The 144,179-nt window shown below is 39.8% G+C and overlaps 2 protein-coding genes across 3 annotated transcripts in view; one reads left to right on the forward strand and one right to left on the reverse strand.

The window, feature by feature from the left end:
* The first annotated feature begins 13,991 nt into the window (after window positions 1–13,991).
* TGFBR2 (transforming growth factor beta receptor 2) lies at window positions 13,992–101,548 on the forward strand. Of its 2 annotated transcripts, XM_004033791.5 has the most exons (8): window positions 13,999–14,471; window positions 30,672–30,746; window positions 52,191–52,359; window positions 57,706–57,896; window positions 79,052–79,851; window positions 81,531–81,672; window positions 95,832–95,959; window positions 98,867–101,548. In XM_004033791.5, exons 1-8 carry the CDS (start codon window positions 14,378–14,380, stop codon window positions 99,044–99,046), a joined length of 1,779 nt encoding a protein of 592 aa, XP_004033839.1. In that variant the 5' UTR covers window positions 13,999–14,377; the 3' UTR covers window positions 99,047–101,548. The 2 variants fall into 2 exon arrangements, with proteins under 2 accessions (XP_004033838.1, XP_004033839.1); XM_004033790.5 differs by lacking the exon at window positions 30,672–30,746 and having other exon boundaries at window positions 13,992–14,471.
* A 25,753-nt stretch (window positions 101,549–127,301) lies between these two features.
* Window positions 127,302–144,179, reverse strand: part of GADL1 (glutamate decarboxylase like 1) — a 162,003-nt gene continuing 145,125 nt past the window's right edge. The window contains exon 15 of the mRNA XM_019023175.4: window positions 127,302–127,644. Coding sequence (XP_018878720.3) covers window positions 127,471–127,644 — 174 coding nt within the window. The 3' untranslated portion in view covers window positions 127,302–127,470. The remainder of the gene's footprint in view (window positions 127,645–144,179) is intronic.

The raw sequence follows: 144,179 nt of genomic DNA on the forward strand, positions 1-144,179 counted from the left end.
ATTCCTGTCAGTCAATGGCATTATTTTATTCTTCTCTATCCTTGATGATTTTTGTCTAGCTTTCCAATCAGTTAGTGAGAGAGATGTGTTAAAGTCTCTAACTATAATTATTGACCTACAGTTCTATCCATTTTGGTTAACATATTTTGCAGATCTGTTGTTTGGTGCATATACATTTAGGGGTGCTATGTCTTCTTGGTGAATTGATGGTATATTGTTATTTAATGTCTCTCTTTGCCTTTGGTAATTTTCTTTGCTCTGAAATCTATTTTATCAACTATTGGTATAGCCACTCCTTCTTTTCTTTAATTAATATTTGCATGATAAATACATTTCTATAATTTTAACTTCAACCTGCCCATATCATTATATCTGAAGTAGGTTTATTGTAGACAGCATGTAATATGGTCATTTTTAACCCACTCTTTCCAATATCTGTTTTTAAATTAGTATATTTAGACTATTTATATTCAACATGATTATTGATAAGTTAGTACTTAAGTCTACTTTTGTTTTCCTATTTATTTCTTCTGGTTCTTGTTTCTCTGTTTACATTTTTCTCCCTTACTTCAACATTTTTTTCCAAAAATTCTATTTTGCTTGGCCTATAGCATTTTGAGTGCATTTCTTTGTACAGCTTATTTGTGGTTTTAATGGATATACACATAACTTATTGCAGTCTACTGGTGCCACTATTTTATCAATTTGAATGATATGCTGAACTATCACCTGTCTTTTCATCTTTAATCCTCCTCCATTTATAATAACTATCTTAAATATTTCCTCTACATAGATTTAGAGCCACATCAAGATGGTGTTATATAATAAAACATGATTTAGAAAACTCAAAAAGAGAAGGAATATTGTATTCACTCATATTTTTACTGTTTGTATTGTACTTTTCCCCTTTCTGATTTCCAAGATTCTTTTATCATTCTCTTCCTGTTTAAAAAACATCTTTTAGGATAGGTCTTTAGGCAACACATTATCTTAATTGTACTTCATCTGTGAATGACTTGATTTTCTTTTTTTCTAAAGGATATTTTTTATTAAATATAGGATTCTGAGTTTGCAGTTTTTTTTTTCTTTCAGTGCCTGAACATATTATGCCACTTCAATTTTACCTTCATAGTTTGGAAGGTAAATTTGCTGTCATCCTTATTTTTCATCTATAAGTAAGATGTTTTACTCAGGCTACTTCAACATTTTTTCTGTCATTAGCTTTCAAAATTGTAATTATCATGTATCTTGACATCAATTGATTTAGCCTTATTATTTTCAGGCTTTGTTCAGCCTCTTGAATCTATAGGTTTATGTCTTTCCCCAAATTGGGGAGTTTTCAGCCATTATTTCTTCAAGTATGTTTTCAGTTCTTCCCTCTTTCTTTCCTTTCCAGACTCTGATGTTGTAAATACTAGATACATTGTTATAGTCTCACAGATCCCTAAGGCTGTGCTCTTTTTTTTTCCTGCCTATTTCTCTTTTTTGCTCAGATTGGACAATTTCTATTGTGCTATCTTCCAGTTCCTTGATTCTTTCCTCATTCCCCTTCAATCTGTGTTTTATTCCATCAGCTGAGATTCTTATTTCAGTTATTATATTTTTCATTCTAAATCTCCATGTGTTTCTTTTTTATACTTTCTATTTCTTTGCTGAGATTTTCTATTTCTTGGTTGAGACTTTGTAATTTTGTTTCTGGCATTGGTCCTAATTGCTTGTTCAAACATTTTTATCATAGGTGCTTTAAAATTTTTAGCAGGTAATTTTAACATTTCTGTTTTCTCGGTGTTGGAATTTATTGACTATCTTTTTTTTCATTAAGTTTGAGATATTCCTAGTTCATGGCATGATGAATCATATTCTATCGAAACCTGGACATTTTTGCACCATGTTACATGATTTACGATCTTATTACAAACCATTTGTTTTAATATTTTGACACTGCTTCAGTGAGATGGTAGGCACCACCTTGTTACTGCTAGTAGTTACCACCTTGTTACTGCCAGTAGTTACCACCTTGTTACTGCCAGAAGAGGTCTGGGTTCCCCACCTTTACCTCCAGTGACACCTGCGTGGTAGAGGCAGCGGGGAGGGAAGCATCTCATTATTGCTGGTTACAGGTTGGAGTTCCAGCTCCCCACGTGGTCTCCACTGATGTGGTAGTGGCCTCATTACTCTAGGCAATAGTTAATGTCCTAAATTTCCAATCGGTTTCTTCTGATACCACCACAGTGAGGAAGGATAGAGACATCTTGCTACTGCTGGTTGTGGTCCAAGCTGCTCATGTGGTCTCCATTGCCACCATGAAAGCAGAGGGGAGCAGAGTGGGGATATCATTACTAGACAGCAGGGATGAAAATCCTTCCTTCTGACTTGGTCTTCTTTGAAGCTATCCTAGTAGAAGTGTTAGGGTTCCTCATCACAGACTCACGAGGGTGGAAATCTAGGCTCCGAGTTCATCTTTTACTGGTATAGATAGGTGTGGGGCCACAGTATTTCATGTGGTATTTTGTTGGAGAAGTTATTGTGTAAAATGTTTCTGTCTTGATAGGTTACCTTTTTCCTAATGTTTGGCTAGAGAGAAGAAGCCTTTGTTGGAGCTTAAATTTTCTTTTCTCTTGTCTATTGGTATTTATAGGTTTCCGGCTTCTGCAGCTTCATGTCTGAGATACGTGAAGCAAAAAGGAAGCCCACGACAATTACTGCCATGTGATTTCACTAGGTCTAGGCATCCCGAACTGGCTTGTCTTTATATTTTCTCCTTTTATAGTCTTCTTACATTTGCCTAATACATAATGTCTGGGGCTTTTATCGTACTTATCAATAGGAATAGGAAAAATGTGCCTATGCCATATTCGTGGAAATGAAAGTCTGGCATGACTATCAAAAATAAATTGGACTCAGGAATGTTGAACAAATTGTTCAGGGTCACCCAGTTAGAAAGTGAAAAATCAAGAAAGAAATGAGTAATAGGCACTTTAGAGTGAAATGGCCTGAGTTTGGTTTCTAGATCTATCACTCATTCTAAATATTATTAGTAATTTTTTTTTCCACAGGCCCCTTTGAGAATATGATAAAAGCTAAAATCTTCTCTTTTGAAAAACACACTTATGGCTGGGCATGGTGGCTCATGCCTGTAATCCCAGCACTATGGGAGGCCGAGGCGGGTGATCATCTGAGGTCAAGAGTTCGAGACCAGCCTGGCCAACATGTTGAAACCCCTTCTCTACTAAAAATACAAAAATTAGCCAGGTGTGGTGGTGGGTGCCTGTAATCCCAGCTACTCAGGAGGCTGAGGCAGGAGAATCGTTTGAACCCAGGAGGCAGAGGTTGCAGTGAGCTGAGATTGTATCAATGCACCCCAGCCTAGGCAACAGGGTGAGACTCCGTCTAAAAAAAAAAAAAAGAAAGAAAGAAAAGAAAACAAAAACATATTTATGTACATACATACAACAGTTTGCACTTCATTTGAGTTAATTCCATGAATTCTAGGTCAGGATCTCCTGTTTTGGAAAAAAGCATGTTGTAGGCTTGTATGTGAGGAAGACAGAAGCCACATTTATAACAACAGAGCAGAGAATCACATTCTGAAAGGGAGTTTGCTGGTTCAAGTGTGGCTCTCAGAACGAAGAGGCTCTGAGGACTTGAATGAGTAGAGGACAACCATAGGGGCATCATGGAGTGCCAAGAGCAGTGGTTTTACTAGAAGATGCCTGTCTTCATCCCCACTCACCGGAGGGATGACTCACCTGTGCAGGCAGCTCTGCCGAGCTCCTCTGTATGTGTAGATTATCATCTGTTAACTGATGATCACCATGCTGGATGTGCTATAGCAATGCCCTCAGGGCACTCTGGCTCCAGAGCACTTCTGGACCCTTTCTGGATAGGAAGCAAATGATATTGCTTGGACTTTGCAAATGGACTTAAGCACACCAGTGTACCCTGAGCTGGGGACAGAGGTAAAAGACTAGCATAAAGTTTGACATATAGGACAACAGAAAAGAAAGGTTAAGAAGGCTATGAGGGCTACAGGAAAGAGCAGTCAGATAATCAATTTGTATTTTAGCATTTACTAGCTAGGTGGCCTTGGATAAGTCACTAATGTCTTTGAATATCAATGTCTTCGTCTGTAAAATGTTGATAATAACATAAATAATAATTATAGATTAATAATTTCACATCATATAGTTTTTACATGTAGTGAAGAAGATCATATATGCAGAGACTCTTTGTGAATTGGAAAACACTATACCAATATTATTTTCTAGGTCTAGCTAGAGATTATATACTTCATCCAGGAGTAGAATTTTGTGTACATAATTGTTACCTTTTGTAAGATATTTGTGTAAAGGATTGATATGAAAACATATAACAATTCTATGGTAAAACCATGATCTAGTTTTCTCTACTTAGAGAAAAATGTCCTAGGGAACATGGGTACTCCCCATAGAGAAAAAATATGTTTCATTAGAGCAGATGGCTAAGGAGAAAAAAAGTAGAGCATAATAAAAGGTATCTATAAAATTAGTCAAATAAAACACTGAACGTTACAAAAATAGTTCAGTGTTTTAACTGTCTTTTAGGGGTTTGTTTTACACGTGGAGGCAAAATGATCATGATAAATATCAAAGGCAACCTCTCTGAACTATTTTTTTCTGGAATTCTAAAGAACTGGCAGCATTCTGAGAGCCTTTAGGTGAGGAATGACTAAGTGAGAAACAGACGGTTCAGTTTTTTATAACTTGGAGACAAGCATTTACCATTCTAAACAATTCTAAACAATAACCAATGAGTCTATTGTCAGATTCAGGAAGGAGGCAACACTTTGAAATGCCTGAAGGCAAAAGTGGCACAGAGTGTTCAAATGATTCTGTTGGTTAATAATTAATATCCTCTGGAGACTTGCGCAAATGATTATGCAAGAGCACATATCACACCGTGCATTCCTAACCTCTGATACACTAAAGCATAAGTGTTTTGTTACCAAGTATTCTTTGCAATCTTTCTTAGCCATTAATCTAAAGTTTCTGCATTTAGAGAGCTGTTGTGAATTGACCAAAGTCAATTTGTCATTGACAAATATTTAGTTAGGTTTGGTAGATGGGAGGAGTTAGAAATGGATAAGAACTCAAGGTCTCCCCACATCCTTGCTATCCAGGTAACATTTAACAATAAAAATAAATCTCAGATTGAATTCCTCAACATGTACAAATTTTTATTAGCAAATCCGCATGGACCTCTTCTGTAAACTAAGTGAAGACTTTGCTCTTGATCCTTCAGCATGCTGTGATAGTATTTTGCAGGAAATCACTTTAGAAAAATGTGAAAATTTTTGAGCAGTAGGATACAGTTAATCTGAGATCAAATGTCAGAATATTACAAAAATGGCTTAAGACAGGACTGGATACTTAGGGCTATGGCTCTACTGGAAAGGATGTAAGATTTTATGCCCTATTCATGTCACAGGAGGCATACCTGTACAATCCTGTAAGCCAGTCTTTATATTTTGAGCACAAATAATGGCCAAAATGAAAATGTATTTCTCACCTCCATTATGCGAATTAACAAAGCTTCTGGAGTTGAAAGAAGAATAGGATTGGCTGAAGCAATTCCAGAAGCTTTCCAGGGGTACAGCCTTTTGAGAAGACCTTTCCAAATGCTACAATATGTTTGAAATATTTATTTTTGATTAAGGTACAAAATTTTTCCAGTACATATCAAGTATTTATTGAATATAATTAATGCATATACATTGTATATGTTTTAAGATGTGTAATACCATGAATTTGAAGTACATGCCCATTAAACAGAACTCTTAAAATTGCTATTATCATCTTTTATCTGATAGCAACCAAATAAATCCACCTTAAGGTAAATATTTTTAAGTCAATTAACCTGTATTGGTAAGTGGCTTTGTACTTTTGAGAAATGAATAATTAAAACAATTTGTTGTAATTAAAGAAATTAATTATGTTTGATGAAGTGTCTAGCTTCCAAGGTTTGTGTATAGTTTGTTTAATAACTATTAAACTAAGTGATTGTGGCACTTGGAATATAATGTCCAAATAGGAGTGTCATTATTTTTAAGGAAGCACATACTGAGTTTGACAAAAAGATTTAAAACTGTTTATTGTAATTTTCCTTCTTAAAAAATTCAGAATTTGAGATGAATGTTTTACCAGGATGAAATTTATGAATGTAACTACAAAGGATATAAAGTCTCTCTCTGGAAATGAAATCTGTCTTCATTTGTTTGTACCATTTTCACTTTTACAAAGCATTTTTCATCATTTTAAGAGGAAGTTCTGTGCAGGTGTTTAAATTCTGTGATGAGCATTATGAACCTCATTTTGTGGTCAGGCATTGTGGGCAATGCAGATTTTATTTCCTAAATTCACAACTTTCTAAGTCCCAATTTTTAAATATTACAAATTATAGAGTTTATTCATTGAACCAGCCTCTTATTCACTAGTATTCATTGAGCAAAAAATACGAATCAGGCACAAGAAGCTAAAAATGCTAAAGACACAGTCCCTGCCTCAGTAAATCACAGCCTAGTTGGAGAGACTGAGAGGTGGCTGGTGTCATGGCAGCAGATGACAGAGTGGCTTAGAGCCTGGGCTCTGCAGCCAGTCGTATTGAGCCAGAATTCTGACTCTGCCATCTCTTAACCTCTCTCTGGTTCAGTTTCCCCACCTATAAAATGACTATGTATGATGCTATCTACCTCATAGGATTGTTGTGAGGACCAATGTCATTTATTCATACAAACACTCTGAATGTTGTATGGCATGTAGAGATAAATGTGCCAAACAATACATGTTGTCTAGAATTATTATGTTAAGCGTAGTTTGCTTTGAGAGCCGTCTCCTGCTAGAATATCTCTTTATGTCACTCTATGTCAACTCACATACCAATTCCTACCAGACTGAACTCTGTATTATCTTTTTAATCTATTGACTTCCCCCTATTCTCACAGTCATGACTTTGGTTTAGACTTTGGTTATTTCTTACTTGTTTTCCTGACAGTCTTATGTCCTTGGATGCATTATCCAGACTTTCTAATCACTGACTGAAAAATCTTATCTGATTATCCATTATCATCTCCCTCCCATGATCAAAATCTCCTTCAATGCCTTTTTATTATCCTCATTCTGAAATGAAACACAGGGCCTCTCAAGCTCAAGTTATGCTGGGCCACTCTTGGGTGTTGAGATTCCTTATTAGTGTGTAAAAATAAACAAATGCTAAAATAAAAATCACAATATGTTTTACATTTATGGGTTTGTAACATGGAATCACTTTAAACATATACAATATAGAAATGTGTATAATTGTGCAATTCAAAGATAACTAAAGAAACTATGCAATTCTCAATTCATAGTTGATGGGACTATGTATTTGGTACACTGGTTAACAGCTTATAGTAACTGAAATGTCTTCCTTTTTCAATTTAATCAGTGGATTTCTCTGTATTAGAAATGATTTGGGCTGGAGCTAACGGTTTATGCAATATCAATTAATTATTTCTCATAGTTCTGCAAAATGGGGATCATCTTGCTGGCTCTACTCCTCCTGGTATTTGCTGGGGCTAGAAAATCCAAGATGGCTTCTTCACTCACATTTCTGGTGCCTCAGGTAGGAGGGCTAGAATAGAGGGTAGCTGGCTGGGCATTTCTTTCTCCATGCGGCCTCTCAAATGGCTAGCTTGGGCTTCCATGAGGCATGATGGACTCTGGGTATTCAAACTTCTTATGTGGTAACTGATTCTATTTTTTTTTTTTTTTTTTTGACGGAATCTCACTCTTGTCCAGGCTGGAGTTCAGTGGTACAATCTTGGCTCACTGCAACCTCTGCCTCCTGGGTTCAAATGATTCTCCTGCCTCAGCCTCCTGAGTAGCTGGGACTACAGATGTGTGCTACCATGCCCAGCTAATTTTTTGTATTTTTTAGTACAGACGGGGTTTCACTGTGTTAGCCAGGATGGTCTTGATCTCCTGACCTTGTGATCAGCCTGCTTGGCCTCCCAAAGTGTTGGGATTATAGGCGTGAGCCACTGCACCCATCCCTGATTCTATTCTTTTTTTTTTTTAGAGACAGGGTCTCACTATGTTGCTGAGACTGGACTCAAATTTCTGGGCTCAAGCAATCTTCCTGCTTAATAGCTCCCTAATAGCTGGGACTCCCTAGTCTCCCTAATAGCTGGGACTATAGGTGCACTCCACTGCATCTGGCAAAACTGGTTTCTGAGAGAGAGGAAGTCTCTTTTTGAGGCCAGTCCCAGAATTGGCACTAATGGTCAATGTCACTCCCACTATATTCTGGTGAAAGGAAGTTACAAAGCTAGGGCAGATTCAAGGAAAGGGAAAATAGACTCCATCCCACCTATTATTGTGCAGAATAATGTGTGAGTACAGTGAAAATAGGAGGCGATGGTGGCCATCTTTACAGACTATCCACCATACTCAAATAATGTCTACATTGAGGTAGTTGCTGATAATGATTCAGTGGTTCTACTCTGATACTTTTGGCCTTCCTCTCATTGTTGAAAGGTGATTGGAGTATTTCCAACTGTTTTACCCTCTTCCAATTATGTTCAAAGCTAGGAAACAGGTGAGTCCTTTTCCTTAGGCACTTCTTTCTTATCAGGCAGAAAAAAAATTTCCCACAAGCCCCCATCAGATTTCTTCTTGCAGCGCTTTGACCGGACCTGGATCACATACCCACCCTTAGACAAGGATGGGCCTTTTCCTTAAGAGGAGCTGTATCCAAATCCCAAACAAAATTAGTGAACTAATGGCAAGATGGGAGAGAGAGTGGATTTTAAGTAAACAAGGAATGGTGTTGGTCATTTTCTTTTTTAAATTTGTTTTTCTTTTTTTTTTTGAGACAGAGTCTTGCTCTGTCGCCCAGGCTAGAGTGCAATGGCGTGATCTCGGCTCACTGCAAGCTCCACCTCCCGTGTTCAAGTGATTCTCCTGCCTTAGCCTCCCGAGTAGCTGGGATTACAGGTGTGTGCCACCACACTCAGCTAATTTTCATATTTTTAGTAGAGACAGGGTTTCACAATGTTGGTCAGGCTGGTCTCAAAATCCTGACCTCATGATCTGCCTGCCTCGGCCTCCCAAAGTGCTGGAATTACAGGCATGAGCCAGCATGCCCGGCCCATATTCTTTAACTGTATGTACAATTTAATTTGTAGATGACCCTAAAAGTCTAAATTGGAGTCCTACTGTCTTCCTCATCTTCAGCCCCCATAACAAACCTCATGATAGTTTTTGTCTATAAGAACCCCTTTGTAGTTTTACCACCTGCAAATTATTTAACCTTGCTTTTCCGTGATTCCTCACCCTTCACATCCCTTATATCTCTTAGCTATTGCCTCAAAAATTCTGGATAACAAACCAACCCAAATTTTTCCTTAAACAGCATTTACTTATTCTTACTCAGACTCATATGGATTGGCTAGAGGTAGGCTTGAGATTGGCTGATGGAGGTATGGCTTAGATTCAATCAGGAGGTTGGTCCACATCTGTTCCACATGTCTCTCTTCCTCCCTGCATTTGCTGGTCTTTAAGTGCCTGCAACTGAAAATAATCAGTATACCAAAGCAGCATATTTTGGAGTGGCATTTCCTGAAATCCTTCACTGGTCAGGTGGCGAAGATCAACCACCTGATCAATTTGTTCTAGAGTGTAGAACAAGTCTGGAACTAGACAGGACTAAGTTCAAATCTGGGCTCTGTCTTTTACTAGCTATGTGACCTTTGTCAAATACTTAATCTCTTTAATCCTCAAATTCTTCATTTGTAAAGGGAAGATTAGAATAGTACTGCAAGGACATGCTCCAAAATTTAACAAGGATTATCTTTGGATAATAGGGTTAAGAATCCTTTTAACGTCTGCCTTTAAAAAAAAAAATCTATATTTCCTACCTATAATTAACACGTATTACCCTTGTAATTTTCAAAAAGTTATTTTTTTCAAAACATACTATTGATGCTTTCTGTAAACATGTGGCATAATTGCAGGTTCTATTAATATCTGTGAAGAACTGCAAACAAGACAATGGATTAGGAAAACTGATATTCTTATTTTTCTCTCTATTGAAGACAAGAAACACACACTGAATACTGATTATCTGTAGAGCACAGAGTGTGGTTCTACTTTGAAAAAGGAATATTTTGTGCTTTTAAGGACTTTACAATCATTAGGGTAGAATTCTAAAAAGCAAATAAATAACAATAATGTACTCCATGTTAGAATGGGGCAAACATTTTTTTTTTAAAAAAAGGCTAAATAAACGAAATGTTCCCTGGGTTATCCCTGGGAAAGGAGTGATCACAGTAGGTGAAGCATCACAAAATATTTCCTGGAGGAGGTAGCATCATGGATGACCCACAAAGGGTGGATGACCCTCACAAATTAACTACAGTCTCAGTGCTTATTGGTTTGCTTCACAATAAAAGGAAAATTGGTCAAGAGATAAGAGCTGAGAATGAGGCTGGTTAATTTATAAGGAGAGGAATCTCCCTGTTAACTGCTCTAGCTGACAGTAACCTCAACAGCTGCATGTCACAAAGCTCAGGGAAGTAGGAAGTTCTTCTCTCATCACAACTGACAAATCCAATGTTTAAATAAACCACAATTTGATTCAGTTCAATTGTGTGTGTTTGTGTGTGCGTGCAGAGTTTAAAAAACTGGTAAAATAGATTGTCAGCTTTTAAAATTTCTGTTCAAGTTGATATTTATTGTTTTTCAACTCATTAAGGGCTTAAAAGTTAACTTCCTTGTTTTTTAAACCCTGAGTCGGGCTATTATTTTTTTGTTCCCATTTGCAAATGGCCCAGTTTTTTACGTGTATATATTAACTGCTTATGTGAATACACAAAATATTATACTAAGCCAAATATACAACTATGTGTGAAAATGATGTCTTGATTAAGGGTATCAGACATCCCTTTCAATAAGAATTTCAAAAGGAAGGGCATCATGACAACTTTTTTTTCTTTTTCTTTTATTTATTTTTTGTTTTTGAGACAGGGTCTCATTCTGTCTTCTAGGCTGAAGTGCAGTGGCACAATCATGGCTCACTGCAGCGTTCGTCTCCTGGGCTCAAGTGATTCTCCCACCTCAGCCTCCTGAGTAGTTGGCACTATAGATACATGCCAACATGCCTGGCTTTTTTTTTTTTTTTTTTTTTTTTTTTTTTTTTTTTAGTAAAGATGAAGTCTCACTATGTTGCTTAGGCTGGTCTCGAACTCCTGGGCTCAAGTAATCCTCCCATCTAGACCTCCCAAAGTGCTGGGATTACAGGTGTGGACCACTGCACTCAGCCTGATGAATTTTTAAAATTATCAAATTGCAATATGCATGAGTTTACATATCTATTATTTTTATTATGATGATTTTCAAAAGGCTAGCTTGCACTTGGCAATGCTGAATTCTGATTCTTCTCAATTTCACAGGAGACTGGAGATTAAATCAGAAATGTTAAGGGCAAACAAAATTAAAATCAACATCAATGATGCATCATGACAAAGACCACCAGTTAAACATTCCACCATAGATTTAAATATCTAGCCTCCAACAATGTAAAACATCTGTCTTTGTGATAATTAAGGAAAACAAAGCTTTTGAAATCTATTGGACATTTATTTGCCACATTGTGTTTTCAGGAGAAAGAAAGTACATGTTTGCTATCTGGAGGAACTTGGGCAAATGTAGGAAAAAAAAAAAGAAGAAGAAGAAAGAAACCCACATACTTCTCCATTCTTAAGAAAAGGAAGTAGTGGTGACATCATTCTCGGCTAAAATGTAGTCTGTTTATATCTCAAATATTCGGTAACAATGTTTTCTCCAGAGTTATGAAGCAACTAGAACAATCAAATACAATTTTCTTCTAAATCTTTATTGCCTGATTCATTCATTCATCCAACAAATATTTGTTAAACATCGATTATGTGTTTGATGCTTAGGGACACAATAGTAAGTAGAGGGAAAGATACATAATACCTGCCCTCAAGAAATTTGGAGTTGAGTGGAGGATAGAAATATAAATTAAAGAATGACACAAATAATTGTAAAGTTACAGCTGTTAAAAGAAAAGCATATGGTGCCAAGAGAACCTATAATACAAGATCTACTCATGGAGGTGAGGGAAAGCTTGCCCTTCAAAGAAGTTATGATTCAATCCACGAAGACCAGGAGTTGGCTGGGTGAAGAAAAAAAGGTCAGAGGAAGGAAGTCCACACTGGGGAAGGCTCTATGCATAAAGGGTAGGAGGATTACAGAGGCACATTCACGAAATTTGGAGAAGGCTTTCAGTAAGCAAGGAGAAGCCAAATGAAAGTTTACGGGAGAGGTGGAGGCTTGAAGACACGTTCAAAGATCTGGTTTTTATCTTCTCTTTATCTCAAGAGCACTGGGAAGCCATTAAATGATTTTAATCAGAGGGTTGGTATAACTAGTTTTGTATTTTGAAAAGCTGAATTCAGCTCTCGTTTGAGAAACTGAGTGAAAGAGTCCAGAACGGCCATGGCTGAGGGTGACTCGTGGGAGACTCCTACGCAAGCCATGCCAGTGGCATGGGCTGGTGGCAGAAGAAGGAATAGGGAGAAGATTTGGAACTCAATCTTCCTCCATTGACAAAGTCACTCCAGCTTTGGCAAGGCAATTAATTGGTGGGAAAGAAGATGCCTAGCCCTCCTGATTTCACTGCATTTTCTGCATCTTCAACACGAGTACTGGGAAGTGGCAAAACATCCAGAGACAGCTTGGGTGCTAGGTGGAGCAAGAGTTAAAATTCCAGGATGAAGCAAATGAACTCTTAGAATGACAGGAAAGATTTGGGAGTTGGGTTTGGGGGAGGGCTATTTACCTTTATTCCCTGGAGACCCTGGCACAAACCCTTGCCTCTGCAATCTTCCTCTCAGGTAAAGGAATTCATTAAATGAATTGCTAGAAGATCTACTGACTAGAGGGCTGTACAGAATCATATCTTTGAGAGTGGGAAGTAGGTTGATCACATAGTTTATTATCCAATCAGGACATATCTGAAAGAGAAAGGGGGTTCTATTAATATTTAAACTACAAAACATGTACACCAGGAATGTCTTGGGCAAATCTGGTTGCCCTAGCAAGAAAGGAAATTTGAAAGTTTATAGTGTTCTGCTCCCATGTTACCCCATTTGCACATGAGAGGCTAAGTATTCTCTTTCTTCACCTGCATTAAGGGAATAAAAGCACAAGCATTCAGGTGACTCGCAAGCCACTTTTAATTTTACAGTTTCTGCTATACTGTATACATTCTGAAAATTACATTTCCCACCACTATCACTTCGTGATAGGTGATCATTTACAATTATTCACTGACTCAGTCCCGGGAAGAGGCGGTGTAAAATGGGACGCTCTATCCAGGTGCTCATTAGAAATGCAGAATCTCTGCCTGCCTCCTAGACCTACTGAATTAGAATCTGCATTTTTTAATAAGATTCCCAGGTGATCAATATGTACATTAAAACTTGAGGAAAAACCTCTAGACTTCGACCTAAAGAAAAACATTTTACAACTTGACAGTGTATGCACATACATACATGCATATAGACACTGAAGCACAAATTTAATGAAGTAAAATTTACCGTTACTATTTTATTTGGGAAAGAAATGTGCTCGCGACTCAATAGATTGGAGTATTCACTCCTGGATCTCAACTTGCAATTTGAAAACGCATCTCTAAAGCACGTAGGAGCAATCTGAAGAAAGCTGAGGGGAGGCGGCAGATGTTCTGATCTACTAGGGAAAACGTGGACGTTTTCTGTTGTTACTTTGTGAACTGCGTGCACTTAGTCATTCTTGAGTAAATACTTGGAGCGAGGAACTCCTGAGTGGTGTGGGAGGGCGGTGAGGGGCAGCTGAAAGTCGGCCAAAGCTCTCGGAGGGGCTGGTCTAGGAAACATGATTGGCAGCTACGAGAGAGCTAGGGGCTGGACGTCGAGGAGAGGGAGAAGGCTCTCGGGCGGAGAGAGGTCCTGCCCAGCTGTTGGCGAGGAGTTTCCTGTTTCCCCCGCAGCGCTGAGTTGAAGTTGAGTGAGTCACTCGCGCGCACGGAGCGACGACACCCCCGCGCGTGCACCCGCTCGGGACAGGAGCCGGACTCCTGTGCAGCTTCCCTCGGCCGCCGGGGGCCTCCCCGCGCCTCGCCGGCCTCCAGGCCCCCTCCTGGCTGGCGAGCGGGCGCCACATCTGGCCCGCACATCTGCGCGGCCGGCCCGGCGCGGGGTCCGGAGAGGGCGCGGCGCGGAGGCGCAGCCAGGGGTCCGGGAAGGCGCCGTCCGCTGCGCTCGGGGCTCGGTCTATGACGAGCAGCGGGGTCTGCCATGGGTCGGGGGCTGCTCAGGGGCCTGTGGCCGCTGCACATCGTCCTGTGGACGCGTATCGCCAGCACAATCCCACCGCACGTTCAGAAGTCGGGTGAGTGGTCCCCAGCCCGGGCTCGGCGGGGCGCCGGGGGTCTTCCTGGGGTCCTCGCCTCTCCGCTGCGCTTGACAGTCGGGCCCGGCAACCCGGCGCCCGGGCGGAAAAGAGGAAAGTTTCCCTCGCGGCACTCGCGCAGCCCGACTCCCGTAGCTGCAGGGATGTGTGAGTTTTTCTTGAAAAAGAGAAGGAAAGTTCAGTTGCAAGGGGCGCGGGGCACGTTTGGTCCCCTTTGTGCGAGCAGGAAAGGCGTTGTGTTGGCCGCGTTCGAGGCGAGCCCCCACCCCCGGAAAGGGAAGTTTGAGAAGTTGGTTATCTGAAGGCGGCCGGGGAGCAGCGGCCCGGAGCGGCAGCCTGAGCTGCCAAAGCAGCCAGCGCACCTGGGCCACTCCGCCCATGGCGATGCCGCGTGCCCACCCAGCTCTTTCTGAGCCACCCGTTCAAAAGGCCAGCTCCTCAGTCCTTAGCTCCTGGAGACGGCCACGCTTTCCCTCAGGCCGGCTTCTTGGCCCGGAGTTTTTGGATACAAGTTTCAAGAAAATAATCGATTTCCAAAAGAAAGTTAGCTGGTTCCACTGACGCCTTGGCATGGATGGATAGGGAGTGGAGATGCTCAGGTGAAACCGAGAATCCCTCGCTGAATGCCTACTGGGTGCTAGAGGCTGTAGATTTTGCCTGGAACAAGACAGTCCTGTCTTCAGGGAGTTGATGGTTCTATGCAATTATCTATGCAATTAGTTGGAAACCGAAGGGTTAAAATCCTAACTAGGCTACCCACCTGATCGCTGTCTCTGAAGGTTTTTAAGGAAAAAATAAAATATATATATAAATATATATAAATATTATATATATATATGCATGCAGGAATGGGGGTTCTTAACTATTTGTTATGGAAAGTGTAAAACCTCTGAGACTTCAAAAGTTAGATTTTTTTTTTTTTGAGACGGAGTCTCGCTCTGTCACCAGGCTGGAGTGCAGTGGCGCGATCTCGGCTCACTGCAACTTTGCCTCTGGGTTCAAGAGATGCTCCTGCCTTAGCCTCCCGAGTAGCTGGGATTACAGGCGCGTGCCACCACGCCCAGCTAATTTTTGTATTTTTAGTAGAGACGGGGTTTCACCATATTGGCCAGGGTGGTCTCGATCTCTTGACCTCGTGATCCGCCCACCTTGGCCTCCCAAAGTGCTGGGATTACAGGCGTGAGCCACCGCGCGCGGCCAAAAGTTAGACTTTTTGCAGCTATGATCCAAATAACAGTATCTGCAGCTGTGGTCTGGGCAACCGAGTATTTGGGCAAGTCATAGAGCTTTTTCTGGGCCTTAGTTTCCTCATCTGTAAAATGGCCAGGTTGAATCTGGGTAATTTTACATCATCTTCATGTTTAACATCTTACGTGTCGTGCCCCTCCCCTCCTTTCCCCTGGCTCTTCTGGTGACTTGGAGATGACCCATGTAGACTTTGGATGAAATGTAGAGGAGTTGACAGTCCACATCACCCGGACGCACTCATTTTATTTATCCAGGGACATGGGCAGATTTACCTTTAGATTTGTCTGGAAAAAATGCGCATCACGGTCAGTTGTAAATTTTAGAGTGTTTGAAGTGGATTGGGAACTTTTTAAAACTTATGGCATACATTGAAGGTGCCATGGAGATGGAAGTTTTTAATCAAATTAGGAAGAGGCACTATTGCAAGCAAAAAGTCTTAACACACATTTGAGTCCTATGGTTTTAATAAAATCTGAGTGTTTCGTTCTTAGCGTTTTTCCTGCATTGCAGTACCAGAATGTTCAATTGTCTCTCATTTTCCTCCAGACTCTTAAAACCTAAGTTACATTTTGCTAATAAATATTTAAAATGGCACCCTTAATTTTCTGTGGATGTTAAAAATCATTACAACTTTTGTTCCAGATTATAAAAGAAGGAAATTAGCAGGCCCTGATGTTGTTAGTTAGGTTCTGTTTACAAGGATAAGGTTTATGATTTGCAAATTCCAGACCCAATAGTTCACGAGTCACTTTCATTTCATCAATATACACACTTTTAAACAATTAGCTTAAAAACGTGGTGGCTTTTTATTTGGGTATTTAGACAGTTTTACAAGGCCCACAGATTTCATATTTTTATAGAACTGAAGTTTCAAAATGGTTGAATTAATGAATCATTTTGAATTTGTATTCATTTGATTCAAATTAAATTTTCAAAGTTGGCCAAAGGTTGAAGACAGATATATTGAAGACGAGAGACCTAATTCTACTTACATTTTAATTTTTCATGTAAATAAATAGTTTCAGAATTTCTCTAACGTAATTGGTAAACTGAAAACATTTTTTCAAAATATCTTAATGCAAGATAATATATCAGGTAATGAGGCTGTTTAATAAACAACAAGTTCCTTTTACGTCACCTAAAAAGGCCCAAAAATCTGTCTTCTGTTTAGTAGCTTCTGTACTTCTGTTTAGTAGTATGCAAAGGATTTAAATAAAAGAACAAATTTCACTAAGAATTAGAAAGGTTTTTTTTCTTTGTTTTTGACTTAGTAGATTCACTCTTCCTAAATGATCAAAATTAAGAAATGACTCTTTTGGGGAAAACTGTAAAGTGCACAATAACTCTTCAGGTCTGAAAAATATGACTTTTCAGGTTCCTAAAAGTAGATAGATTCTTATTGAGGACAAAGAATTTGTAAAAGTGTCATAGTGATCAGGTTCTTCACATCACTTTAATAACCTGCTTATTTTGTCAGGGTAAGAGACTAGACATCATTAGGCCCCAAATCTGATCTTCGGTCTACTCACGCTTTTTTTCCCCCTCATAAAAACACATTGTCACCTTTAGGCCACTCAACATCTTATTTTTAATGAGTTATGATTTATACAAAATACTAATCACATTTTGAACTCATTGCCTTCTTTTCAATGTAGCATTCCCTAATGATGACTGTTGTCTGTGTAGTCAACATAACTACTACATGTTTTCTACTCAGTTATGAACATGACTTTTTAATTTTTTCAGTAAGGTTAGTTTTTAACTCTGGATCAATAAGGCACCTCATCGATATCGTTGCAAAAACTGGGCATTTTTTCTTCTACCTTTTCAACCATATTTATTGAGTATCTCTTGCCAGGCAGGATGCTCAGACCTGGGATACCATCTCAGATGAATAAGACAGACCTGGTCTTGGCCATTGAATTTAACAGCTGGGAGCATGTTATAAGTAAAGAAAAGGATACATGTTTTAACTGTTTATATTTGAAAACATTATGGAATACTGGTGTTTTATTTTCTACACCTCATTTTCAAAAGCCTCATTTTTTTTGTTGTTGTATGCACTAGGAGGATGTGCATGTTGAATGATTCCTTCTAGGTCCCATTGAATGTATTTTTGAATCAATTGGTTCTCACTTTCCTATCCCTGCCTTGCCACGGAGCCCCAGTTGGGCAACCTTTAATTGCATTCTCCATTCCATAGCCAGCATGATGGACTCAATGCGTTCATTTAGTGTTCTCTTTGAGGATAGGCTGATGGTAGAAGAGTGTAGGGTATAAACTTTGTAATCAGGCCGTCCTGGGTTCCAAACCCACTTCCCATTCACTGGCTGTGTAGCCTGTTGTAGTTACTTTACCTACTAGTCATCCCTGATCTCATTTGTAAAATGAGGATTATGGAGTTATGGTGAGGATTAAATAAAATATTGTTTTAAAGTATTTAACATGGTGCCTGCAACATAGTAAATGCTCAATAAATATCAGCTTCTGTTATTACTATTAACTCCTTAATTGGGCCTACCAGGGGCCTCTGACCTGGTTCCCATTTGACTCTGCTGCTTTACATCCCACCACAGCCCACATTTTCCCAGTCTATTTGTGTCACTACACATACACACGATGTGAGCAATTTAGGCAGCTGTTCCTTTGTTCAGGATGTCTGGAACTCCTGCTACCTGGCTAATTTTCACTCATCTTTTAAGACGTAGTTCAAGTGTCATCTTCTTGAGGAAACCTGCTTTGAATGTCCCAGTGTGAGGTAAATGTCTCCTATGAGATACAGACCTCTCACTTAGCTGGTAACAATACCAAGCCAAAGTCATATCTTTACGTAACTCTCTTGCCCATTATACCTTTAATCCTCTCAATCTTATTCAGTTTTCTATCTCTGGGGTCTCTGGCAGTGCCTGACACATCATTTAGCACCCAGGAAGTGCTGAGCTGAGCCTCCACTTCATCCTACTGTATCTAATGCAACTGAGGTCGAGCATTTAACTAAGCAGTCACTGTTTATTAGGTGTTTGGTCCAAATAGTAAAATCTTTACTTTCAGTTAGAATAGTTTTAGTTCTGATCACAATAAGTAATTTGGCTGTTTTTGAAGTATGGAATTGGTTCTTGTATTCTCATGAAATATGGAAAAAGATGTTTCAACTTCTGACAAACATGATGGAAAGCTACTAGAAGTTTTCATGCAATTCCTTTAGCCATAAATTTTGAATCAGTGTAGGGCCTTGAAAGCCACTGCAAAACTTTAAATAAAGTCACCAGAGGAATTATCCAGTAGATACTGATTCCTCTTTTTTTTTTTTTTCATAGAAGGGTGTCGGAAAGAGAATTTTATTACAAATGAAGTGCTAAAATCTAAATTTAGTTTTTAAGTTTCTTTTTTCATCGGGTTTTATGTTTTGGTTTATAAGGGTGAAGCAGCGTTGGTTGAAGGGAAGTGTGGTCTTGTAGCCACCACTGCCTGCTCTAGAGTAGTGTGGATATTATTTAGGTCTGATGCAAACCACCAAAGCAGTTTTAAATAGGGTGCAGGTGAAACATACTTCCTGGCTACAGCATGGCATTATTTGGCCAAGTTCCACATAAAAGCATAACTCTGTTACCTTGTCAGCTTCTACCTTCCAGGTCCTTATGTACAACTTCAGCAGATTTAAGTTATGATTTTCAGTAGAACAGATATGCATTCGCAGCAAGAATGCTCACCGCTTATTTTGCACTCTCTACTTTCCTGGTAATATTTTGCTCCATAGGTACTTGTTGCTTGTGACTGAGGCAAGATAATGACTCATACTTCTTTGCTTGGCATGCCAAAAGGGTTTGGAATGCTGGACAGGCAAATTATCTCATCTCAGGGAGAAGGAAGAGAAAGAGAATTAACATTTGAGAACCTACCCCGAGACAGCCACTTGACATTATGTATCTCATTTAATCCTAGGAAGAAATCTCCAAGATAAGTTTTATTATCTTTATTTTATGGATGGAAAGATGGATCCTGCTCAGGGTCTCTCTGGAGTTTTGCCTGGGTGCGTGTATGTATGTGTGGCCCAAGCTTCTTGTGCTTGCATGCTGCTAGGTTCTTTCGTGTGGTCTCTATGTGTGTATGCGTGTGTTGGGAGGGAGGCTGAAGAGGGGTGAATGGATATCAGATTTGAGAGAGGGGAAGCTTACCATCTAATGTCATCAGTTCAGTGCTCCTGATTTAATTGATTTGCTTTGCTTGCATTATCTGCCTCCTTCCTGACTACATTTGTACCACAGAAAATCAAGATAAGGCAGAGTTTCTTTGCATAAGGAAACTCTACAGCCCACAGTTTGACAATGGTGTCTTAGTGGTAGGACTCATGGTGGGTGACCTGTGGTTTGGCCACTTATAGCAGTTGGACATACCCCATTTGCAAAGAAGTGTATTGTAAACCCCAAATTTTGAGTGTGTAGGACAATCATTTGTGTACAATCGTGTACAACTGCTGATGAGGGCAAGAAGAGCCGACTTTATCCAACATAACAAAGAAGAAGGGGACAGTTTGACTTTTGAAGGGGACAATTTGAAAACTTATAGGAGGTTAAGATTCTCTTCCTCACCCATTACATCAGGATTACTTCTGCCTTTTACTTGCCACAGTCAGCTTTCTAGGTCTTAGCACCCAACAAGTAGCAACTATCCTCTTGGGTGTAGTCAGTTTAGTCTACTTACGGCCTCCTGCTTAGACTCTTAAGGGTTCCCTAGCATCTGTGTTTTGTTTATAGGTTTGAAGCTATCATTATTAGATGAGATTTAGCTTCAGGGCCCGTACCTATGACTGGGGAGATTCTATCTGGGAAAGGTCAAGACATGCAGCTCTTTTTTTTTTTTTTTTTCCTCTTTTCTGAGGGAATATTTTCCTCCAATTTTTTTCCGCTCTACAACTAAAATATAGGCCTAGTATATGAACACAACTGGCCTCTGTCCTGGGCCCTAGGTGCTACTCTGCTGTCATTCTTCTCTGGTCAGAGCCATGCCTATGGGGTGAGGTGACTTTTGGGCCTTCCAGTCTTACTCTCTTTTCATTTTTAGACCATGATTTGGTTATGTGGGAACCCACATTCGCTGTCCAGAAGGCCCTGAACTGGTATCTGCAGTTTGCATGGATCCTTGAAGCCATCTTCCTGAAGGCTGTCATTGCTACTGGTTGTGCAATCTCTGCGCGAGGGTTGTTTAAGGGATAGCTCTGTGTGTGTGTGTGTGTGTGTGTGTGTGTGTGTGTGTGTGTGAGAGAGAGAGAGAGAGAGAAAGAGAGAGAGAGACAGAGAGCGAGCTTGGGTGTCCACATATCACAAAGCCCCTCTTGATGTAGGATGGAGCAGGCAGGGGGGAGGAAGGCAAATTGATTACCAGGGCTCAGGATGATGTCTCTCTTCAAACCACCCATTTCTGAGGAAGGACCATGAACATTGTAGGAGTTCTAAAGTTGTACCTGGTCTTCCAAGACATTGAAAAGATATATTTGTCAGTCTAGGTAGAAGGATAAAACCTATTTTATTGAGCAGTTTGCTAGCTTGATTTGTAACTTTAAATGTTTTGACTTATGGTACATGGGCCTCTATTTGCTCACTTGCCTTGGGCCTTCCCATGTTGGGGGTGGATCTGCAGCAGCAACATTCCTTTGCAGAGATGTTGGGTAGAAATTAGTTTGGGTTAATTGTATCATTTTTTCCCTGGAATAGACAGCATTGAACATTAAAGAAAAAGATAAGAGTTACTTTGTAGACATAGTGCTCTATTTCCTTTGGGAAATGTAGTTTTTCTTAGTTTGCGTTGTCCTGAAGTGAACTTTAGCTCTATACTTTTTTTCTTTCCTTCTTTTTTTTTTTTTTTTTTTTTTTTATAGATTTCCTAGTGCCCTAGTTGCATTTCTTCTGTGTACTGAGAGACCACCAGGCGGGCAAGCGGGCAAGGCGAAGTTTATCTGAATGTTTTTTCCTCCTATTGTAAATATTTTATTTGAACCAAAAAGATGCTTGGTTCTTCTCAAGCCTCTTTAAAGAAAACAAGGAAAAAGGCTTCTCAGTGCTTTAGAAGATATAAGATTGTCAAAACTTCATTTTAGAGAACTAGGGATTTGGTTGAACCAACATGAATGCCTTTGAAAGAAGATATGGGTTGGGTGCATATTTTCAGTATATGCTGCAGCAGCTCTTTATTAAAGTATAAATCATTACAAAGTCTTCATTTCCTATGAGGCAATAACACTGCTGCTTTGTGGATGACTACCTGTCATGCCCAAATCCTGCAAACTTTTCTACATAGGGAAATGAAATTGGGCTTATTTCCCTTGTAGCTTTTCTCAAGAGACTTCATGGACTAATTTCCCTATAATCATAGTAGCTACCACTTATTGAGGTCTTGCTACTGCATGGATCATGCTGAGTACTTCAAGTGTATTAATCCTCAAAACAACTTTAGAAGGTAGGTTATATTATGCTTATTATAAATCCTCCAGAGTCAATAAATTTGCCTAAGTCCACCTAGTTAGAAAATGATTAGGCTGGGGTCGGAACCAAGATGGTCTGGTTTGGGGATCTAGACTCCTAATTGTTATACTGTACTGAGACTAGTCTGCCTTAATTGACATAAACTACTTGTCCATTATAGCATGGGTGTTGGAAGACTAGAGGTTAAGAGAAATAATAATATCCAACATTTTTCTAGTGTTTTAGCATTCTTCATATATTATCCTATTGAATTTCCTTAGTGTAATAAAATAACACTCGGTTTATACACCAGGTAGTCAAACATCATGCCTGTCTTGTGATCTCAATGGGAAAATGAAGTATATACCTCAAGTGATACAGTCTTGGCTGAATCATGGAACAATTATGCCATCAGGAAGTTTAGGTATTCTGAGTAAAACAGGCACTTTATTTGAAAGGACTGGGAGACTTCACAGATGCATCAAATATGTTGAGGATATAAATGCCAGGCTCAGGTGGATTTACTGTGAAGTGCTTGAACTTAACCTTCAAGGCTGCCTATACCCTGGTATAGGTCCATCTCCTGGCTCTAGGAGAGGCCCTGGCAATGTGGTTAACAAGTGTCATCAAGTCAAACACTACGAAATCTTGCAGTGCCCTGAATCTTACAGCTCACATATAAAAGAAACCTGATAAAAGTTTTCCAAATTTGGAGTCAATCCAAAAAATTTATATGACATTATCTGTAATGAATTATGAAGCTGAAAGGAAGTTCCAAATTATTCAAGAATAAATTACAAATTCTGATCTACAGTTCTAAAGGGAAGACCGAATTATTTTTCTATTCTCTCAATAGAGAATATTGCAAAATGTTATTGGAAGAGATGATCAAAGAGTGTGCAACCAAAAAAATAGGAGAAGTATTTCAGAGGTATGGCAATCAGTTAATAAAAATATTTGTTTTTTAAACACTTCATATTTGTAGTATTTATAGCTTTTAAAAATTTGTTGTTTGTATGATACTATTTAAAATTTTTTTTTCCAGAGATGAGATCTCATTCTGTCACTCAGTCTGGAAAGCAGTTGCACGATCATAACTCATTGCAGCCTTGGATTCCTAGGTTCAAGCAGTCCTCTAGAGTAGCTCGGACTAAAGGCATGCACCACCATGACCGGCCAGTTTTTTGTTTTTTTTTAATTTTTGTAGAGATGGTGTCTTACTATGTACCAAGTCTGGTCTTGAACACTGGGGCTCAGAGGAACCTGTCCACCTCTGCCTCCCAAAGTGTTAGGATTACAGGTGTAAGCCACTGCACCCGGCCTGTATACCATTTTAATTCTAAATAAATATTCACTTTATTCTTAATTTTATATTCACTTTATTCTTAATTTTGTATTCTTCTTCTTAAAGAGTGCCCCTGAAATTTACAAGCTTCAGATTCCAAAGACCTGAGTCTTTGACTAATGGTAGGATTTGTTTGTTGGTTTAGAAAATAAATGTTAAAAAATGCCTCTTCCTCCTTCCCCCCATTGCAAACAGAGACTGAAATCTGCATTGTTATTTCACAAAACCAAAATATTTTTCCTCCAGGTTTAGCTAAACCCTTCATCATTTTCCTACTTTAGAGCCCCATGCCAAGTAGAAAAGAAGTTGCAAAGATGTAATTATCACAAACCTTCATCTTGGATGAAAGATAACCTAGCTCTGACCCTTAGTTTGAGATTAGAAGGACTCTACTTAGGAGACAGCTGGTAAAGACTAAGGTATGTTGTACCAGGAATCTAGGTGTCTGGGTGACCAGGCTGTCTTTCTTCCCATTGGGGCTCATTTTCCTTCTATACAGTGACAAGAATTGGACTAAATAAGATTTCCAGTATTTTCTCTTCTGAAACATTTCATTCTTTGTTATCCCTCTACTATTTTGTTAGTAGAATAAATCATTGGAGTTGAGTTAGAAAATCTTTAGCTAATCAAAATAGAAAACTATCAAAAGTCATGACAGGTCAGAACTGAGAAATACCACAAACTTCCACTGGTGTTCATTGGAGATGACTACTATTAAAAAAAGAGAAGAAAAAAAACCATAGCTATTTTGAAAATTTCCGACTACAGGTGTCTGAGCATACATCCTGACTAAATAGCATGTTTACTTCAGCTAGAGCTCACTCCTTCCTAAATAAAAGGCTTACTTGGTTTTGGTGGTAATATTATTTCTCTTTGGTTAATTATGGTATTTTCATTCTCCCCTTCCTCTGAATTGGTTAAAATGTCTGTGAAAATTTTTCCTAAGGTAGAAAGTTATGAAATGCTTTGCTATGCCTAGGAGAAATAAAGCCTAAAGGAACTTTCATATTTTTTGGGGGAAAAAAAAAAAGGAAACTTGTCTAGATATAATTAGTGTTCTGTTGCCTTTCAAATATTTCTCTACCACTTTTCTTAAAATATTCTCAGAAAAGACAGAATTTGCAACAGATTGGCAGTTTTCAGACTGCTGTTTTAGGCAGGGGAGTAGCTGCCGCAACCTATAATTGCATTTCTGTAGAGTTTGCAGACACTTGTTAGCATAGACTAGGAATCTTTCAACTTTTGCTGTGAGTGACTACCTTGTTACTACATATCGGATTTGCGTCTCATTCTCTAACGCTCATAGTATTGGGGAAGAAAAAAAGACAATATGATATAATTTGTCCTTCAAGTATGTGAAAAGGAAAAAAATCTAATAATAACATTTTATGTTCATTATTTTGGAATCCCTTAAGTTATATCATTATAAAATAATCTAACAATCTCAATCCCCCTGGGCACTCTTACTTTTATTTTTATAATTTATATTGTTAGAATACATTTCTATTCTCTTAGGCCTTTGTTCACTCTACTTTCTCACTTCTTTAGGAGCCTCATTCCTTCCTGAATATCACATTTTATGAGTTATTATATGCATCAAGGCCCAAAGCTTGAGCTCCAGCATTCTGACCCTGAAAATGATGGTTTCCTATCATCTTCTGATAACAGCAACTGAAGGTGTTCTAATACCTTGCCGCTCACAGGAGGTCTGGCATCACTGAGAATTTATTGGAAATGAGGATTGTGGGTCTTCTCCCCAGACCTACTGCAACAGAATGTACACTTTCACAAGGTCCCCAGGTGATTCCTGTACACATAGCAGTTTGAAAAACACTGCTGTAATAGCATTAAAGCATGTTCCAAAGAGTAACCAAATGATCTGCAGTGGTTTTAGTGGATCACATCAGGCTTGTTTCTGTCAATAAAGAAGAGGAGAATTCAAGGAAGAGTTGGCTTAGTTTTATGAGAGTCTTTTGACTCTTCCTAAGCCGTTTTAACTAAAGCTAGCAGAAGACAGAAGGCACTGGTAGCAAGTCAACTAAATGAGTCAGTTTTTAACCAGTCTGTTTCCCCAGTCATCCTTCATGAGTCTTTTATCCACTGATTGTCCATCCCTTGACCATGGTGAACTGTAGAACCCAAGGACCCATTTCTTTTTTCTTTCTTGTTTTTTTTTTTTTTTTTTTTTTTTGAGATGGAGTCTCGCTCTGTTGCCCAGGCTGGTGTACAGTGGCGCAATCTCGGCTCGCTGCAACCTCTGCCTCCTGGGTTCAAGCGATTCTTCTGCTTCAGCCTCCTGAGTAGCTGGGATTACAGGTGTGCGCCAACACACTTGGCTAATTTTGTTGTTGTTGTATTTTTAGTTGAGACACGGTTTCACCATGTTGGTCAGGCTGGTCTCAAACTCCTGACCTCATGATCCACCCGCCTCGGCCTCCCAAAGTGCTGGGATTACAGGCACGAGCCATCGCGTCTGGCCCCAAGGACCCATTTCTATACTGAACTCACTGCATTAATCATGTTTACCTCATTAGGCATTTACTCACAGATTGCCTTAACATATGTAGGCCTTAATTCATTCTGGAGCTATTATACCACAGCATTTCTTAAAATAGGTAGCACTCTGCTCTATACAAAGTAGGTACCCAATAAATTAATGATTCGATGACAGGTTTTCAGGAAGTGGTTTTACTCTTCAACATTTTTTAATCCTCTTTTGTCTTGAGGAACTTATTTGTCTGATGCTCAGTGAAGACCCAATAAATTTTTCTTGAATTGCTCAACATTTGTTTTAGACTGTTCTGAGAGTGCCACTGTAGGCTTTTTCATTGATTTGCTCCTTGATTTTAATATCATAAGGCAGCTTTTTGTGACTTAGTTACTTTTGTCTTCCAGAATTATGGGTCCCTGTCAGTTATTAATGCTCTTAATTAACAGTAGCCACAATAACCAGTCCTTACAAGCAGTTTCTGATGTTTCCAAATAATTTTATTTTCTGACTTTTTTTTCTTTGCCTTTGACATCTGAACTACACTTGGCAAGAAAAAAAAACATAAAAACTTTCCATTGCAACTCATATCTCATGGTGCTTCCTGTTGCATCAAATCTTAAGTTATCCATCAGAAAAGTTACGCAAAATGTATAACCATTTGGTTTTATTTTTGCCCTTGAATTATGCTACCATAACACAAACCTGAACTCTTATTGTTGTCATCTGTAAAAATCACCTAATTGGTCTCTGCTTATGGACACCCTTTGTTCTTTCTCTGTCAATAACACAGGCATTGCCCTCAGTTAAATCTCCCCCCGGATGGCATTTTGAGTAGCTGGCCCCTGTTAGAAAGCCTTCCCTGGATTTTATGAATCCTAGATCATCACATGGCCTTCCCTTTCTCTTTGAGCATGGGGGCTGCCTCAGTGTCCTTTGGCTCCTAAGAGAGTGCCTTGTGCTGATGGGACACAGGACCAGTTTGATGACTACGTGCACAGATGAAGCCAAACCTCTTGCCCATCATCTATTCCACCCTTCACATCCCTCATGCCCTGGTTCCATTTGAACCCAGCTGCCTCACACATCCTTTTTGCTTACAAATTTCCTAGCTTGTGACCATTCTCCACCACCTCCCCCAAGTTTTACCATTCTCTATTTGTGCCCTACAACAGCTCCACCCTTTGAAATAATGCCTGGTCTAAATGTTACTTTTTCTAGTGGGCCTTCCTTGATTATCCATCCCACTGTGATTCCTTCTCCTGCCCATAGCCTCTCTGACAAGCCTTGCATTCTCATTCATATGACCTTGTTTGCCAAGCTACCTGTGCTGCCTCTGTGTGTTTTAAACTCTTTTACTAGCCAGGCGTGGTGGCTTATGCCTGTAATGCCAGCACTTTGGGAGGCCGAGGCATGCGGATCACGAAGTCAGGAGATGGAGACCATCCTCGCTAACACGGTGAAACCCTGTCTCTACTAAAAGTACAAAAAATTAGCTGGGCGTGGTGGCGGGTGCCTGTAGTCCCAGCTACTCGGGAGGCTGAGGCAGGAGAATGGCGTGAACCTGGGAGGCGGAGCTTGCAGTGAGCCGAGATCGCGCCACTGCACTCCAGCCTAGGCGACAGAGCGAGACTCCATCTCAAAAGAAACAAAACAAAACAAAACTCTTTTACTAGAATGAAAACTCTTTGAGGGAGAAACTTCTGTCTGATTTTGCCGTAGCTCTTAGCACAGATTCTCACTAATTCTGTTTATGCGTTTTGTTTGTTGCTGTTTGGAATTCATTGCTTTTAAAGGCCGAGGAAACTTGCTTTTAGATCCAAGGCTGGGAGTGCTATTTTTTTTTCTCCCAGATGGCTTTTCACCACCAAGTGTAAATGTCAATGGCTTAAAGCCACCTGTAGTATTGTTTGACAGAACCATAGGCTTATGGAAAATCTCGTATGATCTGCTTTGTGTAAATTGTTCTTTACAGTGGAGACTTGCTCTGTCTGCAGTCTTTAGTTTCTGTGAATTTTGGGGAGCTGTGGTGTGTGGGTGTTAAGGTTAATTTTCCATCCATCACTGGCTCTGCCTTTGATTCATTTATTCTCTCATGTGTGACTCTTTTGCAGAAGGCTCAATGCATTATGACTATAGAGACCAGACAAAGTCATAAAGTAAATCACACCATCTCACGCAGGACAATTTTTTGCCACTCCTGCCTTTCCTCTTTATGAATCATAGATGATTTCAGTCATTGGGATTGCTGGAATAGGGATGGCTGAAGGGGTCTTGGTGCAATGAAGAGTGCCTGAAGATACTCTTCTACCTACCTGAGGGTAAATAATCCCATATTGCAAAGGTGACCCCTGGTTGTACTTTTTGGAAAGCCCTGTTAAAATGATACATGCTAAGGAGACTTAAATATGAGGCCTTTCTTACCTGGGTGCTTAATAGGAGTGGATTTCTAAGGATGGTCTTGAATTTGGCCTTCAGCCTTCTCCTCCGCCATAGTCCCCACACATCCTGAATAAACATGCAGTCTAGGTACCACAAGTAGTGTTCTCTTGTGCAAGCACAGCTTCCAGCTGTGTTGCCTGCCTCCCTTTCAGCCAGATCATCACCCATGTAGCCCCTCCTCTATGGGAATTCTGGAGCTACCACTGACATCACATTACATAGATTTGGACTGGTAGTGCCCTACCTGCTCTATCTATAGAGGAAAAGGAGATGAAATAAGAATTTTAATATTCTTTTTTTTTTTTTTTTGAGACAGAGTTTTGCTCTTGTCACCCAGGCTGGAGTACAATGGCACGATCTCAGCTCACTGCAACCTCTGCCTCCTGGGTTCAAATTATTCTCCTGCCTCAGCCTCCCGAGTAGCTGGAACTGTAGGTGCCCACTACCACACCTGGCTAATTTTTGTATTTTTAGTAGAGACAGAGTTTTGCCATGTTGGCCATGCTGCTCTTGAACTTCTGACCTCAGGCAATCCACCCTCCTCAGCCTCCCAAAGTGCTGGGATTACAGGCATGGGCCACTGCACCTGACCAGAATTTTAATATTCTTAAGTCTTAATATTCTGTGGCACTTATTGGAAATGGTTGAAATATAATGCTTTTAATTTAGAATGCCATTGGTTCACTCTCAAAACTACTGAAAAGCACTTATCTTTCAAGATTTTAATGATGATGTTGGTGAGGACGTTTGTGGTAAGTAGATAATCACTTACATTTATTCAGCACTTTACAAAGCATTTTCACAAACTCTTGAGTATTGGTTGTTATCAGTTTGTTACTGAGATGCCTGTGGTGTCTTCAGGGGACAGGAGAGAATATGTTAACTTCTTGAATAACGCTGCAGCTGTAGTTAGCCCCCTATGAGCCAAGCCTATTGGCTTTGTTACTCCCAAGGTATAACTTATTTCGTATATATAAGCAACTTGACTAAGTATTAGATGTCTGTGTAAGCCATTTTCTGTGAGTCAAAACAATTTTGTTCTTCCTTATGTCTTTCTTCAGAGGTACATCTTTAATAAGTTCTGGGAAGGGAAGTGAAAAACAATGCTTGACCTCTGATACAATGTACTGTTTTGATTATGATCAGCACTTTAATAAAATTTATCATCAAGAAAGTCTTTGGAGTGAGCCCCTGAAAAGCTTGGGAAAGTGATTGATATGGTGTCACTTTTCTTAAATTATCTTCCCATGTTGCTTAAGATGACCAGGGAAGCTAACTTCACTCTTGTGCTCTCTAAATTGAACTGTCCTGAAGTTTTAAGAAAATGAAATGATCAGACTCAGCAGTTCAAGATTGTGTTGGTTGATAGCAGCCACTTAGACCTCAGTTCACTATGGGTTTCTGTGTACTTTATTGGTGGTCACCAAGATGCAATGAAAGGTCCTGATTTTGTGAACATTTCTGCCCACACCCTTCTTTGGTGCATACCTTTTGGGAATATGTAAAATGTCTTTCATTGTTAAAATAGCTGTTAAATAATATTAAAGGCAAAAAAAAAGTCATGAAAATAGTCATTTGCTTACTTCTTCAGGCAGATAGAAAACTAGTACCAGCCAGTGCAATGGCTCAGGCCTGTAATCCCAGCACTTTGGGAGGCCGAGGCAGGCGGATCACGAGGTCAGGAGTTTGAGACCAGCCTGACCAACATGGTGAAACCCTGTCTTTACTAAAAATACAAAAATTAGCTAGGAGTGGTGGGACACGCCTATAATCCCAGCTACTCAGGAAGCTGAGCCAGGAGAATCACTTGAACCCAGGAGACAGTGGTTGCAGTGATCCGATATCGCACCATTGCACTCCAACCTGGGCAACAGAGCGAGACTTTGTCTCAAAAAAAAAAAAAAAAAAGAAAGGAAAAAGAAAAAGAAAAAGAGAAATTAGTACCAGGAAAACAGAAAAAAGAAGTGATTTGAATAATTTCAGTATGATTGAGACACATGGGTGAAAGATCACCAGAGGGAAAAATGTCTAGTCTGATAACTTTGAAGAAAACATATTGACCATGTCTAGTTATAATAATCTTTTAATAATCTCACAGTAATAGAAAGCTTCATTATTTTCAAAACAGTTTCACTTTCATGTCATCTGTAATTTTAAAAACAGCTCTCTGAGATGGATATAATTATCCTGTTTTACAGATGTGGAAATGGAGGCCCAGAAAGATGAAATCATCTGCCCCAGCTGTAATAGGACTGCCCATCCACTGAGACATAGTAAAGTATCATTAATTAATCTTTTCATCATTTTTCTATTTTTAGTCATGCTCCCTCACTGCTTAATTTGTAAGTAAATCTAAGATAAAAATCTATAGTCTCCTCGTATTTTCATATTTTCATAGCTAAATTGTTAAAGAGGTGATGGCAGTGTAGACATCAGGAGACTTGTTCTTGCCTCGAACATTAAAAGCCCTATTTAAGACTGGAGAATTTCTTCTTTGAGGGTTTTGTCCACCCATCATAAGAGATTTCAAACTATGTAATGAGTCATTTTACTTTTCCCCTTTTCTTATGGGGACAGCTTCTCTTTTATACACCGTGTGGTCTGCCCTCTTGGAGGCTGTGTCACCATTATCAGTAGACAAATGCTGCCATGTGTAAAAGGCTATGCCAGTTTCTGCAGTCCTGTAGTTTTGCCCCTCACCAGAACTTCAAGTTGCTTAACCTAATCAGGAATACGGGCATCTTTACATAGGAAGTGCACTTCTTCATCATATAGACATAGAGGTCAGGTATTATTATCTTTGGCTTCCTTTCTCAGAAATTCTTAAACATGAATGTCTGAATAAACTATACAGAGAAGAGGTTGGGCGCTGTGGCTCATGCCTGTAATCCCAGCACTTTGTGAGGCCAAGGCGGGTGGATCACCTGAGGTCAAGAGTTCAAGACCAGCGTGACCAACATGGTGAAACCCTATCTCTACTAAAAAATACAAAAATTAGCTGGGCATGGTGGTGGGCGCCTGTAATCACAGCTACTCTGGAGGCTGAGGCAGGAGAATCGCTTGAACCCAGGAGGTGGAGGTTGCAGTGAGCCGAGATCATGCCATTGCACTCCAGCCTGGGCAACAGACCAAGATTCCATCTCAAAAAACAAACAAACAAACAAAATACAGAGAAGAACAGAACAAGAAGTGTTTTGAGTAGCAGAACACGACTCACACAGACATCTAATATTTAGTCAAATTGCTTTTATATAAAAGAAGGTATACATTGAAGAGCAACAGCCTACCTGTGTGACTGACATTTTCAAAGAAAATGGCTAAGAATCACTTTGATGGCCAGGCACGGTGGCTCACACCTGTAATCCCGGATCTTTGGGAGGCCGAGGAGGGCAGACCACGAGGTTAAGAGATTGAGACCATCCTGGCCAACATGGTGAAACCCTGTCTCTACTAAAAATACAAAAATTAACTGGGCGTGGTGGCACGTGCCTCTAGTCCCAGCTATTCGGGAGGCTGAGGCAAGGGAATCACTTGAACCTGGGAGGCGGAGGTTGCAGTGAGCCGAGATCGTGCCACTGCACTCCAGCCTGGTGACAGAGCAAGACTCCGTCTCAAAGGAAAAAAAAAAAAGAATCACTTTGATTAGCAGAAACTATTTCACTTGCCATCATAGAAAGCTAAGCTATACTTCTGCTTTTCTACTACTAGCTTTATATAAATGTTATTTTCCTTGCAACATAAAAGAAAAATTGAGTCATGTTGTTTTATTTAATTTTTGTTGAAGAACACATTAAATTAGCTCTCACACTGTGGTGTGGACTTCTTTCTGTTTTCCACCAGTGTTCTTCAGGGTGATTTTTCCAGTGGGCTTGATTAGGACTGTGTGGATCATTGTGATGCTTTGTTCTCAGTGGGGATTTTCCAGCAAAGATGAGCTTCATTAAACAATGTCTGGGTTCATGGATTTATAATTGGAGTGATTTTCTTCAAACTGTAATAAATTTCAGTGTTACCTTTTTCTGAACGCCCTTTTTAAAAGGGATTCCATAGCAAGTCTTCTGGAATAATACCTTTTATATAATTCTTTAAAAACTGTAATTTTTACATACTGATTCCTGTTAAGGCAGATGTTATTGTATCAAGAAAAGACTCAAATTTTGAACATATTAAAAATAGTGTTTCTTCAGATCTGGTGGATAGGTGATGCTCAATATATATTTGTTTAATGGAATAAAAAAAGAAAAATATTAAAGATCCTAGGAAGAGAAATTAAGTTGCAGGGATATATTGCTTGTGTAACGTCTGTTTAGCATTGCAATTTTCTGAAGGGAAGGCTATCCACAACTGTTAATTCTGATCTAAGGAACTATTTCCCTTCTTAACTTCTTTGCTAGGTTATCTAAAGGGAGATATGCTTTCTCACATTTGTTTCCTTGAACTTACTTTTAATGTTGCCTTGTAGGGTCAAAACTTTAGAAATACAGCTTTCTCAGGAAACTTGGTCCTCAGATCTTTCAGACATTATCTTCCTTTAAGCTTATTGTCCTCTTGGGAATTGGCAAAGGATTCCCACCCTTTAAAAAGATAGGAAATTGTAAAATCCACACTTAAAAATTAATCTAAAATTATTTTTCAGGAAGAATTTATACAATGGCAACTAAATGCCCTGCAGCCAATTATGTTTATGATTCCCGCCTCATCTCCAAATGGTACTAGAGTTTGAGTCATATGAGAAAATTAATTGGGTTGGGCTTGATTGTACATGTGTATGTATATAATAATGTTCTGGTTATAATGCAGTTTGCAGTTTTTCTAGTTACAGCTCAAGGCAAAGATGAGAAGCATCACCTATGGGCCTGACTGCCTCTGTCCAGTACTACCATGCCCCGTCTCTAACTACTACATTTTTTCCTATTGAGTTCTCCAGTCCATGTAGCATAAGTCCCTTCCTGAACTCAGTTTATTTTTCTAACCCTGGCTGCACGTTAGGATCACCTGCGAACTTCTAAAAGAATTCCAAAGCCTGAGCCAAGCACCTAGAAGTTCTGACTCATTGCCCTGGGGTAGGACTTTGGCATCATTATTGTTTTAAAAGATCCCCAGATGATTCCGATGTGGAACCATGTTGAGAAACACTAATCTAGCCTAACCCAGTGAGGTTACAAATGAAGAATTTCACCAGAGAGGTCAAAGTACTTGATTTCCCACAGCAAAGAAATGCCATTTGCTGGGTTCAAAACTCCCATCTGTTGACTTTAAATCCAGCATAACAAATATGAGCAAGGTTTTAGAAGGTTTTGGAAACTCATCTGCAGAACAGAGCAAATACAGGCCTATCTAAAAGGATACCTCACAGTAAAGATGGTTAAAAACCAAAACCGGAGGAGGCAGAGCACTCTTGGTGGGGCTGGTAGTGGGGGGAATGGATGATTTTCCAAAAGAGAAAACACTTGACCTGGGTCTGAAAGGCTGGGTATGATTTAAGGCAGGCACTATTGTTCACTTGTTAGCCCCAGGGCCATACTACTCCACTTCCTTCAAGGAAACAGAGGGAAGCCGGCAAGTGGCTGCCTGGGGTGTGTGTCCACCCACCACGTAGAGGCAGTTCTTCAGCTCTGTCAGCCATGGCCAAAGCAGGCAGTATTTGAACCACCTTGGACCACTCCTGAGGGGCAGCATCAGACACCAGGCATCCTTTCAGACACCATTCTTGGAGTCTCTTCCCTCCATCACGTAAACCTCACAGCCAACAGTGAAGGCACTGAACTCCTTCCAGGGGCTGGGCAGGCTGCCTAGGGCATGCTCTTCTTGACCTTAAAGTCCACCTGATAGATCTGGTAGGGAGGTAGAAATTTTGGTGGTAGGAAAGCCAGCAATTATCAGGTCAAAGGGTTTCTGATAAAAGGAGTTATTCAGCAGAAAGGTAATCAGATTATGGGAGCCTTAAGTGCCAGTTTGGGCTAAATTCTCTGAGTCACTGGCAGATTGTAAGTAGGGGAATGACGCAATAAAACCACTGCAAAGCCAGGAGTTTGTGATGGGAAGATAGGAAATCCCTTTCTTTTTTTCCCATATGGGAAATAAAAATCTAAAGATGTGTGGGGAAGCTCCTTAGAGTGCCAGGACTTTCAGTATCCCCCAATTTATCATTAGGTTCTGTCCAGACCTCGTTCCGCACACAGTAGCCTAGGGACACCTCTGGAATAAGGTGTGACAAAAAACAAGGAAATAAATTTATTAATTTCGGAAAATGCCTTCTTTTTCCTAGGCCTCACTCATAGACATTTTCCTGACAAGTCCCCACTTCAGGTTTCAGAAAGAGATGCACCATCATTTGGAATTCTGAAGAAACTCAAGTTTCAATTGAGCTGAGTCTCAGTGGCATGTACTTTATTACATCTAATGCCATTTTAATGTACTTGAAACTGGGGAGATGAGGGCAATTGGTACACATGTGTAAACCACTACAAAAAGTTCACCTGAGTGTAGAAGGTAGCCAGTAGCCTAAAAACCCTGTATTTTGGAGGCTGTTACTTCATAATCTCTATTATGAAATTGGGAAAAATTATGTAATTATCTCTCTAAGATGGTCTTAGATCCACTGTTCAATAGAACTTTCTGCAGAGATGAAAATATCTTATACCTGGGCTGTGTTAAGGTTTAAGGACAGCACAGGTATAAGATATTTTCACCTTTGCAGGAAGTTCTATTGAACAGTGGGTCTGAGACCATCTTAGATGATACATGTGGCTTGAAATGTGGCAGGTGCAAATAAGGAACTGAATTTCAAATATAGATATATTTTTATTTCAGTTAACTTGAATTTAAATAGCCACAGGTGGCTCTTGGGTATCATAATGAATAGGGCAGTTATGGAGCATCATTAAAGTCCCCATTCTTCTCAAGTCCCAAAGAGGTCCGTTCAGGTAATTTCTTAGCACCTATAATCACAGTGGGACAGATTAAATTACTTGTACTTTTCCATTCCTGTGCTTTGGAATTATAGGCTGTTTCTTTGTCCTGGAAACCAGATAGTCTAATGTTTGTGGAAATACTCCTTAGTAGTGCACTGCAATTATAATACTTTATTGTAGGAGGATGCAGCCAGGCCTTTTTCTTTTTTTTATCATCTGTGCTTTTAGTTTTAATCTTAAAAGGATTATAAAAATAGTACTGCCTTGTGGGAGAAAAATATGCTTAAAGTCTATGAGCATGGAGTGGTAGGGATTATAAACCGTTACAAACTTCTGGAAATTCTGGGGAAAGGGAAGTTAAAGCGGCCAATAGAAATCTCCTAGGAGAAAACTTGCCCTGAAGGGATGCTTTTAATTGGGTTCAGTATTTATCAGAAGAACCCTGCAAAAGTGGTTTCCCTGAAGGCATTTGGATTTTCCCCTGTGAATAAATTTCACCCACCTTGGTCACCTCTGTGCTGTATTCTCCTAGAAACTCACCTTTATTGGGCATGCTGTGACTTAAACCCTCCAAAAAAAAAAAAAGCCTTTGAAAAAGCCTGTGGGTTTTTTTTTTTTTTTTTTTTTTTTCTAAAATGTTAATTTCCTTTCTTTAGGCTTGTGTGGGCTTTGACTGGAAACTTAATCTGTGTGCCTGGGCTCTGCATTAGGTTTCAGTCATTGAAATGGGGCTTAATAAGAATTACTTGATACCTTAGGAGTCAGACGAGCCTTACTTTTATCTTGGGCTCAGGGATTTGCATTTTGAGAGGTTGTGCCAGCTGACATGAGCCTTTACAGGTTTCAGCTTGTTGCAAACCTAGTTGGGTCCATTTCTCTCACTTCTGAGACCTTTTGCTGCTGCCACTCATAGCTAACGTGTTTTCCATGGAACACTACTCCTTGTCCCTAATTGTCTTCTCTCCCTACCTCAGCAGTGACACTACAGACAGCCAGTCATTTAATACCAGACTCATTCCTTAAGAAGTTGGGATAGAACTTTAATTACACAAGGCATCCAAGCCAGCAGTCAGGGCCCTTTCCAATGTGATTACTTTTCAAGCTCTGCCCTGCTTCTCCTTCCAGTTCCCTCTGGGCCTTCGTTTTCAGATCTCCTCGGAAGCTGAGGAACGCAGGTCCTTTTGAATTTCTTTAGATCAATGTTGTCCTATAGGACTTTCTGCAATGATGAAAGTATCCTGCCTATTCCTGGCCACATGTGGCTATTAAGCACTTGAAAATGGCTGGTCTGACTTGGAACTGAATGTATGATTTCATTTAACTTTAGTTAATTTAAATTTATAAATCCATGTGTCCTCATGGCTACTGTGTAGCTCTAGATTATGCCCTTGACTTTTGAACAATGTGTCTTGGGAGAGTTCTCTTGGCTCTGGCCCTCCACTTTCATGAACCAGCTCCTCCCAGTGGGGAAAGAAGAACTCTCTTTGACTTCAGAACTGACTTCCTTTTATTGCTAAGTTAGACAGGCTAGGCCTTGAGCTTAAAACTCTTCACCAACTGTTTATACCCTCCATACCTGGCCTCAACATGTCCATTTTTCTCTGTGACTATATCCTTATTCTTTATCCAGCAACAGCAAATATGCATTAATTTTCTGCAGATAAGGTTTCCTTTGGAACTTAAGGATGAGGTATGAAACTTGGCTTTGGAGGACTTAGGGATAGGAAAGCTATCACCAAGTGTTTATAGAGTACCAACCACCGTGTGCCAGCCAATGTTTGAGATTTGGGGAACACAGAGTGAATTAAAGTCCATGTGTACAAGCTAATAAACAAGATTCTATCAACATGTCAGCAGATAAGTACAGCGCGAGTGTCTGAGAACAATGGTAGATGCTTGTAATTTTAGAAGCGGTTGTCAAGAATGGCATCTTTGATAATGTGATATTTGAGCAGTAATTGGTATGAAATCGGGATGAAGAAGGCAGATCTCTGGGTTAAGCGCATTCTAGTTGGAGGGAACAGCAAGTACAGTGTCCTAAAAACAGACTGTGCTTGTCATTTCCTCCCCTCCTCCCCCATGGTTTCTCATTTTTGCTTCTCTTTCTAAGAGTTACATTTATAGGCATACATTTTTACACTGGACATCACAAGAAATTGAGCCAGTTCACAACTCCACTGGTGCTGGTAAAAAGATTATGCTAAGATGGATAAAAGACTATGAAACATAGTCAAAATGCACTTCTCAGTCACCTCTGGCCATACGATTTTACACATCTGGGTTCTCACCCCAGAATGAGATAGGTTTAATAGATAAGATTCAGTGTGGGGCAAATTTAAGGTGCCAAAGTTAGGTACATACTAGAACTTCCATAAAGAGTTGTCTTAAGAAATAGAAAGCATTATAATTTGACTTCGTAGCCAAAGGTCATTCAAAACATTTCAAAGTTTAGATCACTTATTCCAGTTTTATCTCTAGTACTAAATGTTATTTCAGCACACAAATGTGGTCATTCCCCATGGATGGAAGGAGCCAGCTGTGTTCCAGAGCTATGTTGGAAGATTGCACCTTGAAAACTGTGTGCATGGTTCTGATTTTCCATCTTAAAATCACTGCTGGAATCTATCTTGACTTTTCCACAGCCCATTGACAACTGTCATTATGTAAATACTGCCCTTTTTTCTCACCAACTACTGTGGCTGATGTCTCCCCTCCAAAATTTATGTTGAAACTTAATCCCCATTGTGGTGGTATCAAGAGATGGAGATTTGGGGGAAGTGATTAAGTCATGAGTGGATTAGTCCCACATAAAAGGGCTGGAGGTAACCAGCCTGGGTCCTTTTGCCCTTCCATTTTCTGCTATGTGATGACACAGTACTGATCCTGTCTAGAGGACACAGCAACAAGGCGCCATCTTGGAAGCAGGAAAGGGGGCTCTTACGAGACATCAGAACTGCCAGTGCCTTGATTTTGGACTTGTCAGCCTCTAGAACTGTGAAAAATTTCTGTCCTTTATAAATCACCCAGTCTCACATATTTTGTTATGGCAGCCAAACAGACTAAGTTACCAACCTTAGTGGGATTGGTAGGACTTGGAAGGGAGTAGCCTTTTTTTTTTTTTTTTTTTTTTTTTTTGAAATACAGAGTCTTGCTCTGTCGTAAGGCTGGAGTGTAGTGGCACAATCTTGGCCGTCTGCAACCTCTGTCTCCTTGGGTTCAAGCGATTCTCCTGCCTCAGCCTCCTGAGTAGCTGGGACTACAGGCACGCACCATCATGCCCTAGCTAATTTTTGTATTTTTAGTAGAGACGAGGTTTCACCATATTGGCCAGGATGGTCTTGATTTCTTGACCTCGTGATTCACCCACCTCGGCCTACCAGAGTGGTGGGATTACAGGCGTGAGCCACCGTGCCGGGCCGGGAGTAGATATTTTAATCACAGGAGGTAGCATCAGAAAAGTTGCAGCTACTCACCACAAGAGAGACCTTTATGCTGTTTACTGCAAATAGCATCAAGGTCATGACAGCAATGAGTAATGCCCAGGAAAGGCGAAGATCAACCTTACACTTTTTCATCTAACTGCACTGTGAGAAAACAAGCAAAATTGCCCAGTTTAAGGGCAGATTCTCAGATTTTGTTTCAAATTTCCTGCCCTTTGTTGTCCTTTCTAGAAGGCTTAACAATACTTGAAACTTATTTCTTTCTTTTTTTTTTTTTTTTTACTTCCTCTGCTTGAAAAACATGAAGGGGGAAGTTTCAAAGTGTTTGGTGTTATCTTAGAAACCAAAGTGAATCTGAATGTGTCTTTCTGTCCTTTTTGTGTCATTTTTCAAAATGAAAGGGACCTTTAAGTTCATCATGTCCAACCCATTTGTTAGACTGGTTGGAGAACAGGCACAGAGAGTGGTTGGGTAATTGCCCTTGAACTCAAAACCCCCTCATGGTCGATTCAAGCCTTCTCCACTGCAACCTGCTGCCATTCCCAGCATGGTGAATTCTCCTCCAGTAGAAGTCATATAGCAATGTTTTATAATTAACTTTTACGTGAGCAAATGAGCTCAAGGAGAGAAGATTAAGGAATATTGCTTTCCATATATCTGGATGGCCCAGAACACTTTTTAACTAGGTACTTAAAAATCTAATACAATTGTTGTTGCCCATATTCTTCTGTAATTCTTTCATCAGCTGTGAATGAAAGTACAGCAGTTTTATTTCCTTGAAAAGTAAGCCAAACATGATTTTATTTCAATATTTTAGAATTCCACAATCTTAAGACACATCATTGCCTTCCCATCTCTGCATGTCAAACTTACTAATTTTATTAGCATGTTGCGAAATAACACACTAAGTGTCTCAAAGCCAAAGTAGATCAGCTCTCGCCTGATAAATGTGCAGGAGTCAGCAGAGGATTTGAAAATTGAACTGGATTCTCAAGTTACTGCCTATTTGCCAGACCTATGCTGGTTATGAACAATATTTCAAAACCAGATTATTTGGTTCTAGATCCTAAACACTCTTGGCAACTTTATTGTAACGATGATTGATTCCATTGTATATTTGAAAGCATCAGGGCACAGTGGTAACAAAAAATTATTATATTTCAATTTGTCTATTCATTCAAATTTCCTGAAAGGTTTTTTAGAAGTCATCAAACTGCTGCATTCTATTGATGAGTAGGAATAGATTTACCAAACTCATACTTATCTTGTCATTTGTTTCCTGCAATTTTCTTTGGTGTGAGAGAGCATTGCATGGAATGTTACCTTTCTAACAAGTGAATGTTTGTGTGGCATTTTTTACTGTCTAGAGGATTTTCACATGTACTTCAAGCATGTTTGCTCTTCATCATGATCCTACATGGGGCCATTTCATAAATCAGGAAATGGAGGTTTCAAGAAGTTAAGTGGCCCACAGCTAATACATGTAAGAGCCTGAATTCACACTCAAGTTTTTACCTTAAAACTCTTGGGCTTCACCAAGCTGACCTTATTATATATGTCTCCTAAAATAAGTGAAGTAATTACAAAGAACCAAAGCTTTTGTCTAAGAAACTTACTGCTTCCCCACCCCTTGTATACTTTCTTCAACTCCTAGTAGTCACACCTGTGTCTTTGCCTTGTACTGGAATGTGTGTAAAGTTCTACTCTTAAACTTTTTGATGGAATATCTATTTCATTGTGGAGTATCAGGAAGGATGAGGGCTTATGTGTCACCATTGGCTTTGTCTTTTATTTGCTTTCTCTCATTGATATGATATGATAAGTTATTTCATCTCTTTGAAATTTCATCGCTTAATTTCTCCATCTATAAAATGTTAATGACAAAATTGCATGGTGGTTGTGATAAGTAAATGAAATTATCATCACAGTACTTAATACTGGACTAAGCATTTGGTCTGCATTCGATAAGTCATGATCATGGTAGTAATAATTATTAATATCACATAGATCTGATTTCTAAAGTAGATGTCCTCTGGCCTTGAACTGAAATGTGATTATCCACATTAGAGAATTACATGCATGTTAAAAATATTCATATTAGAGAGTTAAATCATGACTTTTTGCATTCTAGTTAAACCCTAATATTAGAAGAGAGAATTGAATGGGCAGGTGAAATAATCATTAATTGTAAACATTCAGGTGGCCACAGGGGGCTGGCAGGGGAGTAGGTGACATGAAGGAGTGTCAGGGAGGAGGCAAATTTGAGGACACAGAGACTTTCTCAAGAGGAGCATCTCAGCTCACAGTCAGCTGACTGTTGTCTTGGGATGGTGTGGGCCCACTGTTTCCAAGTCTTTTTTATTTCTTTAAGTGGAATTAGAAAACCAGCTTTGCATGTGAAATCTCTGAATTTTAAAACTTGGTTTATATTTTAAAAAGAAAAGAGTTCAGGCCAAACAGAACACATCTGTGCTCTGTATCCAGCTCTTGTACCCACTGCAGCAATTTCTGCTTTAGCTTCTCAGTCTGTGCCCAAGTTATTTGGTTGTTAGAAACCAAGCTCCTTGGACCTCGTTATATTACTTTTTAAAGGGATGCCTTTCCCAAATATGGTAGTACCCTGGCCCTTTTCCAGAGAAAATATGGAAATCATCTGTGTTGACCAATATTTTCACATGTTTAATAAAACTGTAATTGAAAAACCTTTCAGGTACCAGGCATGCAGAAGAACCCCGCAGCATATTTTGAAAAACTGGAGCAAAAGCCTCCACGGAGAAATTTATCAGTGAAAATTCTGCTCTCACAGAACATTGATATTCGGACCAAATCCCGTGCTTAGTTGAGGCAAATGGCTCATTTCAGGGGCTGATTTTTCAGATTCGCTAATAGTCACTATCTTTTAAAAATCTGTTCTTACCAGATTTTGTGTTAGTTTCTGCATTTTCCATTAAGCTGCCTCAGTACTTTGAGATAAAGAATTGTTTAAATCCTAAATGAATAACTTAATTAAAAAGCACATCTTCATTTAGACCTTCCTTATTTCCAAAGCTCTTTTGATGAAAATCATTTCGTGCATTTTTAAAAATTCCCTAGAAGAACTTAAAGATCTTGAGGAAAGGCCCATGTCTTATCCTGTCCCGCTTACCTCAAGGGTTTAAATATGAGGGCTCTCAGAAAGCAGCACATTTTCGTTTAGGTTGACTAATTTTGCTGGTAAGTAACAAATTACTTTAGTTGAATTGGAATGTTGTAAAACTCCATCAGTCGTGTATCATTATCTTGCCTCTATCAGTCTGTGCCATTTACCAATGTTGTTTTGACTATCACCAAGAGAGTTATTTAATCATCTTTTATTTTCAATGATAAATTATTTCCTTGTTGCTACAGCACTCCAAGTCCTGTCAACTGAGGGAGAATTGTTTTCTCAGTTGCTATCACTTTAGGTAAAGTACCAACTTTAAAGCACTTCTCAGCAGAGGCATAAAGTTATTATTTTGACAGTTCATGAAATAGTGCTCCATTCTACTCTTTCACTTGATCTAATATACCATTTGCATTTATATGGCTTAACTTTTTCAACTGGCTTCCTCTTTTTCTCAGCCCCAAACCCTACATTCTGGTTTTTGACTCATCTCATAGTCCCTGCAGTCAGTCTTTGCCAGATAAAGGCACTGTTAAAGTGAGCTTTATCAATGAAAAACTTAAGAATTTCATGTATTGATGACAGTATTTACTATAAACTGCTTGCTTCTCCCCAGCTTTCAGAAATTTGTTTTATTCACTGGGTCCTATTAGAGCTGAAAGAGCGTGATTGAGAAAGTTACAATTGTTTCAGCTTTTTGAATATGGCACAAGTGCTAGAATTCTGAAATACTGCCTTTGGCAACAATGTGTAGATATTTCCACCTGCAAGAGTCATTTTAAATGTTTAGATTTTGTCTCCTGTTATGTGGCCTGTATCTCAGAGAGGTCCCCTGCCACTAAAAACAAAAACAAACAAAAAACAGAAAAATAAATGAAAATTCAGCAAGCGTTGGGGGGACTCAAATTGTACTTCATTCTTCAATGATACAAGAAAGCAAGAAAACCAAGTATGCATTTTTAGGATTTATTTGGGGTCATTGGGGCTGGTAAGTGTTAAATAGGAAAGGATGCAATTGAAATTCCAGCTCAGTTATTTTATGTTTGTCACTGGAGAAAGCCAATTATTTTTCCGTTCAGCTACAGCTTGTTTCATTCCGTAGAAGACTAAAAAAACTTCCTTGTAAATTACATTTAAAAAAATTTGAGTTTAAAGGTACAGCCAAGATTTCAATTTAAAGTACCTCATTGGATGAATTCCTTTGAGACACAAGTAATCATTCCTTAATCCCTTAATTTGTTTGGTAAATACAAATTTATGTTTATGCAGTTTTCTTAAAGCAATCATAGCAAACTACTAAATTCATGAGCCAAAATGCTAGTGAAACTCAAACCTACAAAGCTAAATTCCCTCAGTTGAACAAGTCCAAATGGGGAAATCACACACATAAATGCATAAACACACACACTCACACACACACTTCCCGTATCAGCACTGTCTCCATTTCTGACCTCATGTTTGCATTTAAAGGCAAGTAACTGATTCACATGAGGTCGCAGTTGTGAATTTTGCCTCTCAAACTAGAATATAAGCCACAGGAGGGTAGGGACCAACCTGGTGTTTGTTTTAGATCTCTTGTTGTGTGGAGAGTATCCCAGACATTTGATATCCTTAATTGTTGGCCAGATGATAGGTAGTTTCAGTGTGAAAATATATGTGTGTGTGTGTGTGTGTGTATAGTGCTGGGATTACAGGCGTGAGCCACCGCACCCGGCCCGTACTAGGTATTTTACTAGAATTATTTCCTGATCTAAGAGATTTTAGAGTATTGATTATGTCATTCTTGAACGGTTTTAAAAACAATATTAGTATTACAAAAACATGTGCATGAAAAGGAAAATTGATGCTTTTGAGTTTATCTCTTTATTTTCTGCCCACATGGCGGTCTCCCTATTAGGTATTGTTTCTCCACTTCTGATCCTGGTGCCCAGAGGCTATGTGGGGCTGTCACTTGAATGAAAGCTGCATGCATCTGCCATGACAGAATCTGCCTTGCATTTGCTCATTTATAATGAAAACATTTTTTAAATACAGAAAAATAATAGAAAATTCAAAAGTAACAGAAGGGTATGAAATAAAAAGTTGCTTCTCAACCTCAGTTTTCTACCTATTTATTTTCCTTTTACAGGGCCAAATAATGTTTGATTCTCATGTTCTTGCATCTACTCCCAGAGACAGTCTACATATATAAGCATGCATGTGTGTGCACGTGTGTGTGTGTGTGTGTGTGTGTATTCCCTTTAAAAAGCAATAACAGGCCGGGCGCGGTGGCTCACACCTGTAATCCCAGCACTTTGGGAGGCCAAGACGGGCAGATCACGAGGTCAGGAGATCGAGACCATCCTGGCTAACACGGTGAAACCCTGTCTCTACTAAAAATACAAAAAATTAGCCAGGCGTGGTGTTGGGCGCCTGTAGTCCCAGCTGCTCGGGAGGCTGAGGCAGGAGAATGGCGTGAACCCGGGAGGCGGAGCTGGCAGTGAGCCGAGATCGCGCCACTGCACTCCAGCCTGGGTGACAGAGCAAGACTCTGTCTCAAAAAAAAAAAAAAAAAAGCAATAAAAGCAATAACAACAAAACAGAAATGGTGGTGTGTCAACCAGGGTTCCAGTTGCAAGCAGATGGCACCCTCAAATTAGGGAGATTTAAGGAGAGTTTAGTAAAAGAAGTACTTACAAAGGTATGGATAGAGTCAAGGGAAACCACCACAAAATGGGAGAAACCATAGTGCAGATACTTAGGACTAGTAATTGCTATGTTGACTTGCTAGGCCCAAAGTGGCAAGGAGAGGGAAGAAATAAATTTTGGAAATGACCTCCTCAAGAGAACCTGTGACCTCCAAGTGAGGGACTTAGCCAGCTGGAAAAAATTCCACAGAGGGAGCCAGAACACAGATACCTTCAATGTGCTCCTCATTGCTTCCCTTAGATACCGCTGGGTCACCCCACTGGCCAAACTTAATGGAAGCTGGAGGGCAAGAGAGCCGGTTGATGTAGTCCATAAAGATGAGCCTCCTGGGGCAGACAGTCTGGTGACCAAGGGTGGAGAACTGATCTCTAAGGGCAATAGAAGACACCCAGCCCAAGTAACTCTATACATTGGTCTCTACCTTGCTCATTTTCTTGAATGCTATAGCCTGGGCTTCAACACTTATAAAGATAGCCACATGGAGCTGCCCCCTGCTTTTTAGTCATTGCGTTGTATTCCTTGTTTGGATTTGTCTAATTTATTTTACTAGTCTTCTCTTGATGAGTGGTTAAAAAAAAAAAACCTGTTTGTCCTTACAAACAACACTGCAGTGAATTTATCAATGAATATCATAAATTTTTAGAAGTGAAAGTGCTAGGCAAAAGGCTATTTGCGTTTGCAGTGTTGATTGATATCAATAACATGTACTCCTGAGATGTTATACCTGTTTACACCCCAGCATTATGAGAATGTTTGTTTCCCCATACTTTACCCAGCTCACTGTGTTATCTGACTTATTGATCTTTTTCAAAATGAGTTAGGTGAAATATGGTATGCATTTTTAATCTGCATTTCTCTTGTTAGCAATGAGGTTGACATGCTTCGTTTTTAGAACTTATTCTCTGGTGGCATGATCAGGAAGTAATGTTTAAAGTAGCGTTTTTTTAACGCAATATAGAGAACTCATATGATATGTTATTTGTTTCCAATAAGCATTGATAATGATATTAAATGGCATTAATTCTTCTGGCACTTGTAGAATACTTACTATTTAAGAGCAAGAATTATAAGGCATTGTCATTTCACAGAGATTTTAGAGTATTCACTTTGTCATCTCTGAAAGGTTTTAAAGTATTATTACTACAAAAATATTTGCATAAGAAGGAGAATTGATGCCTTCAGGTCACTTGTCTCTGTTTTCTTCCTGCACACGCCATAGTCTCCCTGTTAGCTAAATGATGGTTTCTCTAGTATTGACCTTGGTACCCCAGAGACCATGTGGACTGTCAGTTGAAGGAAAGCCCGACACCTCTCTTCTCTCAAGGTATAATTAGATAAAGCATTAGGGTTCAAACACATTTTTAAAAACTAAAAAGAAGGTATTGTATTAGAAGTTCCAATTAGAGTGTGCAATAGATTTTCAGCAAAAAGAAATATTCCTAAAATGTTCCTATCTTTGGTTTATTCACAAGGTGTTTGTTTGTTTGGTTGGTTGGTTGTAGTAATTGGCCAAGGTATCTGATTGGCTTGGGGATGTCTTTCCTGAAGAATTATACAGGGAATCCTCTCAGATTGCTTGACTTTCTTCTTTGTTCTGGGTGGGAGGAAGTGTGTGACTAGCCAATAGCCTTGTCCCACCTTGTCTCAAGGGTTGGAGCTGCTGTTGCCAGCATCACAGGCCACAGCGGCTTTCTGCCAGATGGCTGCCTCAGTATCTGACTCGGAAATGCTGCAGGCAATTAAAAACCTCCTTTCAGAGAACATGTCTTTCAATTCTGGGCCCATATGGTGATCAGGGCCTCTGGGTTTGCAATTATTTAAGAGGTCAGGCTCAAGAGAAAAGCATATGGAAAGAACTGGAAGATGAGAAATGCCTGTAAAAAGGTGAAGAATAGGTATTTAACTTCACTAACTCCAAAATGACTGGAGAAAGGGAAACAATTATTAAAAACTGGGTTCTCCACAGCCTTCCCACTCAACATATGGTGGGCTGGCATCACCCAGGGCAGCAGCTCCCTTCTTATCTGTAAGGTCAGTTTCGTGTGTACTTGGCTAGGTTCTGGTACCCACTAATCTCATTGTTGCTGTGAAGGTATGTTGTAGATGTGATTAACAGCTAAAATCATTTGACTTTAAGTAAAAGAAATCACTCTCTATAATGTGAGTGGGCCTCATCCAATCAACTGAATAGCCTTAAGAGCAAAAGCTGAGGTTTCTGAGAGAAAAAATACTGCCTCAAAACTGCAGCATTGATTTCTGCCTGAGTTCCCAGGCTTCCAGTCTGCCCTATAAATTTCAGACTTGCCAGCCCCCACAATACCACTATGCTACACCTGCCAGTTAAAAATATTCCCAAAGTACTTGTGTATTAATATTTGAGAAGCAGTACTCTAAAATAGTAAATTCTACCCACCAGTTTCCACGGATTATTCTTTGAGATGTTATTTAATTGTGTCAATTTCAGTGGTCTTACTATGAATATATAACACTAATCAAGACATCCACAGGTGTTTGTAGAACAAATAAATTTCTGAGTTTCCCCCCACAAAAAACACTCCAGAAAACAATAGTCGGTAGATACATGAATTCAATGATACATGAATGCATGAATTCAGTGATACATGAATGCATTTCTGACAAGTGTTTATGGTTATTGTTAAACCTTGAGATTTTACCTAATGGTTCAGCTAATAATAGACACTATTTCAAAGATTTGGACTAAGGTCATATTCAGAATTTCTAATATTTATCTGAAATAAGTCTAAATCTTATTAGGCTGCTCATCTGACCCTCAAAGACAATAGTACAGTTCCAGAAATAGACACAGCTAAGCAGTCAATTCATATTCTCAAGACCTGGAACCTCTGTCTGTAGGCAGTGAGTGTGGGGAAAATGTGAGATAAAATGGGGAAGGTGGTATGACCTAGAGTGAAGGTTTTGATATTACTCATGGGCTTATTTGAAGAGAAGTGAAATATTATGGGCCATGTGATACTATCATATGCTGAGAGATGCTACCCATGTTCACTTCCTTTAGTGGATGGCTTTCTAGGTGACAGATATTCTTATTGGAACTTCTTTCTGGAGAACTTTATGAATAACGAATTTGCCTATTGGGGTAGAAAATTCTCTAAAGATGGTTAGCTGCTCACAGAGAGTCTATAGGAATCGAAGTACAGTCATCTCTCGGTACCCATGGGGGATTGGTTCCAAGACTCCTCGAGGAGACCAAAATCTACAGATGTTTAACTCCCTTATATAAAATTGTGTAATATTTACATATAACCTACACACATCCTCCCATATCCTTTAAATCATCTCTAGATTACTTATACATAATACAATGTAAATTCTATGTAAATAGTTGTTATACTGTGTTGCTTAGGGAATAATGACAAGAAAAAAGTATGTACATAATTCAGTACAGCCACAATCATCCATTTTTTTAAAAAAATATTTTGCATCCACGGTTGATGGAAACTGCAGATGCAGAACCCACAGATACAGAAGGCTGACTCTATACTGCCTTAATATGAGAATATCTTAACTAGAGAGACTTAGACTAATTTAACAATCTGGATTGAAAGTAATGTTGAAGTTGGATTAGGGTTTGCTATAGGGTTAATTAGGTGGGTTTTGTATCGTTGTTTAGAGGAATATCTTTATTCCTAGCTATGCACATGTATGCACTTACTTTCCTTCCCATTCCTTTGGCTTTTTAAACATTATGTATTAAACATAAGGAGATGTTGTTTGATATCTGAGGCCGTGGCTGGTAACATCTTTTCCTGTGGTTTGGAGTGCACAGATGCAATGTCCCATACAGCAAATGACTGTTACCCTTCCCTCCCACTGGCCCTCATCCCACTCTGACCAGCAGTATACCACTTAGCATGTTATTAGTGACTCTTGAGGATTCTGGGGTTGGCTTGGGATGCCTTAACTGGATCTTATGGGCCTCAGAGAATCTGCGAACCTTCTCAGATGACGTACAAATTTTGTATTTGTTTCTTTTCCCCAACTCCAAAGTGTGTTCATAAGGCTTTTATCAAACTTAGGTGACCCCAGCAAAGGTTTAGAGTAGCTTTGCCCTCTGAACTTAACTACCTATTCCACCAGTACATATGGTATGCATAAAAGGACCTGAGGACCTATCTCATATAGAGGAAAAGAATACTGGCTTAAAACAAAGGTTGGAATGTATATGACCTCAAGGGCTACCTGGAATTGTTAAGCTGGGGAGCCTCCTGTGGTCAACTAATAGGGAGTCGCTGGCTGGTGGTGAACATGTCCTGCATACAGACTTTTGAAAAAAAATTCTGGTTAAGCTGTTGCAGTGGTAGCTTCTGCTGTGACAAGGAGAAAAATGTGGCATCCCTGGCTGGATTCTTGTGAAGTAATATGCTGTATCTTAGGCAACTTTCGTCATATACAGTGGGTGCTCAGCATGTGCAAATTCTTATTGTACACTGCCCTTCCTACCATATGCCTGTGTCTGTATGCAGTACAGTTGCTTGTTTGGCTTTTCTTCAACATTCAATGGAAAGGCTTTCTCTTGTTGGGTCTACCCATAAAGTAACATGTATTGTATCTCGCCAGGGGCCCCGTTACAGTGGTGCTCCTGGAGCTGAGCAAATTGGTGGACCTTCTCTCTCTTTCTCTCTCCTCCCCCTCCCTCCTTCTTTCCCTTCCTCCCTTCCTTCCTCTCTCTCTCCCTACATCCTTCTTCCCTTTCTCTCCCTTTCTTTCTTCTAATGGTCCTTTTTTCTTTTCCCTGTTGATTGTGTTCTGCAAGCATCGGACTTAAACCACTTGTATTTGTCAATACATCTGTGGCCACCACTGCTCCCAGCACCCATCTCATCTGTTTTCATTTCTGTCTTATCTATCACTGCTCACTCCTGTCACTATTCTCACGTTTCTAAGGTTTTGCTAGAAAAGGACTGGCCAGCACAGAGAAGAATTTCTATCTGAGGTGTGAAAGAGCTAATCACCTCTCCTTAGGTGCATGTTTTTCACAAGGGAACTAATTCCAGCTATATCCAGGTGCTGTCCCCTCAGCAGCATAAGTTGTATATGTGTTTGTCGTGGTGGGGTGGGGGTGGGGGGTTTGCTGTTTTGTTTTCTGTTTATTGTATTTTTTCCAACTAATTATAGGTCTGGGTTCTCAACCTTGGTTCCACATTAGAATCATCTGGGCAGCTTCTAAAAATTCTGATGCCTCAGTTACCTTCCAGAAAAGTTAAATCAGACTATCTGGGAGTGGGACCCCTTCAGTATTTTTTAAATTTCCTCAGGTGATGGATTTCAACATGCTCTCCAAGTTGATAACCACCAATCTAAGCTAAAATCCTAAAATGTTGGAAGACTGAATTTCAAGTAATGGAAATTCGATTTTATATTTACAAACAAACCTTCCTAATCAGCAAATAGATGCTTGTCCAAAACATACTCTATACAAAAAAATACGTATGTATGAAATAAACAAAACGTGGTTTCACTTTTTTTTTGCTTTAAACAATGTTAAAGAAACCTAAAGTGTTATTAGTTGTTTCAAAAATTGATCCAAGTATAACCATGTTAGAAAAAAATACATATTCATTGTTGTGTTTCTCCCAAATTTCACACGGTTCAGAGAGTATTTCTGCCTATATTTTTAGCTAAGCATAGAGCTCTTGGTCTGGGAGACACTGAGAATTTCAAAATAGCTTGTTACCTAAAAATAAACTTCCTGAAATGAACTTGAGGCCCGAGAGGGATGAATGGCTTTATTTTTTTCTTCTATATTTACTGTTACCACAAGAAAGCAAATCTTAAATTTATATACGTTTATATTTTTAGAGACCCAGGAAACAGGTGCTATGCCCAAGCTACAAAGACATTTGCAGGGCAAAGTATCTATGACAGAATCCTAAAATTCACAGGACAGAGAGTGACTGTGGAAAGGCATTGAAAGTGTTCCTCTGTAGGCAAGAGCAGAGGGAACATGAGGCTTTGCTTAGGCCTCTCTAAGGGTTATGCCTTGGAAAAGTAGCTCACAACTTTCTGTGGCCCAGCAACTGCTCCAGCACCCCATGCGGTCTTAGTGCTTAATGTTTCTTAGTCTAGCATGTAAGTATTAATTCATGTTTGCTGGTTGAGTGCCTAGTAGCCTTGTCATACTTCACTGACTGTCCAAACTCATGTTTCAAACATCATCACCATCTCATTGAGGAAGAAAATGGGGAATGGGGTGTTACACCTTTATTTAAACTGCCCCTAGTTTGCAGCATGTATTTTGCAAAGAATAGTCTGTCTTCCATATTTTATTGAATAAATGTGAATGAATATCACATTTATAATCACATTCCTCTCTAATCTGAGTGAAGAAGTTCTGTATCCTATCCTACATGGCATCAAGGGCCAAACATGGACTCCTTGTATTCATCCTGTGTTCACTCATTTATCCAATAAACATTTTTGTATACCTGCTATGTGACAGGTTCTCTTCTTGGCACTGGAGATATAGTAGGTAAATGAGGTGGAGAAAGTCTCATGGAGCTTACATTTTTGTGGCTAGATTATTAGCAAGTATGCGATGCAGATAGTTTGTGCAGACAATAAATAAAACAGAGTTGCTATAGGATGAAGAGGTGGCATTTGATCAGAGACCAGAAAAGTGACAGGAAGCTAAACAAAGGTAATAGCAAGTGAAAGGCCTGAGGAGGGAATGAACTTGGCTTCTTCCCAGAAAGGGGCAGGAGGTTGGTGATGGTGGTGATAAGGGAGAGGTACAGAAGGCAGATCCTGAGGTGGATTCAGCTTTTATTTGCTGCGATCCTAACTCCAATGCCTCACCAATGCTTGGGATTGTGTCTAGGAGGCACTCAGTAAGTGTTAGTTAATCAATTGATTTGCCTCAAACACAGAGAGAGGTCAGTAGAACTAGTCCCTTGAAAAGAAGACCCTTATAGCTCTTTCAGGAGTAGGTCAGGAAAATGGCGGCAAAATCTTGTGCCTCCACCAACGGTTCCTCCTTTGGTGTGGCACTTCATGACTCTGTGAGGTTATAGCCTCCCTGCCCAGCTGAGCGGTGATGCTCGCCTGGCTCCCACATCCTCTGTGCTGCCCTCTATTTTGGGTCACCCTGACTTGGTCTGTTTCCTGTCTTATTCACCAGCTAAACTATAATTTCCTTAAGGGTACTTTTATTTGTGGGCCCAGCACTCCGTACTATGCAGTGGGCCCGTCTAGCTTTCTTTACTGAATGATAAGATTTTTGTAGAAAGTGGACCTTATGACAACCATTGACAAAAGCAAATGGCTACTCAACCACCCCAACCCCTCACCACCCCTCACCACGGTACAATGGATTTTATTACAAATCGCATACACGAGATAATTCTAATCTGATGTGAAGGAATTATTTTGCCTTTCTTCAGATTCATTCTCATGACATCAAGTTCATTTGAAATTGCATAACATCTTCAGGAATTCATTGGCAGGCTGCCTGGCAGTTGGATAATCATGTAATATATCTTTCTCTCTCCTCAGTTAATAACGACATGATAGTCACTGACAACAATGGTGCAGTCAAGTTTCCACAACTGTGTAAATTTTGTGATGTGAGATTTTCCACCTGTGACAACCAGAAATCCTGCATGAGCAACTGCAGCATCACCTCCATCTGTGAGAAGCCACAGGAAGTCTGTGTGGCTGTATGGTAAGCGAGCCTTTTAAGAAGTTATTCTTTCTTTTCCCCTTTTTACATAATGTATTCTCATAGTACACACAGTCAGTGTATCTCTGTCCCCTAAATGTAAACACCTGTTCCATTTCCCTTTCCTTTAGACCATCTCTCTTTCGATTATTAAATGTAGTTTCTAGGGGTGTTCTCTGCATGTATGTGTACGTTTATGTGGGTATATAAACGTATCATGATCATAAAATGATCATGATAAACGTAAAGATCATAAAATGATCTTTAATATAATAAATCTGGAAACTCTTTCTTGTATCAAGAAGAGGGATTTGCCGCTTAGTAGTCATTTAACCGACACCTCCTCAGCACCCCATAGTGAGACCAGGAGCTTTGTTCTCTTGAGGCAATCTCAGGTCTGGAAGAAGAGGTGATGAAAGGTTGGCTGTTGGAAAAGAAAACTACCAGCCAAAAATGGGGAATCTACTTGGAGAACCACAAAAACAACCTGTTCTTTTAGTCAGAAATCCTGGTTATATTATTCATATAACCATTGGGATAGATATGACTTCTTTCTCTCAGCTCAGAACTACATTTTTTTTTTTTTTTTGAGATGGAGTCTTGCTCTGTCATTCAGGCTAGAGTGCAATGGCACAATCTTGGCTCACCGCAACCTCCACCTCCCAGGTTCAAGCGATTCTCTTGTCTCAGCCTTTTGAGTAGCTGGGATTACAGGTGCCCGCTACCACACCTGGCTAAGTTTTGTATTTTTAGTAGAGACGGGGTTTCACCATGTTGGCCAGGCTGGTCTCGAACTCCCGACCTCAGGTGATCCACTCGCCTCTGCCTCCCAAAGTGCTGGAATTACAGGCATGAGCCACCATGCCCGACCAGAACTATATATTTTTATCGGATCACATTTTCTCCTCTCTCTCTCTCTCTCTCTCATTCCCTCCAACTCATACATACATCTCAAATAATAATTATACATACACAGTGGATACTCATGAATCATTTGATTAATTCATGGTTATAGATTGTGAGCATGAACAAGAAATAACCTTGATCTTTAGAAGAATTGTAATTTTACAAAAGTACATAAATTCATTAATGAGATATGACATTTTGCAGACTTATTCTGATGTTTTTAATTTATTGGCCATTTTAAAAAAAGTAACTTACGTGGCTCCTGGCTAGTTGACAAACAAGAATATAAACCCAAATATCTCTCCCCCTTTTTTGGGAATGAGTCATTTGAGACCCCTAGGCCATGTAAAGCTAGCCTTGATGATAGATCTGGAAACCTTACAAACTTCTGTACATACCAGGAGATGAACTGGTTTCTTAAGAACTGAAGGAATGTTAACAGCAAAGACTTGTCATGACATACTTGGCAATATGATATGATACCTGTCCATGTCCACTTCTAGGTAACGCTTTCAAAGAAAGGATTTGGACAAAGAATGTGTTCAGAGGAGAGGGACCAGTGTGGTTAGAGGCCTAGAAATCATGCTGTCTGAGGAATGGCCTGGGCAATTAGACATGGTTAGTACAGTGAAGAGAGATCGTGGGTTCTGCTGACGAAATTGAAAGGCTGTCAGGTAGAAAATATAATAAACATATTCTGCATAACTCTGAAGGGTAGAGGGAGGATCCATAACATTGGCAAGCAGGCAGACTTGTGCTCAGCATAAGTTTAGACATTTTCACAATCATGGTTTCCCAACAGCAGAACAGGCTTCCTTTTCTGTAAGCACCAAGTGAAGTTCAGGAGAGGTTGGATGACCATATGTCAAATAGAATGCAGGAAAGATTGAGACACCAGACTAGATGACCTCAAAGCTTCCTTCCGTGGTTTCTTAAATATCTGCGGTGATGTGAGCACTTGCTTTTGCAACCCAAAAAGGCTCTTTTAATTAAGATTTTTGTTTTCCTGACCAGTAATACAAGCCCAAATCATTAAATGTGAATCAAGTCTCTCTAGAATAGAGGCTTTGCTAGCCTCAAAAAAATGTGAGCATGTTGAAGAGAGGAGGCCTCCCTGTCTTTTCTGTGTCCCAGCTATAAAGGGTAAATACAATGAACATTATTTTGACCTGTGCTGGCCAAAGAAAATTCTCCTGTGAAGCCAGGGGTGTTGATAATGAGAAGGGGAAGTATAGGGTACGCTCTAGTGCCCTGCTTGATCCTCCTTCATGACCAAGGCACTCATTCCCTGGGAGTGTTGGCTGTTGAAGGATCACTGCTGAGCCTTCCCTCCAGTGATGGGAGCTGCCTCATTCACATTGGACACTTTTCATGGGTAGCCATCATCCCATGGCTAGTTGATGTAGAGAAACAAATTCCTGGTTATTTTGCCATAATGTGGGACATCTTTGAAGGACATCCCATTTTCAGAGTTTCCAAGGCATTCACTGAGGCCTTTGCTGCAACCTGCATTATAGTTCAGCTTTTTCCTTCTGTGCAATACTGTTGCCTTTAGTCGCTTACAGATGCATCTCCAAAAACCTCCTGCACAGAACTCTCACAGCCTCAAGGTCTGTTTCCAGGAAACCTAAACTAAGACAGGAGGCTATTGTAAAAATAGCCAGTGTGGAAACTGAAAGACTCTACTATGATTGTAGATTTCAGTGTTGTTTTTTTTTAGTCAGTTTTAGTGTTTTTTCATTCATTCATTCATTCATTTAACTAATGTCAGTTGTGTGCCCATTCCATATAAAATGCTTAAGCTGTCTCCAAGGATAGAAATATTTTATAACCAAAATTATTATTATTATTATTTTTAAATTGAGAGGGAGTCTCCCACTGTTGCCCAGGCTGGAGTGCAATGGCGTGATCTGGGCTCACTGCAACCTCTGCCTCCCGGGTTCGTGCGATTCTCCTGCTTCAGCTTCCTGAGTAGCTGGGATTACAGGTGCACACCACCATCACGTGGCTCATTTTTTGTATTTTTAGTAGAGATGGGGTTTCACTGTGTTGGCCAGGCTGGTCTCGAACTCCTGACCTTGTGATCCGCCTGCCTCGGCCTCTGAAAGTGCTTAGATTACAGGCATGAGCCACCGTGCCCAGCCTCCAAAATTAATTTTATCATGTTGGTTCTTCTTTCAGTGGAAATTGACAACCTCTTCAGTGGCTCAGAGCAAATGTTGCAGGACAAAAAAAGAAGTCCGTATTTACTTCTTTGTATTTACCTTTCCTATGCTCAGCTATATCCAAAAAGAGTTTGAAAAGTTAGCTGTGCCTGGCTGTTACAGGAGTGAGTGGCGAAAGCAGTTAAGGGCTTTACCAGGTCTCAAGTATTACAGTTGTTTTCTCTCTGTGATTTTAGTTCTCTCAGTAGCTAAGAGGTAGAAAACCAGAGGCTCTGGAAGAGCTGCCCAATAATTATAGAGCAGCTTTCTTTCATGGCTCACAGTTCCTTCTTAGGCCTCTATAAGCGTCACAAGGAAAAGAGACCATGCCTTTCTGTGGGCACAGCATACCTTCGTTTTATTACCAAAACCAAAAACAACCTACACACACACACACACACACACACACACACACACACACACACAAAACTGTGGGGGCAGGGAGGAAGGTGTTCTTGTTCCATGACTACAGCTGATTTGAAGACTGCCAAGTAGCTTTGGGGTTAAAGATGGGTAGATTTCCAAATATACATCATTTGTTGTATGATCATGCCAACTTTCATTTAGTTTCATTTGGTGTCCTGATAGCCACCCTCAACCAATTATTCTGCTTGTCACTCTTCCTGTCACAGCAGGGACCAACTTAGCAAAGCTGTGCTCCTCTTGTGTCTTTCGGAATTCTAGTTTAAGAACCCTTGAGCCCCTTCACAAACAGACACATGTACCTCCACTGGAGTCAACTCTGGGCTGCATGGATGTCGACACTGGCACCATTCCTGCCTGGACTGTCCTAACCCATACCCTTGCCCTTATCCCTTTGTCAACATATTGTCCTTTAATGTCCTTGACTTAAGCACTAAAAAGGTGGTATTGGTCAAAGTTGCTCTTTCTCTCATGGGGATGGCCCCGCATCTTTTATAGGTGCAAGCTGTGTCTTAGCTGCTTCTTGCTTCTTGCCTGCCTTCCATTTTCCTTGCTGTGAGCAGTGAGCCTTTGTGCAGGGGCAGGGAGGATTAGGGGAAAATTGGTGAGTGAGTACATGCGTGCATTGGCTCATGTGTGCACTAAGAATCTTCATAGAAGATTACTCTAGCAAAACTGACTGGACCAGATTAGCCCTTCCTTCCGCTCCCTCTCTAGACAGAGAGAATGCGATTCAAGACAACAGGTATTTTGCATCTAAAAAGGACAGAGGTGAAAGGGTGGATGTCAGACTAACCTTGTTGGACAGTCATCCAAGGTAGTATGTTCGTGAGGGAGCAGAGGGAGGTAGATAGAGAGGTGATGCCCTTTTCCAAGAGAGCCAAAATGTTCTTTTGTTCAATTATAATAGTGGGCATTAATCATGTTGTTTAAAAATCTAATGTACACTGACGGCCAATTGAGCATTTCCTAGGGCCCAAGGAAAATGCTATGTGAGAAATTCTCTGAGCCCTGGGCTAAATTAGTCTTCAAATATGTGCTATGAAGGGATACTAAGTGTCAAAGTGGTTAGTTTATGACAGCATAAAATATTTCATTGAACTGTAAATGAAGAACACCCTGACATCCTTTTCCATTTCTTTTATTTATTTGTGTTTGTTTGTTTGTTTGTTTGTTTTTTCTGAATTGCTCCTTTCTGTAATTTGGGAAAGACTGCAGTTCTTTATCTGGGAAGTTTCTTCCCGTTTTTCTCAGCAGAACCAGCTGTTGACAAGGAGTATACCCTTTACACGCAATGCTCTGGGGCCCAGCAAACAAAAAAAGAGGAACTGTGACTGTTTCCCCAGGCATGCTCTTTGAAAACAGTATAGCTAGACAGGACAGATTTTGCCAGTTAAACTAGGGGTGTGATGTGAGGTTTGCATTACATTCAGGATGGAAGATTTAAAATTATCCTGAGTACCTAGGAATGTTCTTTTTTTCCATGTCTTCCCCTTTAATGATTTAATTAAGACTTAAATATGTAAAATTCTCCACCAGGACTGCCCCATGGAATGCTGTCTGCTCCAGGTGATGTTTATAATCACAAATGGGTTCCCAGAATAAACAAAGGAAAAACAGAAAAGAGTAGAAAAGCATAGGAGACTATAGGACAGCCTGCGAATGCTGGAGAACAGGAACCAGCTGCCGTTGTTAGGAACAACTTCATGAAGGAAAAGTATTCCAGATTGCCTTTCTGTCTGGAGGCCATATTATTCATTTATTCTCTTTCTCTCTCTCCCTCTCCCCTCGCTTCCAATGAATCTCTGCACTCTAGGAGAAAGAATGACGAGAACATAACACTAGAGACAGTTTGCCATGACCCCAAGCTCCCCTACCATGACTTTATTCTGGAAGATGCTGCTTCTCCAAAGTGCATTATGAAGGAAAAAAAAAAGCCTGGTGAGACTTTCTTCATGTGTTCCTGTAGCTCTGATGAGTGCAATGACAACATCATCTTCTCAGAAGGTGAGTTTTCTTCTCTTAAGGGTGTGGGACCTGAGATCTGTGCCAATTTTTTGTATCCTTGGTCTGCAGTGTCATAGAGGACATTCCTCCTGTGGTGGATTGCATACAGTGGATTAGGAGCTCATTCAGATGGTGGAAAGAGGGGCTTAGGGAGTAGCAGGGTTTGTTCTGGTTCTCATCAAATATGGTTGACTGGGGCAAACATTATTATTCGTCTTTGACAAATAGTTTCTTTCACCTAGAGCAGTGTTTCTCAAAGTGCAGCCCCTTGAGCAGCCAGCATCAGTATCACCTGGGAACTTGTTATAAATGCAGATTCTCAGGCCCCACTAAATGAGAAACGTAGAGGGTGAATCCCAGCTATCTGTATTTTAACAAGCCCTCCCAGTAATTCTGTGCAGCTAAAATTTGGTAACTATTGTTCTAAAGATTTGGATGGGGTTGTTTAATCTTGGAGGAGGACTTTCTTTATAACTGATGTTGTTTCTTGTACATAGTCCCAGGATTTGTCTTTAGGGTACTTGTCATCGATCCCATTTGAGAGAAACATTGAAATACAGAGAGGAAATAATAAGCCAAAGTTTACGTCTAGAGCCAGGAGAAGAGTAGATTAGATACTAGCCTCCATCTTTGAAGTTCAGCATTTACTCAGCTTGAAAGGAAGGAGTACACTATTCCCTCAATTTTTAATAAGAAGAGTATTCAGTGGTTTTTAATTACAAAAGTAGTATATGCTCATCATCAAAAATTTCAAACAATCCAACAGTGTGTGAAAATTAAAAATGAGAGTACATTTTCCTCCTCCCCTCACTCCCAATGCAACAGATCATCTGTATTGACAATGTATTAGATGCACACATGTCTCTATTATTCATTCATATTATCTCCCACTCTGTCCTCTCTCCCAATCTCTCCCTGTCTTCCTTTCTCTTTCCCTCCTTTCATCCATCTGTCCATCCTTCCATCCACTCATCCATCTTTCAGTGCAACTATTTGATCATACTATAAATATTATTTTGCAACACTTTTTTATACCCAACCACTTTTACAATTCCTTCTAAACAAGATAGAACACATAGATATACTGTACATCTTTTAATTTAGTCTCGAATTTCATATTATCTCCCATGATGGATCTTATCATGTCCCTGTTGATGGATTGTCTTCAGTTTTTCCACTTAATGCTACATTGAATATCTTTGTAAAAATATCTCATGCATTTGTGCTAATATTTCTGCAAGGCAGATTGCCAGAAGTGAAATTTCTAGATTAGAAATATGTGTATTTTAAATTTGAATAAGTACTACTAAACTATTCTCCTCCTGAAAAGGATGTAAGCATGTGGATTTCCGTGTACCTTCTCCAACACTGGGAATGGATAAGTCTTTTAATTTTACCAGTGTGGTAGTGTAAATGTTAGTTTAGTCAACAATAGGTCTGATTTAATTAAAAAATCTTTTTGAAATACAAATGCTGGCTCTACACCCTATCTCTGCGGCCATGTGCATTCCACCTGCGAGAAGCTATGTGTCCTCGTGTTTCGTGTTTGGTGCTCAGTAGCACTGCAGATCCAGCTTGTTCTCTTCCTGTGTCCTTCACCTACTGCCATTCTTCCTATCTTCCTGTCCAACATCCCCCAGGCCAACTTCTCAGTGAACTGAAGGCAGGCATGCACATCTTGTCAGGGCAACGCTTTCCAGATTACTCTTCCTTCCTATGTTCTCATCCTCATCCTGTAAATGGTCCATTTCTCTCGTTTTCTTTTCTGGTTTTTTTTTTTTTTTGACGGAGTCTCACTCTGTCGCCCAGGCTGGAGTGCAATGGCGCGATCTTGGCTCACTGCAACCTCTGCCTCCCAGGTTCAAGTGATCCTCCTGCCTCAGCCTCCTGAGTAGGTGGGACTGCAGGAGTGTGCCACCATACCCAGCTAATCTTTGTATTTTTAGTAGAGACGAGTTTCACCATGTTGGTCAGGCTGGTCTCGAACTCCTGACCTCAGGGGAACGACCTGCCTTGGCCTCCCAAAGTGCTAGAATTACAGGCATGAACCACTGTGCTTGGCCTCATGTTCTTTATGTGATTTGAGTTAGGAGGGAAATCTAAATAGTTTAATCACATGAAACATGGTAACACCTGATATTCTGACTTACCAGGTCAGCTTTCTTCAAGTAGTTCACCTTTTAAAAGAAGGCCTAGGCTAAGCCAAAGGAATTAATCTCTGACAGTAGAATACCCAGGCATGTTTACTAGCATTGAAGAAACTTTTCTCTCTTTCTGTATACCAGCTTGTCTACAGTAGACAAGTTTATTTCCTCCAAAAGGACGAAAGTTGATAAATGGCCTGCAAGTTGGATCTATATTTTATCATTGAATATCTTTGTCAAAATATATCATGCATATTATATTTACTATGAGCCTTTCAGATACTAATGACTTCCATTTTCAGAGTATTTCAACTCAAGTGATCATCATGGGCATCCCTCATATTTTTCCTCTTATTTATTCTCAGACTTTCTTATGAAGTGAGATAATAAGCATAAAGACAATTTCTCACTGTACAGTACAGGAAGCCTTTCACAGCTGACGACTCAAATGTCTGGGTGATTTCAGAGTCTTCTAAAATGCTCCAGAAGGTAGGGGGTGTTTGCTTTTTAAGCATCTCTTTTCTGTGTGGTGGGATATTTCTTCCACCTAAAACAGCAGACATTAGGAGCAACATTTTATATTCCACTTCTTCCCTTATTGCCACCATCTCTTCTTTATATTGAGGAATGAAAACACTTTTTTTTTTTTTTTTGAGACAGAGTCTCACTCTGTCACCCAAGCTGGAGTGCAACGGTGCAATCTCGGCTCACTGCAACCTCTGCCTCCTGGATTCAAGCAATTCTCCTGCCTCAGCCTCTCAAGTAGCTGGGATTACAGGCATCTGCCACCATGCCCGGCTAATTTTTGTGTTTTTAGTAGAGACAGGGTTTCACCATGTTGATCAGGCTGGTCTCAAACTCTTGACCTCAGATGATCCACCTGCCTCAGCCTCCCAAAGTGCTGGGATTATAGGCATGAGCCACCGCACCCGGCCAGAAGGAAAACTCTTAATGTTGATTTCTCTACTCCAAGTCCAACAAGGTGGTGAACACAAAAGCTATGAAGTGCATTGTGGCTGTATTATTAGTAGTACAGTGCTCTTGCTGGCAAGTTCCTGATCTGCAGCTACACAATGGATGATAATTATGTACATCTCCCTTTTTTAATATGTAAGAAAAAAAAGTTGAGCCACAAGATTTTAAGTATGGATCTTTATTTCTAGTGCTACTATTAATGATAGTTAATATTCAGAGAAAACATACTGTCGCTGTGCAGGGAGCTCAGCCCTTTCCAAGCATGACCTCATTTAATCTCATAGCCACCCCATGCGAGTAGGCACTGTTAGGATCCCTATTTATGCATGAGAAAACCAGGCTTAGAGAAATTTAACACTTTGTCTACGATCAAACAACTAGTGGGTATCAAAGCTAGGATTTATAATGGGATATGTAAGGCACTAAAACCTGTGAAGGTTTTCCTTTTTTCCTTAAATTCTTTCCTTTTTTCCTCTTTTTATTTCCTTCTTTCTCTTTATGTCTCTATATGTTTCCCCAGAGATAATATATGCACATGATAAAAAATTCAACTGCTAGACAAATTCAAACATCTAGACTAAATGGTGCAGAGATTTAACATTTGTTCCTTTTGTTGTTGTTGTAAATGAGGCTTGGTTGTCTGTAGAGGCAGAGGAACACGGTAACATCTTGACATCAGACACTGGTATCATAGATGCCCTTTTCTCAGAGGACTGAGATCATGGTTTTTAGAATGAAAGAGTTAAAGAAACCTTGCTGTTTTTTTCTTTGAACCGGGTATCTACCCTTAACTCTGGAATCCCTCAGTGGGGCCTAGTGCCAGTTCCCCTGCCCCCCTACAGTGACCAAGGGCAGGCAGGAGTCAAGAAACAACTAGAATGGGGCTGGGGTCTGCACTGCACAACTGTTCTCTCACATTCATGCTTCCCTCCCAGTCTCTGAAGATTCCCTCCTGCCAGAACATTTTGTGTAGAATTCTAAGGAAATTAGAGTCTATCCCTGTACTAACCAACATACAAAATTCCAATTAGAAGAGAAGTTGTTTGGATTGGTCATGATGGATGGCCTGGTGACAGCTGTCAGTCAGACGAGACCTGATGGGCACCAGGACTGAAAGCAGCAGCACAGGAGGTAGGAGAGGAAGGAATCCTGAGCAAATAGCCACACTGTTTACTTGCCAATGACATCCCCACTTTGCAAAGACATGATATGGTTATTGATCTCTCACTGAACCTGTAAGAATCAAACACAACAACTCAGTTTTATTCATTTCATAAATGGTTTCCAAGTGCAGTGAGACATTTAATTGGTGGAACACTGAGCGAAGAGGTGATTTCTGCTGGTTTAGGTAAGAGAGAAACGGTCTAGTGTAATACTCAAGAATGAGCTAGATCTCCTGGATTTAAGGCTTATTCTACAGCTTATTAGCTCTGCTATGTTGGGCCAGTGACTTGACATCTCCATGCTTCAGTCTCTTCATCTGTAAAATGGAAATACAAAGCGGGTGGGAGGTGTTGTGAGGATTGAGTAGATTAATGCATGTAAAGTGCTTGCAGCATTGCCTGACTTGTCACTGTCTGTTAGCTGTTAGCAGTAGTTGGGCTTTTTATAGAGGGCTGGTGACTTGTGCTTGCCTGAATGCAGGAAACCAGGCCTGTGTAGCCTTCGGTCTGTTCTAACACTGAGGTTTTGTAGTTGAGTGCTGACTGTGGTGCATAAACTGAGCATTCGGATACCTACATATCACACCACAAGGTTATGGAGGGGCTCACTCTGCTTTAATCCCTGTTTCATCCAGCTTCTCTTTTTCTCCACATGCCTTCACAGAGGCAAGGGGAGCATGCTGAGTCTAGAATTTCTAATCAAAGCTAACCACATCCCTGGCATTGTTGGATAATATTACAAATTAGACACGTTGTTCCTGTTTTGACTCAGAATCACAGCAGGAAGCAGCTAAATAAAACTGAAACAACTCACAAGTGCCTTTCACATAAGTGATTAGGGTAATCGCAGTTCTGTACTTGCCAAAGGGATTCATTCCCTCTTCATTTTTTCCATGGAAAGCTTGCTTTGGGCCACAAGGCCTTCTCTTTGAACGACTGCGCCATTATTGGCCAAGTAGTGCTGATAAATGGTACCTGTGGGTTGTTGTGGGATTTAAGGAGATGATGCTTGGGAGCGCCCAGCACAGTGGCTGGCACACAGTAGGTGCATCCTTTCTTACTCCTTCTTCCCCTGATTAAGGAGAACACTCTACACCAAGACACATACCTCTTCTGAACGGTATAAACCGTTGCTACTGAAAGTGTCTAGACCAGCAGCAGCAGGATCACCCGGGAGCTTATTAGAACTGCACAACCTTGGGTCCTCCGGGGCCTATTGCATTAGCATCTGCCTGTAACAAGGCCTTCAGTGATTTGTTTGCACACTGAAGTGTGAGAAGCACTGGTGTGAACTCACCAGGTAGGGATGGAACCAGAGATGGAGGTCTTATTAACTTCATGCTAGTAACTCCCTGAGCTAATGGGCCCATGAGGAATAATTTGCTCTAAAGCCTGGTCATTTGGAAATGAGCTAAATATACTTTACTCAGTCAGCTTGTGTAACAGAGCTCTCCAGTGGCATGTGGGTCTTTTTCACCAGTGACAATAGTTTATTTTTTAAATATACTCCACAAATGTTGTTCTGGTGTGGATCTTAATGTGGAGAAAATCAAACACCTTTTCAGTAAGCATTTCTTTTGTTTCTGTGATCATGTTCATGTTAGTTTATTGTATTTGTATTAGTTTATCTGTGGGACTGTCCCTTAATATTTCCCAAAGCAAGAAGACATTTGTGAATGTTTTCAAGATGCTTTGTACAAGATACTGTTTTGAATTGGATCTATGGAGGAGATGTTTGGTGGCCTTGGAAAGCCCTGGAGAGTAATAGTGTGGTGCTAAGAAGAGTTGGCCTGAATCAGTTCATTCCTGGGTTGTTTGCTAAGATTATCTGCTGAAGGTGGGTACATGGAAAACAAGATGGTAAACCAAGGAGGATGAAGGGAGGCATGCTGCTGGACCACTTCCAGCTCCCAAATGACTGGATCTTGGCCATCCTGCTTTTCCTGCTAACTTAGAACTGAACTGCTTATTCTAGAAAATGAGAGGCACTGGGGCCATATAGGAAAGGGATAGCATTGGACCCAAGTCCTAGACTTTCAGTAGTTTGTTTGCAGGACCAGGGTCCCACCCCTTTTCCAATTGAAATGTAGGCAAGGTGGTGGCAAGCCCATGGCCTAGGCTGTGGGAACTCATAGAACAACTATAGTGATGATCGCTGCCTTGGATTGCAGCCTACTCTGAATGTGCGCACCTGTGCTAACTACTTTCAGGTGTGTTGTCTTGTTTCATAGACTCATTACATTTTTATGAAGTGAAACCCGTGAATTGGCTCCTCCAGACTTCTCATTTTAATGACAAAAAAGTGGGTCTCCAGAGAGGAGCTGGGATTTTTCCAAGATCTCATAGTTTGTTCCTCACATTTTGTCCATAGGAGAATCATAGAAGAACCAGATAATCTTGTCTCTTATAGAAGGAATACCCTTACCCTTTCACATTCCCATGGTGGTGGTGTGTTTGCTTTTTTATCAGTCTTAACCCATGGGAGGCTGCACACCTTACATAAGAGGCTACCTGTTCTGTTTGCCAAACAGCAGCCCAGACCCACCACTCAGCATGTCCTTGGCAAGAAGCACAACCTCAGGCTGACACTGTTTCCGTGTCCGTGAGAAATGATGTGTATAAACGATGGCCAGTAAGATGCTCATCTGTTGGGAAGACAACAGAGGGCAGGGCTGAGAGCATGGGTTCCCTGCTGATTGCCTGTGTTCAGATCCCAGCTCAGCCGTGTGTAAGCTCTTGGTTCTTGGGGTAACTACTTGTTTTCCTCTCTGAAAAATGGGAGTAGAAATAATGAATACTTTTAATAGGATTATTTTGAGGATAAATGTATTTATTTATGTAGAGAACTTGGCACGGCACCTGGCACAGAGTGAGCACTTAATGAATTTTGACTGTAAATAGTTATTACTGTTCCACTAGATTCAAATTTCTTATCTTTGGCTTTAGCCGGATGAGTGAGGAGATTTGTACCAACGTCATGTATTCTCCTCTTCCCTGCAAATTCCTCCACCTGAGTCCTATTGAGGTGCTCCCCATTATAAGGAGTCCTGTGAATCAAAGTGGTATGTTTACTGTAAAGAATGTGGAGGATGCTGTTCGCTGCATTGTATTGTTATCTTCATGAGGAAGCCAGGAGACATTTATTTTGGCTCTCTGTTTTAGAAAGGTGTTCTCCTCATGATGACCTGTTTGCCTCTGATCTTAAGGACACTTTGAAGCATACTGAGCAGGGGTCTGCAAACTTCTTTGATAACAGGCAAGATAGTAAATATTTTCAGCTTTGCAGGGCAGAGTCTCAAAGCTACTCAACTCTTCTGTGGTAGCAGCCACAGACAGTGTGTAAGTGATTGGACGTGGCTGTGTTCCAGTACAACTTCATTTACAAAAACAGGGCTCAGGCCAACCCCTGATAGAGATATTCATGGTTTTTGTGTTTCTCTCTCAAATGCTAACTACCAGAAAAGCTTAGAGTCAAATCTGAATCATGCTTCTAGCAAATATGTACCTACACATTTAGCATACTAATATCACTCTTGCTTACCAGTTTTTACCCTGTTTTCTCACATTTATATTCCATTTGTCATAATTATAGCTCCTATCTTGACTGTATCTTCTTTCACTGTGTTTTTTGTTGTTGTTGTTGTTGTTGTTGTTGTTTTTGGGAATGGGATAGGACTGTAAGTAAATAAATCAATTATATCTTGCTAGCTTAGAAACCAGAACTTGAGAAACCACTTCTGACTCAAAGTTCAATCTATGTGGTTAAATAGGGAAGCAGACCATAAGATGTATGCCCGGTGGTGCACGTTGCTGACTCGCAAGCTATTTGCAGGCTTTAGCATTTAGTGTGGTGATGTGTGCCCTCTAACCTGAGATGTTGAGAGAGGGGCAGAGAAGAAGCCTTCTTGTAGCCGCAAAGTTTCATTCCTTCCTCTCTCATTGTTGTAGCATTTCTTTTAAGTGAAAACAGCCTTTTTGGTTTGCTAGCCTATCTCTGGCAGGAAGACAAATTATTTTTTTACAGTATCAGACACGCGGTTTCCTGTCTATGTTTAACTTGCTAGCAGAACATCTCAGCCAGTTGGTTCCCTCTGGACCCATTGTGTCCTTAATGTCGTTGCTTTACACCATCCAGCAAACCCACTCTGTGTACTGATCACATGCTTTGAGCATTTTGTTGACTTCCGTTGCTTTCCGAGTAAGGGAAGTCTTAGAAATGCTGCCCTCTTTCTCCCAAATCTCATTTTGTGTTTGTTCAGCTCCCACACCAGGGAGCTGGCTTCTTGGGGAAATGATTAGTTCTTGCATGTAAGAAATGAAAAGAGTAAATGGTGTTTTGGTAGCTCTGGGGGATTTTAGGTATGCTGCCTTGGAACTGTGCACTCACGCCTCAAAATAGCTGGCTTTCCAGCTGTGCATTTTTGTTTCAAAAGAAAAAAACCAGATTTACTTTCTGGTCTAAATGCAGAAGAAAAAATAAGTGTGGAAATATGGTTGAGAAAAGTTGTTAGAAGAGGAAGAAAATTATGGATTAAAGTTGCTAGTCTCATTCCTGAGAAGAGAAATCAGTTATTTGAGGTGATGACTCAGAGCTGAAGCAGCCTTTGGTTGTGAACCAGCCTTGGTTAGAAAGCACACTTGGAATTCATCAATATGGCCCTATGTCTGGCCAAGGAAATAATAAAGATTTTGCATGCTAGAGGACACTGTGACTCAGTTGAAGGAAGCTTAGAATGTATTTGAACTGAATTAAGGCAAAAGCAACTTGCTTTTCAAGATTTTTTTTCTTCCTAAGTAGCAAAGTAAACAAAGCTGCACTGAGGCCAGATGTGCTTTCTGGTTGTGAATATTTGTACTCTAGAACCTCATTCTGGTATGAATCAGCAGAGTGGAATCCAGTATGGACACAGGCTGTCTCAAATTCCATCCACTGGATTTGAGTGGCCAAGAAAGCAGTCGGACCCATACTGCTGGTGCTGTAGCAAGGTTCTGGTGGTTCCTCTGCGGCCTCAGGTCTCTCCCACTGCGGCCTCCATGTGTTCCATAAACTCCACACCCATGAGTAATGGCAAGAAGGGTCCACTGAGACCTTTTGCTGCTTTGCAAGTGTCTCAGTGTCCCACCAGGGGAAAAAAAAGGCTCAGGGAGGTGGCTAACCACTGTGAAATTGACTTTTATTTCCACCCACGTATACTCCAGAGGCTGTGTTCACCACCATTTGGACATCTGGATGACTTGCCTTTGGAAAGTCCTTTTGTATTCTAAATCGCTCCTGCATGTTACCTGTTGTGGAAAATATCAATTTTGCCATTACAAATTATGCTTTTTTAAAAAACATGTTAACTTTTAGAGAAATAATTCATATTTGCTTATCTACTTTTAAAAATATACATATATATGCCTTTTGTTGCCTAATTAGAGGATATAGTTGGTTCCAATGTCAAGAACAATTTATCTGAAATGTAGTCATTAAAATTATTTCCATGTCTTTCATTTTCCAGGCCCCATCCTATTCAAAATACCTGTTTCTTCCACCAGGCTGGTGTAGTCATGCTTAGGCTTGGCTGTACATTGGAAACACCTGAGGAGCTTTAAAAACTACTCATTAACTGGGTCTTACTCCTGCAGTTTCTGACTTAATTGGTCTGGGGCCTGGTATCAGGAATTATTTTTTAATTCTTCAAGATATTTTAATATGCAGCCCACATTGGGAACCACTGGACTCAAGACAGTTTGTTCTGCCAAATCTTTTTATATTTTTCGTCACGTTCCCCCTGTAACCTGGAAAGGGATGGTAACAATTAAAGAATGGCAGCTACCACAGGAAGGAGCCAAAATTATGCCTTCGAAGGTCAGAGGAGGAGAAAAACCAACACCTGTTTTACCCCGTCCTTGGAGGAATAGCAAGACACTTTAAGAGGGGATATTATTTTGTTTTCTACAACAATTTACAAGCAATTGCTTTAGAACAGGGTCAACGGCCTCATTGGGAATAGGCATCTTAGCTTTTAAAACTGATTAAATTATACATTAAAGGAAAGCACATTTTAAACCTTAATGTGTCCAAAAGGTTGGATGGCAAGGTTTGGGTGCTACTGCCTTGGCAGAGACAAGGCAGGGACCAGGGAGGCTGTGTGCGTGATTTTAGGAGGTGAGAAACTCAGGTGGGAAGGAATTGCAGAAGCCTGTGGTTCACCTGGAAAGCCAGGGAGAGAGAGAGGATGTATTCTGGTGACCTAACAGGTATTGTGAATAATGAATATGCTTTTCCAAAGCGATCTGGTCTCCCTGTTGGAGAGCATCCTGAAATAACTTAAGAAATGTAGCTTGCTTTCAGGTTTCCTGAGAACATGAGGGCCCCTAGACAGAGTACAAGGTGTAATTCAGACAGCCAGCCAGAAAAAGAATTAAAGAATCAGGACAGGTGTGGGGATCCTAACAAAACCTAAGCTTTTAGTAGTCAGAAAACTGTAATAACACAGAAAAGAAAATGAAAAAAAAATCTTGCTCCAAAGAACATATATCAGGTGTGAAACTCTCTTTGTAGGGGGACAGATGTGTCATCATTTCCTGGACAAAGCCTGGTACCTTGTAGGCACCCTCCTAATGTTGGTTGCCCTCCTTTTAAAGTCAGAGCAAGAGAAGTAGCAGGAATCTATATCCTAAGGAGGAACATAAAGGGTGAAAAGCACAGTGGAAGGGATGCCTAAAAGAGCAAAGGCTGAATCAGGGTTTTAGTGGCCTGAAATGACCGATTTTCTAAAACTTGACAGGTAGATGTAAAATCAGACATATAGGTTCAAACAATCAATTGCAAAGGAGCACTTGTCAAAACACTGGCTGGGAATCTGCTCATGTGATGAAGACCCCAGGGTTTAGAGGTGAGTTGAGGTCATTTTGAAATCAGGATGATCTGGCTGAAAGAATCAAAACAAAACAGAAAGAACAAACCATCAGGAGCCTTACACTCCACTTGGTGGAAGAGGAGGTGAGAGTCCTGCTGTAATCTTTGCTACACAAGTTATATTCCAAGTATTATATCTGTGTCTATCAAAACACATGACGAAGAATCTTAAATAGCAAGCGTGGTTTCAGAGAATAGATCACTTTATCCTTAGAAAAAAGGTCCTGGCATTTATTGGGTGCTATATGCTGGGCAGGCTGATCTTAGGGTCTGATAAATATGTCAGACTTTAGAGTCTCATAAATGTATCTCTTGAAAAGTAACCGAAGAAAACATGGCTGTTCAACCTGAAAATGAAATGATTTAGGGGTTATGAGTTTAATATCCAGCAGGAGTTTAATAGTTCTCATCCCATAGAAAATGGATTCATTTTGTTACTTTTTGCTTTAGAGAACAGCAGAAGGACCAATAATAGAAGCACACAGAGGCTACATTTGACTTAATGTAAAGAATAATTTTAAACATATCCCAATATTTAGACTTTATCCCAATATATCTGCAGTTAGAAATATTGTGATTTGATTATGGAATGATAACAAAGGAATGATGTCCTTCTACCATAACATTTTCAGGCAGAGGTTTTACCTCTACCTCTCATGGGTATTCTAGAAAGAGATTATCATACTGGATTAGAATACATGCAAGGCTTTTCCATCTGGGAGAGAGATAAGAAGGAAATAATACAAAGGAGACTGTGCCATGGGATAGGAGAGGTGGCGAATAGCTTTGTTCTGAAATATGTGCAGTTGGAATAAAACAACCACATTGATTGGAGAGAAGACTTCTTTCATCATTTGGGGAAAAAATACTCTCAAAATATATCCAGAATGTCAAACAGTGCTATCAATAGCTAGAAGTTAAATTAAATCCTTCATTGCTAGTGAGCTTACTGTCCTTTTGTTGTTTAATTGAAATGACTTTTTATTGTTTGCCTAAATTGGTGTGCTTTTTACTAGGATGATGGATGGGGAAGCATATCTCATTCTACACTCCTCCACCAGTTAATTGACTAGAAAATTATCATGGACCATTTTCTCATTGGCTAGTGCTGAATACAACTGTACCAGAGCTTTGCAAACAATTCCACTAAGAAATTTTTTGTAGGAGGAAAGCATCTCTATGGCAGAGTACCAAAGAACTTAACTTTATTTTTGCTGAACTGTTTAGCAAGAATAAAATTTACCTCTGAAACTTGAATGTGTAAATGAATCACGGAGAGAACTTTTAAATGCAGATTCTGATTCAGTTAGTTGAGGACAGCGCGAAGACTCTGCATTTCCAGTAAGTTCCCAGGGGATGCTGATGGCTGCTGGTCTGCGGGCACACTTAGAATAATGAGGTGACAAGTTATTCTTTATGTAACACACCAACAAAATTTTTAAAGGTACAGAAAATGATGGCAAGATCTTTGAACTCTGCAATATGAAGCATATATGTGAGTGCTTAGCTTTCACTCCCTTTCTCTCTCTGTGTGTGTGTGTGTGTATACAGATACTCAGACACAGATACATTCACATATATACATCTAAATATATATACAGTACAGTCCATATTCAGATTTCTTCAAGGTTATGGGTCTATTGTTTAAATTCAGAATCCGGTCAAGGACAACACATTAAAATTGATTGTTTTGCCTCTACAGTGTGTTTTTTTGGTTTTCATGACATTGACTTTGATTTGAATAGGTCAGACCATTTCATGTACTTTATAAAGGCACTTTGTAGATTTGTCTGATGATTTGATTAATTCAGATTAAACATTTTTGTAAAGATTCTGGTGTTTTTATTGTAGGAAGTTTTTTTAAAACAGTAATTCTGCAAAAAAGCAAGGTTTGCCATTTGTATTCAGTCATATTAGTAGCAAGACGACTACAGATGCATACTTGGATGATAAAACAAGTTTAAAAGCTCAAGAAAATGATAACTATAAAAGCCAGGAATAGTGATTACTTTTTAGAGGAAGGGAGGGATCTCCGATTGAGTTGGGGAGCATGAACAGACTTCTGGGGTGGCCAGCAAAATTATATATTCTGACCTGACCAGTGGTTACAAGAGTGTTGATCTTATAGTAATTCACTAAGCCAGACACTTGTTTTATGCACTTTTCTGTATCTGTGTTTTATTTTGGAATGAATTCTTTTTCACAAGAGAGAAATCAGAGTAATTTCTCTAATTTTGAGGGCCATACCGTGCTCTTGGGCTAAGTATATTATTTTAAATACCCTTAGGAGAAAGGAAAGAGGAAGAGAGGGCTAACTTTTTTTTGGGCGGGGGGAGATGTTCTCGTTCTGTTGCCCAGGCTAAAATGCAGTGGCACCATTATAGCTCACTGCAGTCTTGAACTTCTGGGCTCGTGATCCTCCTGCCTCAGCCTTTTAAGTAGCTCAGATTACATGCCCACACCACCACATCCAGCTAATTTTTTTTTTTTTTTTTATACAGACAGGGTCTCAATATATTGCCCAGGCTGGTGTCAAACTCCTGGGCTCAAATGATCCTCCCACCTCAGCCTCACAAAATGCTGGGATTACAGGTGTGAGGCACCATATCTGCCCCCCATTTTTTTTTTAATCATCTGAGTGGCTTCAAAGCTTTTGTTCTTTCCATACCACCAAGCTATCTCCTTAACAATGAACTGTGAGATCCATTTAATAATTCTGAAAATTTCCAGTCACTTCTGTCACTCATACAGGCCAGACTTAGTTGCAAATAAGGAGCCATTTGCAAATGTCAGAGTCTTGTTACATAAATATTTTTTTAAAGACAAATGTCAAATTCTTTTTTTTTCTGTCTTCCAAAGATAAATGTTAGTATGCCATAAAAAAAAAAAATACAAACTGGCAGAAAACCTCAAGGGGAAATCCTGTGGTATACTTTCCTTTGGAGTGATTGAAAAGTAAACAATTTGTCTTATAACTTGAGTGTGCATGTGCGCATACACATGCACACACGCGTGCGCGCACACACACGTTGCTCTCAGCCTCTTTTATGTCCTTTGTTATGCCGACACTAGTTCCTAAAAGGAACTTAAAACTGAACCTCCCTAATCCACTATTTTAAATAAAAGTCACTTGGTTAAAAAAAAAAAGCATTAAATTAAGGCCAACTTGGTAAATAAAATCCTATGTGGATCAGTTAATGTGTCTTGATAAAAAGCAAATCAACATAGCTGAATTTGGGAGATAGGCTCCTACTTTAATATTTGAAGTAGTTTGGCAATTCCTCCACTCGGTAAAGGAGTTTAGGGCAAACATTTAGTGGGATACTAATTTATCTGAGCAATAGAAAGGGACATGGATGACAGTTTTTCGCACACCTTGGTGTATTAGTACACTAATGAGCCTCAGATGCCAAGAGAGATTCTTGTGAAGTTGGCAGTGAAGCTCTAGCCGCAAGGATGTTCACATGCCAGCATGTTCACCTAAAGCAAGAGTATATATGCAACTGGCTGAGATCCAAAGGAAACTGTGCTAAAGAGAGATAGCTGAGGGGAAGGAAGAACTTCCTGTCTCAAGTCATGTTAATTATAACATTAAAAGGATAGCATTCATTTATTGAGTACTTACTAGGAACAACTTTTACTTAACAAGAATACTTATTTACTAAGTAGACAAAAATGTTGTAGAAGCAACCAAGGTTCAGTATCCTCCTCTGTAAAACGGGGGTAAGAGAATCTAACTCATACGTAGGGTTACTGGAGAAATAAAGTAGATCATGTTTACAAAATAAATTGTCCGGTGCCTAACCCAACAAAGCACATTGTATATGAGTTATCTTTCTTACTGTTACAAGATTTCAAAGGAGGGCTTCTCATTCTCCACTGCGGAGCTCCCTTCCCACTCCACAGAAGCTCCGACAGCATCCACAGTTGTCCATATGCAGCACAGCAAATCAAGCCAGGCAGATCTCCCATTGGCACTAGTTACCAACTTCCTAGAGAAACCCATCAATCTCAAAATCCCTGCTCTAGCAAGTCCTGGAAAAGAGACTAGAGCCCAAATGCCTTCACTCTGCCAAGGGAGCTTCCCTTTTTGTGTGTCTGTGCCATGGACTTCTTGAAGTAGGGAAGCCTGTGGACCCCTTCTCACTGTGATGTTTTTTAAATGCATAAAATAGAACATGGAGTATTTCAAAGAAAACCAATTACATTGAAATACAATGATCAAATATTTTAAAAATGAATTTGTGTTATAGTAATATATGTTTCTATAATAATGCTTTAAATAACAATAGCAGCAGATCTAAACAATTGAAATGTCTAAATGATGAGTGTAAGTCACAGGCTGAGACGTCCGCAACAACAAACTCATAGGTACAGCTGATACTAGGAAATATTAATTTTTAATTAAAGGTTAGAGAAGATAAAAAAGATGCAATTTTTGCCCATTCAAATTCACAGACCCACTGAACTCTATTTATCGAACCCAGGCTAAAAATGTTTACTATTATAGCCTCATTTTTGTATGGGCCTTGGATAAATTCCACCCTTATTTTTAATGCCCTTCAGAGCTATATCTAGTTCAATGTTATTACTATTCATGGAAGGTCCCAATAGTGCAACAATTATGTTTTGAGCTCTGCTAAGATCTAGGCCATGAGAATAGGTTCTGAGAAAAGAAAAAGATTTGGGGGTTCTCCTTCACATAAAACTTTTTATTTCCTGGCAGGAAAAAGATGCATATTCACAGAGACACTACTAAACTGTGGTTCTTAGTTCAGAACAAAGGAATATAATCCCCATACCCAAAATATACTCCTTTAGACACATTATACAAGAATTGCCAATGTCACTCGGTGGATGGCTGTAAAAATCACTTAGTCCAGGCTACACTAAAGAAAAACACTTTATCAAATTGGGAGCTTATATAAAGTCATTCTTCCCCTCCCCCCCAACCCCCACCCCCCCCCACCCCCGCCCGCACAAACACAGGGTCTTGCTCTGTTACCCAGGCTGGAATGCAGTGGCAGGATCACAGTGTGCTGCAGCCTTGAACTCCTGCCTCAAGTAAAGTAATCCTCCTGCCTCAGCCACCCTAATAGCTGGGACTACAGGAAGCACCACAGTGCCTGGCTAATTTTTTTTTTTTTTTTTTTTTTTTTTCAGTTTGCGTAGAGACAGTCTCACTATGTTGCCCAGGCTAGTCTCAAACTCCTAGGCTCAAGTGATCCTCCCGCCAAAGTGCTAGGATTTCAGGTGTGAGCCACCACACCCAGCCTAAGGTCATTGTCATTCTTAGTTGGCTCTCACCAATATGAAGTTTAGAGATCAGGTATGGGGTTGAGATCAGAAGTCTCTCCAATCAGGCAATGCTCATTGTAAATACCAGCTTTGCTGTTGCCTAAATTTATCATCTTGGAAAATTACTTACACTGTCTGATCTTTAGCTTCCCTCTCTGTAAAATGGGGTTTATAATAATAGCAGTTTCTACCTCATAGAGTTTTTCTATCAATTAAATTTAAATATTCTATAAAATCCTTAGCACACAGCCAGGAACTTAGTAAGTGTTCAGTTTATGAGTTTCTCTGTAACTGGCGGCTGATGAAAAGAAGCATTTCCTGTTGGTCTTCCACTAAAGGAGATGCTGGCTTGTACCTACACCAACAGCTGTTGGGTTTTCTAGTAGCAACCCAAGGGTTAATACTGCCAGAGGGTGTGGGTGGCTCCTGTTTAGATAAAGCCACATCCCAAAGCTTCCTTCCAGCCCTGGTTGCTATTGTTAGTTTTTCACCGCCTCTTTGAAGTTTCAAGATTGACAGATGTTATTCAAGAATTCCTCCCCCTCAAATTTTTTAAGTGTAAGTTTTCTAAAGAAATAACAGGAAATTTTAGGAGAAAGTAAAACTTTGGTTTCTGACACTGAACTGGGGATTTCTAGAATCTTCTTCAGTCAGTGCCACACATAAACTTAAGGGGATTTCTGTTTTTGTGTTTCCTTTAGGCTAAAAAGGAATTGAAATTAGCAAATACGACTGTTTTTATAGATATTTAGGAATTGTAAAATAAAATTATCCATGATGAATCAACATTTCATCTGGACGTTTTAGTGAATTAAGGACACAGCTAAGTAATTATGCAGTTAATATTTAAATTTTTTCAAATTGTATTTCTCATATGTGAAAAAAAATTGACTACATATTCACATTTGGCCAAAGTGAAGTCTCTCCAGATTCTGCCAATGAGGTTATTAAAATAACACCTCTAGAACAGGGGTCAGCAAAGTTTTTCTGTGAAGGGCCAGATAGTAAATATTTTAGGCTTTCTGGGCCAGATAAGATCTCTGTTGCATGAACCTCTTAGTTTTATTGTTTTTTAAACAACTCTTTAAAAATGAGGATGGAAATCATTCTTAGGTCATAGGACTATACAAAAGCAGGCCATGGGACTTTTGAGCCATAGTTTGTCAAACCTTGCTGTAAAATATAAAAAATTTGAGAAGTATCATTCCATGTAAGTAATCATTCAGCTTCTAAAACAAACGTTTGTTGAATACCATAAATTGCCCCATTCTGCCCCAGGTGCTGGGTATATCATGATGATCAAAACAGACCTGGCCACTACCCTGCTTTGTCAGGAGAGAAGCAATCAGATAATCAAGTGGATTTCTGATTATAAGACGTTCCATGTAGTTACAGACACAGAGACCGGAGACAAGTGGGTACTTCAAGCAAACACATTCACTGGATACCACATATAATAGAGGTGGAGTTTCAGGCAGGGAGCATTGTGGAAGTGGTAAGCCTAAGTGGAAATGCCGACTGCTGGATCGACTGTTGTGTTTGAATTTGTGTTGTGTTCATCTGCCCCCTTAATTTTGTTTGCTGTACAACAGGGACAGTCCATACATCTCCACAAGAGCATCTTTTTTTTTTCTTTTGCATTCAATCTTTCTGTAATTGCTTTGTCCCACCCCATTTCTGCCCTACTCTTGCCTGTTCTTTGTCCCAATCCAAGCCTCCCAGTGTAAGAATTTATGTTTTTAAGGATCAATCACCAAATTTTCTCACTTTCCCTATACTTTTAAAATGCATTCATATATCTTTCCAAAAAATGGTGATTTTTTTCCCTCTTGGTTGCTGGAATTCTGATATCTTGGGGTTACTTCTCTGGTTACTAGACCCAAGATTTTCATCTAGAATATATAGTCAGTGGAAGTTGGCATTTCCACTCAGACTTACCTTAAGAACAAGTAATCATATTACACATAAACCTTAAAAATTGATATGTACTAGCTTCATTTCTCACTGTTTCATTAGATGAAAGTTTCAGATGCTGGGCCAAGCGCAGTGGCTCACGCCTGTAATCCCAGCATTTTTGGAGGCCAAGGCGGGCGGATCACAAGGTTGGGAGTTCGAGACCAGCCTGGCCAACATGGTGAAACCCCATCTCTACTAAAAATACAAAAAAAAAAAAAAAAAAAAAAAAGTGAGCCAGGCATAGAGGCTGAGGCAGGAGAATGGCTTGAACCCAGGAGGCGAGGTTGTGGTGAACAGAGATCGTGCCATTGCACTGCTGCCTGGGTGACAGAGCAAGACTCCATCTCGAGAAAAAAAAAAGAAAGTATCAGATGCTGAAGTAGCTATGTAGACTGGGGTATATAACCTGGGGTTCATCATCATGAGCCAGGAAAATTTAGGATATGAACACACATGAGGAGTTTAGGAGTGGAGGTTTAATAGGCAGAAGAGAAGAGAAAGAGAAACAATTTTCTCTATAGAGAAAGCAGTCTCCAAGCGGAAAGGACGGGCCAGTGGTGAATGTGCTGGATTTTATAGTCCGGTTTGAGGAGGCAGTGTCTGATTTACATAGGGCTCACAGATTGGTTCAATCAGGTATGACGTTTACACAGTGCATGGGGAAGAGTGGTCACCCCACCCTAATCTTATTATGCAAATGGGCTTTCCAGTTGATCAGCACCATCTGGTCTGTTCTTTATTGTACACATGGCTGACAAAGAGAAGGGAAGATGGAGCTGCCATCTTGAACATGTCCTTAGTTCCTGCTGGCATTCACCCATGCAAGCTTCCAGCTTGCCTGTCTATGTCTGAAGCTCAACTTTACAGGCTGCTCTTTGTTAGAAAATGATTTGGGGCTGCTTTTCATTAAAAAGAAACGCCTTACCGAGGACTTCCATACCCTTACTATCTGCCCAAGTAATTTCTTCTTAACTCCTTTATCAGTATCATTTAGGTAATGGTTTCCCCTCGAGAGAATTTGGTTATATCCTCATTCCACCTGGACTATATTCTCATCACTTTTTTTTTCTCTTTAAACACCTACTGTAGGTGAAAACTGACAAATGAATAATCAAAAGATCCTTTTCTGACATGGAGTTTCTTTCCATACCACCTACCCATTTTTTGCCTTTCTATTCCCCATGTGCAGAGTGGTCGGTATGGGATAATTGCTCTTCCTTAAGTAGATCATATTTTCTTTCTCCTTAACATAGCACTCTTTCCACTCGTCACTGACTTTTCCCATTCTTCAGAGACCAACTTAAAGGCAGTTTTTTGCTACTGTGCCTTCCATGTTTCTCTAAGCTTTTCCACATTCCACTAATATATAGATTACATTGTACATTTAGCCCCTATCCCAGATGCCATATATTGCTTACTTGTATATATTCCGTAAGTCCTCTACTGGGTACTCTCTGAGGGCAGTGCCATGCCCATCATAGACACTCAGTAGTGATATATTTAATGAATGATTCTAGGATCTGAGCATGAGGCCTGCTCATTAATGGGTACTTTGGAGGGCAGATGGATGACACATAAAGCAATAGAATTCTGCATGTTTGCCCAATGAAAGCAGCCCAGCACAAGCTCCCAGTGAACTAGAGCTGCCTTTTGCTCTCTCCTGTCCACTGTCTGTTTCTATTCATGTCCTTCTTCCAAAAAGGAAAACTATTTCACCGGAGCCAACAAGGCCAGCACATGAAACAAAGTTTGAGGCACAAGATATTATAGTTAGATATCTGGTGCTAAGGACTCTCCTTGTCAGCCCACAGGGGCCTGCTTCAGAATTCCAAGTCATAAAACTGCAGCATTTCCATTTTTAACTTGTTTTACCTTTGCGGCAATGTTTCCATTGTTGCTATTAAATATTTCAGTTCCATGAAACTACAATTCGTATGCACACTGAAAAGAGGAATGTTGGGTGGATGTAAGATAACTGTCCAAAGAGATCCTTTCCATGGACTCCTCTCCCTGTCACCCATGGGCCCAGGGTAGCCTGAATGCTGATCAGAGCAGAACAAGTTGGAGTTTGAAAAAGAGCAAAGATTTTGGTGCAAACTGTGGCACGCTCTGTGTTTTTACCAGATATCATACATGAAGATTTTTTGAAGGCAGAAGCTGTGTCATTTTTTTCCATGTTCCCAATGTCCTAAGCTTAGATAACACTCAGTAAATGGTTTGTCTTTTTATTTGGCAATATTGAGGACCTGCTGTGTGCTAAGTGCAGTTTACAGTAGTGAAGAAGACATGGTCCCTTCCAGCATGGAGTTCCCTGTCCGTGGGGGATGGCAAGAGTAGGGAAAGACATGTGAAATCAAGAGGTAGAGTCATAGTTCATTTAGTTTAAGTTGTACTGAATTGTTACCTAGGAAAAGTATAAAGTGCTATGAAAATGTATAAAATAAGACAGTTTTCCAAGTTTTTCTAGGCCTCTCTTAAGGAGTGACATTTAAGCTGAAGTTTGAAGGAAGAGTAGGAGATGACGAACAGATGACCAGAGGCAGGGAAGACTGAACGAGCATGCACTTGCATGCCTGAAATAAAAATTAACAATATCGTATCTACAAAAACTATGCAGATGCTAAAATCTCTAGATGCTCAGGCATGAACCCACTTCCTGACAGTACTTACCTACCACATCCAACTCCTTCTCTCCTTGTTTTGTTTCCCCATCAGAATATAACACCAGCAATCCTGACTTGTTGCTAGTCATATTTCAAGTGACAGGCATCAGCCTCCTGCCACCACTGGGAGTTGCCATATCTGTCATCATCATCTTCTACTGCTACCGCGTTAACCGGCAGCAGAAGCTGAGTTCAACCTGGGAAACCGGCAAGACGCGGAAGCTCATGGAGTTCAGCGAGCACTGTGCCATCATCCTGGAAGATGACCGCTCTGACATCAGCTCCACGTGCGCCAACAACATCAACCACAACACAGAGCTGCTGCCCATTGAGCTGGACACCCTGGTGGGGAAAGGTCGCTTTGCTGAGGTCTATAAGGCCAAGCTGAAGCAGAACACTTCAGAGCAGTTTGAGACAGTGGCAGTCAAGATCTTTCCCTATGAGGAGTATGCCTCTTGGAAGACAGAGAAGGACATCTTCTCAGACATCAATCTGAAGCATGAGAACATACTCCAGTTCCTGACGGCTGAGGAGCGGAAGACGGAGTTGGGGAAACAGTACTGGCTGATCACCGCCTTCCACGCCAAGGGCAACCTACAGGAGTACCTGACGCGGCATGTCATCAGCTGGGAGGACCTGCGCAAGCTGGGCAGCTCCCTCGCCCGGGGGATTGCTCACCTCCACAGTGATCACACTCCATGTGGGAGGCCCAAGATGCCCATCGTGCACAGGGACCTCAAGAGCTCCAATATCCTCGTGAAGAACGACCTAACCTGCTGCCTGTGTGACTTTGGGCTTTCCCTGCGTCTGGACCCTACTCTGTCTGTGGATGACTTGGCTAACAGTGGGCAGGTAAGTTAGAGCTAGTGCTAGATCCCCTTTACCTTGAGCCTGGCCTCACCCTACCTCTTGATCCATATCTCCTGGCTCTTATCTCAAACAGCCCTGTACTCTGGACACCGGTCTAGGGAATCTAGCCAAAGTATGGAGTCTGCCTTGAGCATACTCTGCTCTGTCCTGCCTGAGCATTTTTGCTAATGGACAGCATTTCTCCTCCTATCTTCAAATCCTTCCCAGTTCAGCACATTTTTTCCTCCTGGATCAATCCTCGTTTCTCTTCCAGCAAATGTTTTTTCTTTGTTTCAAGCACTGTTAGTACTTTACCTCTGTTTTTTCCCTTTTTTTATGGTTGTACTCAGTCCTTTATGCTCTATACTAGCTGTAGTTGTGTTGGTTTCTTTGTATTATTCTCTGTATTAAAAGCATCGTGGAAGGCAATCTCCCTGAAGTCCAAATCTACATCCACATGGCCACCCAAGATATCTAGCACAATGCCTTGAACATTGAAAGTAAAATAAGTACTTGTCGACTGAGTGAGCACTTCCACTCTTGAAGCACTCTCACAGATTAAAATGGAAATGTTTTTGGCTAAGAAACTATTGGAAGGTGATTGGAAATCACCACAACATCCCTTATAAATGATGAGCCCAGTGTTTTCACACAGTGGAGTCCGTGGAGAGCAGCACTGTCTTCTTTAGCCAGGTGGCAGGACATACTTTGAAGCATTCGGTTACTGCTCAGTCAGCCCTGTGTCCATGGCAGCGCACGCAGTGTTGAGGTAAACATCGAAATATGGACAGACTAATGTGCCAGAGTAATGAGCCATGCAATGACCTCTTGAGAAGAAAAAATTCTCTACTACATGCCAATAAGAAACATTCCTTGGAATGATAATATCAACTCACTTGGCTTCCCTAGATCCTTGGGAAGGTAGGACTTTATTGTTATTTAGTCAGTTTATACATACTACAACACTAAATATTTAAGTGAGCCATTCTCTGGAATATTTTTTTCCTTTTTCATATGGATCCGACGTTTGCATAATATCAGTCATAGAGATTAGCACAGGCCTAAAAGTCAAAATAAAACTACATGGCCCACAAGTTAAAATTATAAAGTGATCCAGATGTGGTCTTTTACTGTGAAAATGCTTTTATACAATTTAATTTAGTAGAGATGTTATGCAATTGTATTATATCCTTTGCACACTGGAATGTGCCATGGGATAAACAAAGATTAAGACTCAGTCCTGAAGTGATCAAAACTGATAGCAATTATTATTTTTACCATAAGTCTTGGAGTTTCAGGAATAAAAAAAAATTCAATTTTGGAAAGCAAAAATAAACATTTAAAATATCACAAATATTGTCTCTCAGGTTATCTGTAAGGATGTTATTGAAAAATGTGATGACATAAGTCATGGGGTTAGATAAGGCAGTTCTGGGGTTTGGCACTTCCTTATTTTGGCATGCTTTGTTTATAGTCTTTAGAGGGTTTTCAGGGAGAGAACATCTATTTTAAAAAATAACCATCTATCTGTACCTTTCTGTGCATTTCTCATTCTTTAAAACAGCACTTTGATTTTTAAAAAAAATCCTCTGCACGTGTCAGGGGCCACCATCAGCTATATTGTGAAAATAAAAAGGCAGCTGGAATTAAATGATGGGCCTCACTGTCTGTTTTTGCTATAGGTGGGAACTGCAAGATACATGGCTCCAGAAGTCCTAGAATCCAGGATGAATTTGGAGAATGTTGAGTCCTTCAAGCAGACCGATGTCTACTCCATGGCTCTGGTGCTCTGGGAAATGACATCTCGTTGTAATGCAGTGGGAGGTAGGTGTGGACCAGCATCATTGTGTAGTGGTAAACTTGTCTTCAAAATAAGATCATGTGTTGCTTCGAGCATTATTCCAGGGGTTACAAAGCAGTTATTAGAGCTAGTTGAGATCTGATATGATACAACCATCCCAGAACTATTTGGGGTTATGCTAAACAGCCTAGGTTTTTAAACTGAAAGCCACATTTGGAGCATAAAGCTTTGTATCTCCTTTTATAAAGCTTTGTATAATTACTCTTCTCTTGACACATCTCTTCACGGTTATTTAAATATCTGGCAAGAGACGAATACTAATAAATGTATAAGAATTATCTCTAATGATCATGTGGATAATATTCAGATAAGCATCTGATTTCTTTTACCTTGTGTTTTAAGGTTTTTCAGAATTATGTCTGGGAAAAAGATTTGATTCAAAATTTACTTTTATGGACATGACATTCTTTTATTGGGCAAAAAAAAAATCATTGTTTGAGATATTTGTTTAGGTTATGAAAATTCTAGTGAAGAGGTTATTGAGGAAGGCCGTCTTCTTACTGCTTAAGCCTGCAAGACTGGTTAGGAGACCTACTTTTCTCCTGAAAAGCTGGCTTGCTCTTTTTATCCCCAAGTTCAGCCACCTACTGTTTTTTTTTTTTTTTCTTTTAGGATCATTTTTCCCTGAACACACTGTCATAGTCCCCCAGGTGCCCTCTGCTATGTCTTCTCTGCAGTTGTATGCTGAGTCCTTTTCACTGTTAGAGGCTGTTGTTACTATTGACCATGAGACTGTAGATAGAAAGGGCAACAAACATCTGGGGTGCCAGGGTGAGGCTATTGTTCTAGGAAGTATTGTCCCTTGTTCTCCAGAAGGCAAGAACAGTTGAGGTCTACATTACTATACCCTTTCCTGACTCTCTTCTCAGTACCTTGGAGGGCAGATGCATGACACATAAAGCAATAGAATTCTGGCATGCTTGTCCAATGAAAGCAGCCCAGCGCAAGTTCTCATTGAACTAGAACTGCCTTTCGCTGTCTCCTGTCCACTATGTGTTTCTATTCATGTCCTTCTTTATTTCTTAGGTGAGACAGGGTCTTAGGTCTCACCTGAGAAATCTGTGCACCCAAGTTCATCCTGGTTGGCTGCCAAATGAAGCCAAACTAACTCCACTCCTTTTTTTTTTTTGAGACAGTCTCGCTCTGTCACCCAGGCTGGAGTGCAAAGGCGCAATCTCGGCTGACTGCAACGGCGCAATCTCGGCTGACTGCAACCTCTGCCTCCCGGGTTCAAGCAATTCTCCTAGCTGAGCCTCTTGAGTAGCTGAGATTACAGACATGCACCACCACGCTCAGCTAATATTTGTATTTTTAGTAGAGACAGGGTTACACCATGTTGATCAGGCTGGTATCGAACTCTTGACCTCATGATCTGCCCACCTCGGCCTCCCAAAGTGCTGGGATTACAGGCGTGAGCCACTGCACCCAGCCTCCATTCCGTGTTTAACTTTTTGTTTTGTGATAATTTTAGACTTAGAAAATAGTTGTAAAAATAGTGGAGTTTCTATATACTCTTAACTCAACTTTGCCTGTTGTTAATATCTAACCTAAACCATAGTATGGCTATCAAAAACAGCAAATTAACCTGGATTCAGTGTTCTTAATTAATCCATATACGTATTTGTACTTCCAAGTCCTCAGTAATGTTCTTTTCTGAAACAGGATCCAGTCTAGGATCCCGCATTGATCTAATGTGCATGCCTCCTTAGTCTCCTTGACCTTGTGACAAAAATACTCAGTCGATTTTTGTCTTTTATGACGTTGACACTTGTAAAAAGTTTAAAACAGTTATTTAGACGGTCTCTCACTTTGGGTTTCACTAATGTTTTCTCATGATTAGATTGAGATTACATATTTTGGGCAAAATTACCACAGAAATGATAGTGTGCCTATCTTCAGTGCGTCATATCAGGGGGAATAAGATGTCCATGTGTCTGGTTATTAATGTTGAATTTGGTCCTTTGGTTAAAGTGGGACCTGCTGCTGTTTGTCCATTTGTAAGTAATACATGCCTTTGACCTGTTTCTAAAGATACTAAATACCTGTTTAGCAAAGGTACTAGAACTTTCTTATTCGTCATTTACCCACTAATTTGACGATCTATGACTAATTCCTGCCTATAACAATTATTACTATAATGTTTATTTAAGGAAGATTTTCTGTTTTTCTTGTTCCTTCTATATTTATTACTATGCATTCTACTTTAAAAAAGATCTGTCTCTTCTGTCACCATCCCCTGTTCTTTGTTTACTGATTATGTATTTATATCAGCAGGGGATTTTGGATATTTGTTTTATTATATGAGTATCCAGTATTGTCATTATTTATTTTGTTGCTCAGGTTGCCACAGCTTGGGTCACTGGTCCAAACTACCCAACATTTTGCCCAAGGCAGATTCAATTGGCACCACTGCTGGCTCTGATTCTTCATCCTGTTCAGAATATGCATAGCCAATTCTCCAGCGTGGGTCCGGGTCACCCCCTCCCATCCTGCACCCTGCTGAACCTCACATGTTTTCCTGAGACTCCCACATGGGGATGGCACTTCCTATCTAGCTGACATAGTTATTATTATCTAGTTTCTTGACTGAGATTTCTTCCCCCAAAACACTTCCAAAAGTTAACTTTGTTTTTCCTTGCACAGTGAAATTTGTTTAACCAAGTTTCAGCCACTGAGAATAATTTTCTGCTTGAAAGCTTTGACAGTTCCAAAATGAATCTTTAGCCGGGTATGAGTTGTATCAGAGACAATGCTGTTGTCACTGTCAGAATAAATTTACCTAGATTTCAGTATCATTCCCTATCCTTTCAACCCTGTTATTCTATAAACATGAGCTGGAGATTGTGTCTCTGTCTTTCCCTCTGTCAGTGCAGCCAGCTTATTAAGGCCCTAGGTGAGCTCCCAGCTTTCATTGTTATCACTGACTAAAACCCTTGCCTGTTGATATTTGCTGAGTGTGGAAGAATTTAAGCTAATGAGGAAGGAGTTCACCAAATTTTACAAGGTCTAAAAACAGTTAGAATATAAACAAGTTTTCCCAAGGAAGGAACAGGATCTGGTTTATTCAGCTAGTCTCGAAAAACCTTTTATAACCTTAGGATAAGAAGAGACAGCCCTGGGGAACCGGAAGGAGGCCATCCCAGTTCTCATTTCGTTTGATCTTAAGCCCACAGTCCTATTTGTCCCATCTTTGCTCGGGCTGCAGACACCAAGGTTATTTATCCATCCTCATGTTCGACCTGACACAAAGCCGTTCACTTGATTAAGTGTGTGAACTCACGTAGTAAGCTCCTTCTCCCACCTTGACTTCTTCTTTTAAAAGCATTAGTGGTTTTTGTTTGTTTCTTTTTGGCATGTCTCAAAAACCTTAAAGACAGATTTTCAGCCTAGTCTTAGTTTCAGAGGCTTTTCTTTTACATTCAAAAGGTCCTTTGGAAAGTACACGAAGCCTGAAGACAGATGGATTCCCTCCAACTGCATTCATCTTGATGTTGTCCCTGCTGTAGCTTTTGTAGAAACACAGATGGAAGGACAGGTTTTGACCTCAAGAAGCTTGTAGTCTACAGGAAACAGTTGTTTGTTTCCTCTCCCTTCTTTTTAAAAAACTTACACATGCAGATATGTTTCTTATCTTACAAATTAAATAATGAATCCCCCTGTTTGATGTTAGACTTTAATTTTAAGGTATAAGGAAGAGGGAAGGATGTAAAAGGTCTTTCTTTAAGCTTGAACTTCTGCAGTTTGCAGTACAGCAGATGTAATTACCATTTTTTTTAAAATCAGCAGTCTTATTTCAAAAAAGGAAATGTGGAATGTGCTTACCTTTGTATGATGAATCATAGATGGACAGTAAAGGGAACCAGATCTCCAGAGTCATCTTCTCTGTAGGCTCTGAGTCTGTGTGCTTGTGGGATCATGGATCAGGGCCACTTCTGTGACATGAAAGGCTTATAATCTGACCCATCGAGCCAGCTACCAAGCACCTGCAGAGAAGCCTACTCAAGAGGTATGGTCCTGCCGGGCGCGGTGGCTCACGCCTGTAATCCCAACACTTTGGGAAGCCGAGGTGGGTGGATCATGAGGTCAGGAGATCGAGACCATCCTGGCTAACACGGTGAAACCCCATCTCTACTAAAAATACAAAAAATTAGCCGGGCGTGGCGGCGGGTGCCTGTAGTCCCAGCTACTCAGGAGGCTGAGGCCAGAGAATGGCGTGAACCCGGGAGGCAGAGTTTGCAGTGAGCCGAGATCATGCCACTGTACTCCAGCCTGGGTGACAGAGCCAGACTCCGTCTCAAAAAAAAAAAAAAAAAAAGAGGTATGGTCCATCTCAACTGTGTGCAGAAGGATGGTGGGATCCAAGTCTCCAGTGAAAACAGCTAATCTACATGACAAGTATAGTGGATCTACCCATTGAAGGAGAGTAAGTGTGGCTGCTTGGATTTCTCAGGATGACTGCCATTGGTAATATGGATATAGCACCCCATCCTCTACTGAGAGAGTCCCCAGTTATATTGATACTTTTTTAAGCTATGGAACATTAACCTCTCTGTTCCCAATTGTTAATGAGCTATTGCAGAGGTGACTATTTGTTTTACTTTCTTGGATGTTAACATTACAGTACTCACTACTTGAAGAAAAATGTTCTAAGCAGCAGAAGGTCTAACTGAATGAAGTAGGATACAAGGATTAGGGACAGAAGATTTCACAGAAAACTGTGAAGTCCCACCTAGCCTGCCTTTAAGTGACTCATAAACATGGATATTAAGGCTCCAAGCTCACCTCCACGCCACATTCTCATTCTGTGTTCATCACTTCATCATGATGAATGTCTTTTAGGTCTTACCTCCAGGCTTTGTCTCATGCTATTTACTGGCACTGGAACACTTAACTAGTCTGCTTTTAACAGGCAAGTGTGGTTCAGTTGTGATAAATGCTTAGGAAGGGAAGGCAGTGAGCTCAAAGGACTGAATGCCCAGGTTGGCTACAGGGAGTGCAGTGTTATGGTCAGGGAATGAGACTTAGGTCAGCTCTTAAAGGAAGAGGAAGACTCTGGGACGTCCTTCTGAGTTACTTCTTTATCAGTCAGTCTCCCCTGAATGCAAGGGAGCACAGGGAAAACAGAGAAAGAACAGCACTACACTGGAGAAGCCTCACTTTTATCAGGTGAGAAAACATAAACAGATGATAATAGAGCTCTTCAAAAGCCAGGTGGTACAGCTTCATTTCGCACAAAATTCCACCAGGGGCCTTGGGAGATGTGTTGCAGTTAGGTGAAGAGAGTGGTCAGAGAGAAAGGCTTCTTATTGAAAGTACATTTGGTCCAGATAAAGAAAGCCATAAAGGAATAATTACCACTTCTTGAGCACTTGCTCCACACATCAACCCATTTAATCTACCAAAACTCTTTGAGGCGTGTACTGTTATTAATCCCATTTTACAATAAGAGAACTGAGGGCTCAGGAAGTGCGAAAGTTGTGGAGCCAGGAATCAAAGCCCTGTTGTCTGACTCTGTAGCTCACAGGCCTTAGTATTCCTGGTATACTGCTAGCCTGGCCAATGGAGAACGTATTTAAAATAGTAGCTATGGCCAGGTACAGTGGCTCATGCCTGTAATCCCAGCACTTTGGGATGCTGAGGAAGGCAGATCATGAGGTCAGGAGTTTAAGACCAGCCTGGCCAAGATGGTGAAATGCCATCTCTACTAAAAATTAAAATATTAGCCAGGCATGGTGGCGGGTGCCTGTAATCGCAGCTACTCAAGAGGCTGAGGCAGAGAATTGCTTGAACCCGGGAGGCGGAGGTTGCAGTGAGCTGAGATCACGCCACTGCACTCTAGCCTGGGCGACAGAGCGAGACTCCATCCCCCCCGCCCCCACAGAAAAATAGTAGCTATGATTCCTATGATCAGTATGGATAGGATAGTCAGAGCTACTCTGTGCATCCTGGCAGTTGATATGAAGCCTTCCAGCAGAAGCTGAGGAGACAATCACGTTTGAGGAACATTCAGTGATGGCCTCACTTCTCTGGGTGAATCCCTGTTAACAGAATCCAAGGCTGTTAATTTGTGTAGCATGTCACAGTACTGATACCTTAAAATTTGAGATAACTGTTTTTATCTTTATTTCCCTAAAGATATATTTATTCATTCATTCACTCAAAAAGTATTTATTGAGTACCTATTGTGTCACAGGCATTGTTTAAAATGCCAGGGATACAGCAGTTTAAAAAGCAGTGTCTTTCTTTGAGAGACAGGAAGTCTAGTGAAGAGCCAGTATTTTAGGGACAGGTAATGAACAAAGAGATTATGTAATATAATGTTGGAGTTGGGTGGGGTGGGTGGGATGATTTTAGAAAGAAAAATAGACTTGGGGGACAGATAATGAAAGAGGCTGTCATTTCAGACATTTTAATCCTCTGAAAGAATACAAAAGAAAAAAAAAGAAAACATCTTTCAGAATTGTTTGAAGTAAGAACAAGACAGGAGGAGGTGATTGGTGTGTTACTGTTTTACGAAAAAGGAGAAAAAGCTTCATGAAATCGCCATTCAGCAAGGACAGAACTGGAGATGGCTTCTCTTTTACAAAGAAATCTCTGTCCCAGGCTTTCAGTCTGTTTGGTGTTCATACAAGTGTTTGTGTGTTGTGTGGAAGGCGGGTGAAGGCGGGTGAAGGCGGTCCTGTTCAGGGCCCCCTTTGGTGAACACAGCAGGCAAAATACTCTCGTCATCCCCAGCCAAACTGGCCTACAAGCACACTGACTTCCACATCCCTAGCATTTAGGCCTTTGAATAGAAGCTGACACGTAGCAGCCAGCTGAACAAGTATTTAATGAGGAGCAACACAACTCCAAGAAGGGCTCCTTAGTGTATTGTCAAGTTGCTGCAGCCTTGTGAGATGGAAAAAAAAAAAAAAAGTGCAAATGAACCAAAAAGAAAGGGAAGGGGGTGGGGGAAGAAAGAGAGAGAAAAAAAGGAGGCGTTGGAGAGAGGGCTGAGGAGAGACCAGGATTGAAACACTTCATTTTCCTGGATTTCAAGGGAGCACAGTCTGGAAAGCAGATATGAAAACTCGGGGGTACTGCTTTGGGGAAAACCATCAACAACTTTGCTGCCCTGTTACATTGGGACTACAGTCAAAACAGCAGCTGTGCACCAGATGCTGACTTTCCGAGGAATACAATTGCTGTCCCAGAGACCTGCCCTCTGAGGGTTGCGGAACTGGGAAGAGACAGGCAAGCGTAGTTTTCTCTTAAGAGCCTTTTGAAACAAATTAAAAGAAGCTGCGAGGGCCAGGCGGTAGTGGGTGGCTTCCATCAGTGAAAAGACTGCAGAGAGAGGTGGCTGGAGGGAGATGGAAGTAAGAGAAAGTCGTTCTCAAGCAGTGAAATAAAGAGGTGTCTTAGAAAAGATGCCGTTTGAGGCACTCAGGGAAATTCTGAGGTGTTCAGCCCCGTCTGTCTGGCTTCAGAAACAGTCTGAGGGTGAGACAAAGACTTGGTTTGATGAACTAATTCTGCTGTGTAGGCATATGTCTTGGGTGGAGTGCCTCCCACCCTGGAACAAGAATTTGAGTGCTAGTAGTTTATTTGGGAAGAGATTGCAGGAAATGCCAGTAAGAGAATGAGGAAATGAGTCAGGAAAGGGAAGGAAACCAGTAAAGGATATCTTATCAAGTGAGTTACCACCATGGGCAACTGGAGTATAACTACGGGCAGAACACACACCTCAGTGTCATACCACCTGACTCAAAGGAGGCTGGGTGTTTTATCTTTCCAATTCCCATCAGTCTTTGCTGGAGGGCTGCTCCAGGCCGAGCTGGGAGGGTTCACTCCCCAGCCCTCCTGCCTGTTCCTCCTGGAGTTGGGCCAGCCTAACCGGAAGAGCCAGTGCAATGGGGTTGGGAGGTGGTGGTGCAGCTGGCCCTGCAGCATCACACTGAATAATTGTGGGGGGCATATGTGACTATTCTTATTTTGTGGATATAGGAAGTGAGGCACAAACTCTTGGCATCTCTTTTCTAAGTCCTCATATCTACTTTTTAAAGGAGTCAGGGCAAAAACGACAAATAATACTTACAATGCATATTGTTAGCTCTTCCACTTTTGAAGTGCTAAACTCAGTCATACTCTCTAAGCCTTCGCTTTTTTTCTTAGAGGCAATTCCAATTTTTTTTAAAAAGGTGGTTCTTGTTATAGGTTAGCCAGGTGTAACATTTTCTCTGGACTCAGCCCACACACTCCTGAACTTGCTTTCTATGCAGTTCTTCACAAGAGAGAGGCCCGAGGTCAAGCATCATTTGATCAAATGTGCAAAGAGGAACTGCATTAATTCTATTGCCAACTATGCCCTGATCTGATGCCTGTAGTTAAAATGAGATTCTCATCTTTACCTCACCTCCACCACCAGTCACATCTACTTCCCTAAACCCAGAAAGGACAAGTGTTTGGGTTTAATGTGGGTAAATAATACCAGCTAAGGAGAGGGCTGCTCTTTGTAATTGTTTTTTTGCATAGCCGGCTTAGAAATTACAAATAACCACCACCCAGCAGATCCCTTAAGTTTCCCCTTCTCAAGGTTGTATGCTGAGGAGGGCCCCATCAAGGCAGGGAGGGACACACTTGTCACATTTGGGAAGGGCATGTTCATACCGGGGACTGCCCCAGCTGTACTTGCTCTGGTTAGGGGAGAAATCTCTGAAATGCTTGGCAGAGATGAGCAAGCATGAAAGCTTCCTAAAAAGGCAAAGGCAAATTTCTTCAGAGTAACAGTAATAAAGTGCGCAATTCTAAATGCTCTTCCTGGAATCCAGTGTACTCTTTGGGCCTCAGTTTTCTCAACTGTAAAATGAGGATGTTGGATCCCGTCTCTGAAGACGTTTTCAATATTCTTTGTCTGACTCATTTGAAACCCTTAAAATATGTTTAATAACTTGTGTTCTTTTTTCCTGTGTCAAAATGCATCTCACATTCCTTAAGAAGCATTTAGGGCAATTGTTGCTCCAAGTGTGGTCTTTTGGAAGGTGCTGGTCCTCAAACTCTCTGTTTCAGATTTGCAATATAAGGACAGAAACCAAGATGTGTTTTGTACCTTTAATAGCAGTTTGATGTTGCCACAACACTCAAGTGGGATTCATTTTTCTTGTAATTCATTTCTACTGTATTTTACCAAAGCCTTTATTCCCAATGAATTGAGGGCAAAACATCCGGGCTTTTATAAAAAATTTATTGAGAAGTGCTCATTTGCAAGTAATAAGGGAAAAATTTTAATCACTTTTAATCTCACTATTCCACCTAAGCCACTTTTGTGAAAGAAACAGTGGTTAGGAGTTGGGGAGAGATTTGCATTTCTTTATACATATTTGTTTAGTCATTTCATAGGTTTAATCACATGCATTTTCCAAAATAAAAATATTTTAAGCACCATCATGAAAAATAAATAAGATACACAGTTTGGATCCAATGATTTTGCCAAAGTGGATTAAACATCCCAGTCTCCAGCTGCCTGAAACCTTGGGGAAAAAGTTGGAGTGTCAGAGGTCTCAGGCCATCAACTCATTGCCAATCACCAGCTCTGTCCAGTTCCCCAGGACTGCCTGGGTTCTGTTACATGAGGTCTCATCCTAGGAAGGACCATTGGTACCCACCTGGCTGGCAGAGGGCTTTCTGCTTTCTAACCTCCTTTCACAGGGTTCAGGCTATCTCTGGCCACGCTCTTCCTTCTTCTGCTGAGTCAAAGCAAATATCTGAGGCATTCTGAGGGACACTTAGAACTGAGGAGCAATTAAGAAATGCCCTCCAGGAGGGACTGGCCTCCATGTTACATGGTCATCCTACAAGTCCTAATGGAGGCCCTGAGAATGGCATTGCCTTAATGGCCATAGTAGGAAAAACGAGCAATGTTGCCTGATCACTGCAATTGAATATCAAAGATGTTAACTGAGAGGCACATGTATACACACTGCCAAACATTAAACCATCTTCCTACACATTGCAGGGCATGAGAAAAAAAAAATGGAGGTTGGGAGTAGGATGTCCAAAATGAGAGAGAAGGGTAAAGAAAGAAGAATTGCAAAAATCCATAATTAGAAAGAAAAAAGCAAACATGCATTTAGCTGTTTTGGAAAATCTATGTTACATAAATAGGACATTTTTCAGAAGTTAAAGAAAGGTCAGCCTAAATCATGCATACACTGCAGATCCCCATCCGTACTCCTAATCTGAAAAACTAATATTAAAGGATTAGAGTATGACAGTTTAGGTCAAATGATGATCCTCCCTCCCCAGACTTGTCTATTTTAGGCTTAGGAGGAGGCAGAAGAGTCATAAATTCTCCCAGTGGGGCACAAGGAGCCAGTCCTTTTGCCAGTACCTTTCAGACTACCCGTGACCTCCCTTCCTTGTGAAATTACCCATAAGTCGAAGATGGGAAGCAGGCCTTGTATCCCTTGGGAATATTAGGGAATCTCATAACTTTCCAAGATTTTAGGAAAAGTAGGAAGTAACCTATTTATAAGTCTGTTTGTTCTGGGAAGGGATTATTGCCTTTGTCTTCCTTTCTAAAATAGCATTCATTAATTTTTCTTTAAGTAAAAATATGCCCAGTGCCATCTTCTCTCATTCCCCATGGAAACTTGCTTTGATCCACAGAGTACCTATAAAAAAAATTACAATAAATTCTGTAGTGTTTGTAACTAGGAAGATTAGGACTTGAAATGAATTGGCTCTGGGTTTATAGTCTCAAGGACAAAGACTTTTTCTTTGTTCTCAAGGACTATCAGCCATGAGATTGACAGCTGGGGTTTATTCTGATCCCAACATTTTCCTCCTCTGATGTTGGTCATGTCCTCCTCTGTCACTTCTGACCATGAGTATAGGGATTGTTGTTGACAGTCAGAGGAGAAAGAACTCTCTGAAATGCTTGGTAGAAAGGAAAAAGCATGAAAGCTTTCTAGAAAGGCAAAGGAGTTTCACCAGAGTAACAGTAATACAATGTGAGATTCAGAATGTTCTTCCTGGTTTAGTAATTTCACCTTCACAAGAAGGGGCTACATCAAGGCTTCCCCGGGGTAGCTTTGCAGCTACAGTCAGATTGTGCAGATTCACTGAGACAAAGGCCTAGGGAGAGAGGAGAAAGCACTTCCTTGGCGGCTGTATTGGGCTAGCTTTACTAGAGGTGGAGTCTGACACACTTTTGTACAATGATGTATTGAGGATAAGCTCTCATGAGAAGGAAGTAAGAGAAGCAGGAAGAGGCATGGAAGGAGTTAAGTGAACTTGTATTTCAAGAGAGGTCTAACCTCAGCTTGATCTCACAGGAAGCTCTGGAGAGTGTGAATTGCACCACAGTTACCCACCAAGAGCCAAGAGAATTGGACTGTTAAACTTCAACATTAATTTGTCATCGGCTATACCCTGCCTCTGAGAGTAAGGCGGTCATGTCCAAGAACCTCTAGGATAGGCAACTCCCATTGGCCAAGGACAATCCCCCAGAAAAGGGTGAAGGTGTGAGCCCTTATGAGCCAACACCTGTGGCAGCTGTAGGCTGTTGGCCCTAGCTTTGTCAAGGGGACCTTGGCAGGCACCAACTGCAACTGCTACATAAGCCAAAACAATTGAAGATGGAAGGTCTGTGGACTGTACCTTATCTAAGGAACAATTTATATCATATACAAATCCTATCCTTTACTATTATATGGTAGTACATATATCTCAAGGTATGGTACCAAGGGGGCATCATATTTGATTAGATTGGATTACAAGATAAATCTGAAGAGGAACATGGAGGTAGCTCAGTTCAGTATATTCATTTTATAGAAGAGAAGAAGTACGTGAGAGTAAACACTTACTGGGAACCAGATCTGATTCTCAGTTTTCTCTTTTGCTTGAATTCAACCGAACTCATATTTATTAAATTCTTACTACGTATAAGGCACGATTTTAGGCACTGAGCAGATAAGTGAAAGACACAAAATTCAGCCACTGCCTTGTGCCTTAGGCATTTACAGTCTGGTTGAAGATAGGGAATGAAAGAAAAAAATAAGAGTATAAATACTATGCAAATCACAATTCAGATCTCACCCAAGAGCAATGTGGATTAAATGCTTGGGTCCTTTAAGGCAAAAGCATGACACACAGGAGGATAGTTTGTGGTTTGTCTTAATGTGATGGGAGGCCTTCATCCCAAATTCCCCTGTATTTAAAACTATAAAAAAGAAAATATCCTGGCAGCTCTACTATTTGGGTGAAGCTGAAAAAGATAAATATTCAAGTAGAGTTCTGGAAAAGGGGAAAAAAGCAAATGAACAAAGAACAAAAACAAGCCATCCCTTTTCAAAATGTCATCTTGCCATGAAAGCTTCTTCAATTCGTTACCTAGAATGCAAATGTATTGAAAGTTTTACTCATTAAATAAGATTATTTTGAAGCTAAAGGCCAAAGATCCTACTTACTTTGGAGAACAGTGTTGAATCCAGCCCAATCTCTCCTTTCAGCCCAGGCATGTTTTAGTACTGGGATGTTTTCTATCTTTTTAACTGTCCTGTGCTCTGTTTACACTATATTAATCTGCTCATTTAAATTGGTGTTTTGTTTTAATGTTTGGCCAGAGTTTATGCACTGCTACTTTGGAGAGAATCTAAGATTCATTCATTCATTCATTCATTCACTCACTCAACCAAGCATTTGTTGATAGCCTGTTGGCATGGGAGACCCTTGCAATTGGCACCAAGAATACAAGAATGAGAAAGGGACTCAACTTGCACCCAAATGCTCACAGTCCAGTTAGGTGAGAAAAATAAGCAGGTGAATATATTAAATAAAATATGGTACATGCAAGAATAGAGCCCTGCCCAGGATATCTAACCAAGATTGACCCTAAGGATGTTCAAGGAAGTTTTTATAAAGAATTTGACCTTAGTTGAAGCCTGAGGCCCTGGTGAAGTGAAGGGTTACCTCCTCCTTTATCATTTTCTTTATTGAATATACCATCAGAGGAAAATTATCGTTTTAAAATTTTGTTGATGTTGTTAATCTGTCCCCTCTGTCTTCCCGCTAAAACAGCATTTCTCAACCTTTTTTAAAATCAGTTATATCATAAGGAGCCTTTTTAAACAACTTTTTTTGTTTGCTTGTTTTGTTTTTTATTTTGTATAGATAGAGGATCTCGCTATGTTGTCCAGGTTGGTCTCAAACTCCTGGACTCAAGAAATCCTCCTTCAGCCTCCTAAAGTGCTGGGATTACACACATGAGCCACAGCACCTGGCCTATAGACAACTTTTTTTCTAAACACTACTCTCCATGATGTTTTTCTGTAGCAAAATAGACATAATATAAAATGTACCATCTTAACCATTTTTAAGTGTACAGTTTACTGGCATTAAGTACATTCGCAGTGCTCTACAACCATCACCATTATTCATTTTTCTGTACTGAAATTTGCTCAACTGAAATTCTTTACCCCTTAAAGGATAACTTCTCGTACCCCTTCCTCCCAGGTTGCACCCTGGACAACCACCATTATACTGTCTCTGAATATACCTGTTCAAGGTACTTCATACAAGTGGAATGATACAATATTTGTCCTTTTGTGTCTGGCTTATTTCACTTAGCATAATGTCTTCAAGATTCATCCATGTTGTAGCATGTGCCAGTTTCATTCCTTTTTATGCCTCAATACCTACATGAAATTTAATACCACATTTTAAATCTCTTTGTATACTCTGGGCCTTTGGAGGCTCACAAACCATTATAATACATAAGATTTTTCCACTTCCCAAGAACCAGTTTCACCCTTTTGCTGCAATATCCCCCTGTAGAAAATGCCTGTGTTAAAACCTAAGCTCCGTGACCCTCTCTATCTTGTTGTCCACTGTGTCCCCCAGCATAACACGTAGCACATTTTAAGTACTCAACAATCATTTATTGAATACTTCTCTAGCCCTTCCCCAACCACTCCTTCCTTCTTATCTTAGCCATTATTATCAAAATTTGCTCTTAGAGTAATTACGTATGTATTTGTTACTTAGTGCTTCATGCTCCCCAGCCAGGCATCTCACCATGCTCATTTCCTTTGGCTGCACATGCCATTCTCAGTGACCCTGTGTTTGCTGGCTTTCTTCACAGAAGTAAAAGATTATGAGCCTCCATTTGGTTCCAAGGTGCGGGAGCACCCCTGTGTCGAAAGCATGAAGGACAACGTGTTGAGAGATCGAGGGCGACCAGAAATTCCCAGCTTCTGGCTCAACCACCAGGTAAGGAGTGAGTGTTTACAAAGGTCAGTAAGATTCAACCAAGTTGCCTCTTAGATGGCAGAGAATTCTGGAATATTGAGCTTAAATCTGAGGGAAGGTCCCATTGTGTTCTATGGCCCTGTTACATTTTGTTTATAAAGCAAATTTCAATACAGTGGATAACCCAATTATTATAGGTTCCAACCAGCTGATATGTACTCTGAGAGCTCACAAATAGCCATTCGGAGGACATTTGTCACATTTTCCAAGCCCCCTTGGTCCTGGGTTAAAACATTTTGTTTGCAGCCGCTGCTACTTACTCCTGGGCCTTCACGTCAGGAGTTTATATTTGATTCCCTCTGGATTCCAAATGTTTTCTTCTGGGAATCTTCAGCTCCATAAGGAAATACTTAGCAGATGCAAAACAAGCAGGGTTTGTCAGGCAGCTGTAGTGAGAAGTGACTGTGGCATGCAGAAGGCTGTGTACAGGTGTTTGCAGGCTGTGCTCACAGACTTGGGAGAGGCCTGAGTGAGCACGCGTGGGAAAGAGGAGACCGACTCCTCACTCCGGAATTAAGGAAAGCAAAGAAGAGGAGAATGCCCCGGAAGGAACAAGAAATCTGTCTGTTGGGAACATCCTAATGGCCTCTTATTTTTGCTTGTTAAGAAATGCTAGCTAACGCTGTCCATAGCAGGGCAGTCATTCTGGACTCATAAAGAGGCTGATCCAAATTGTTTGTTTGGGGGCACTTTGATGAGGGCAATGGTCAGAGAAAAAAGAAAACGATAGGTTGTGAGTGAGTCAGAACCAGCTGTATGTCTGACACACCCAGGAAGGAGCCCTTAGTGAAGAATGAGAGAGAACAGTGTGGCCCTATCTCACTGAGAAAACTGTTCTTTCTACTGGCTAAAACCTTTTATTGCCTCTTTTGGATGAATTCCCTCAACCATGAAGGCCGAGGCTAAGTTGTTGGTTTCCCTAAGGGCAAGGCAAATTCAGATAAGAAACAGAAACAACAAATCAGGCACAATCGGGAAGACAAATGGAGCAGGAAGCCTGGTCTGTGCCAGTCCTGGCCCAGAGCCACTTCACCAGACAGACCTTAATAAAGTCCGAGGAGGGGGCGGGGGGGAACCAGGCTGTGGTGGGTCACAGGCTTCTCTGGAGTTTTGAGCAAATCCTCTTTGACACTAAAACTGTAAGAATATTTTGCATAAATTCTGAAATCAGAATGTGCTGGAGTGTTATGTTTCTTTCAAACTCTGTTGCCTCCTCTGCTGTATAGTTCTCGTAATGAAGCCATTATTCATGATGATAAAATTCTGAAAAGAATTTGCATAATACATTTTTTCTCATAATGAGATTTGTTGCCCTATTGATTTCAAGTTAATGCTTAATATTTAATTTAATTTACTGCCTGTAATTACAGTGCCAGAATAAAATAAATGTTACTTGTGTACCAACAATAGCACTCTACTCTTAACAGGGCCATCTGTCAATACTGTCAATTAGGTGAATTATGCAATTAATTTAACATCATGGACTCATCGGGTGGGGAGGGAGAGATAGGCTCCTAGGTGTGTTTGGAAAGTTGTTGGTATTAGAAAACAAGTAGAAAAAGTGCCAGCTCTCCCAGGTAGTTTTGAGATTTATCCATCCCACTCCCAGCCACCTGTGTGAGGGATCCCATTAGCAATGCTGATCTTACAATTGGGAGGAGCACACTCTATTTTCACCTATCAGACCATTTATTTAACTCCTGCCTGCTTTATTTCCAAAAAGGATTTGAAATGATAACAAAAATATTTGCAATGCAAAATAAAAATTAAGCCAGTGAGAGAAAACTCTTGCCACCTTCCTGGGCAGGATCTCCTGGATGGTCTCCTTGGATGGGAGCTTGATTCGGTTAGGGTGAACCCTAGGAAATGGCATAGAGTTAAGCATGCCTGACCCACATAGGCAGCTGTTTCACAGGGTTCAACCTAATGTTGTTGGAGAGGAATGGAGCATCCCAGAGGTCATCCTTGGCAGCTCGTAGAAGCTGCTACTGAATCACTCTACAAAATGTGTGGCCTATAGAAAATGAAACCATGCTAATGCCTGCATACAATTCTGACTGGGGTAATCAGCCCTGTTAAAATAGAACAGTGTATATGACCCAACTATATGACACTCTGGAAAAGGCAAAAACTACAGAGACAGTAAAAAATCAGTGGCTGCCAGAAATTTAGGGGAGTGGAGGGAGGGATGAATAAGTGGAATGCAGGGAATTTGAGGGGCAGAGAAACTATTCTGCATGATACTATAATGGTAGATACAGGTCATTATACATTTGTCAAAACCCCTGGAATATACAACACCAAGAGTGAACCCTAATGTAAACTATGAATTTGATTGATAATGATATGTCAGTGTTAGTTCATCAGTTATAACAAATGTACCACATAGATGCATGCATGATGTCAAGGTGGAGAAGCCTGTGCCTATATGGGGAAGGGGTTTTGTGAAAACTCTCTGTACTTTCCACTCAATTTTGCTGTGAACCAAGAAATTCTCTAAATAGAAAGGTGTTGAAATGATATTAAGGGCCACTACATGGGGAATTTTCAGGCGTTGGGAGTGTTAGTGTACCCCAGAAGCCCAGCAGAGGATCATTGTGCTGTCAGGACCTATTGTGATCAGATAGCACCAGAGCCAAAAAGTATGGTAGGTTTTGAGCACAGTTGCCGCCAGCACAAACCCCCCACCACCCTTTCCACATGGAACTGGCTTGCCTGCAGCAGCAGGCACTCAGTCAGCACATGTTAAATGCACAGGCACTTTTGGACCCTACTTGCACTCACTATAGCAACAAGGTCAGCAGGCCACCTTGCCTTCCGCGGAGCCCACCAACTCATGGTGCCCTTTGGATCTCTTTCCCGCTACAGGGCATCCAGATGGTGTGTGAGACGTTGACTGAGTGCTGGGACCACGACCCAGAGGCCCGTCTCACAGCCCAGTGTGTGGCAGAACGCTTTAGTGAACTGGAGCATCTGGACAGGCTCTCGGGGAGGAGCTGCTCGGAGGAGAAGATTCCTGAAGACGGCTCCCTAAACACTACCAAATAGCTCTTCTGGGGCAGGCTGGGCCATGTCCAAAGAGGCTGCCCCTCTCACCAAAGAACAGAGGCAGCAGGAAGCTGCCCCTGAACTGATGCTTCCTGGAAAACCAAGGGGGTCACTCCCCTCCCTGTAAGCTGTGGGGATAAGCAGAAACAACAGCAGCAGGGAGTGGGTGACATAGAGCATTCTATGCCTTTGACATTGTCATAGGATAAGCTGTGTTAGCACTTCCTCAGGAAATGAGATTGATTTTTACAATAGCCAATAACATTTGCACTTTATTAATGCCTGTATATAAATATGAATAGCTATGTTTTATATATATATATCTATATATGTCTATATCTCTATATATATAGCCATACCTTGAAAAGAGACAAGGAAAAAGATCAAATATTCCCAGGAAATTGGTTTTATTGGAGAACTCCAGAACCAAGCAGAGAAGGAAGGGACCCATGACAGCATTAGCATTTGACAATCACACATGCAGTGGTTCTCTGACTGTAAAACAGTGAACTTTGCATGAGGAAAGAGGCTCCATGTCTCACAGCCAGCTATGACCACATTGCACTTGCTTTTGCAAAATAATCATTCCCTGCCTAGCACTTCTCTTCTGGCCATGGAACTAAGTACAGTGGCACTGTTTGGGGACCAGTGTTCCCGGGGTTCCTGTGTGCCCTTATTTCTCCTGGACTTTTCATTTAAGCTCCAAGCCCCAAATCTGGGGGGCTAGTTTAGAAACTCTCCCTCAACCTAGTTTAGAAACTCTACCCCATCTTTAATACCTTGAATGTTTTGAACCCCACTTTTTACCTTCATGGGTTGCAGAAAAATCAGAACAGATGTCCCCATCCATGCGATTGCCCCACCATCTACTAATGAAAAATTGTTCTTTTTTTCATCTTTCCCCTGCACTTATGTTACTATTCTCTGCTCCCAGCCTTCATACTTTTCTAAAAAGGAGCAGATTCTCACTCTAGGCTTTATCATGTTTACTTTTTCATTACACTTGACTTGATTTTCTAGTTTTCTGTACAAACACCAATGGGTTCCATCTTTCTGGGCTCCTGATTGCTCAAGCACAGTTTGGCCTGATGAAGAGGATTTCAACTACACAATACTATCATTGTCAGGACTATGACCTCAGGCACTCTAAACATATGTTTTGTTTGGTCAGCACAGCGTTTCAAAAAGTGAAGCCACTTTATAAATATTTGGAGATTTTGCAGGAAAATCTGGATCCCCAGGTAAGGATAGCAGATGGTTTTCAGTTATCTCCAGTCCACGTTCACAAAATGTGAAGGTGTGGAGACACTTACAAAGCTGCCTCACTTCTCACTAAACATTAGCTCTTTCCACCGCCTACCTGGACCCCAGTCTAGGAATTAAATCTGCACCTAACCAAGGTCCCTTGTAAGAAATGTCCATTCAAGCAGTCATTCTCTGGGTATATAATATGATTTTGACTACCTTATCTGGTGTTAAGGTTTGAAGTTGGCCTTTTATTGGACTAAAGGGGAACTCCTTTAAGGGTCTCAGTTAGCCCAAGTTTCTTTTGCTTATATGTTAATAGTTTTACCCTCTGCATTGGAGAGAGGAGTGCTTTACTCCAAGAAGCTTTCCTCATGGTTACCGTTCTCTCCATCATGCCAGCCTTCTCAACCTTTGCAGAAATTACTAGAGAGGATTTGAATGTGGGACACAAAGGTCCCATTTGCAGTTAGAAAATTTGTGTCCACAAGGACAAGAACAAAGTATGAGCTTTAAAACTCCATAGGAAACTTGTTAATCAACAAAGAAGTGTTAATGCTGCAAGTAATCTCTTTTTTAAAACTTTTTGAAGCTACTTATTTTCAGCCAAATAGGAATATTAGAGAGGGACTGGTAGTGAGAATATCAGCTCTGTTTGGATGGTGGAAGGTCTCATTTTATTGAGATTTTTAAGATACATGCAGAGGTTTGGAAATAGAACCTCTGGGCACCCTCCTCAGTGTGGATGGGCTGAGAGTTAAAGACAGTGTGGCTGCAGTAGCATAGAGGCGCCTAGAAATTCCACTTGCACCGTAGGGCATGCTGATACCATCCCAATAGCTGTTGCCCATTGACCTCTAGTGGTGAGTTTCTAGAATACTGGTCCATTCATGAGATATTCAAGATTCAAGAGTATTCTCACTTCTGGGTTATCAGCATAAACTGGAATGTAGTGTCAGAGGATACTGTGGCTTGTTTTGTTTATGTTTTTTTTTCTTATTCAAGAAAAAAGACCAAGGAATAACATTCTGTAGTTCCTAAAAATACTGACTTTTTTCACTACTATACATAAAGGGAAAGTTTTATTCTTTTATGGAACACTTCAGCTGTACTCATGTATTAAAATAGGAATGTGAATGCTATATACTCTTTTTATATCAAAAGTCTCAAGCACTTATTTTCATTCTATGCATTGTTTGTCTTTTACATAAATAAAATGTTTATTAGATTGAATAAAGCAAAATACTCAGGTGAGCATCCTGCCTCCTGTTCCCATTCCTAGTAGCTAAATCCATTTGCCTCATTTGGTTATTTTGCAATTTATGCAGAAAACGTCACCAAGTAAATAATCTCCAACTTTTTCATACTGTCTTCCTCAACTGACAGTCTCACAGTCCTTAAAAAAAAAAAAAAAAAAAAAAAAAAGTCACAGAAGCTCAGTAACATGAGATGAAGCAGATGCTGCTCATGGCCTGCCTGCCATGCTGGCATCCTGGCATGATGTCCCTCTGAATGCCCAGAAGACCTCTTCCCACAGTCTCAGGAGCTGCCTCTATCCACATGGCTGTTTCTTGCAGGGATTTTCACAGCCAATGTTTCTACCACTTCTTCTATTTTCTCTGTTCCTCATACTAGCAAGCTGTTGGCTCTCTTCTTGACTCTTGTCATATTCCATGCTTCCCTTTTCTACCCAGATGCCACATCCATTTGGTGCTTTTAATTGATTTACGTGAATGGTGAGATGAATATGCCTTAGGAAATTGTCTCCTGGTCATTTCTTGTGACAAAGTGCATGAGATTTTCTGCCTGAACTTCATGCTACCTGTTTTGGAATCTGAGAGATTCTGTACCTTCTTCTTAGTTATCGACTGGGTTCTAAATAGTTAATGTCATAGTGCCTGCACCAGGGTGTTTCAACCTTAGCACTGCTGACTTATTTTTGCACTGGATAATTGTGTGTTGGGAGGGAGGGAAGCCGTCCTGTGCACTGTGGGATGTTTAGCAGTATCCCTCGCCTCCACCCACTAGATGCCAGTAGCACCCACCCCACAGCTGTGACAACCAAAAATTTCTCCAGACATTGCCAAATGTCCCCTGAAAGACAAAGTCCCTCTCAGTGGAGAATCACTGAGCTAGATGATGTGGTCCTACTGTGGGCCTTAGTTATAGTCTTGTCTTTATTAGTAGCAATTTTAGTGGTTACTAATTGTAGAGGTTACCTGCTCCTCCATTTGCCAGCTTTGTGATCTGGGCAAATTACTTAACCTCTCCATGCCTCAGTTTCATCATGTGTAAAATGAGATTTTACAAGCCTCATCCTATACAAGATAAAATTGTGGTAAGAAGACACATGAGGCTTTTGAAGATGGGTCTTGAACTTTTTGGAAAGCCTTCACTACATGCTGGCCAATGTTAAGTTGGTTTAGTATGCCAAGGCCTGCTTAGGCAAAGAAGCAGATTTTTAGGTACAAACCTAGAGAGCATTTACAACAGAGGAAAATGGGTACATTCCCCAGGTCTGCAGGACAGGAAATGTGGGTCCTGTGTGAACACATAATCGGGGGAGAGCGCTCATTCACTGAGTACTCGCTATGTCATCGGATTGAATCCTCCACTAGCTCGGTGAGGTACATACTATGCCCATTTAACAGATGAGGAAACATGGTCAGAGAGCTCAGATAAGAAGCCCGGGGTCTCACCATGTAGAATCTGGATGCAGGGCCAAGTTGTCTTGGAACTGGAATTTGGAACACCTGACATGCTTGGTTCTTTATTTCCTGCTGTTTCCTGAGGGAACTGACCTGCCCAAGCAGGACCAAAAGGCTACCCCATGAAGAAAAGCTCTGCTACTGGATCGTTGTTCTCATCTCTCTCTGGGTCTCTGCTCAGTGGAGGCAGAAAAGATGCTTTTCCATTTCTATTGCCTGACTTCCTCTCCATTCACATGATAAGTGTTGTCTACATGCTTGCTGAGAGAACAGCTGGAAGATGAGTGAATGTGTGTAGACTGTGTTTCCTAATGTGTGAAATGTGTACTGGTATCTGAGATGATTTAAGATTGTGCCACCTTTATAAAAATAGATCCACCTTTATTTTAGTGGATCATTAACATGTATTAGAAAAAAATCATTAACACAGCCTGGACTTTCACAAATAATATTGCTTGAAATATGGCTGAGTTTAAAAACTTGAATTGATTATTAAAATACATTAAGTAGACGATACTCATGCATGACAACTACAGGAGGTGTCAATAGGAATAATTGAAGTTAGGAAGCTCTACCCAAGGAGGCAAATTCATATTAATTCCTAACATTTATTGAGTACTTGGTAAGCGCCAAGCACTATTCTCTGTTTTACCTTAGCTGCTTAAATCCTCTCAACAACCCTGTGAAGTATCTTACCTCCATCTTATAGAGGAGGAAACTGAGGCAGAGAGCAAGGTCTAGCTAAGGGTCGCAATCATTAGCATGAGAATTTGAACTGAAGCAGTTGGACTCCAGAGATCAAACCCCCACCTTGAACACAAGATAAAGCTGGAGTTAGGGGGTAACAACGTGGAGCCTCTGGAGAGCTCAAGGGTTTGATTCAACAGTCCAAAATAAGGAGGAGGCAGATGCAGTTAGCACTGGAGGGGAGGGAGTTACCCATGAGGGAACCCAGGGAGGAAAAGTTATTCCTCAAATGCACATGGGCTCCGGGCTGCAGCCCAAGAGCTTCAGCCAAAACAGGAGCCAAGGTCTTCTAACCCCTCTCCCTTCTTCCACGCTTTGTTTTGCTGGGGTTATTTTAGTTCTTGCTACTGCAAGGTCAGGAACATTCCCAACTGGCAATTGGTCTCCAAGTGCCCTCAGCATGGACTCAGTCCCTTGCACCAGTCAGCATCCTTTGAATGCAGTCTATATTTGTGCCCAGGAGTTTCTATTTGTGGTGGCTGTTTTTGTTTTAAGCTCTCTATGCAAATGACACACTAATGGTCTGGTCCTAAGGGAAATTCTGTCTTCAGGTGACAGAGAACTTTTCATTTAAACAAGTGTATCTATCCTTTTTCACTAAAGCCACTACAGTCGGCATCTGCTCATTTTGTTCATTTTCCTCCTGAAATAGGTTAGCTAATCATTGCTTATCACATTTCCAACTAGTTTCTTTTTTTTTTACTTGAGTAACTATAGCTCCACACTCTATGGGTTTGGGGCCATGCCTTTCAGGCCTACTTTGCAAACTGTGCTGATAAAAGACAAGATTGTGAACTTGCCCACATTACATGGGCTGCCAATCAGCCTCACATGGTGTAATTTAATTCTAATATGCCTCCTGATCTTTGGTGCATTTAAAAATAACTTGTTAATAGTCTTCCTATTCTAATTAAGCTAAAATTGCACACACTGTGAAATGCTTGCTCTCTTGGTCTCTCATGCTCTCTCTCTCTACACACACACACACACACACATACACACACACACACACACAATTGATCCTTAAAAATCATTTCTGTAAACAGCCTGTGTAGCACAGTGCTTCTGAAATTCTCCTCTGTCTTCCCCTGACCTATGCCCACAATGATAGACAATAGAATAAAATAACTGTGGCCCTGGTATCCTAGGTCCATTAAAATATTCATAATAAATTGTCTAAACATTGAAAACAAAGTGGTTAAAATTGGAACCTCTAGAGCCAAATCTCCTGGGTTCAAATCCGAGCTCTGCCACTAACTGTAACTTTGTGTAAGTCTTTTAACTGTTTTTTATCTCCTGGTTTCTTAATGTGTAGAATGAGGATAATGATAAGATCTACTTGGGAAAGTTGTAAGAGTTAAATGAAATACTGGTTTTTTAAATGGTTAGAACAGAGACTGATGCACATAAGTATTCATTATTATAATTCAGTTTTTGCATTCTTTAAAATGAAGCTGTGTTGTTGCAGTATTTTAAGGATATATTGTTCCCCAAATTTTTGGGTAAAATTGACTGTTAAGGAAGATGAGTCGTGTTTAAACTGTAGTTGTGAGCAGACCATCCTTTTTCCTTGAAGGGTTTTCTCAACCAGGTGAATGGCATGGCTGTGGTGGGAAATACAGGGCCCTGTGAGACAGGAAATCTAGGGGGTTGTCTAGCTCCATTACCATCCTCTTCATTTATGGATTCAGTGTCTTGTTCTTTTGTTCCATGTGAGAATCATCCCTGCCTACATTAGAAAGCTGGAGAAAAATGAAATAAGTAAAAACACATGGAAAACGTACTAAAATATTAATGCAAGGATGCAAGGTATAATCTTTGCTGGAACATTAGTTCCTCATTTATTAGTAACATTACAGGCATTTGAAAATATGTACTTTATGTGGGACCTATATTTTAAATATATGCTAATCATCCTAGAAGCCCTACAAGGTAGGTGTTACTTTTTTCCATTTTACCATTAAGGAAATTATCCAGGTTTACACAACTTGAACCCAGGTCTCTGTCAGTAAAAAACTGTCTACTCTTCCAAACCATTTTATCTATCCATATTTATTTCCTCCATCAAACATTAGTTGAATGCAATGTGGTGTATCACCCAAGGTCGGCTGGCATCTTGAAAACAATAACTATGTGTTACTCAGCATCTTAGCACCTAGCAAAGAGTGGAGAATATAACGGTCTTTCAATTAAGTTTTGTCGAAGAAAGAAAGGAAGGCTCTTGGTCTTTAGAAATTCACAAATCAGCTGAGGAGACAGACATACTAACCAACAGCATATGATCAGCATGTTCTAATTGGTAATGTCTCTGGAATAAAACAGCTGGCAGCAAAAAATGTCTGACTTTTGCAGAGAAACTCCTAATATGAGTTTGACTGCTGTCCCATATCTACCTATGTGGTCGTAGTGCTATAGTCACTGTTGTTACCCTAAAAGGACAGCCTTGTTCCTCCAGGTCTCTTAGAACTCTCTTTTAAGGAGCTTGTATTAGATCCCTAGAGCTGCTGTAATGCATTGCCCGAATCTTGTGACTTAAACCAGCAGAAATTTATTATCTCGTAGTTCTGGAGGCTAGAAGCCTGAAATGAAGGTGCCTGCAGACTTCACTCTCTCTGAAATTTTTATGAGAACATTTTTCATCTGATTTAGAGCCCACCTGGGTAATCCAGGATGATATCATCTCAAGATTCCTAACTTAATTACACCTGTAAAATCCATTTTTCCAAATAAGGTCATATTCACAAGTTCTGAAGACTAAGGCATGGACAGATCTCATTGGAAACCATCATTCAACCCACTGCAAAGCTTTAGCCAATTCCCAGCTATGAATTCTTCCAAGATGAAAGGATACCAAGCTCAAGACTCTCCCTTGTTCATTTGAGGCCTTCCCAAAGATGACTGACAGCTTCACAAATTTTATTTGGTTTCATTTCCTATCTTAATGAAAACAATGCTAATTTCCTATCTTAATGAAAAAAATGATAAAGTTTATACTGTATGATAATTAAAACATCATGTAAAGATTACTCTTTATCTAAATGTTTGCACATACTTTTTGAACATCTATCATTTTTCCAGCAGTTATGATTTTTTCTTCCCAGGAATATGGGAATGAAGTGAAATTGACAACTTTTCCCCCACCCATTGTATCCTCTTTTAATGCCACCCCCTGTGTTTAACAGCCCCTGACACAATGTAGGAGCAATCCATGGTACTCAAAGAATATTATGGAATTTAACAACAAGTATATATATTTGTCTTGATCCAGTGTCTTATCTGATTACCTTGGGCCACAGGAATACCCTAGGTGAGAAGGGAAAGTTGGGTTCTAGCCCAAGTCCTGTTACTAAGTCTCTTAGCTCCATGACCCTTGGATATTCTAGTTATTATTGCTACAAAACTTAGCGGCTTAAAGTAATCTTTTTATTTTACATAATTTTATGGGTCAGAAATTTGGCAAAGGCTTAGGCTGGAAAGTTTTCACTTGGAGTTTCTTCTACCATTGCAGTCATATGTCAACTGGGACTGAAATCATCTGATAGCTCAGCTAGGCTAGATATCCAAGATGCCTCACTCTGGTGGTTAGTACCAGTAGTTGACTGGGATCTCAGTTGGGGTTGTCATCTAGGACAACGGCACATGGCTTTTTCAAGTGGCAGTGTTAAGACAATACTTTTAATATGACATCTGGCTTCCTCTAGGGTGAGTGTAGAACCTGTGGAAACTACATGGGTATTTATGACATAGCCTTGGAAATCATATAAGATCACTTCTCCCATACTCGATTGAGCCAAGCAGTTGCAAGTCACCCAAATTCAAAGCAATGGGACGTAGCTCCCTACCTCTCAATGGGAGATGTGACAAAGAATTTGGGAGCAATATTTTAAAACCACCACAGGTAATTTATACTATGCGAGTCTTGCTCTCCTCTATAAAATGGGACTACATTGTCTCTAAGACTCCTCTAGGGCTTAAAGTCTATGGAGCACTTTCCTTTAATAATCTTAATGTATAGATACTTACATTAGTATTTGTATTCCAATTCTTTTCTATCATAAAATAACCATAGTACATAGAATTTTTAAAAATAGAAAAACAGGCTTAGTTTCAATGCCTAAATCTTTATGTATTTCCATATTTAGAGTTGTTTTCTGTGTGTTTGTTTGTGGTGCTTGTGTGTCTGTGTGTGTGAGTGTGGTGAACCTACCAGTACATCATTTTAGCATCTTTTCTCAGAATTAAACAAGCCAGGAAGACATTCTGACAGTTTGTTTTTAAAGACCATCAGTTGCCATTATAACTAAACGTACTACACAACAGTAACATTTAATATCCCAATTAAATTGTAGTGGTTGTTGACCTCAGATTACAAACTCAGGTGGGCCAGAAATGTCTTATTTTACAATAAATCTGTTTTAATTTCGATTCTGAACCCCTGTCCTGCTGAGCTGGTGGGAAATATAGCCCTTCATTTTTGAGACAACCTTCCCCACTAACTCCTGAGGTTATATCATTCATCCAGGTCTCACACAGTTGGAACAAAGGGGAGGGGGCTGAAGGGTTTTGGTTCTCAATTATCCATGAAACCAAATTCACCCTGAAATGCCCATTATCCTTATTTGCTGGACTTGTTCAGGTCTGCCTCTCTTATGGTTCCTTGCCTTGCAGGGAGTTTGTTATTATTCTCCAGGAAACAGAGTATCTCAGGTCTAGACTTGCTTTTTGGTGCACCACAAGCAATTTCCTTATATCCTCCATGTCCTCAGGGTCCTGCCATGGAACAGTAGGCAGGTGCCCTCTGCTCCAGAGATCCCCACAACTCTTTCTCCCTCAGGTCCTACAGATTCCATATCCTCTGCCTTTTGCCTTACCCAGGCTCTATTCCTGCTCGTTTCTCAGTAGTTTTTGATAGCCTACCAAAATCATTAGCAACCAAATAACTGCTTCACTTCATCCTGAAATTTTCCCTGGAGAAGGAAATATTTGCCTTCCATCTTTCTACTGCTTCAGAGAAAAGAAGAACCAAATGACTATTTTTCCACAATAAGAGTGAATGTTCACATCCTGCTACAAAAGAATACATCAGGCTAATTGATATGCATTGCATATTCTCCAATATATAAAGGGAATCACACTTCCATCAGATAGTTTTTTGAGTCTGTGTTTAACTGCTTCCTAAATCTTTTGGGTCTAACAGGAGAACAGTCTCTTTCATGGCTGATGACACTGAAGAAGTGCCAAAGAAACAGCAAAATGGCAGATTGAGTGTTTATTGTTGGGATAAGATAATACAGGTTCATAATCCCTATGTGCTGTTTCACATTCAAAAGCTCAGAAAAATCAAAATAACTTCTAGCTCATTAGGCTTCTAAACCTGACCTGAACTAATGTGAGGCTGTTTTTAAGTCTTTGTTTACCACACTTACGGTGCATATTTTTATGTTATATACCAGAAATATTAGTATGATTGATTATGGGAGTGTTACCTACTTTGTGCTGCAGGGTATCACATGTTGGGGCTCAGAAAATGATACCCTGAAATATACTGCTTTGAACTTCCAACTGAGAGGACCTGAGGAGCAGCAAATGCTGAGTTCCTTATTTGACTGAGAGAATTTCCTTCAGAAGGCATTAAATTGTCTTGCCCCACCCCACCCTTCATCCCCATAATTTCATCAAACAGATGAGACTAACTCATAGGAAAGAAGATTGAAGCTGACTCCACACTTGGAGCCCATACAAACTTTTTCCCAGGCTATTGTCTGTTCTTCAAGCCCATTCACCTCCCCTAAAAATCATGTATTCTTCCTCAAAAATTGTCTATTATCTTCCACTTCCCTTTCCCCCATGAAAAGTGTTGAGACTTATTCTGAGCCAATATGAGTGACCATGGCCTGAGAACCATCTCAAGAGCTCCTTCAACAGTGTGACTGAGCTTGTCAGGCTGCAGTTTGGTTTTATACATTCTAGGGAGACAGGAATTATAGGTAAAATCATAAATCTATATATAGAAGGTATACATTGGTTCAGCCTAAAGGGGTGGGATATCTTGAAGGCAGGGTTGAGGGGATGCTTATAGATCATAGGTAAATTCAAAGATTTTCTGATTGGCAGTTGGTTGAAAGAGTTAAGTTTTGTCTAAAGACTTGAAGTCAGTAGAAACAAAAATGCTTGAGTAAAGATAAGGGGGGTTGTGAGGGCCAAGGTTTTTGGTATGTAGATGAAGCTTCATAGATCGCAGTCTTCAGAGAGAATAGAAGATAAATGTCTCTTTTCAGACTTTAAAGGTATCAGACTCTCAGTTAATCTCTCCTAGATCCAAGAAAAGCCTAGAAAGAGAAGGCCTGACTCCATCAATGGAGATTCTCTACAGATGCAAATTTCCCCCACAAAAGATGGCTTTGCAGAGCCATTTCAAAATATGTTAAAGAAAAATAACTTAAAGTAAAATCTGTTTATTTCCTTCAGGGTCTGCTATCTGTCATGTGCCATGACATGCTATACCAGTCAGGTTGGAATTGGTGTCTTATTGCCATAGTCTGTTTACTCAGTCTTATGATCTCTATTTTAATGTTAATGCTGGTCAGTTGTGCCTAAACTGCAAAGGGTGGGAGTATGATGAGGCATATCAGACCTCCATTCCCATCATAGCTGGGAATTCAGTTTTTCAGGTTTCTCTGGGTTCTCCCTGAACTAGAGAGGGTCTGTTTAAAGCTGCGTTTGCAAACATTATGACAGTGAGACAAATCTAGCATGGCTGATTCCAACTTGCTTCTAGCCTCACATGCTGGCTGTTTTTACCCATTCTTGGCTATAGGCCAAGCTAACCATGAAAGGGGACTGAATTCTGCCAACATCTACTTTCTGTAGTCCACTACTGCTCAGGAGTCACGTGGCTGGAGGTCACAAGATTTGTGACTTATTGCTCCTTTAGATAACATCACTATCGTAGCAACTAAATTGGCCTTTTGAGATGTTTTTTAGACTTTTGTGTTCTGGCAACCACTGGCCCCACCCAGACTCAGGACTCAACTGGTCCTGTGGCCCTTCACCCAGAGTGCCCCGCCAGCACACAAGGACTATTTTCCATGCCCCTGTGATTGCATCCCCAGCTAATCAGCAGCACCCATTCATTAGTCTCCTGTCCACCAAACTATCTTTGAAAAACTAACCTCTGAGCCTTTAGTGAGGCTGCTGGTATGAGTGACAACTGCAGTTCTCCTGTGTGGTCTGCCTCATGTCAGTTAAACTATTTCTTTACTGCAATACCACAATCTCAGCGAATTAATTTTGTCCATGTAATGGGCAGGAAGAACCCACCAGGTGATTACACGTTTAGTTAGCTGAGGGGGCTTAGGATTTTATTTTTGGTTTATAAGAGGGGATTTAAGCTTCAATCATCTGAATTGTCTTTGAGTTTTCATACTTTTTGTGACTCCTGTGCACTTTCATGTTAATACATTTGTATGCCTTTTCCCCTGTTAATCTGTCTATTATCAGTTTATTTCAGCCGACTCAATTATCAAACCTTCAGAAGAGAAGTGTAAGCTTCCCTGCACACATAATATGTACCATATTATCTTTTGGAAAGTTCTCCAAAATTCTAGCTTTCCAAACCTATCTTATTCTAGGGATTTGAGATAAGGCTTGGGATATGTATATATATATATGAATTAGAAAGTTTCTTTTTCAGGGTATTTCTTCATGTGCCCATTACAGGGACAGAAAAAATAATTTTTCCTCTACCCTTGTAAATTCTCAGCTGGGGCCTCAATATATAAAAAGACAGATTAACAAAAGAAAAACAAATAGAAGTTTATTAACATGTATACAGTGACTTTTTCTGTAACCTCTGCCTCCCCCCTCCCACCATCTTTATAGACCCCTGCATTTAAACCATCTGGGACTTCAGGTTTTAAACATGAGCTGGCTGAATCTTCTTGCTTGGTACCCTGCAATAAATGTATACATGGGAGACACACAGGGACAAATGAGGAACTCTCAAAGAGATAGTTTAGAATTCAAGCATAAATACTATCTTCAGCTAAAGACAAAACAGAGAATGGTGTCAGGGAGGAGGAGGTAACTAGGAAAACTACAGTAAAGAAGAGTAAGTTTTGTAATGCAGATGTAAGTCAATACCTTCCCCACTGCTAAGAGTCTCTAGTGATTTACCCATCTTTCTCTTTCTTATACAGAGAGGGAGACACACTTAAAAAATTGAGATTTACTTTATAAATGCAAATTTCCCATAGAAAAGGGTTTACTTCTCCTTTATTTTCAGAGCTTCTCCTGTGTCTGCTGTTTCTCAAAATAATTCTGCTAAAGAGGCATATTTTGGGGTGGCATATTCTGGTCTCCTATATCATTCACGCTAAATCATGGGGCAGGATGATTTTCCGTTAAAGCTGAATACCAGGAAAGGCTTTTTAAAATTTCAAATGCTTGTGCTTCTAAACATCAAGAGGCAATCTGTGAAGAGATTCAAAGCAAGAAAGAAGGCAGGAAACATAAGAACAAAGCTTCTGGTTTCCCCATCACCAAGTCTAGTTAAAATTTTCCAGTTGAAGGGAGACAAAGGAACTAAGATGAGATAAGATGTTCATGGGGCTGAGGGACAATGTGCTGCAGACTTGGAGGAACCATGCAGAATGAAGGTAAGTCATCATCCAGGGAACAGCCAGCCCCCACTGGAGTGGCACTTTATACTGTCAGCCCATGGGAACAGCACGGATACTAAGTCAGAAACTCTAAAACTTCTGGATCCATTCAAGTGAGAATCATGTCTCTTGTGCCAAAGAATGACATCAATAGTCTTTCATACTAGCAACTGGTAAGAAGCTCCCATCCATAGCAGCCTACTGCCTACTTAATGTTAATCAGTACTGGCTCCAGTGGCCCAAGATAATTTTCTCAGGCCTTGACTGTTATGAATTACCCTAACCCAATTTTGCCAGTCAAAATTATCAGATTCTTTTGGTTATCAGTAGTTTCAAATGCTTAGAAGCAGACTAAGGATACAAGACTCCTCCCAAAAACCTCCCCAGCAGGCTTCACTGAAAACAATCTCAGATTGCAAAAAAAGGAGTCGCACAACTGAGACAGAGCAGGGACCCCTCTTAAAGGCCTGCAGCCCACCCCTCACCACCAAAGCATGATAATAAGGGAATATTTTGACTTCCTTTAAGGGAAATTCCATACACCTAGTTAGCCCTGGGAAGTAAATGAGCGATTTGATAAGCAAGAAGGCAAAAGTAGCTTAAAACAATAGCTAAAGCAGTTAGCATCACAAGATGTTTTGTTCCCTATAGAAATTAAAGATAACATTTTAACCTCTCTTCCTGAGTTGGTTTACAGAAATCCAAACTCCCATCAAACAGATCCATTGGCACATAGAACTCAGATAAGGGGCAACTGAGGACTGAACTCTGATCACCGTTCTTCGTTCTAAATTTCTTCCCGAGGGAGGCAGTTAAACCCATGAGCTAAAGCTAACATTCTTTTCTGCTGATCCCAAATTTTAGACAAAGCTTTGCTTCTTAACCAATCACAATTCAGAAAGTCTTTGAATCTACCTATGACCTAGAGGCCCTGCTTCAAGATGTCCCACATTTTTAGTCAAACCAATGTATAGCCTCAATGTATTGATTTATGACTTTTTCTGTAACCTCTGCCTCCCCATCTTTATAAACTCCTACCTTTAAACCATCTCAGAGTTTAGGTCTTAAACATGAGCTGCCTGAATCTTCTTGCTCGGTACCCTGCAATAAATACCTCATTTTCTCTCATCTCCATCCCAGTGTCACTCTTTGGCTTTGCTGCACTGGATTAGCAGACCCCGGTTTGGTTTTGTTGGGTACAGGCCCCCAAATCTGGCCACAAACTGGCCCCAAAACTGGCCATAAACAAAATCTCTGCAGCACTGTGATATGCTCGTGATGGCCTTGACGCCCATGCTGGAAGGTTGTTGGTTTACTGGAATGAAGGTAAGGAACACCTGGCCCACCCAGGGCGGAAAACCGCTTAAGGCGTTCTTAAACCACAAACAATAGCATGAGCAATCTGTGCCTTAAGGACATGTTCATGCTGCAGGTAACTAGCCAGAGCCCATCCCTTTATTCAGCCCATCCCTTTATTTCCCATAAGGAATTCCTTTAGTAAATCTTATTATGACTGGCTTGCTGTCAATAAATATGTGGGTAAATCTCTGTTCGGGACTCTCAGCTCTGAAGGCTGTGAGAGTCCCTGATTTCCCACTCCACACTCTATATTTCTGTGTGTGTGTCTTTTATTCCTGTAGCATTGCTGGGTTAGGGCCTCCCCAGTTGAGCTGGTCTTGGCAGGTTTGATAATACAACCTTTACCACAACCTCAAGGAAGTTCCAAGTCTCTCTCTTTAGGTACCATTACCAGACCTCACACCTGAGACAAGAGCAGCAATATTCTAAAGTTAGGAGGCAGCAACTTTACAGTTGGTGTTCAACAACCAGAATTTAGTAAATTAGTACCTGGACATTGTTTCAGAAACAAGCTTCAAATGCCATTGTAAAAGATCTGGATGTCTGAGCTAGCTGGATTCTATTCACCTGAAGATGGAAGGGATCTTCACAATATTTTTGGTCCATCCACATATTGCTATAGTTTGGATTTTTGTCCCCCAAATCTTATGATAAAATTTGATCCCCAATATCAGAGGTGGGGCCTAATGGAAGTGTTTGGATGATGGGGGCAGACCTGTCATTAATGGCTTGGTGCCATCCTCATGATAATGAGTGATTTATTACTCTATTAGTTCCAGTAGGCAGCTGGTTGTTTTTTTTTTAAAAAAGGGATGGAAATGCCCCTCTCACTTGCTTCCTCTCTTACCTTGTGATCTCTGCACATGCCAGCTTGCCTTTGCCTTCTGCCATGGGTAGAAGTAGCCTGAGGCGTCACCAGAAGCAAATACTGGCACTATCCTTCTTGTACAGCCTGCAGAACTGTGAGCCGAATAAACCTCTTTTCTTTATAAATTACCCATTCTCAGGTACTCCTTTATAACAACACCAACATGGACTAAGACATACACCTTGAACACCAGTAATTTCAACAATGAGCACTTATTTGTATATGCATCATGATAACTGACAAAACCTCTGCCATTGATACATAAAGGTAGGTGAAATTCTTGTAGTAACAGTCTCTGAAGTGTGACTTTTAATAAACGAACTTACCATCCCTAGAGTATTTTTTTGAGATTGGGCAGCCATGCATCCTAGTAATGTGCATTAAAGCCATCATACACACACGTATATATCAAATGCATGTGCTATACTATTTGAAAGTAAGTTATAGACTATAATTTATTAACTGAGGTCCTGTTTGGGTAACCTGCTTTTCAGTTTCCCAGAGCACTCAGAAGCCCTTCAAGTTAGAGGGTGGAGCACTGGATACCTAGAAGGATAATGGTGATGATATTTAGGTGAAATCCTCCCAGCTCCTCAAACTTCACAGTTGAACATGTTTGGAACTGAATGCAATCAGAAGAAAATCTCCTCCAAAACCAGGAAAGAAGTATATTATCTTCTGTTCTTTCTGGTCAGGGAACAGACCCTACATTTGGGACAGAGCTCGATTTGTTGGAATGTTTTCTCACTATAGCTCCCCTATGGACTACGCTGAGTCATGCTTTCTGCAACAAATGTCTCCATTGTTGGCACAATGGTCCAAGAAAAAGCTGTTAATGTGGCAATACCTTGTGGTTTTGTTTTATGAGACACGTAATTGTGTTAATTTGTTTTATGAGACAGGTAATTGTGTTAATATACAGATATTGTGTTAGAAAATTAAATCATTCATATACAAGTATTGTAAGAAATTAAAATATTTATGTTATATATTTTCACTAATTGATATTAAATGTGGTTTCTTAAAATGCTAATATGAAGTTAATAACTTAAATATAGAACATTCAAAATTTTATAAGGCAACAATATAGAAGTGATTAAGTAAAAAGATTTTATGTCTTACATATGCATCTGTTGGGGCTCAGAAAATGATATCCCCCAAATTAAAGTATCAGAAGCAGTCTCAGAATCAAAGTTTCTCTCTGACCTTCTGCCTTCCTATCTCTCAGCCTCATTCTCTTCCAAGGCAAATCATAGAAACCAGAATCTCTTTTCCCCAAAGTCAGCTATGAAGTTTAAAATTGTTACTCTAACTCTCCCCACCCACTTCCTTCCATGTAGGAAATGGCCATAAAGAAGGTGTTTCATCTACCTTGTTTGATTATGAGTCATAACACCCCTATTCCAGAATTCTGCCTTACGACAGCAGGAAATGAATTTCCTCCAATCAGTCTATTACTATTAGATCATACATTTTATTGGCCAGTCACATTTCTACTCAGCTGTCCCTGTTTCACTGAACCTAAATATAAAATAAGATAGTTTTCCCTGTGTATTAGTCAGGATTCTCCAGAGGAACAGAACTAATAGGATATATGTACATGTGAAAGGGAGTTTATTAATGAGAACTGCCTCACAGCGTCACAAGGTGAAGTCTCACAATAGGTCATCTGCAAGCTGAGGGGCAAGAAAGTCGGTAGTGGCTTAGTCCATGTCCCAAAGCCTAAACAGTAGGGAAGTCGACATGACAACGCAACCTTCAGTCTGTGGCCGAAGGCCTGAGAGCCCCTGGCAAACCACTGGTGTAAGTCCAAAGGCCAAAGAACCTGGAGACTGATGTTCAAGGGTAGGAAGCATCCAGCACAGGAGAAAAATGAAAGCTGGAAGACTCAGCAAGCCAGCTTATTCCACTTTCTTCCACATGCTTTTTCTAGCCACACTGGCAGGCAATTGGATGGTGCCCACCTACATAAAGGGTGGGTCTTCCTCTCCTAGTCCACTAATTCAAATGTTAATCTCCTCTGGCAACACCGTCACAGACAAACCCAGAAACAATACTTTGCATCCTTCAATCCAATCAAGTTGACACTTAATATTAACCATTATACCCTATATCATTTGGTCATAACCTGGAGCCTCCTGTGTCATGTAAAACTTAGATTAAATAAATCTGTTATGCTTTTCTCTTGTTAACTTGTCTTTTGTAATGGGGTGTTGGCTATTACTTTTAACATCCTCGGAAATGCATCACACCTTTCTGTTCCTACATATCTATGCTTGTTATTTTATCATTTCTGTATTTCTGTGTGCTAGATTGCTTCCCATTTCCCTTTTTCCACCATCATGAATAATGCTGCAATTAATATTTTCATATAAGTTTGCTATGTTTTATTATTTCCTTAAGATATACTATAAGAGATTATGAGTATTTTTATGATACTTATGGTCTCTGGCCAAATTATTTCTCAAAAGGGTCGTATCCATTTTGATTCCCACCAACAACATGTAAGACATATATTTCACAGAACATTCACTAGCTTTACATATTAGCATTTTTAAATTGTAATATTCCACAATTATGCCTCACTAATGTTATTATTTGTATCTCTTTTATTCATAGAAGGTTGAGTTTTTTCATATATTTGTTTAGAAATTATATTTCTGGGCTGGGAATTATATGTAATTTCCTGTAGGAGAGAACAGGTAGTACCTTATTGTCACCCATTGCAAGATTGCTGGCTAAGATCCCTATAGCAAAAAAGCAGATTAACAAGAGAAAAGCATAACATTTTTATTTAATATAAGTTTTACATGACACAAGAGCCTTCACAAATGAAGACGTAAAAACCCACAGAAATCTATGTATTTTTGTAGAAAGTTGTGCAGAAGTGTCGCTGGAGGACAAAGGGGTGTGATCCAATGGTAATAAACAAGGGAGAACTCAGCCAGACCTGTTTGTTTAGAGTCTTACTGGCTTCCTGGTATAGGGCAGGGCCCCTCTGGAATAAAGGTCTTATGTCCTACTTTCAAGGGAGGTAGTGTAGGGAATTCTTTTATGGCCTGCTTCAGAGGAGAAAGGCAAGAGAAGATCAGCGAGGACCTTCCTGTTTCTGCGGAGCGTTTTTGTCAATTTCCTTCAGCTTAAAACACTCATCATGCCAAGGTGACATATTGCCAATGGGTATTGTGTTCTGAGCCCTGACAATCCTTTATATATTTGTCTATGACACTGAAGTGATTTTATGAATTATAATATTTGCCAGAAATAATTTCCCACTGTATAGGGGAAAGATTTATTTTACCCATCACTAGCTTCACTGCTGAAGTCTCTGTAACAACAGACAGATTGACAAGAAAAACGCATGCAAATTTATTCACTTATAAATTTTTTGTGACATGGGACTCTTCAGAAAGGAGGACCTAAAGAAACAGGGAAACCTATGTATTTTCATGCTTAAGTTTGACAAAGAGTGGACAGTTCTGCAAATGTATGACTGCACAAAGAAGACATAATCTTACGGTAATAAACTGGGGGGAACATAGCAAGGCCTGTTTGTTCAGATTCTTCTCTCTCCCTGTGTCTTCAGAGATAAGGATGTTCCTTCCTCTGGGCATAGGAAAGGTACCTCCCTGAGGGTCTTACGACCCACTTCAGGGGAGAAGGGCGAGCGAAAGTTGAGAGGGGCCTTCCTCGTTCTTCTTTTTTCTCAAATGTCAAGGTGACATATTTTGAGGGTAGCATGTATTAAACCCTATCACCAGACTTTCATTTGCTTTTTAATTTTCTTAATGTGTACTTAAAACATTTAAACTAAAAAATATTCGTGGAGTATAATCGCTCACTCTATTTCCTTATGAATTCTTCTGTTGCATTCATATTTAGAAGAAAAGTGTCTGTCCAAAGATCCAGTAAACATCCACCTCTATTTTCTTAAAGATTTTCTATGGCATTATTTTAAAACAATTAATTGCTTATTCTCTCTAGAATTTATTCAGGTGCATAGTGTGGGCTTGACGGAAGATTATTTATGTTTTCTAATTGCTAAACAGATGCCCCCAACATCATTTAATGTGGAGTAAGAATGAGAAAGTTTCATTTATTGTCAATCTGTGCTACTTCCTTAAAGATGCAGTACATTTGTCCTTGCAATGGAAACTTCTTCTGGACTATTTTGCTCCATAATTCAGATTTCAGTACAAGTCTGCTGTAGATAATATTACTTCTAATTAATGTTTGTATATTTTAATTCCAGAACAACAGAAAAATTATGGCTGTTAATGTTTTTGTGTTTGTTTTCTTATGCTTCTTTTTTATCTAATCATAAATTATTTTATTAGAAAAAAATTAAAATGTCATCACATACTCAGGCCTATAGCATGTATTCAGAGTTAATAAAGGTATTTTGTCATGTTTGATTCAGAACTTAGCCTTTCATTTGAAAAGTAACAAAACATTTCAAATAACAGAATAAAAATTGTTTAGGACTCACCGTCCACATGAACCATAGTTTGAACTATTTGTGTACTACATTGTTATCAGTTAGAATTTCAAATTCCAGAATATTTCAAATGTGAGTCTATATGGTGTCAGTGAGGTGTTAACCGACCCATCTATGATTTGCAAAGTCTTAAGATGGATGAACTCTTGTCATACTCTATCGTGAGGAAATATTTACAACTCAAAATCACGCTTAAGAAGAAACATTTTCTGAGATAAGTCAAGTCTAGCCAGGTGCAGTGGCTCACGCCTGTAATCTCAGCACTTTGGGAGGACAAGGCAGGTGGATCACAAGGTCAGGAGATCGAGACCATCCTGGCTAACACGGTGAAACCCCATCTCTACTAAAAATACAAAAAAATTAGCCGGGCGTGGTGGCGGGTGCCTGTAGTCCTAGCTACATGGGAGGCTGAGGCAGGAGAATGGTGTGAACCTGGGAGGCGGAGCTTGCAGTGAGCCAATATTGCACCACTGCACCCCAGCCTGGGTGACAGATAAGTCAAGTCTAAATTTATTTTTAAGAAGAAACTTTTCTCTTTTCCTGTAGGGGCACATTTACTAACCAGAACACATTATGTCTCAATTTGTAGCATGTGTTTTAAAATTAGAGGTGACTTTAGCACTTTCTCTAAGGCAATTGGTTAGTTGTTTTACATTTATGATATGCCGCTCAAATTAAAAAGTCATCTCCAAATACAAAAGCACCCATCTGCCAATCTTCCTTACTTCCCTAATTATATATTGAGCAATTAATTACCATGTGTCAAGCCCTCTATAAATATTATAGTTTAATTTTTTAAAATGCACAGAGATATGTAATTACAAATAGTCACACCTATATTTTAGGGAAAGTACAGCAGCTTATATTGGTGCGATGCCATTTGCGTGGGTAGAGGGTAGGCAGAGAAGCCATCCTTAAAGAACTGAGAATCGAGCTGAGATCTGAACTGTAAGCACAAATTTAGTTAGGCGTAGAGAGAGAAGAAGGAAATCGCACTTGAGGCAAAAGGAGTACATGCAACATCCAAAGGTTTTGACATTCAGGGGAAAGAAGAGGGGAGGCTGAAAGAAGACTGAATTTTCTGGACCCCAGCATGAGAAAGGCACCAAAACATAAAGCTGAAACTTCATGGAACCTGGAGGCATGCAGAGCTTTGGCAGCCACTTGCAGAAATAGATCCTTATGAGAATTCAAATCACTTCCTTCCATATAGCTTAACTATCAGGAATGAGAATGAGGATCACTTACACCATCAAGATTTAACTGTTTATTCTTAACTGGAGATTCTTGCTCAGAAAGCTAAGGCTGTAAATCAATGAATAACTTTATTGTTTACTTTAGGAAATTCCTGCTAACCGATTTATCCAAACAAACACTTGACTCATCTCTCTCATCAGGACAAAAGAATGTTCACCTGCAGGAACAGCTTGCTTATCAAACAGCAGTTTATTTGTCAAGACTCACATCAAGACTTTCACTTTGCTGTGCTCACCAGTCCTAAACAATTACATGATAAATTGTATTCCAGTCAGTTTGTCTTCTAAGCTACTCGTGTTCAAGACCAAAGCCTATAAATATCCTCCTCTTCCCCCTCTCTGGGACACCACTAAAACTCATTCAAGGCCATAGGATAAATAGACTTAGGTTTTTTTCACTAACAGGTTTTCTGGTAGTCTTTGGCAGAGTTGGTAGTTGTCAATCCTGGGAGCAAACAAAAAGCGATTGAGGATTTTTAAGAAAAGTGGAAGATAGGACCAGCATTTTAATTTGGTTGCAGTTTGGTGAGCAGATTGGACAAAGCACAGAATCAATGTACAGATGTGGCAGTAAGGAAGCTATTGCTATAGTCCAGGAGAAACGTGACAGAAGCTTGGAATTTGAACATGACAATTGAGATAGGATAAATGGATGGATTAGAGATGTGTTTTGAAGGTAGATCCAACAAGGCCTGCTAACAGTGGAGGACAGGGAGAGTTAGAGGTGTTAAGCATTAATTTATGAATTTTTGGTTTGCCGAACTAGATAGAAAATGGTGCCATTTATTGAGATGGAAAACATAGAAAAGGAGCAGGTTTGGAGAGGAATGTGAGGTTGGGGGTAGGAAATCATGAGTCAGTTTTGGACATGCTGAGTTTGAGGTGTCTTTGAGATACTCAAGTGGCACTGTCAAGTAAGCATTTGGACATGTGGTCATGGAAATCAGAAAAGGTCTGAGAAACAAAGCAATGGCCAAATACTCAGAAAATAATTATTTCATCTCCACTGTGGTTCCCGTTTAAATTTCGTAGTATATGCACTCAAAGGGCCCTTTATACTGCTATCCTCCAACTTCAGTGGCAAAAAGCAGAAAGGAAAATTCTTGTATTCAGGCTTGAGAAAGATGGCAGGGTGGTATGATGTAATTATTGCCTTCTAAGAGCAACTTGGTTCTTAATGGCCTTTTCTTTCCATATAGCTATACTAACAAGAAGTTAAGAGCCTGGGCTCTGGGGTGAAGCGGACTTAGATTTGACTCTTGAATCTATAACTTACTAGATCGATAATCTTAAGAAATTTTCTTAAACTGAGCCTCAGTTTCCTCAATTATAAGTTGAGGATAATAATAACTACCACCTCATAGGGTATTATGAGAAGTAAATAAGTCCATGTTGTGTGGCTGGCATAGTACTTGGTGTGTAGTATGGACTCAATAAATGTTAGTTGTTGCTATAATTATCCTTGGATACTGGCATTAGAGGATTCTCAAGCTTATAGAATTTTGGCCATAAGAAATGCCATGCCTGCAAAATTAGAGAGTTAAGGAAACAGAAAACTTATACTATTTTCTAATGTACTTCATGCCCACACCCAAACTCACCGCCAACCCCATGGAACTATAAGGGTCTAAGTATCCAGTGCTTCATTTGACTAATCTCATGCCCGTTGAGAAGAAATGGAAAACAGAATGAAGACTGAGAGCTCTCATTTTTCTCCCCTTGTGACTTACATTTAACCTGGGGTTGTTTTTGTATCACTAGATGAGTTTTCCCTTAAAAGCTAGTCAAGAGTCCCTTTATTGCACTGTTGCTACTGAACTGTGGTCCCTAAAGCCAAGAGATTCATGAAAAGGGAACTTCTTTCTGAATCCAGTTGGATTGAGCAATTTAATCCATATTTTCTTGAGTTACATTGTATAAAATAAATCCTATACAAATTTGAACAAATCATACAAGTTCTACTTAGTTGAAATAAATTTGCCCAAGGTCAAACTAGCTCAAATAGAATGTGATCAAAACAGAGAGACATAAAATTACTTCAAACTGCAATCAGGCCAGTTCAAATTATGTTAGGCTATTTCAGACCAGTTTAAATTAAAAGGAATCAAACTGGTCCTGAAGAGCTTAAATTGAGTCAAATTTTTTTCCAGTTCAAAATTGGCTCTAATTGAGTCAAGGGGATTAAGACATTTCAAGTTGTATCAATCCATTTCCAGTTGGATTAGATAAGCATGAACCAGGCAAGCTGGCTCTGATCAGCTAGAATGAGACAAATTGAATTCTAAACAGTTTAATTGGAATCAAGCTTTATCAATCTAGGTTAATTTCTGTGCTGTCTGTGAAACAAAACATTGCTTTAAGAACTGGTGTCACTCCATGCTTGTGTCATGTTGGCAAAAACGATGAGTTGCTTGCCAGTGTCCATTCTCATAGTTTTCTTCACTACTAGTGGAACTACTTATATGGTTGTGGTCATCAATGTGTCTAGCTAAAACAAAGCAAAAAACAAACAAAAACCTACATTTTCTCATCTCTCCTGGAGAGAAATATGGCAAATGGAGTGGGCATTGAAAAATAAGTTCTTTTCTATTTCTTGTGCCTGAATTGTGGAAAAAAAATGGCTGGAACTACAGAGTTGCAACCATGGGTAAAACATGGTGACTTAATTCATCTCTAAGGATGGCACAATAAAAATATGTAAGGATCCTGGGTCCCCGATAACATGGTAAAGGTACCATCCCCTGTTTCCAAAGTGGTCAGTGCTCCTTCCAAATCTCCTAGGCACTCACCAGTCCTGATGAAGACTTTACCTTCAAGCATCTGTACTCTCTGTCCAAAGGATTACTAGGGTCATGGGAGAATGGTGGGGGACTGTCAGGGAGCTAATGCCCCTGGGATCAGTTTCAACCAATTTATCAACCAATGGATTAACACCTGTTCTTCCCCAGCCCTCAGATGGGACATCTCCAAGGTATATTCCATACCCTTTCGCCGATGTCATGGGTAGGATTAAGCCTCAGTTGCTCAGAGCACTAATTTGCTCACTAATAATCACTACTGATTCTCTTCCCTTTCCTGTCTCACTGTACCACTCCCAAAACAGTGTTTCCTGGCATCACCAAATGAATAAGATACTTGCTCTCAAATCCTTGTCTCATGCCTGCCTATGAGGTAACCAAATGTAAGACCATCTCTGGATTGTCTATCTTGGAACTTCTTTTGAATAAAGAAACATAAGCCTCTTTAATTAAATCACAATTATTTGAGTATTCTGTAATATGCTGCTAAACCCTTTCTTATCTGATCTGATTAGCAATGTAATAATTTCTTAAGCTTAAATCTCTTTATTATTAGTAGACCTTTTTCCAATGAAGAAAAACTATTAAAAACCAAAAGCCAGAAGAAGAATTTAAAAGCCTTTTGATTTAATAAAGTCTGATGCCTACTAAAATAAATATTGAAAATTATATTCTAAATGTTTACTTTTAGCAAATACAATTTCAACAAGTAAATGGCTTTACATTGCCAACTAGTAAATTTCAGTTCTTACTTGACCCATCCATAGCTTTTGATAGAGTTGGCCCTTTCCTCCTTTCTGAAAAATGTTTCTCTAATTGGTCTGTAGGCAACCACCCTCTCTTGGCTTTCCTTCTGCCTCACTGGCTGCTTCTTTCCAGTCTCTTTGCTGGTTTCCCCTCATCTCAAGCTGGTATTCTTAGGCTCAATCTTTGGCCTGTCTCTCCTTTTTATCAACAAGCATGCTCTACATGATATCATTTGATCCCATAATTTGAAATAGTATCCCTAGGTTGATAGATCTTAAATTTACATCTTCAACCCCAATTTCTCCCCTGAAGTTGAGACTCATAATTATTACTTATATACCATCTGTGGTTGGCTGGCTTTTAGACAGCTCAGTTTTTACATGGCTGAAACCAGGCAAAACCACTGTTCCTGCTATCTTCAACTCAGTAAATGGCAACTCCTTTATAATGGTTGTCCAGGCCAAAAGCATACGAAACTAGCCACAATTCCTCATTTCACTTTCAACACTCCACACCAGTAGCCAAGCCTATCAACTCCACCTTTAAATGCTTCCAGAATCTGACCCGTTTTCACCATACCTCCACTAAGATGGTAATATAAACTACCATAATTTCTTGCTTGAACTCTTTCAATTGCTTCCTATTTTAGTTCTCTGAGTCTAGTCTTGCCCCACGCACACCCAATTCTCTAAGCAGTAATCAGTGTGATCTTGATTCAAATATAAATGGAATTACATCAATACCCTGTCCAAATTTTCCAGTGTATATCCATCTAACTCTAAGTCTCCACCTACAGAACCCAGTGTAGCTGACTCCCAGACACTTTTTTACTTCATCATTCACCACTCACTCTGTCATTCACTTGGCTTCAGCCAGACTCACCTCCATGTTGATCCTTGGACACATACCATGAATCCAACTCCTCAGGCGTCTGACTTATCATACCCTCTATCTAGAAGATCTTCTCACCAGCTACCCTTGTGCCTCTCTCCCTCACTTCCTGGAAGTCTCCACTCAAATATTACCTCAACAGAGGCCATGACTAACCAACTTTTCTACCATAGCACGGCCCACCACACTCTCCCTTCCATGCTCTATCCCTTTACTCTGTTTTTCTTCAGAATATTTATTGCCACCTGACATGTTATATATTTATGTGTCATCTGTCTCCATTAGGATGAAAATGTTAGAAGAGAAAGGACTTTGTCTATTTTATTCCCTGAATATTTCTAGTACCTAGATAATTGCCTAGAACATAGCAGGCACACTATACATGTTTTAATGAAAGAATAAATGCATTATAATCATACTTTTATCAAAAAATTATTTTTGACCACTTAGTCAAATACCTGATTGAGTGTGGTATGTCTGAATATTTCAAGAAAAAATAATGAAATTTTCAAAATTTCTGGCAGCAGTTTTTTTTTTACATTGATCAAGGAGCTGCCCTCTCTCGTAAAAAGGCACAGCAGGAGTTGAACTGTGGCTGAGATACCCATGGCTTACCCAGTAATTGAGAAAGACTAAACAAGAGAGTCCACTCTTTGCTATAACTGCTTTTTCCATTTTATTCAAGGTGTTAACTAAAATACAGAGAGCTTTCAACCTACTTTTTCAGTCATTAAGCTAAAATGCCAACCAAGTCCAGTTCACTTCTAAAATGTATTGGTACAATCCAGTAAAGAGGAGATGACAGGAAAAGAAAAGTCAACAACACTAAGTATAGTAATGTTCCTTTTTGTTTCATGAAACCCAAATTGTTACAAACATCAATTTTAGAAATATTTTATGTAGACATTAAAACAAAAAGGCAACAAGAAATGCAAAATAAACACACACACACACACACACCAATAGGTTTCACCTGAGAATTTGAAGTAATTCAGAGACAGATTTAATATTCTTTGACCAATAGAGATACCGAGAAACTGTGCACACTAAAATGAAAATAAGCAATAAAAGCAAATAGTACTCAAAATTTAAATGACATTGGTTAACAATGGAGTACGAAAAGGTTATTGAATGTGCTAAGTCTAATGCTTTAACACTCTTCAATCATTCACCTTTTAATGCAGAGCTTTAATTATATTCATAATCTTATCTTGTTGAACTCTACACCCACACCTATGAATTCTGTCAATTTCTTAGTTAAACAAAACTCTCCTGGAAATCTAGGACCAGGGTCAGAGATAGAATTAAAATCACCCACTCTCAGGAGAAATGGAGGAAGTATTTCCACTGAAAGGCTGCTGATTCCCAGATTCTGTAATATAAACCACTTAATAATCTATACTGACATTTCAAAGCTTAGGAAAGGGAATGTTGTACAACCCTGGACTTCATTGTGTTTATTCCCTATGAGGCACAGAGCAAGATAAGAAACAAGCCCCTCAAGCTGAAAGAGGAACACAGAAACATATATGTGTGTATATGTATACATATATATGTATATATGTATATCACAGAAACATATATATTTCCCAAATTTGTTCCCAAATTTTTCTTAAAAAGCACCCCAGTTCAGGTATCTTGAATAAAGAAAATTAGTCATAGACGAAAAAAGAGAAAACCTTCCAGTTGTCTACCAAGAAAAAACTAATATGGATATTATGTGCATTTCTATTTTGAAGAGCAACAGTTTATTAATTTATTAATAGAACCTGTATTTTTCTGTCAATTATTGTGCTTTCAATTATTGTGCTTTGAATTATATATATATGTATGTGTATATATATATAATTTTAACTTTTGAGAATGGATAATTTTAACTTTTGAGATAAAAATTCAGCCTGCATAAAACATAAATCTCTATGAAGTAAACATCTTCTACAGTTTCTGTCTTTAAAAATAGCTTTGACATGCTTCTGATGCCCTTAAATATTTGTGCTACAGATGCCATAGTTGTATTTTTTCAAAGACTGGCTCAGAGGCTTCTGAAATATTAGATATCCCTTTGCTGGCAAAACATCAGAGTGAGTATTCGATTATTACAAGGTTTTTCTTAAACCAGTGTTTCTCGGATTTTACTGTGCATCAGAATTCCCTGAAGGGCTTGTTAAAACGCAGAATACTGGGCCTCACTCCCAGAGCTTCTGATCCAGTTGGTCTGGAGAAAGCCTGAGAATCTGCATTTTTAGCAAGTTCCCAGATGATGCTTTGATGCTGATAGTCCGGGGACCACACTTTGAGAACCACTGCTTTAAACTGTTAGTTTATAAGTTCTTTAAAGAGCAATGTAAGCTTAGAATCCAGAACCTACATGGTACTTACTAAACTCTCTTCAGAGCTGTGTTCCAGGGGCACTCCTTGAGAAAATCTTTTTTTTTTTTTTGAACTTTCTTCTTTTAGCAACAATAATGCCCAGGCAGCTAGAGAGTCCTTAATATTCATTGCTTAGCATTTTGGTTTTGCTGGGCCTGGACTGGGAGTATTTCCTATTTCTCATCAGAAGGGCTGCAATCTACTTGTATCTCCAAGAAGTTCTGGATCTAAACTCTCCCAGGACAGGATCTATGCCTCTGGGGGACCAAAGCCACAGCTACATGTCTTTACCCAGTAAGTCTATCTCATCCAGGAGGAAGTCCATGTCCTCCCGGCTCACTTGAGGGCTGATCACCACCTGGCGGAAGAAGTTGACCTTTCCCCGGTGCGGCTGGTAGCCCAGCATCAAGCTTCCCTTCTTCATCATCCTCTCCTTAATGGCTGGGGCCACCTGTGTGGGGAGAAAAGAGGAGAGGGGTGAAAGACCAGAACATCAAGGCATTTCAATAGCATTTTCACCAGCCATTGGACATTTACTGGGCATCCACTGGCTTGGATCCCATTCTCATTCACACAAGGTTGACACTAATGATAATAATAATTTATGGAGGACTCATGAGTACTGATTCAAGTGCTTTAGACATATTAATTAATCTTCACAATAACCGTGAGGAAGATGCTACTAATATGCCCATTTATGGTCAAGAAAACAGGTACATGGAGAGTAAATCAATATCTCAAGGTCCCAGGCATTTTCTCCCTAAGCCCATACTCTTAAGTGTAAATCATTATGCAATGCTGCCTCATTAAAAACAAATCAGGTGTCCACAGGGATTACAGTCTCATTCTCAAATTTGTCTTAACTAAAAAACACCCCAGTTCAGGTATCTTGAATAAAGAAAATTAGTCACAGATGGAAAAGAAAGAAACCCTTCCAGTTGTCTACCAAGAAAAAACAAATATGGATATTATGTACAGTTCTGTTTTGAAGCCTGTTTATTAATTTATTAATAGAACATGTATTTTTCATCCTAGAAAAAAATGAAAGTTAGATATTATTCTCATATGTGAAATATAAACACTCTGTCTCTTATTAAGAGATGTAAATGTGGTAATAAAATTAGGAAGCACATATTTTAAAGATCTATAGCTGACATGAGAAGTACAGGCCCTGATAATCCAGATACACAGATTTTTCTAAAGTTTAATGTTTGAAGAAACCAGTCTAATTTAAGAACCACATGGGAAAATCAGTCCATTTTCTAATCAGTAGTATGGCCACCAAAGAGCTAGGTTGTAAACTTTTAAAATAGTGAAGTTCATTTTTGATACACTGAGTTAAAATATTAAGAATGCATTTTTACTGTCTTGGAAATACAAGCAAAGTTTTTCCATTTGAATTTTATTTTAACTCTGCAAACTTTTTGAGTGTGTCCTATGTGAATATGTGGAAAGGGAATATAATGAGTTTGTATCCTTGCCTTCTCAGGAAGATGAGACTTACTCCTCCAGAAGGGAGGAGTACATATAGAAAGAACACCAGGCAGAGTGTGCTTTTAAACTCCTTAGGTGAGGGGCATGAATCTTGGTTCCCACGAGTCTCCCTCTCTCGTAATGTGATAATCCCACACCAGTCCAGTTTTTGAACATACCCACACTTTGTCAGCAAGTCAAATGACTTTATCTGACACTCAACACAATCTCGATCTCTTCCAAAGCTGATGACAAAATTGGGTGTTTTAGACCTCTGAAGATATTATATGTTGAACTTAACCACAGAGCCTTCTCAAAGGATGTTCAAGGTTAATTTTAACGCAACACTTTTTTTTCCACATGTACTAATTTTAGAATATAAGTCTTGCAAAACATGGACTACACAGTGCTTGCAATAACAAAACAAACACCTATTCAGCAAAATCACATTGCCATTCTAGCAAAAAATTGGAAGTTTCTTACATTATCACAAGATATGAAAAGAAAATATATGCGTGTAAAAGAAAAAATGTAGAAAAGGTGATGTTAGTGAAAAAAGCATGGGCCATCAGGTTCTACAAACTTCTAAATATATGTGATACATTTTATTCTGATCTTTCTAGAGATTAGAAAAATGTAACTAAACAACAGCCTGCATTCACTTGAAAAGAGTGGCAAATGTCCAGTTGATGCTGGAAGCCAGAAGCTAGGAAGTAACTCTCTACTATGCTTATACATATCTGCTTCAAACCCATGAATTTGTATGCATTGGTTGAGTTTTCTTCCAAATCCATTTATGCAAGTAGTAATTATAAAATCTAGTAAAAAAATATGTAAAACAAAGATAGATGAGTGCCAAAAAAAGTGATTTTTGTAAAAACTAAGTTGAGTCCTTTGGAAAGAAGAGATAAAGGGGAGTGGCTAAACATCATTGTGATCACACTAGGCAAGAGAACTGTAAAAGCTTTTCAGAATCCAGACTGATTCTGCACCGAGATCGCTACACAGGTGTCTGAGTACTTACTTCACCTGAAGAAACCCGAGCTGCATAAGACAGATGATTCCTGAAGAATGTAGTTTATGCAAGAACAGTGGAGGGCCCTCTCATCATCAGACCTCTACTTAAGAAAAGTTTCACTTGTTTATAAAAAGCATTTGGAAATCTTCACTAGGTGGAAGAAATCTTCCCATCAAAAGATGGTAACATACATGTACACTGATGTACAAATATAACATTAAAAATTTAAATATAAAGATACAAATATTAAATGGGAAAATGCTCACATTATGTATGTATCACATTATTTTCTAGAATTATTTGCTTTAGCTGACTAATCCTCCTCACCTTAGGTAGGAGGGCTTCTCGTGCATATGTGGATATAAATGGGTCTGCATGCATAAGCATGCGTGTGTGTGTGCCTGTGCATATATGCACATATTAATATACACACTCACATATAATTTAAACCTCTGACCCACCATATTGTACTGCTTCTAAAATCTCTCTGGCCACAGGGCAATGGAGAACCACACTTTGACTTAGGTTCATCATAAAAGTACACTTGTTTTTAATTCAAAGAACAAGTGGCTTTCTGAATGCAAACTGTGAGAAAAAGACAACAGTAGTGCCAGTGCTGAATCAAGATTAGGAAGACCTGGTTTACATGGACCAAATGTCTAGCTAGAAGGGCCACAGGCTATCAGTTTTAGAGCTTACAGCTTGCGGTTCTGTGGTTCTTGTTTTTGAAATCAAAATTCTCTTCATGTTCCTCTCCTTCGTCCTCCAGGTACCCAGGGTATAACTGGCTCTGGCTTGTAGCCAATTTTAAATGTAAAACAGGCATGCTCTTGGCTCAGGCCAAATTTGCATAGTCTATTCCTGTTTACTTTTCAATACTTCCATTTTTTCTCCCAAAATGGTATTTTACGCCTTATCTTTGGAGAGCATTAGAATTTTGATTCCAGCACATAATATATCTGAGGCTCACATGAGGCAATTATCAAAATGAATCTGTCACGTTTGTATTTCTTGTGAGGAAGCCAGAAATACTTTCTAATGTGAACAAGAAAGGGAAAGGAAGAGGGCACCTCGGATGTTTTAATATAAAGATACTTCGGATGTTTAAATTCTTGCTCTTGTGTAAAGCGCATGAATGTACTTCCATGGGCAAAACACAGGGAATAAAAACCAAACTTCTAGGACAAATTTTGTTACTGACTTTCTGAGATTATAAAGACATAACTAAATATATGACTCAGAGAACTAGCTGAGCAAGGGTTTGACAGTACAACACACTTTTATTTATGAGTCTATGAACTATAAGATTAATTCCTACAGGCAGTTACTACTAGGTAAAAAAGGAAGGTCTCCCTTGTCTATGAATACTTCACGGGAAAGAAAGTAATAAACAACATCAAAGCTGATATTCATCAAATCTCTATCACAAACTATTCTGCTGGTAGTAGTAGTTGTTGTTTTTAACAAGTATTTTGCCAGTTCTTTACAATTTGCAATGTCCTTTCACTTGTCTGATTCCCATAAATTCAAATTAAAGCTTATTTGAAAGGAATTCATGTTTTGGCAATTTAGGGACCAAGCACGTTCTCACTAACAGTCAGCTTATCACCTTTGCACTTAAAATCAACCATTTTTTATTTATGAAGCTCCAGGCATAATCCAACGCTAGGTAATTTGGATATCCCTTTTTGCTGATCACAGCTGAGAAACAGTCCTAATCTGAGAGGATGGCATGGTCACAGGGGAAGGAAAATATGCATGAACTAAATGTAGGTATCCAGATACCACCCCTAAATGGGGCGCGCATAGAGGAAAGCAATTTGGCAGGAGTGAGATTGCTTTCCAGCTCTCAATTATTTTTCTGCTGTTTTTCCTTCAAATTGTAAATCAAATTCCTTTCTTGTGCCTCAGTGCACTGGTCCCTGCATCTTAAGTGGAGGAAGATTCTGACATTTCTATTTGGATACATAGTGACTTAATCTACACATTTCTGTGGAATTTGTCTCTCCCCACCCTTGAGTTATGTTCCATCAGTGATTTAGTCATTTAAATAGAGTCTCGTTGCACACCGCTGTAGCACCAAATAGGATTTGATGTTTAAAAGTTGCTTAAACCCAAGGAAAAATAAAATAAAATGACTTTCTTTCTGACCAAGCAGGGCAATTTGATAAAAAGCTTCTGACTAGGCATCATTATTGCCTTTGATTAAAATAAAATGATAATTTCCATAAAATGACATTTCTTTTTAAGAATTTGTTATGTACTCAGTGTTAACAAGAACAGTTTTTCAAAATACAAAGTGTTTTTCAGGGTCGGGCATGGTTGCTCACGCCTGTAATCTCAGTACGTTGGGACGCCAAGGCGGGCAGATCACTTGAGGCCAGGAGTTTGAGACCAGCCTGAGCAAAATGGTGAAACCTGTCTCTACTAAAAATACAAAAATTAGCTGGGTGAGGTGCTGCTTCTTTGTAATCCCAACTACTAGGGAGGCTGTGGCACGGGACGCAGGGGTTGTGGTGAGCCAAGATCACTCCACTGCATTCCAACCTGGGTGATGGAGTGAGACTCTGTCTTAAAAAAAATGTAATAAAATACAAAGTGTTTTTCAAACTATCTGTGGGGAAGGATCAGTTTTATTTTTTTCAATGCATTATAAACTAATACTTTAGTAAAATACAATAAAAATCAATTACTAGCAAAATGAAATAAAAATACAAGCCCAATTTTGTTTATTTTTAAGTTCAATAGTAAAGCTAATCTGTTAAGGTTGCTATAAAAATTTCTAAATGGAAACTGTGGATTTCCATAAATTTCTTATTGCAGACTGGTAACACAGATGGGTTGGGATTGCTGCTGTGGCTTTCTTCCAGTATAGTTTTTCTGGAACAATCACAAAAACTAATTTGCTTTATACTTTCCTCCCACGTAATCTGGGTTCCCAATGTGTCCCACTTTCTATGTCAACTTGAGGAGAGTTCTGCTGAGTGGGATATTGAAATCTAGTTCATGGAAAAAATTGGTATGAAATGTTCATACTTTGTATCTGGCACCTAAAACTATCACTGAGACTTATATACCTCCCTCCCCTGTAAAGTCATCTCTTTTCTTTTCTTTTCTTTTCCTTTTCTCCTTCCTTCCTTCCTTCCTTCCTTCCTTCCTTCCTTCCTTCCTTCCTTCCTCCTTCCCTCCCTCCCTCTTTCCCTCCCTCCCTCCTTCCCTCTCTCCCTCTCTTGATTGCTTGCTTGCTTTCTCTTCTTTCTTTCTTTTTTTGTAGTTTGGGGTCATCTTAGATTTTCTGAAGCCAGGTGGAGATACACCATGGATCAAGGCAGGGGCCAGAATTCAGGGCATGAACAGCATCAAGGGGAGAGCTTAAGTGGAAGGATTTCAGTCCAAGAGAAGTATTAACATGTCAAGACAATTCAGACTTTGATGGGCTTTCCCCGTGCCTCCCCCTTCTGAGGGGGTGCTCCAATGCAGTGGCTATCTAGAAGGCAGAGTTTTTCCTGTCTCACTGTACTCAGGAGAAAGTAGCCACAGTCCTCAAAAGCTGAAGGCTGATTAACAATCTGAGAAAAGCCAACCTAGAGAGTCTTGAATGCCAGCTTCTGCAGATGTGAAAAGTTAGACATGTGAGAAAGCATGAAATTCTTTTATTCGCTTTATTAATTTTTCTGGTATTTATCTCCATAACTAAAGCATTATGGTTGGCAGTGAATTTAAGGTCTTCAGAACCATGTTAGATCACAAAGTCTCACATTGATTTACATCTCTGTTTGCCTTTTAGTTTCAATTTTTGTTTAAGTATATTCTTCAGTGGAAAGTGGATTTCATCTGTTTCTGATGATGAAAGAGCTCAACAATATGTCTCATACAAATACTTCTTAAAACCTAATGAACATTCTTATCTCTGAACTACATATCTGACCATAAATATGAACTGAATTATTCTGCCTGTAAATATGAACTGGATTTTCCTTTACACGCGCAGCTCACAACATGTAGCGCTGAAACGGGTTTTGGATTCAGCTAAATATATATCCTCTAGTGTGTAACCTCCATGTTAGCCAGGCAGGTTGTTACTAAATGAACAGCTGTTGACAGAAAGCATTTCCTTATGGTCCAAACATGATAGTGCAAAAAAGAAAGTGGTTGTTTTAGTCTTATATAAAAAATTTTTGTGCTAATGGTTAGCTTTACATCTTTAAAATGTATTAAATGGAATGTCTCACCAAATAAAAAAAATGCTAACCCACAATATAGAAGCTTTTCTTTGTATTTCCAAATATGTCTGAGTAATTTGTCTCTTGTCCCAAATGAGACATCCTACATACCAGACATTTGCCCTCCCAACATAGCTTGCTTTTGTCCATAGCCATAAACTGCAGAAATTTTGATTATCCTTCATCATATAGTCAATTTTGCTCCCCATTAAAGAAGAAACCAGTACTTGCCAGACAAGTACTTTAGCACCTTCATGTTTCTTAGAGCACCTGACAGTGTAAAGAGGGGAAAATAATAGCCTTCTTAGTTTGTGTTCAGGTACCATCTAAATCTCTTTACTTTGTTGTTGTTGTTTTTCTTCCTGATTTAGTCTTAGGTAAAATGATCTTATTTCTCTGTTGTTTCATCAAGTTACACATTTTCCTTTTGGAATAGAAAAATAGCAAGGGTGCTGCCCTTTTTGAAAACTACTTGATCCATGCAGTAAAGAAAACTAAATCTCCCATTGCATTGTGTAGAAGGGGTCACACTATACAATTTAACCTTCTAGGGCAATTGTTTGTTAATGAAAAATTTAGAACATTTTTCTTAAAAATGCCAAATCAAATGAAATTATTCACTCTATTTTCTTCTTCTTCTTTACATTGGTGTTTTGGCTGTATAGTCTTAATGAAAAAAGAAATGTGAATGTTTACAGCAACTTTATTCAAAGCAACACAAATGTACTTCAAGTACAGAATGGGTAAACAAACTGTGGTATACCTATACAATGGAATACTACTCAGCAATTAAAGGGAATAAACTACCAACACAACATAGATGAATCTCCAATAGATTATGCTAACAGAAAGAAGCCAGACTCAAAGGCTACCTTCTATATGTTTCCATTTATGTGGCATTCTGGAAATGGCAAAATCAAATGGCTAGAGAAGAGATGAGTGGTTGCCAGGACTTGGGCTGAGGGGAAGAGTTGACTACAAAGGGTCAGTCCTAGGGAATTTTGGTGAGTGATGAACACTGTGTCATGGTGGTGGGTATATAAACACCAACAGACAATAAATTCTGTTCGAAGCTGGGCCTTTGCACTCCTGGGTGCAAAGGAAGAAGGCATTTTGAACATGGTGGAACTTGAAGCTTTTCTTCCTGGTGGGCTGAGTGGAATGATGGGAACTGCATGGCTCAAGGATTTTGGGGGGCTCTACCACACATCAGATTGAACATATTTAAATGTACCCAACATACTTATTAAATATAATTCATATGTAATTATACAAGATTTCAGTTGAATTGTGATTGACTAAATTAACATAATCTTTCATTATGTTTGTTTTTCAGTTTTCCTTTTACATTTTGGATCCATTTTTAAAACTAGCAAATATTTTAATGTGGCCCTATTGAATTCTATGCTCTCAATGTTTATTTTGCCTGATGATTAAATAAACAAGCTCTGTTCACACTAGCGTGATCAAATATCTAGTTTGCTCAGGAGACACCCATTTTATACATGTTTTCCTGTAATTATCAATAACACCCCTTTTCATGGCCATAAGTGTCCCAGTTCAGATGATAAAATTTATGGATTAGACTGACCATACACAGACCAACAGACTAGCTTAGACTGACTTGCGACCTAATTCCTGAGATTCTCTGTGACTTTGGGCCAATATTTAACTCCTCTGGGAATCATATTTCTCTTCCATTCAGAGCCGATAATCCTTTGCAGGGTCCTTACGTGGACTAAGTGAAATAATGAGAACACAATAAGCATAGTGCTTGGCATGCTAGGCACTCAATAATAGGAACTAATATTATTTATTTCTTAAAATAAATTTGTATTTAATCAATTTACACTCCCGTTTGGACTTTTATTACATTATTTCATTATTATCTCTTGAGACATGAACATTTGCAAGTGCTATGAAAAACATGAAATAATTTTTCTCCCCGAAGTGTCTAAACTGGATTTAAATATTTATGAGAGAGGCTGCAAGTTTGAAGTTTCAGAAATTAAATATTGCAACTCATGTATGCCATTAATCTTCCATTTAAGTTCCAGGATTTTTTCGAACGTTGATAAAGTCAACTTACATTTTTCCTTTACAAAGTAACACAGTCATTGATAATCTTGGCAGATTTTTTGGAGGGAAGTTTTCCACTAAAATTTATTGTGGGCAGGGATGAGTTTTTATTATATTCTAGAAATTTCTATCTGTTGCATAAGTTGTTAAAATACAAAAACATTTTAAAAGTAAAAAAAGTTACTTTTTCTTGGACCCATGAAAAGGCCATGTACTTAAAATTCATGAGCTTATTTCCAGCATTGTGCAGTCTCCTTGTGCTTTCTTGTCACTTATGTCTTTACCAAAGAAAGGTTGAAGAATGCTATTTGGTATGTCCCAAACGTACATGAAAATACAAATCACCTAGATTCAGGCCCCAATCAGAGCAGCTGAATTTGAATTTCAGTCGAATAAGCCTAGTGGTCTGTATATTTACCAGGCCATCCAAATGCTTTTTTTCATGATGTAAGTTTGGTGAATGATGATCTCTTACTTAGGACTTTGGGAGAGGCAAAGGTGAGGTTGGAGGTAAGAGGAGTTTAGTAAAGGAAAAGCAATTTTGACAGAAGAGGGGAGAGGAAATTGAGAATTTCCTCTCGCATTGTTTATGTCGATTTTGTAATAAAACAAACCAGTGACCTTCAAAGAAGTTGTTAGCCAACTTTTTTGTTAATCATAAAACCTAATAAAGTGTTTAAAACACTTAACCATGGCCCAGGAAACAATGAGCCTCTTAGTTTTGATTGCTCAAAGAATCAATTTTTCTCTTCTAATATATTTTCTGCCATTTTTAAACCTATCTAATTCTTCTCTTACTCCTTCATACAACCTTACTCATTTCCCCTGATACCTCCGCAATCCATAATTTAGAGGTAAAATGCATTAGTATGAGTCTCTCAAGTTTAAATTATGTAAAATTGGTGGTCTATAGCCCATGAAATCATGTGCTCCAAGAGATCATTTTAGCTTGGCAGAATATGAAGAAAAAAGCCATACTTTGATTGGACATACCTTTTTCAAATATGAATTTTACCCTTATTTTCCTCCTGAGTATATCTGAAAATCAGACATGCGCAAAATAAAAGAACTGCCTCATTCATGTTCTTTCCAATACAGATGAGCAAAGCTACAGAAACAAAGAGTTTAGAAACCCAAAAAGCCAGAAGAACACAGTGAGCTTCACATTTAGTGTTTACAACGTAGTGACGATGATGACAGCATTTCCAATAAACTTAATGTCAGTCATATATTCAAGGCAGCTGAAATGAACAGTCATAAAAACAAACGAAACTGAACTGAAAGCTTTAGCTGAACAATGGACACAATGAACATTTTATACACTCTATAAAGCAAAAGCTTAATACCCAATTGTGTCTCAGCAGCCACCTGAGCTAATAGCTCCTGAGTAACTGTTGTGGGCCAACTCCCACATTTCTGCCTATGTTGGGAGATCCCTGTACTGCTCCCTAAATGCGGTTATTCAGTAGCTCTCTACCAGAGGTGCTACCAACTCCCTTGGGGCATTTGGAATCATGGCAAAGCATTTTGGATGGTCGCAATGACTGTGGAGTGCTACTTGCAGTTAGTGTCTCATGGTTAAGGGTGCCAAACACCTCACAATGCTGAAAATAAATCTGCCCAAGGAAGAATCATGTTACCCAAAATACCAGTAGTGCCTCTGTTGAGAAACACTCCTCAGGAGCCCCATAATTCCCACTGACATCTCTACACTTTTTCTTGACATCCCCTGAGACCTTTAAGTTTCTCTTGGGAGTCATTAAGCTTGCTTTGGCCCAGAGCAAAGTAAATGGGATCTTAAGTGCTTAAAGGTATGTTCATGTTGTTTTCCAAGGATTCTTAACATATTCAGTGAGTATCACTCCAACTGAGAGGAGAGAATGAGTACAATCCCAGGTTCTTCTTTAGGTTCTATGGGCAGTGGTCCAATATTTCTGAATATTGTGTCTGGCCATTTCAGCAGGGATACAATGCTTTAGTTTCGGCACTACTGCCTATTACAATAAGTGGGTCATATTCATGAGTTTTTAGCCACACAGATGTCACATTCACACCTTACCCACACACTTAGTGAGATGAGGAGCACCTGAAATACACTCTATAGAAGATGAAAATTATGATTCATTTTCTCACGGGTTTTCTCAGGGCAACTTTCTCTGAGAATCCTATTACTTTTCAATATTTGGCATTGGGAAATTAGCAGCTACAGTTTTCACTTTTGATTTATTCCACTCTAACAAGCCACTGACAGCCAACGAGGCTCTTCTGGGCATAAAGGCAAAACTCCTACCTAGCAGCACAGGCACGGATGTGGGAAGCGGCCCCAGTGTTGGCACAGCAATAATTTTACATTGTAGAACCTGCATATCAGACCTGGGAGGCCTAGGTTCCTGAATTACAGAATTACTGATTTTATAGTAGATGCAGGGGCCTGACAAGGCAGGGGATGCAAAAAGAAGGGAGCCCATGGCATTATGCTGCTTTGACCTAAGAGACATCTTGTTCTATACAGGCTGCCGAGACATTCCAATTATGCCTTGGTGAGATTCCTGTATTCACCATCCTGCACCCTCCTTCCTGTGCCCATCCTCCTGTGTGACTATCTACCTGCCCCCACCTGCCTGTACCCACCTGCCTGCACCCATGCACCTGTATCTTATCTTGTTTATAGGTTTTTTCCACTGATTATTTGCTTCCGGAGTAAACTGAAGTCTAAGTTGTCTTTTTGACCTTTTTGTTTGTTTGAATACAGTTGTTCATTATCCATAAAAAGTTAGTTGCACACCACAGGATGTGTTCTCAGCTTTCCCTATACCTTCTCTTTGCATCTCTATTTATGTCATTTTCATGTTTCACTGCACTTCTTTATTCAGCTATAGTGCATCCTAAAACACCTTGGTATTTCAATCTCAGAGGCAAAACCTGAACTTTTAAAGTCCCAAGTGTTACGTACCTTACTTTACTTCTGTCGCTGAATCAAAGAAAGCTACCATGAGGATACTTTAAAATAATTATTATTCCTGTATTATTCATAAAAATATTGAGAAAATGTTAAGTATGAGGTGTTTGTTCCTCCTGGAAATCTTTATAAATGCTAATAAAGAGTCCTTACCATTAATGCTGTAAATATTAACCAATGGTTTTTAAAAGCAATCCAGACCATTTACTTAAGTAATGAAACGCTTTTGATTTGCACATTTTGAGAAAATTAATGAAAGCAAGTTACACATTATTTTTTATGGAGCTTGCTCAACACTCCTAGTGTTTAAGGTTGGAAATTACTCTTTCCTCTAAATCATGATGTTTCTATTGTGTCCAGGGGGCTACAGGCTACAGAGGGATAGAGGGGCTCCCACAAGGGGCAAGAAGAAAGCAAAGCAGGCAGGACCCACCTCTGCCTAAACTAAGCTCTGCTTTACCTGCTTCATATGTCAGAGTTCTACGTAAGAGTTTGCTTGGCAAAAAGGGCTCTGGTATTTAAAAAGACAGAGTTTGAATTCGATTGGTAATGTATTTTTGTTATTATTCAAGATCTTTATTTGGGAATAACTGCAAAATAGCCCTCAAGATGTCAGCTAAGGGAATTCCTACATGCCACGTCTAAGGGGAGAAAGTTGCTCTTGGAGTCTGGCATTCTTTCCCAAGTTGGGGAAGTTGTGAGAAAGGTCCTAGAGAAACATGTTGCTCTGCTGAAACCAAGCTTCTTTTGCTTAAGAGTTTAGGGTAAGTGATACACATCAGGTTATGTTCAAGTCAAGTAATGATAGTAATAAATTACTATTTCACATAATTGAACCTCTACGTATGTCCTAAAGCAGTTACATAACAAAACACTATCACCTTCCCCCAAAGGTCTCTTTTGCTTCTTCCAGGTAATCACTATTCAACTCCTACTTTCTTACTCTCCCATATATGCCCCTAGGGTTTCAAGTTACCTACCAGCCATTTGAATGTCTTCTTTTTGTGAAATGCCTATTCATGTTCTTTGTATATTTTTGTTTTGGGTGGTCATCTTTTTCTTACAAATTTAGAAAAACCCTTTATTATTAAGAATGTTAATTCTGACTTTACGTGTTGCAAGTTATCTGCTTTTAACTTTGTTTTTAGTTATTTCCTGAACAATTTTTATATTTATACAAACATATATATATCTAATATATAAAAAACAAATATATAATATTTGATATATCAAATATATAAATGTTTGTATAAATATATATAGGTGTTTGTATTATATATATATGTATTCCTAGTATATATATGTGAGATAGGTGGTTTGTTTGTATAAATATTATATATATTATATAATTATATGTGTGTGTGTGTGTGTATTCCAACACTGTGGTGTTATACTTAAGCTCTCTCTGCCCACACCAAGATTACAAAAATGTGTGTTATTTTCTGATTTGATTATGACACTTAAACTTTTAATCCATTTAAACATTCAATTTTTTACCTTGCATAGAGATACACCCCTACATCCCCACATTTAACCAGTAGTCTCAACACTGCTGATGGAACAAGCCTGCCTTTCCCCAGTGTGTATTGGAAACATGTTCGATTCCTATAAATACTTGGGCCTAAGCCTTCTATTCTGTAAGACTGATCTGTCTATTCTCAGAATAATCCAAGTTGTTTTATTTATATAATTCTATAATATATTCAGTTCCTAGAGAACTCCCCTCTCAAAATGTTCTTGCCGGTTACTACCAACTTAGTCTCCTAGAGGACATCTAGAAGTGTTTTTGATGAGTTTAAAAAATCATTTAATTATTATGATTAGAATGATATTAAGCCCATGTATAAATTAGGGAAAAATTAATCTTCTCACCTAAAATTATGGTGTTTTTCAGTTTCAAAATGAGGTAAATTTAAAAAATATGACTGCAATTTTTTTGACACTTCTCTCAAAGAGATTTCTTGAATGAGAGAGGGCTTGTGGCACACTAATCACCAGTGGGATGCAGTGGAAGAGATCCTGTGTGGCCTCCAAGGCAAGGTCAGGAGAGGTGGACTATTGTCCAAATTGTTCTCAGGTACACTGACTTTCCCAAGTTCAACTCTCCTAAGCCCACTATGAGGAATTCCAGGCCACATGGAGAGGCTTTCCTGTAGGTGCTCTGATTGACAGCTCCAAATGAGGTCCCAGCTAAGGGCCAGCATTAACCACCAAACATGTGAATAAAGACGCTTCCAGAATATTTTGGCCCGGACAGTAAATTACCTTCAGCTATTTTAGTCTTCCCAGATGAGACTCTAGACATCATATTCCCTCTGTGCTCTGTCAGAATTCCTGACACACAAAATCCATGAGCATGATAAAATACTGCTTAATGCTCCTACATTTGGAGTGATTTGTAAAACAGAAATTGTTATTGGAACATTAAGTGGTTTTTTTTTGGCCTTAAACTTTTATAGTTTTCTTCCATAGATATTATACTTCATTTAAGTTAACTCTTAGTTATTTAATATACTTTTTTTATTATGGTGATAAAATTATTCTGACTAAAAAGCTACCTTCTGATGTAATTTTTCATTTTCTAGCTCCCAGTTTCTTACCTTTTGTGTAGTTATTCAACTTTGTACATCTACTACAGTACATTTCTAAAAGTATTTTATTTGATATTCTTAGGTTTTATAGATATACAATCACACAATTTAAAGTGAACATATTTGGGTCTTCTCCATTTAAATATTATAAAATTCAGGTCTTTTCTGGTCATTATATTGGCTGGTACTCTCAGAACATCATTAACTCATGGTGGTCAAGCCAGACGTTCCTAATTTGTTACTGAGTTTAAGGGGAAGGTATTTCATGTTTAATATATATAGGTCTAAATATCATACAAGAAAACAAAATAATATAATCATGAGATAAACTCTAAGCCCTACTGTTAGTTTTGAAGGTCATATATTTTAGCATATTTCAAGTAATTTTTTTTTTTGCTCCATTTAAGTGGGAGAAGTAATTTTGGATTACTTTTTTGATTTACTTGTTCATAGATAGGAAGAAAATGATGAAATTGCTTCTTAAAGCCTGCTTCTGCTTAGCTTTAGAAATAATGATGTTCTGCTGAATGGAGCAATAAAAACAGAACCTGCTCATGATCTTGTATGCTACACCAGCTGACTGATCCATCTCCTCAGATGGTTTTTCAGAGTCCAAAAATGCTACATAAATTTTTTTCAACCTGTGTGAGTGGATTATTTTGTGGCTTCCTGAAATAATCCTCTCATCTTTTAACACAGTTCTGACCCAGTTTGAGAGAGTATCTTTAATATCTTGTTCTACTTCACTGACCTCAAGGCAGAATAGCCAGAAATATATGCATTTAACAGGCAACTTTCATCTTCAAGCTCACAGAAGGGTTGGCTTTCTTTAAAAAGGAAATTGAAACTTATATTACCAGGCAGCTTTTTAGATGATTTTACTTTCCATTTTATAACTCCAGCAAATAGGAAGCAGAGATGTGGAGTGACTGAAGGAGATATGTGGAGTGACCGAGGTGCCTCAGAATAGCGCATAACAATTGATGGAAGCAAACACAAGCTGTCACAGCGCCTGCTTTTACCTCACCATTGATTATTCATCAGGCCAAAGGCACTCATCCCAGAAAGAAAAACAGAAACACACGTATGGAAGACAAGGAAAGTGGGTTGCTAGAACAAAACACGGAACAATAGCCCATCCAGAGGAGTGGGCTAGTGAGGTACTTACAGAACACAACCACTCTGAGAATTCACAACACACTCTGATTCCCTGAGTGGATGGTTAGGAGTATGGGTGTTTTCTAGTTGGTAAATGTGAGACTGATTGTTATGGTTATTGCCTGTTAAAAATAAATTTTATTATTGTTCTTCATTATTTAAATGTCCTTCTTGCCTTTGACTCATAACCCACACACAGGGCCTGCTGTAGGAGGAGTACATATCTCTGTTCCATTGCTAAGTGACCACTTCTGAGCTGAAACTCTAAGAGTCATTGTGTGTTTCTGCCAGGCTTTCTCCTTTCCCTTTGGTGCAAGAATAGCATTTCCCAGACAGGGGCTCCTCCATCAGTCTGGATGCTGGGGGGAAGACCATGGAGCAGAGCAGAGCTGTGACTGACCCCCAGGGCATGAAGCATGATCAAGAAATACACCTTTGTATTATAAACCATTGAGATTTGGCTGGGAAAGGTGGGTGGGGAGAGGGAGGCTTATTTGTCGCTGCAGTGTAACTAATGAAACCTAATTCATATGACTCAAACTAAGGTATATTTGGTTAGATCTAGGTGAGTTCTACTTTAGAGGAAATCCTGGTAACTGTTGTTTGTTTGTAAGTTATAGCTGTAATTAATCTTCCCTGTATTCAAAGCCCCCAAACCCTGCATTCAGATACTATGCATTTAGACTTCCTTAGGCAAAGACAAGGCAACAAGCTGATGATTCTAAGCTATTATTCAAGGAGTATCTGCCATCATAAAGGTGGTTTAGTCATATATATAATATCAATCAATAATACAGGAGACGGTAAAAATTTTTTGTGAAGAGCCAGATAGTAGCTGAGTATGACAGCCCCTAATCTCAGCACTTTGGGAGGCTGATGGGAGAGGGTCATTTAAGACCAGGAGTTCAAGACCAGCCTGGGCAACATTAGAAAACTCCATTTCTACCAAAAACTTTAAAAAAATTAGCTGGGTGTGGTGGCTCATGCCTGTAGTCCCAACTACTTGGGAGACTGAGGCGGGAGGATTGCTTGAGCCCAGGAGTTTGAGGCTGCAATGAGCCATGATCACACCACTGCACTCCAGCCTGGGCAATAGAGTGGCACACTGTCTCCAAAAAGAAAAGAAAAAGCTACGTAGTAAATATTTTAGACTTTGCAGGCCATACAGTTTCTGTGGCAACCACTCAGGTTGTAAGTGAAAGCAGCCATAAATAATAGAAAACAAATGAGAGCGGCCATGTTCCAATACAACTTTATTTACAAAAAAATGACAATGGGATGTGTTTTGCCTGTAGGCTGACACTTGCTGTAGAATAAGAAACACGAACAGCGGTGAACGAAACCTAAATAACAAGCCTAATGTAGCATGTTCTACAACTATGTTTATATGGTTTTAAAATTAAAAGCTATCCAGGAGCCATTGAAGAACATGGTTAAGTTCTTGGTTTTCCTATATGTAAAATAGAGACCGTAGAAGTTATTTCA

Source organism: Gorilla gorilla, chromosome 2, assembly GCF_029281585.2.
Source record: "Gorilla gorilla gorilla isolate KB3781 chromosome 2, NHGRI_mGorGor1-v2.1_pri, whole genome shotgun sequence".
NCBI classification, from domain to species: Eukaryota; Metazoa; Chordata; class Mammalia; order Primates; family Hominidae; genus Gorilla; species Gorilla gorilla.

Bases quoted from the DNA above. Each gene is read 5' to 3' on its own strand.
- TGFBR2 (XM_004033791.5), top strand. From the start codon at position 14,378: ATGGGTCGGGGGCTGCTCAGGGGCCTGTGGCCGCTGCACATCGTCCTG. The intron at 14,472-30,671 runs GTGAGTGGTCCC...CCTGTTTTACAG, and splicing joins ACCGCACGTTCAGAAGTCGG to ATGTGGAAATGGAGGCCCAG. The intron at 30,747-52,190 runs GTAAAGTATCAT...CTCTCTCCTCAG, and splicing joins TGCCCATCCACTGAGACATA to TTAATAACGACATGATAGTC.